The sequence below is a fragment of the Oncorhynchus tshawytscha genome, linkage group LG14 (assembly GCF_018296145.1).
Source record: "Oncorhynchus tshawytscha isolate Ot180627B linkage group LG14, Otsh_v2.0, whole genome shotgun sequence".
NCBI lineage: Eukaryota > Metazoa > Chordata > Actinopteri > Salmoniformes > Salmonidae > Oncorhynchus > Oncorhynchus tshawytscha.
The window spans coordinates 51,094,020-51,238,198 of NC_056442.1; the positions used below are offsets into that span (position 1 = coordinate 51,094,020).

At 44.5% G+C, this 144,179-nt stretch overlaps 1 long non-coding RNA gene and 1 pseudogene across 4 annotated transcripts; both read right to left on the reverse strand.

The window, feature by feature from the left end:
* Nucleotides 1-9,335: 9,335 nt before the first annotated feature.
* Nucleotides 9,336-11,002, reverse strand: LOC121839288. 4 transcript variants are annotated; one of them, XR_006078873.1, is made up of 4 exons: nt 10,569-11,002; nt 10,399-10,530; nt 9,876-10,051; nt 9,336-9,800 (listed from the first exon to the last, which is right to left on the reverse strand). It is a non-coding gene; the product is annotated as an uncharacterized LOC121839288 (long non-coding RNA). The 4 variants fall into 4 exon arrangements; XR_006078875.1 differs by having other exon boundaries at nt 9,964-10,051; nt 10,399-11,002; XR_006078872.1 differs by having other exon boundaries at nt 10,399-11,002.
* An 846-nt stretch (nt 11,003-11,848) lies between these two features.
* LOC112267474 lies at nt 11,849-103,970 on the reverse strand (annotated as a pseudogene).
* Nucleotides 103,971-144,179: the final 40,209 nt, after the last annotated feature.

Sequence of the window (144,179 nt, forward strand, 5' to 3'; positions counted from 1 at the left end):
TCAAAAGTTTGGACACGTCTACTCATTCAAGGGTTTTTCTTTATTTTTACTATTTTCTACATTGTACAATAATGGTGAAGACATCAAAATACATGAAGTTCAGTCAATCCGGAAAATTTCAAGAACTTTGAAAGTTTCTTCAAGTGCAGTCACAAAAACCATCAAGAACTAAGATGAAACTGGCTCTCAAGAGGACCGCCACAGGAAAGGAAGACCCAGAAAATTACATACACTTAGGTTGGAGTCATTAAAACTCATTTTCAACTACTCCACAAATTTCTTGTTAACAAACTATAGTTTTGGAAAGTCGGTTAGGACATCTACTTTGTGCATGACACAAGTAATTATTCCAAAAACTGTTTACAGACAGATTATTTCACTTATAATTCACTGTATCACAATTCCAGTGGGTCAGAAGTTTACATACATTAAGTTGACTGTGCCTTTAAACAGCTTGAAAATTCCAGAAATTGATGTTATGGCTTTAGAAGCCTCTGATAGGCTAATTGACATAATTTGAGTCAATTGGAGGTGTAACGGTGGATGTATTTCAAGGCCTACCTTCAAACTCAGTGCCTCTTTGCTTGACATCATGGGAAAATCAAAAGAAATTAGCCAAGACTTCAGAAAAAACATTGTATACCTCCACATGTCTGGTTCATCCTTGGGAGCAATTTCCAAACACCTGAGGGTACCACGTTCCTCTGTACAAACAATATTACGCAAGTATAAACACCATGGGACCACGCAGCCGTCATACGGCTCAGGAAGGAGACGCGTTCTGTCTCCTTGAGATGAACGTACTTTGGTGCGAAAAGTGCAAATCAATCCGAGAACAACAGCAAAGGACCTTGTGAAGATGCTGCAGGAAACAGGTACAAAAGTATCTATATCCACAGTAAAACGAGTCCTATATCAACATAACCTGAAAGGCCGCTCAGCAAGGAAGAAGCCACTGCTCCAAAACCGCAATAAAAAAGCCAGACTACGGTTTGCAACTGCACATGGGGACAAAGATCGTACTTTTTGGAGAAATGTCCTCTGGTCTGATGAAACAAAAATAGAACTGTTTGGCCATAATGACCATTGTTATGTTTGGAGGAAAAAGGGGGAGGCTTGCAAGCCGAAGAACACCATCCCAACCGTGAAGCACGGGGTGGCAGCATCATGTTGTGGGGGTGCTTTGCTGCAGGAGGGACTGGTGCACTTCACAAAATAGATGGCATCATTTGGAGGGAAAATTATGTGGATATATTGAAGCAACAGCTCAAGACATCAGTCAGGAAGTTAAAGCTTAGATCTCAAATGGGTCTTCCAAATGAACAATGACCCCAAGCATATTTCCAAAGTTGTGGCAAAATGGCTTAAGGACAACAAAGTCAAGGTATTGGAGTGACCATCACAAAGCCCTGACCTCAATCCCATAGAAAAATTGTGGGCAGAACTGAAAAAGTGTGTGCGAGCAAGGAGGCCTACAAACCACACTCAGTTACACCAGCTATGTCAGGAGTAATGGGCCAAAATTCACCCATCTTATTGTGGGAAGCTTGTGGAAGGCTACCCAAAACGTTTGACCCAAGTTAAACAATTTCAAGGCAATGCTACCAAATACTAATCGAGTGTATGTAAACTTCTGACCCACTGGGAATGTGATGAAAGAAATAAAAGCTGAAATAAATAATTCTCTCTACCATTATTCTGACAGGAGAGTAATGGAGTGCTGCATCAGATGACCTGGCCTCCACAATCACCTGACCTAAACCCAATTGAGATGGTTTGAGATGAGTTGGACTGCATAGTGAAGGAAGAGCAACCAACAAGTGCTCAGCATAGGTGGGAACTCCTTCAAGACTGTTGGAAAAACATTCCAGGTGAAGCTGGTTGAGAGAATGCCAAGAGTGTGCAAAGCTGTCATCAACGCAAGGGTGGCTACTTTGAAGAATCTCAAATATAAAATATTTTTTTGTTTGTTTAACACATTTTTGGTTACTACATGATTACATATGTGTGATTTCGTAGTTTTGATGTCTTCACTATTATTGTACGACGTAGACAATAGCAAATCAAAGAAAAACCCTTGAATGAGTAGGTGTGTCCAAACTTTTGACTGGCACTGTATAGTGTACATCTATGCTATCATGCACAACATAAACTGTTTTTAAAACCTTTATTTACCCACGTCAGTTATTGAAAACTAGCGACATTAAGGACATAAGCATAAGATAACAATCCCGACAGGTTCGTGGAGGATCCCACCACCATGGAGACAGAGCCAGCTGTACTGCCCCAGACGCTATAGGGGGGGATGGAGACAGAGCCAGCTGTACTGCCCCAGATGCTAGGGGGAATGGAGACAGAGCCAGCTGTACTGCCTCAGACGCTATAGGGGGATGGAGACAGAGCCAGCTGTACTGCCCCAGATGCTAGGGGAATGGAGACAGAGCCAGCTGTACTGCCTCAGACGCTAGGGGGAATGGAGACAGAGCCAGCTGTACTGCCCCAGACGCTAGGGGAGGATGGAGACAGAGCCAGCTGTACTGCCCCAGATGCTAGGGGAGGATGGAGACAGAGCCAGCTGTACTGCCCCAGACGCTAGGGGGATGGAGACAGAGCCAGCTGTACTGCCTCAGACGCTAGGGGGAATGGAGAGCCAGAGCCAGCTGACAGAGCCAGCTGCCCCAGACGCTAGGTGAGGATGGAGACAGAGACAGCTGTACTGCCGTAGACGCTAGGTGAGGATGGAGACAGAGACAGCTGTACTGCCCCAGACGCTAGGTGAGGATGGAGACAGAGACAGCTGTACTGCCCCAGACGCTAGGGGAGGATGGAGACAGAGACAGCTGTACTGCCTCAGACGCTAGGGGGGATGGAGACAGAGCCAGCTTTATTATAATAGATATGAGGGATGGTAGGTGGTCATCACAATTTGACTTGAATAATAACCTCAATATCTCTATGGTCATGATGAACAGCTAGGTCTGGAAGCTTGCTCTGCAGCTGTGTTTAAGAGAGAGTCAGCCACTACCCACACATGGGTCCAGGATATGTGGGCAATTTTCGTTGGAACTATCAGGCATTTTCCCACAAAGATCATAGTCTCCCTGGACCATGTGTATGTTGGATGCCACTGCAGCGGAAATGTCTACACTGATCATCTACTCTTCTGATTGGAAATGAAACCTTTCATTCACGGACATTCATTCCATTTCTGGACATTGGTCGTAGATGTACTGACACTGAAAACGTTTTGAGACAGGCCTAGATCAGATGTCTGACGCCTCTCTGGATCGGTGTCTCAGCTTCACTCCTCCAGCGGTCTGGGCTCTCAGCTTAACTCCTCCAGCGGTCTGGGCTCTCAGCTTCACTCCTCCAGCGGTCTGGGCTCTCAGCTTCACTCCTCCAGCAGTCTGGGCTCTCAGCTTCACTCCTCCAGCGGTCTGGGCTCTCAGCTTCACTCCTCCAGTGGTCTGGGCTCTCAGCTTCACGCCTCCAGCGGTCTGGGCTCTCAGCTTCACTCCTCCATTAGTCTGGGCTCTCAGCTTCACTCCTCCAGCGGTCTGGGCTCTCAGCTTCACTCCTCCAGCGGTCTGGGCTCTCAGCTTCACTCCTCCATTAGTCTGGGGTTGATGACAGCGCTGACAGAGACCCTTGGGGTTCATCAGGTCCTAATCCAGGCACTTGTCATATCCTGTTTGGATTTCTGCAACTCTGTTGGCTGGACTCCCCACTTGTGTCATCAGTGTGTGTGTGTATGTGTATGTATAGGGAGTGGTGTGTATTGCTCAACTACCTATAAAGCCTGCCAGGGGGCTTGGAGGGAGAAGTGAAAGACAGACAAGGCGTCTCTTTCTCAATCAGTTACTTCTACACAAACACACTTTCACTGTCTGTAGTATCAGCAGCATGAGCTCTACAATATGTGCTCAAGGCAATGGGACCTAACTGAAATCTATAGGCTTAAACCATCACTAGTCAGAGGCTACGGATGGCACCCAGCTCACTACCACTACTATGACTTAAAGCTATTCTAAAGTAACCACTCCTTATAGTACCCACCCACATCTCCATTCATCCATCACTATCGTTAGTCATACGTTTGCTCGTAATACACACCTATATTCAACAGAACAGAAAAACTTCCACTCAGAAAGGAGAGACTAAGACAGAATTCCTTTTATAGGAAATGTTTAATAATTATTCAATGGCCTACATCTCACAGTAAATATTATACAATTACAAACGTGACTTAGTTATGGTACAAAGATCACTATCTGATCTTCAAAAAAAATAAAAAATAAACTTAAAAAAATAAAAAACAGATTTACACTTCATATCACAAGCCTGACATGGGTCTGCAACGCTGAACCAATAGCTAACAAACAATTCAGTTCACGCAACGTTGAGAAAACGTTGTGCCATGGTTTGCCACAACTGTAGGGTAATGTTACCATTGTTTGTGCAAACTGGATCCCAAACTTCAAGGGGGGTTGTTCCTAAACTCGCTCCAGGGATCCAAGTCTTTTGGAAGACGAGGAATTTACACTTTTTTGCATAATTATAATTTTCAAATTATTATTTTAGAAATAATAAGCTGCAGAACATTGAGGACACCCCACGTCCACGATACCTCCAACAGTTTGGTTTTAATTTGAGGAAACTGCTAAGACATGACCACTGATGCAGAGAAGAGTCAGAAAAAGAGAAGTGGGGGTCGGTGTTTGAGGATATATTTCAACATAAACACCATTTTGACTTCCCATAGTTGTGAAGAAATGAATAGTACACAAACATCAACAACAAATAAATCATTTAACATCTTTAAAAGGATCTTTAACTTCTTTTACACGTATTTAGAGATGGAATGATACAAAAAGGTGAAGGAATCATAAGTTGATAGTGAACAAATAAAAAGACCTTAAAATATATCCCCCTTTGAGCTCTGCAGGTAAGTTAATCAGGGTTGGGGTCAAGTCCATTTCAATTCAGAGAACAAGTTGAAATTTAGTTACCTTCCTGAAATGACGGAGTAGAGGTGGAATTGACCCCAAACCTCCTGAAATCAAAAACACAGTCATGCGAACAGGTGACATTTGTGTGTGTGTTGTGTGTGTGTGTGTGTGTGTGTGTGTGTGTGTGTGTGTGTGTGTGTGTGTGTGTGTGAGAGAAAGTCTGAAACGAGTCCCCTCGGAGCGAGTGTCTTAGCAGAACCGCTGAAACTTGTACCATAGAATAATAAAATACCAAATCGCAGTTGCAACCTTAAATAACACTCATGGTAACAAGTGCTCCATTTTACACGGCTCAGGAAATCCAACATTCTGCTTCCTGTTTTAGGCCAAGGTGTAGAATGTTGGCCGTTCCAAAATCACCCCCCTTTTTGTGTTGCTGTTAAAGGACATGATGGGTTTAAGAAACATGGGAATAGCGCCACCTACAGTCGCCTTATGGATGATTCAGTAGAGTTGAACAACCATCCAATCCTCTCAGATCTACATGAGGTAGAGATGTTAGACTGGGCACCAGACTGTGGTGGTTTAGTGACACAACATCCATAGCTTTAACAGATTGGATTACATGAGACATCTACAGTCTTGGTTATCTACATGGTTCCAGTCTGCCATTACACCTCACTTCTCATTCATCATCTCATTCATCTCTGTTATGAAGAGATGCAGAGGGCTGCTCTTTACCAAGACTTAAAGGGGGGGAGAGACAGAGAGGGAGAGAGACAGAGAGAGCGAGAGTTGGAGGACAGAGCCACAGACAGAGAGGGGGAAGTAAAATTCAGGAAGAGAGAAACACAGACCAGTTCCAACCCCAATGGCAGGATATTTTATTTTACCTTTATTTAACTAGGCAAGTCAGTTAAGAAAAAAACTAATTTTCAATGAGGGCCTAGGAACAGTGGGATAACTGCCTTGTTCAGGGGCAGAACAACAGATTTATACTGTGTCAGCTCGGAGATTCGATCTTGCAACCTTTCGGTTACTAGTCCAAAGCTCTAACCACTAGGCTACGCCCAGATATGGAGGTCATTAATAACCAATTATTACATTAGAACTGACTTGAACAGATTTTCAGACAGATTATGTTTGGGATTCGACAAAGACCAACAACTGGATTTACAAGTAACTTATTAAATAACATTTACTAAAATTCACCATGGAGAAGGAAAGACAAACCAGAGAGTGTGAAGGACGGAGGGACAGCGTGAGAGAGAGGGAGAGAGACAGCGTGAGAGAGAGGGAGAGACCGCGTGAGAGAGAGGGACAGCGTGAGAGAGGGAGAGAGAGGGACAGCGTGAGAGCGAGGGACAGCGTGAGAGAGGGAGAGAGAGACAGCGTGAGAAAGGGAGAGAGAGGGAGGGAGAGAGAGACAGCGTGAGAGAGGGACAGCGTGAGAAAGGGAGAGAGAGGGAGGGAGAGAGAGACAGCGTGAGAGAGAGGGACAGCGTGAGAGAGGGAGAGAGAGGGAGGGAGGGAGAGACAGCGTGAGAGAGAGGGAGAGAGAGGGAGGGAGAAAGAGACAGCGTGAGAGAGAGGGACAGCGTGAGAGAGGGAGAGAGAGGGAGGGAGGGAGAGACAGCGTGAGAGAGAGAACGCGTGAGAGAGAGGGACAGCGTGAGAGAGGGAGAGAGAGGGAGGGAGGGAGAGACAGCGTGAGAGAGAGGGAGAGAGAGGGAGGGAGAAAGAGACAGCGTGAGAGAGAGGGACAGCGTGAGAGAGGGAGAGAGAGGGAGGGAGGGAGAGACAGCGTGAGAGAGAGAACGCGTGAGAGAGAGAGACAGCGTGAGAGAGGGAGGGAAAGAGAGACAGCGTGAGAGAGAGGGACAAAGTGAGAGAGAGGGACAACGTGAGAGAGAGGGACAACGTGAGAGAGAGGGACAGCGTGAGAGCGAGGGACAGCGTGAGAGAGGGACAGCGTGAGAGCGAGGGACAGCGTGAGAGAGGGACAGCGTGAGAGCGAGGGACAGCGTGAGAGAGGGACAGCGTGAGAGCGAGGGACAGCGTGAGAGAGGGACAGCGTGAGCGAGGGAGAGAGAGGGACAGCGTGAGAGAGGGAGGGAGAGAAGGACAGCGTGAGAGAGAGGGACAGCGTGAGAAATGGAGAGAGACAGCGTGAGAGAGAGGGACAGCGTGAGAGGGAGAGAGCGGGACAGCGTGAGAGAGAGGGACAGTGTGAGAAAGGGAGAGAGAGGGAGGGAGAGACCGTGTGAGACAGCGTGGGACAGCGTGAGAGCGAGGGACAGCGTGAGAGAGGGACAGCGTGAGAGCGAGGGACAGCGTGAGAGAGGGACAGCGTGAGAGCGAGGGACAGCGTGAGAGAGGGACAGCGTGAGAGCGAGGGACAGCGTGAGAGAGGGACAGCGTGAGCGAGGGAGAGAGAGGGACAGCGTGAGAGAGGGAGGGAGAGAAGGAAAGCGTGAGAGAGAGGGACAGCGTGAGAAATGGAGAGAGACAGCGTGAGAGAGAGGGACAGCGTGAGAGGGAGAGAGCGGGACAGCGTGAGAGAGAGGGACAGTGTGAGAAAGGGAGAGAGAGGGAGGGAGAGACCGTGTGAGAGAGAGGGACAGCGTGAGAGAGGGAGAGAGAGGGACAGCGTGAGAGAGAGGGACAGCGTGAGAGAGGGACAGAGAGGGACAAGGAGAGAAAGGGAGAGAGAGGGAGGGAGGAGAGAAGGACAGCGTGAGAGAGAGGGACAGCGTGAGAAAGGGGAGAGAGACAGCGTGAGAGAGAGGGACAGCGTGAGAGGGAGAGGGACAGCGTGAGAGAGAGGGACAGTGTGAGAAAGGGAGAGAGAGGAGGGAGAGACCGTGTGAGACAGCGTGGGACAGCGTGAGAGAGGGACAGCGTGAGAGAGGGACAGCGGAGAGAGAGGGACAGCGTGAGAGGAGAGCGTGAGAAAGGGAGAGAGACAGCGGAGAGAGGGACAGCGTGAGAGAAGGAGAGGGAGCGAGGGAGGGACAGCGGAGAGAGAGGGACAGCGTGAGAGAGGGAGGGACAGCGTGAGAGAGAGGGACAGCGTGAGAAATGGAGAGAGACAGCGTGAGAGAGAGGGACAGCGTGAGAGGGAGAGAGCGGGACAGCGTGAGAGAGAGGGACAGTGTGAGAAAGGGAGAGAGAGGGAGGGAGAGACCGTGTGAGAGAGAGGGACAGCGTGGAGAGGGAGAGAGAGGGACAGCGTGAGAGAGAGGGACAGCGAGAGAGAGGGAGAGAGAGGGACAAGGTGAGAAAGGAGAGAGAGGAGGGAGAGACCAGCGTGAGAGGGACAGCGTGAGAAAGAGGGACAGCGTGAGAGAGGGACAGTGTGAGAGAGAGGGACAGTGTGAGAGGGAAAGAGCGAAGGAGAGAGAGGGACAGCGAGAGAGCGTGAGAAAGGGAGAGAGAGGGAGGGAGAGACAGAGTGAGAGAAGGAGAGGGAGCGAGGGAGGGACAGCGTGAGAGAGGGACAGCGTGAGAGAGAGGGACAGCGTGAGAGAGGGACAGCGTGAGAGAGAGGGACAGCGTGAGAGAGGGACAGCGTGAGAGAGAGGGACAGCGTGAGAGAGGGACAGTGTGAGAGAGAGGGACAGTGTGAGAGGGAGAGAGCGAAGGAGAGAGAGGGACAGCGAGAGAGCGTGAGAAAGGGAGAGAGAGGGAGGGAGAGACAGAGTGAGAGAAGGAGAGGGAGCGAGGGAGGGACAGCGTGAGAGAGCGAAGAAAAGAGGGACAGCGTGAGAGCGAGGGACAGCGTGAGAGAGGGACAGCGTGAGAGCGAGGGACAGCGTGAGAGAGGGACAGCGTGAGCGAGGGAGAGAGAGGGACAGCGTGAGAGAAGGAGAGGGAGGGAGAGAGGGAGTGAGAGTGAGAGAGGAGAGTGAGAGAGAGAGGGGGTAATGTCTGATTTCTTAGATTCTAAAAGGTAGTGTATTTCTTCATGTTGATCCCAGCATGCTTTGCAGTAACACACAACCCCTCAGTGTATAAATAGACTGCATTGTGGTGCATGACGCTCCATGCTACACTACACCAGAAAATGAACCATCCCCACAATCAAAAGACCACGAAAAGACCACCTCAATGTGAAACAACACTGAAATAGTGGTTGATTAGATAAATGCTCATGAACAACAATAAGCCATTTTCTTTTGTTGAGAATTATACTAACTAGTACAAACATTATCAGGACTAAGGACACCTTACTGAACGCCTAATATCTATTGTTTAGTTTTTCTTAAATGCCAGTTTAAACTGCCTCTCTCTGTTTCACTATGAGGTCTAGCTACCTGGTACCTAGTAGAAATGATTGTCGTCTGGTTATTTATTGTGCAACGCTTCCTTGTGAGATTATTACAATAACTCTGATATGTACTGCTGCCACCTCAGATTACAGTAACAGTGAACTCTGATATGTACTGCTGCCACCTCAGATTACAGTAACAGTGAACTCTGATATGTACTGCTGCCACCTCAGATTACAGTAACAGTGAACTCTGATATGTACTGCTGCCACCTCAGATTACAGTAACAGTGAACTCTGATATGTACGGCTGCCACCTCAGATTACAGTAACAGTGAACTCTGATATGTACTGCTGCCACCTCAGATTACAGTAACAGTGAACTCTGATATGTACTGCTGCCACCTCAGATTACAGTAACAGTGAACTCTGATATGTACTGCTGCCACCTCAGATTACAGTAACAGTGAACTCTGATATGTACTGCTGCCACCTCAGATTACAGTAACAGTGAACTCTGATATGTACTGCTGCCACCTCAGATTACAGTAACAGTGAACTCTGATATGTACTGCTGCCACCTCAGATTACAGTAACAGTGAACTCTGATATGTCAGATTACAGTAACAGTGAACTCTGATATGTACTGCTGCCACCTCAGAATACAGTAACAGTGAACTCTGATATGTACTGCTGCCACCTCAGATTACAGTAACAGTGAACTCTGATATGTACTGCTGCCACCTCAGAATACAGTAACAGTGAACTCTGATATGTACTGCTGCCACCTCAGAATACAGTAACAGTGAACTCTGATATGTACTGCTGCCACCTCAGATACAGTAACAGTGAACTCTGATATGTACTGCTGCCACCTCAGAAGTAACAGTGAACTCTGATATGTACTGCTGCCACCTCAGATTACAGTAACAGTGAACTCTGATATGTACTGCTGCCACCTCAGAATACAGTAACAGTGAACTCTGATATGTACTGCTGCCACCTCAGATTACAGTAACAGTGAACTCTGATATGTACTGCTGCCACCTCAGAATACAGTAACAGTGAACTCTGATATGTACTGCTGCCACCTCAGATTACAGTAACAGTGAACTCTGATATGTACTGCTGCCACCTCAGATTACAGTAACAGTGAACTCTGATATGTACTGCTGCCACCTCAGAATACAGTAACAGTGAACTCTGATATGTACTGCTGCCACCTCAGATTACAGTAACAGTGAACTCTGATATGTACTGCTGCCACCTCAGATTACAGTAACAGTGAACTCTGATATGTACTGCTGCCACCTCAGATTACAGTGAACTCTGATATGTACTGCTGCCACCTCAGAATACAGTAACAGTGAACTCTGATATGTACTGCTGCCACCTCAGAATACAGTAACAGTGAACTCTGCATGTACTGCTGCCACCTCAGATTACAGTAACAGTGAACTCTGATATGTACTGCTGCCACCTCAGATTACAGTAACAGTGAACTCTGATATGTACTGCTGCCACCTCAGAATACAGTAACAGTGAACTCTGATATGTATGGATGACCAGGATTAGGATTTTAAAATGATCTTAATTCTAAATGACTAAAATAATGACTGTGCGGTAACCGTATAACGAGGCATGCAAACGACTTGATCTACTCTGATACACTGTAAGTGCTTTGTAATGACCGGTGCCTCACAGATCCTGTGATTCATACTCATCTATTAAAACCCTGAAACATGGCACACACACCGTTCCCTGATACTCTCTCCTCTCCTGATCCCCCCCTCCCCTCCACTCCTGACCCACCACTCCCCTCCCTTCCCTTCCCCTCCCCTCCTCTCCTGACCCACAACTCCCTTCCCCTCCTCTCCTGACCCACCCCACCCCCTCCTGACCCACCCCACCCTCCTCCACCCCTCCTGACCCACCCCACCACTCCCCTCCTGACCCACCCTCCACCCCTCCTGACCCACCCCACCACTCCCCTCCTCCACCCCCCCCTCCCCTCCTGACCCACCACTCCCCTCTCCTGACCCACCCCTCCACTCCCTTCTTCTGACCCACCACTCCCCTCCTCTCCTGACCCACCACTCCCCTCCCTTCCCCTCCTCTCCTGATCCTGACCCACCACTCCCCTCCCTTCCCCTCCCCTCCTGATCCACCACTCCCCTCCCTTCCCCTCCTCTCCTGATCCACCACTCCCCTCCCTTCCCCTCCTCTCCTGATCCACCACTCCCCTCTCCTGACCCACCACTACCCTCCCTTCCCCTCCTCTCCTGACCCACCAGTCCCTTCCCTTCCCCTCCTCTCCTGACCCACCACTCCCCTCCCCTCCTCTCCTGACCCACCACTCCACTCCACTCCCCTCCCCTCCCCCCCCTCCTCTCCTGACCCTCCTCCCCTCCACTCCCCCTCCCTCCTGACCCTCCCCCCTCCCCTCCACTCCTGACCCTCCCCCCCTGACCCTCCCTCCTCTCCTGACCCTCCCCCTCCACCCTCCCCTCCTCTCCTGACCCTCCCCTCCTCTCCTGACCCTCCCCTCCCCCCTCCTCTCCTGACCCTCCCCCCTCCTGACCCTCCCCTCCCCTCCCCTGACCCTCCCCTCCACTCCCCTCCCCTCCTCTGCCACGTCACCCTGCCCAGTGCTTCCACATCCTTTTAACTCCTGAACATGTTCATCAACACGCTATCAGTCCGAGTGGTAGTCTAATGTACTCTCTCTCTGTGTGTGTGTGCTTAACTGTGTTGGCACACGTTTGATTCCACATAGGATTATTTGATTGACATTAAGTGATTTTAAGTATGACTTGTGTGTGTATTTATAGGATTTTGAATGGGACTGAATTGTGTGTCCCCACAAGGTTAATTATGCAAGACTGTGTGTATCTGTAATTGTGTGACTGTGTGCATGACCACACATCCTGTACACACATACACACACACACACAGCTATATAAATATATATATTGTAATTTATAGGTTTAAGCTTAATGACAAAATACCTCTAGATTGAAACAAATTCAGTAACTGGTAAGACAGCGGATCTAGTCAGACAGCGGATCTAGTCGTTACAGATCTATCTAAGAAACAGCTATAAGCTGGAAGACAACCCTTGCTATCAGTAGTGGAAGATGAACTGAAGATCAGAACGACAGGTTTGCTGTTCCAACACACAGGATGTAAAGACAACGACAGGTTTGCTGTTCCAACACAGTGCTTTGTTGGAAAGGTAAAAGTAAGGGATTAAAACAACTCTAATTAAATTCAACCAATGCACTGTGCTGATATCTAATGGTTAGAACACTTGGCAGCATAAAGCTGGTGATGATAAAGGTGGTGATGATGACAGGGATGGAGCAGGACGTGGCCAGTACATTCCCACCTCTGACACACAGCAGCAGCACACAGTACACGAGCAGAGCAACAGACACTCGCGATTGGTCAATCACTCTGGAGTTCCAATGATGATGTAACAATGTAAAAAACAATGTAATGACACGACATATTGGCGAATCAAAGGAGGAAAAGAAAAGAATCGTTGAGTAACCAAAAAAATATCAAGCAGCTTTTGTAAAACCCTAGAGAATGCAGCAAGTGTCCGTTGCTCTTTAGTTTTGTTGTTGCAGACAGGTGTGAGGTTGCCATGGTGACCGTAAGAAGCCTCTGCAACACTTTAGTTTTGTTGTTGCAGACAGATGTGACATTGCCATGGTGACCATAAGAAGCCTGTGTAAGACTGGAGTAGTTGCATACCATGTCGGACTCCAGATCTGAAACCACAGAGAAAGTGAGAAAACATTGGATTGATTTGAGAGTGGAATGTGGACATTTGGAATTATTTTTTATTTATTTTACCTTTATTTAACCAGGTAGGCAAGTTGAGAACAAGTTCTCATTTACAATTGCGACCTGGCCAAGATAAAGCAAAGCAGTTCGACAGATACAACGACACAGAGTTACACATGGAGTAAAACAAAGATACAGTCAATAATACAGTATAAACAAGTCTATATACAATGTGAGCAAATGAGGTGAGATAAGGGAGGTAAAGGCAAAAAAGGCCATGGTGGCAAAGTAAATACAATATAGCAAGTAAAACACTGGAATGGTAGTTTTGCAATGGAAGAATGTGCAAAGTAGAAATAAAAATAATGGGGTGCAAAGGAGCAAAATAAATAAATAAATAAAAATTAAATACAGTTGGGAAAGAGGTAGTTGTTTGGGCTAAATTATAGGTGGGCTATGTACAGGTGCAGTAATCTGTGAGCTGCTCTGACAGTTGGTGCTTAAAGCTAGTGAGGGAGATAAGTGTTTCCAGTTTCAGAGATTTTTGTAGTTCGTTCCAGTCATTGGCAGCAGAGAACTGGAAGGAGAGGCGGCCAAAGAAAGAATTGGTTTTGGGGGTGACTAGAGAGATATACCTGCTGGAGCGTGTGCTACAGGTGGGAGATGCTATGGTGACCAGCGAGCTGAGATAAGGGGGGACTTTACCTAGCAGGGTCTTGTAGATGACATGGAGCCAGTGGGTTTGGCGACGAGTATGAAGCGAGGGCCAGCCAACGAGAGCGTACAGGTCGCAATGGTGGGTAGTATATGGGGCTTTGGTGATAAAACGGATTGCACTGTGATAGACTGCATCCAATTTGTTGAGTAGGGTATTGGAGGCTATTTTGTAAATGACATCGCCAAAGTCGAGGATTGGTTGGATGGTCAGTTTTACAAGGGTATGTTTGGCAGCATGAGTGAAGGATGCTTTGTTGCGAAATAGGAAGCCAATTCTAGATTTAACTTTGGATTGGAGATGTTTGATATGGGTCTGGAAGGAGAGTTTACAGTCTAACCAGACACCTAAGTATTTGTAGTTGTCCACGTATTCTAAGTCAGAGCCGTCCAGAGTAGTGATGTTGGACAGGCTGGTAGGTGCAGGTAGCGATCGGTTGAAGAGCATGCATTTAGTTTTACTTGTATTTAAGAGCAATTGGAGGCCACGGAAGGAGAGTTGTATGGCATTGAAGCTTGCCTGGAGGGTTGTTAACACAGTGTCCAAAGAAGGGCCGGAAGTATACAGAATGGTGTCGTCTGCGTAGAGGTTTGGAATTATAAGATGACTTGGAAAGGTTCTGAAAATGTTCCGGGGTGAAAGAGAGAGAGAGGAGAGAAATGAGGAAAGAGAAAGAGAGAGAGAGAAGGAGAGAAATGAGGAAAGAGAAAGAGAGAGAGAAGGAGAGAAATGAGGAAAGCGAAAGAGAGAGAAGGAGAGAAATGAGGAAAGTGAAAGAGAGAGAGAAGGAGAGAAATGAGGAAAGCGAAAGAGAGAGAGAAGGAGAGAAATGAGGAAAGCGAAAGAGAGAGAGAAGGAGAGAAATTAGGAAAGTGAAAGAGAAGGAGAGAAATGAGGAAAGTGAAAGAGAGAGAGAAGGAGAGAAATGAGGAAAGCGAAAGAAAGAGAAGGAGAGAAATGAGGAAAGAGGAAAGTGAAAGAGAGAGAGAAGGAGAGAAATTAGGAAAGTGAAAGAGAGAGAGAAGGAGAGAAATGAGGAAAATGAAAGAAAGAGAGAGAAGGAGAGAAATGAGGAAAGTGAAAGAAAGAGAGAGAAGGAGAGAAATGAGGAAAGCGAAAGAGAGAGAGAAGGAGAGAAATGAGGAAAGTGAAAGAGAGAGAGAAGGAGAGAAATGAGGAAAATGAAAGAGAGAGAGAAGGAGAGAAATGAGGAAAGTGAAAGAAAGAGAGAGAAGGAGAGAAATGAGGAAAGCGAAAGAGAGAGAAGGAGAGAAATGAGGAAAGTGAAAGAGAGAGAGAAGAGAAATGAGGAAAGCGAAAGAGAGAGAGAAGGAGAGAAATGAGGACAGCGAAAGAGAGAGAGAGAGAGAAATGAGGAAAGAGAAATGAGGAAAGCGAAAAGAGAGAGAAGGAGAGAAATGAGGAAAGCGAAAGAGAGAGAGAAGGAGAGAAATGAGGAAAGCGAAAGAGAGAAGAAGAGAAATGAGGAAAGCGAAAGAGAGAGAGAGAAATGAGGAAAGCGAAAGAGAGAGAAGGAGAGAAATGAGGAAAGCGAAAGAGAGAAGGAGAGAAATGAGGAAAGCGAAAGAGAAGGAGAGAAATGAGGAAAGCGAAAGAGAGAGAAGGAGAGAAATGAGGAAAGTGAAAGAGAGAAGGAGAGAAATGAGGAAAGCGAAAGAGAAGGAGAGAAATGAGGAAAGCGAAAGAGAGCGAGCTAGTAAAGGAGTGCTAGTCACATGACTTACTTCTCGTGGGGTGGGGGTCTACCAGTGGGGCGGGACATAGCTGTATCCAGGTGCACCCTGGGGCCGGAACTGCGGCATGGTGACGTGTTGGTGCGTTCCCAGCTGAGCGTGCTGCGGTGTGGTCAGCAGGGTTCCTACAGGACGACACACGAATCATCAGCGTCGGGTGTCATTTTGTCACTGTTGTTTTGACCGCAGCACTATGGTCAATATGGCACCGACCAAAACTAATAGAGTTTACACCAAAAAACACACAACAGCAATATAATCATTTTAGCATAACTTAAGTTTAATTAAGCATAGGAAATGAAATGAGATCATTCAAAAAGGTATTTAATATGAAAATATCTTTAACAACACATGCTGTAGCTACATCAGCGTCCTCAGTCATCAGCCCGACCTGCACTCATAGCCATGGTGGTCCCGGCAACCATCCCCATGGCAGCCATTCCGTTGTTTCTAGGGGCTTGGACTGGGGCGGGGTAGAGGGCTGAGGGCAGGCTGTTTGGCTGAACCACTGTGGTGTGGTGGATTACATGAGGCTGAGGCTGAGCAGCATACACAGGCTGGGTGTAATACGCCTACAGACACAGAGACAGAGGTTAGAGTGTGTGTGTTAGAGTGTGTGTGTTAGAGTGTGTCTGTGTTAGTGTGTGTCTGTGTTAGTGTGTGTTTATGTGTGTGTGTACATGTGAGTAGTGTGTTGATTTACATAGGGCTGGGCCGCATACACTGGCTGGCCATAATACGCTGCTGCCTACAGGGAGACAGAGAGAGAGGTTAGGGTGTGTGTGTGTGTGTGTTTACCAGTACGTAAAGGTTCTACTGAGGGTAGACATTGAGGGAGTAGGGTGTGTGTGTGTGTGTGTGTGTGTGTGTGTGTGTGTGTATGTATGTATAACAATGTATACGAAATGCTTCAGTCTGGTTTTAGACCCCATCATAGCACTGAGACGGCACTTGTGAAGGTGGTAAATGACATTTTAATGGCATCGGACCGAGGCTCTGCATCTGTCCTCGTGCTCCTAGACCTTAGTGCTGCTTTTGATACCATCGATCACCACATTCTTTTGGAGAGATTGGAAACCCAAATTGGTCTACATGGACAAGTTCTGGCCTGGTTTAGATCTTATCTGTCGGAAAGATATCAGTTTGTCTCTGTGAATGGTTTGTCCTCTGACAAATCAACTGTAAATTTCGGTGTTCCTCAAGGTTCCGTTTTGGGACCACTATTGTTTTCACAATATATATTTGACCTCTTGGGGATGTCATTCGAAAACATAATGTTAACTTTCACTGCTATGCGGATGACACACAGCTGTACATTTCAATGAAACATGGTGAAGCCCCAAAATTGCCTTCGCTAGAAGTCTGTGTTTCAGACATAAGGAAGTGGATGGCTGCAAACTTTCTACTTTTAAACTCGGACAAAACAGAGATGCTTGTTCTAGGTCCCAAGAAACAAAGAGATCTTCTGTTGATTCTGACAATTAATCTTAATGGTTGTACAGTCGTCTCAAATAAAACTGTGAAGGACCTCGGCGTTACTCTGGACCCTGATCTCTCTTTTGAAGAACATATCAAGACCATTTCAAGGACAGCTTTTACGTAACATTGCATCGTAACATCTACGTAACATTGCAAAAATCAGAAACTTTCTGTCCAATAATGATGCAGAAAAATTAATCCATGCTTTTGTCACTTCTAGGTTAGACTACTGCAATGCTCTACTTTCCGGCTACCCGGATAAAGCACTAAATAAACTTCAGTTAGTGCTAAATATGGCTGCTAGAATCCTGACTAAAACAAAAAATGTGATCATATTACTCCAGTGCTAGCCTCTCTACACTGGCTTCCTGTCAAAGCAAGGGCTGATTTCAAGGTTTTACTGCTAACCTACAAAGCATTACATGGGCTTGCTCCTACCTATCTCTCTGATTTGGTCCTGCCGTACATACCTACACGTACGCTACGGTCACAAGACGCAGGCCTCCTAATTGTTCCTAGAATTTCTAAGCAAACAGCTGGAGGCAGGGCTTTCTCCTATAGAGCTCCATTTTTATGGAACGGTCTGCCTACCCATGTCAGAGACGCAAACTCGGTCTCAACCTTTAAGTCTTTACTGAAGACTCATCTCTTCAGTGGGTCATATGATTGAGTGTAGTCTGGCCCAGGAGTGTGAAGGTGAACGGAAAGGCTCTGGAGCAACGAACCGCCCTTGCTGTCTCTGCCTGGCCGGTTCCCCTCTTTCCACTGGGATTCTCTGCCTCTAACCCTATTACAGGGGCTGAGTCACTGGCTTACTGGGGCTCTCTCATGCCGTCCCTGGAAGGGGTGGTCACCTGAGTGGGTTGATTCACTGATGTGGTCATCCTGTCTGGGTTGGCGCCCCCCCTTGGGTTGTGCCGTGGCGGAGATCTTTGTGGGCTATACTCAGCCTTGTCTCAGGATGGTAAGTTGGTGGTTGAAGATATCCCTCTAGTGGTGTGGGGGCTGTGCTTTAGCAAAGTGGGTGGGTTATATCCTTCCTGTTTGGCCTTAATCCAGTGTCCTAAAATGGGGCCACAGTGTCTCCTGACCCCTCCTGTCTCAGCCTCCAGTATTTATGCTGCAGTAGTTTATGTGTCGGGGGCTAGGGTCAGTTTGTTATATCTGGAGTACTTCTCCTGTCCTATTCGGTGTCCTGTGTGAATCTAAGTGTGCATTCTCTAATTCTCTCCTTCTCTCTTTCTTTCTCTCTCTCGGAGGACACCTGAGCCCTAGGACCATGCCCCAGGACTACCTGACATGATGACTCCTTGCTGTCCCCAGTCCACCTGACCGTGCTGCTGCTCCAGTTTCAACTGTTCTGCCTTATTATTATTCGACCATGCTGGTCATTTATGAACATTTGAACATCTTGGCCATGTTCTGTTATAATCTCCACCAGCACAGCCAGAAGAGGACTGGCCACCCCACATAGCCTGGTTCCTTCTCTAGGTTTCTTCCTAGGTTTTGGCCTTTCTAGGGAGTTTTTCCTAGCCACCGTGCTTCTACACCTGCATTGCTTGCTGTTTGGGGTTTTAGGCTGGGTTTCTGTAGAGCACTTTGAGATATCAGCTGATGTATGAAGGGCTATATAAATACATTTGATTTGATTTGTGTGTGTGTGTGTGTTTACCAGTACATAAAGGTTCTACTGAGGGTAGACATTGAGGGAGTAGGGTTTGTGTGTGTGTGTGTGTGTGTGTGTGTGTGCGCGTGTGTTTACCAGTACATAAAGGTTCTACTGAGGGCAGACATTGAGGGAGTAGGGTGTGTGTGTTTGCTGAGGTTAGGAATGTGTATTGGTGTGTGTGTAGAAGCTGTTGATGGTAGGAGCTGGTGGAGTAGGGTGTGTGTGTAGAAGCTGTTGATGGTAGGAGCTGGTGGAGTAGGGTGTGTGTGTAGAAGCTGTTGATGGTAGGAGCTGGTGGAGTAGGGTGTGTGTGTAGAAGCTGTTGATGGTAGGAGCTGGTGGAGTAGGGTGTGTGTGCTCACCTGTGCATATAAGTTCTGCAGGTTCTGCATGCTCTGCTGGGGGTAGGCACCTCTGATGGGGTACATGGCTGTTTGGTAGGGGTTGGGGGAGGGGAGTAGGGGGGGGGCTCCGTTCATCTGGGTGGGGGCACTTTATATGGAGTACCCGCTGTTGTGTATCCTGCACACACACACACACACACACACACACACACACACACACACACACACACACACACACACACACACACACACACACACACACAGAGAGAGAGAGACCAACATAAGTCCGACAGCCAAGACACATGCATCAGGGTAACACAGCCTTCCTCTCAGTCCTAATGAGGTACCATAGCACAGTATTCATTTTGTAAACAAAAATTGTGACTAAAATATTTGTCAAACACAAATTTTCCAGTGGCAATTGAAGACACTATTACTGACGAAATAGACCCAGAAAAAAACGATAGCTAAATTATTTTTTCTTCTTTTCTATGGACTAAAAATAGTTTTGTCTCTATCTTGACTAAAATCTGACGATGAAGTCTACCCGCACTACGTTCTCTTTATTTATATAGTGACGCGCCACATTTGACATTCATAAAGACGTTGTAAAACTAGGCTACCGGACCGTTAACCATTTGTTCAGGATACACCTTGTTCAGTCATGTTACCTCATTAGCTAGCTATGGCTAACAACCTGGGCTGCATTCAGCAGGATGCAATGTTTTGGAACGATCAGATAGAAAAATGGTATGTAGAACAAACATGCCTCTCTGACATGTGGAATAAGAAATAACGTTGGCTCGATTCATGGTTTTCTATTTGCAACGTTCAAGAATGTTTTTCCAACTGAACGTGGCCCTGGTAACATCACCAGTAGTCTACTGAACGTGGCCCTGGTAATATCACCAGTAGCCTACTGAACGTGGCCCTGGTAACATCACCAGTAGTCTACTGAACATGGCCATGGTAACATCACCAGTAGCCTACTGAACGTGGCCCTGGTAACATCACCAGTAGTCTACTGAACGTGGCCCTGGTAACATCACCAGTAGCCTACTGAACGTGGCCCTGGTAACATCACCAGTAGTCTACTGAACGTGGCCCTGGTAACATCACCAGTAGTCTACTGAACGTAGCCATGGTAACATCACCAGTAGCCTACTGAACGTGGCCATGGTAACATCACCAGTAGCCTACTGAACGTGGCCATGGTAACATCACCAGTAGCCTACTGAACGTGGCCATGGTAACATCACCAGTAGTCTACTGAACGTGGCCCTGGTAATATCACCAGTAGCCTACTGAACGTGGCCCTGGTAACATCACCAGTAGCCTACTGAACGTGGCCCTGGTAACATCACCAGTAGCCTACTGAACGTGGCCCTGGTAACATCACCAGTAGCCTACTGAACGTGGCCCTGGTAACATCACCAGTAGTCTACTGAACGTGGCCCTGGTAACATCACCAGCAGCCTACTGAACGTGGCCCTGGCATTAGGACAAGGCTACGTATGCACATGGAATCAGTTATTTATGTTTACTATATTAATGAGGCAATACAAATCTGATGACGAAAATGAAAGGGAACTGAGTTGACTAAAATGGCCCACTTTGTGTCATTGACAATAACTAGCCAATCGTTATTCAAATGACTAAAACCAGAATAAATCTTTTGGAAAGGCCCAATTTCATGTGTACAATATCTAAAAGACCTGCATCACTATACTGAGAGCTTTGCCGTTTCTAAAACAACGTTTAGGGGCCCAGTGGCGTTTCTAAAACAACGTTTAGGGGCCCAGTGGCGTTTCTAAAACAATGTTTAGGGGCCCAGTGCCGTTTCTAAAACAATGTTTAGGGGCCCAGTGCCGTTTCTAAAACAACGTTTAGGGGCCCAGTGGCATTTCTAAAACAACGTTTAGGGGCCCAGTGGCATTTCTAAAACAACGTTTTGGGGTGTTTTTGAGCTCGGCCCTTCTATAACATGACATTTCCACAGTGCTTGACTTGGGCCGGAGCCGAGTGCCGACACCTCAAATGTTCTCCTGCTTGAGCTCCTCTCCTGTTCCGCACACACCTGTCTATATAAGATCCCATAGTTGACAGTGCATGTCAGAGCAAAAACCAAGCCATGAGGTCAAAGGAACTGTCCGTAGAGCTCCAAGACAGAATCGTGTTGAGGTACAGATCTGGGGAAAGGTACCAAAGCATTTCTGCTGCGTTGAAGGTCCCCAAGAACACATTCTTAAACGGAAGAAGTTTGGAACCACCAAGACGCTTCCTAGAGTTGGCCGCCCGGCGAAACTGAGCAATCAGGGGAGAAGGGTCTTGGGCAGGGAGGAACCCGATTGTTACTCTCCCAGAGCTCTAGAGTTCCTCTGTGGAGACGGGAAAACCTTCCAGAAAACCTGTAGCCAGTTGGATGCCACTCCTCAGTAAAAGACACATGACAGCCTGCTTGGAGTTTGTCAAAAGGCACCTAAAGGACTCTGACCACGAGAAAAAAGATTCTCTGGTCTGATTAAACCAAGATTGAACTCTTTGGCCTGAATGCCAAGGTTCATGTCTGGAGGAAACCTGGCACCATCCCTACGGTGAAGCATGGTGGTGGCAGCATCATGCTGTGGGGATGTTTTTCAGCAGCAGGGACTGGGAACCTAGTCAGGATCGAGGTAAAGATGAAAGGGCCGAAGGTTCACCTTCCAACAGGACAACGACCCTAAGCACACAGCCAACACAATGCAGGAGTGGCTTCAGGACAAGTCTCTGAATGTCCTTGAGTGCTCAGCCTAAGCCTGGACTTGAACATGATCAAACATCTCTGGAAAGACCTGAAAATATCTGTGCAGTGACGCCCCCCATCCAATCTGACAGAGCATGAGAGGATCTGCAGAGAAGAATGGGAGAAACACTCCAAATACAGGTGTGCCAAGTTTGTAGCGTCATACCCAAGAAGACTCGAGGCTGTAATCGCTGCCAAAGGTGCTTCAACAAAGTACTGAGCATAGGGTCTGAAAACTTATGTAAATGTAATTTCACTTTTTATAAATTTACAAACATTTAAAAACATTTTGTTTTTGCTTTGTCATTATGGGGTATTGTGTGTAGATTACCGAGGAACATATTTTTTTCCTCAATTTTAGAATAAGGCTGTAATGTAACAAAATGGAAAACGTCAAGGGGTCTGAATACCTTCCGAATGCACTGCACTGCACTGCGCACACACACACACACACACACACACACACACACACACACACACACACACACACACACACACACACACACACACACACACACACACACACATAATTCAGACCCCTTATAGAACCAGCACGGTGCAGCTGACGTGTAGTACTCTGATAGAACCACCAGGGGGCAGCCGACTACTCTACAACAGGGTTTACAACCTTTTCTAGCATGAGAGCTACTTTTTAAAATGAAACATGTCCCAAGCTACACCATTTTTTCTAGCTTTCAAATAGGCACATTCTTCTCTTCTTCTCTCCCCTCCCCTCCCCTGGGTCCTTAGTGTACAAGAGAAAGTAGTGCACGGATTTCTATCAATATACATGGTAAAATGTGTGTGTGGGGGGGGGGGCTGGGGGCTATACAATCTGGGCTTTTCCCCCAAATTATGTTCAGTTCAAATGTTCCTGGTTTTGTTTTGTTTTTCACTCTCAAAATTAAAAATTGTTCATAGAGAATTTCAATGCTTAAATCACATCAGAACAATTTTATTTTGGTCTGGAAGAAATTTTTATTTTATTTTTTATTTATTTTTTATTTAACTAGGCAAGTCAGTTAAGAACAAATTCTTATTTTCAATGACGTCCTAGGAACACCGTCTGTAGCCAGTTGGTGTGAGTTGACAGATACTTCCCCAAAAACCTTAATTAAACGTTTACTGCAAAGTTATTGTACCTGCACATTCCTCACTCACTAGATGTGCAATTAAAGGGCTCCCGAGTGGTGCAGCATCTCAGTGCAAGAGGCAACACTGCAGTCCCTGGTTCGAATCCAGGCTGTGTCACATCTAGCCGTGATTGGGAGTCCCATAAGGTGGCCCAGCGTTGCAAGAGTTGCCTAGTTAATACTAGATGAAATACAAAAATAGACAAACACACACAGATAGCCAGGGGCAATATTGTGTTAGGTTTGGCTTTAGTGGCTAACCAGGGGTGGGATAATGTCAATGCTGCATAAATTAGATATAAACTGTGAGCTTGCATTGTCTGATACTTATGAGATTTGTTAATGACAGTTTTCAGTGGAAAATATAGAAAATGTCATGTGTTTTCAGAATTGTTTGGCGAGCTACTCATATGTTGGCTCTGAGTTACTGGTAGCTCCAAGTTACTGGTAGCTCTGAGTTACTACTGGTAGCTCTGAGTTACTACTGGTAGCTCTGAGTTACTACTGGTAGCTCTGAGTTACTACTGGTAGCTCTGAGTTACTACTGGTAGCTCTGAGTTACTACTGGTAGCTCTGAGTTACTACTGGTAGCTCTGAGTTACTACTGGTAGCTCTGAGTTACTACTGGTAGCTCTGAGTTACTGGTAGCTCCCAATCAACCTGTTGGAAACCCCTGATCTATAGTTGAAGTCAGAAGTTTACATACACTTAGGTTGGAGTCATTAAAACTCGTTTTTCAACCACTCCACAAATGTATTGTTAACAAACTATAGTTTTGGCAAGTCAGTTAGGGCATCTACTTTGTGCATGACACAAGTAATTTTTCCAACAATTGTTTACAGACAGATTATTTAATTAATAATTCACTGTATCACAATTCCAGTGGGTCAGAAGTTTACATACACTAAGTTGACTGTGCCTTTAAAGAGCTTGGAAAATTCCCGAAAATGATGTCAAGCTTCTGATAGGCTAATTGACATCATTTGAGTCAATTGGAGGTGTACCTGTGGATGTATTTCAAGGCCTACCTTCAAACTCAGTACCTCTTTGCTTGACAAAATCAAAATAAATCAGCCAAGACCTCAGAAAAAACATTGTAGACCTCCACAAGTCTGGTTCATCCTTGGGAGTAATTTCCAAATGCCTGAAGGTACCACATTCATCTGTACAAACAATAGTACGCAAGTATAAACACCATGGGACCACGCAGCCTTCATACCGCTCAGGAAGGAGACACATTCTGTCTCCTTGAGATGAATGTACTTTGGTGTGAAAAGGGCAAGTCAATCCCAGAACAACAGCAAAGGACCTTGTGAAGATGCTGGAGGAAACAGGTACAAAACTATCTATATCCACAGTAAAACGAGTCCTATATGAACATAACCTGAAAGGCCGCTCAGCAAGGAAGAAGCCACTGCTCCTAAACTGCCATAAAAAAGCCAGACTACGGTTTGGAACTGCACATGGGGACAAAGATCATACTTTTTGGAGAAATGTCCTCTGGTCTGATGAAACAAAAATATAACTGCTTGACCCTAATGACCATTGTTTTGTTTGGAGGAAAAAGGGGGAGGCTTGCAAGCCGAAGAACACCATCCCAACCGTGAAGCACAGGGGTGGTAGCCTCAAGTTGTGGGGGTGCTTTGCTGCAGGAGTGACTGGTGCACTTCACATCATGAGGAAGGAAAATGATGTGGATATATTGAAGTAACATCTCAAGACATCAGTCAGGAAGTTAACACTTGGTCGCAAATGGGTCTTCCAAATGGACAATGACCCCAAGCATACTTCCTAAGTTGTGGCAAAATGGCTTAAAGGACAACAAAGTCAAGGTATTGGAGTGGCCATCACAAAGCCTTGACCTCAATCCTATAGAAAACTTGTGGGCATAACTGAAAACGCGTGTGTGAGCAAGGAGGTCTACAAACCTGACTCAGTTACACCAGCTCTGTCAGGAGGAATGGGCCAAAATTCACCCATCTTATTGTGGGAAGCTTTTGGAAGGCTACCTGAAACGTTTGACTCAAGTTAAACAATTTAAAGGCAATGAGACCAAATACTAAATGAGTGTATGTGAACTTCTGACCCACTGGAAATGTGATGAAAGAAATAAAAGCTGAAATAAATAATTCTCTCTACTATTATTCTGACATTTTTACATTCTTAAAATAAAGTGGCGATCCTAACTGACCTAAAATAGGGGATCTTTATTTGGATTAAATGTCAGGAATTGTGAAAAACTGAGTTTAAATGTATTTGGCTAAGGTGTATGTAAACTTCCGACTTCAACTTTACACCTTTGTGTAGTACTCTGTTAAAACCACCAGGGGGCAGATGAAGGTCATACAGTAAAGTGCTGCTCTGCTTAGAGGCTTCTAGAATACAGAGCCAAGGACACCGGAACAAAGAGAGAGATGCTGAGGAGCTCCAGTATGCATCACCATCAGCCAGCTCTGAACGGCAGCATCAGCGTACAGCCAATACCAAACGGTGTTATTGTGTCCAGTCTGAAGGCCATGGGTGAATGAACATGGGTGAATGAACATGGGTGAATGAACATGGGTGAATGAACAGTATGTGGATCATGTATTTAATCACGACACTGCTCTCTGAAATTGACCTGCGTCGTCTAGTCAGAACGTTGAGGTCTAGTGCTGAAAACATGAAGTCCTCATGTAACCCACCAGAGAATCACTGGGGCCAGAAAGTGGAAATGGGCCAGAAGGTGGAGACGAGACAAGGTTACGTTAGCTTTAGATTCACGAGGGGCCGCAGTTGCTTGTGTGTCTGTGCGTACCTACATCCACACCCCCTCCCCACACACATTGAGAGCCAATTTGTTTAAGATTCCCCCTTCTTGACAGCGGACAGACATTTTTACACTTTAGAATTCATTTTGGGAAATTCTACACACTTTGCCATGCAGAGAACAATTTTGCCATTTTATAACTAATTTCCTGGGGTGGCAGGGTAGCCTAGTGGTTAGAGCGTTGGACTAGTAACCGGAAGGTTGCAAGTTCAAATCCCTGAGCTGACAAGGTACAAATCTGTCGTTCTGCCCCTGAACAGGCAGTTAACCCACTGTTCCGAGGCCGTCATTGAAAATAAGAATTTGTTCTTTAACTGACTTGCCTAGTAAAATAAAGGTCAAATTAAAATTTTGACATAGGATGGAGAGAAATGTTTGCAGTTTTAAATATGACATCTGAGTGAGACTAACTAACAAAATCAATGAGGAACCATCGGCAGGTAATTCGACCATGATCACTAAATATAGAGATCCTGGTAGCTAGACTAACTTACCAATCTAAATATGTTTGCTGACATGGGCTATTTGAGTAACTATCAGTGACTGACATGAGAGAAGAACTGCTAATGCACAACGAAATACTCTACTATACTAACTTGCAACAGTAAATTGAGACCCAAACTGAGCAGATTGACAGCTCCAACAGTAACCCTACCTCCTAGAACTAGCTGACAGCTCCAACAGTAACCCTACCTCCTACAGCTAGCTGACAGCTCCAACAGTAACTATACCACCTAGAGCTAGCTGAAAGCTCCAGCAGTAACTCTACCTCCTAGAGCTAGCTGACAGCTACAGCAGTAACCCTACCTCCAAGAACTAGCTGACAGCTCCAGCAGTAACTACCTCCTGGAGCTAGCTGACAGCTCCAACAGTAACTATACCTCCTAGAGCTAGCGGACAGCTCCAGCAGTAACTACCTCCTAGAACTAGCTGACAGTTCCAACAGTAACTATACCTCCTAGAACTAGCTGACAGCTCCAGCAGTAACTACCTCCTAGAACTAGCTGACAGCTCCAACAATAACCCTACCTCCTAGAGCTAGCTGACAGCTCCAACAGTAAATATACCACCAAGAGCTAGCTGACAGCTCCAGCAGTAACCCTACCTCCTAGAGCTAGCCGACAGCTCCAACAGTAACTATACCTCCTAGAGCTAGCTGACAGCTCCAACAGTAACTACCCACTAGAGCTAGCTGACAGCTCCAACAATAACTCTACCTCCTAGAGCTAGCTGACAGCTCCAGCAGTAACCCTACCTCCTAGAGCTAGCTGACAGCTCCAGCAGTAACTATACCTCCTAGAGCTAGCTGACAGCTCCAGCAGTAACTCTACCTACTAGAGCTAGCTGACAGCTCCAGCAGTAACTCTACTCTCTAGAGCTAGCTGACAGCTCCAGCAGTAACTCTACCTCCTAGAGCTAGCTGACAGCTCCAGCAGTAACTCTACCTCCTAGAGCTAGCTGACAGCTCCAGCAGTAACTCTACCTCCTAGAGCTAGCTTACAGCTCCAGCAGTAACTTTACCTCCTAGAGCTACCTGACAGCTCCAACAGTAACTATACCTCCTACAGCTAGCTGACAGCTCCAGCAGTAACTCTACCTACTAGAGCTTGCTGACAGCTCCAACAGTAACCCTACCTCCTAGAGCTAGCTGACAGCTCCAACAGTAAGTCTACCTCCTAGAGCTAGCCGACAGCTCCAACAGTAACCCTACATCCTAGAGCTAGCTGACAGCTCCAACAGTAAGTCTACCTCCTACAGTAAGTCTACCTCCTAGAGCTAGCCGACAGCTCCAACAGTAACCCTACCTGCTAGAGCTAGCTGACAGCTCCAACAGTAAGTCTACCTCCTAGAGCTAGCCGACAGCTCCAACAGTAACCCTACCTCCTAGAGCTAGCTGACAGCTCCAACAGTAACCCTACCTCCTAGAGCTAGCCGACAGCTCCAACAGTAACCCTACCTCCTAGAACTAGCTGACAGCACCAGCAGTAACTATACGTCCTAGAGCTAGCTGACAGCTCCAACAGTAACTATACCTCCTAGAGCTAGCTGACAGCTCCAGCAGTAACCCTACCTCCTAGAACTAGCTGACAGCTCCAACAGTAACCCTACCTCCTACAGCTAGCTGACAGCTCCAACAGTAACTATACCTCCTAGAACTAGCTGACAGCTCCAGTAGTAACTACCTACTAGAGTTAGCTGACAGCTCCAACAATAACCCTACCTCCTAGAGCTAGCTGACAGCTCCAACAGTAAATATACCACCTAGAGCTAGCTGACAGCTCCAGCAGTAACCCTACCTCCTAGAGCTAGCTGACAGCTCCAACAGTAAATATACCACCTAGAGCTAGCTGACAGCACCAGCAGTAACTATACGTCCTAGAGCTAGCTGACAGCTCCAACAGTAACTACCTACTAGAGCTAGCTGACAGCTCCAACAGTAACTATACCTCCTAGAGCTAGCTGACAGCTCCAACAGTAACTCTACCTCCTAGATCTAGCCTACAGCTCCAACAGTAACCCTACCTCCTAGAACTAGCTGACAGCTCCAACAGTAACTATACCTCCTAGAGCTAGCTGACAGCTCCAGCAGTAACTACCTCCTAGAGCTTGCTGACAGCTCCAACAGTAACTCTACCTCCTAGAGCTAGCCGACAGCTCCAGCAGTAACCCTACCTCCTAGAGCTAGCCGACAGCTCCAACAGTAACTACACTTCCTAGAGCTAGCTGACAGCTCCAGCAGTAACCCTACCTCCTAGAGCTAGCTGACAGCTCCAACAGTAACTATACCTCCTAGAGCTAGCTGACTGCTCCAACAGTAACTACCTCCTAGAGCTAGCTGACAGCTCCAGCAGTAACTCTACCTCCTAGAGTTAGCTGACAGCTCCAACAGTAACCCTACCTCCTAGAGCTAGCTGACAGCTCCAGCAGTAACTCTACCTCCTAGAGCTAGCTGACAGCTCCAGCAGTAACTCTACTCTCTAGAGCTAGCTGACAGCTCCAGCAGTAACTCTACCTCCTAGAGCTAGCTGACAGCTCCAGCAGTAACTCTACCTCCTAGAGCTAGCTGACAGCTCCAGCAGTAACTCTACCTCCTAGAGCTAGCTGACAGCTCCAGCAGTAACTTTACCTCCTAGAGCTAGCTGACAGCTCCAGCAGTAACTCTACCTACTAGAGCTTGCTGACAGCTCCAACAGTAACTCTACCTCCTAGAGCTAGCCTACAGCTCCAACAGTAACCCTACCTCCTAGAGCTAGCTGACAGCTCCAACAGTAACTACCTCCTAGAGCTTAGCTGACAGCTCCAACAGTAACTCTACCTCCTAGAGCTAGCTGACAGCTCCAACAGTAACCCTACATCCTAGATCTAGCCTACAGCTCCAACAGTAACCCTACCTCCTAGAACTAGCTGACAGCTCCAACAGTAACTATACCTCCTAGAGCTAGCTGACAGCTCCAGCAGTAACTACCTCCTAGAGCTTGCTGACAGCTCCAACAGTAACTCTACCTCCTAGAGCTAGCCGACAGCTCCAGCAGTAACCCTACCTCCTAGAGCTAGCCGACAGCTCCAACAGTAACTATACCTCCTAGAGCTAGCTGACAGCTCCAGCAGTAACCCTACCTCCTAGAGCTAGCTGACAGCTCCAACAGTAACTATACCTCCTAGAGCTAGCTGACTGCTCCAACAGTAACTACCCACTAGAGCTAGCTGACAGCTCCAGCAGTAACTCTACCTCCTAGAGTTAGCTGACAGCTCCAACAGTAACTCTACCTCCTAGAGCTAGCTGACAGCTCCAGCAGTAACCCTACCTCCTAGAGCTAGCTGACAGCTCCAGCAGTAACTATACCTCCTAGAGCTAGCTGACAGCACCAGCAGTAACTCTACCTCCTAGAGCTAGCTGACAGCTCCAACAGTAACCCTACCTACTAGAGCTAGCTGACAGCTCCAACAGTAACCCTACCTCCTAGAGCTAGCTGACAGCTCCAGCAGTAACTCTACCTCCTAGAGCTAGCTGACAGCTCCAGCAGTAACTCTACTCTCTAGAGCTAGCTGACAGCTCCAGCAGTAACTCTACCTCCTAGAGCTAGCTGACAGCTCCAGCAGTAACTCTACCTCCTAGAGCTAGCTGACAGCTCCAGCAGTAACTCTACCTCCTAGAGCTAGCTGACAGCTCCAGCAGTAACTTCTACCTCCTAGAGCTAGCTGACAGCTCCAGCAGTAACTCTACCTACTAGAGCTTGCTGACAGCTCCAACAGTAACTCTACCTCCTAGAGCTAGCCAACAGCTCTAACAGTAACCCTACCTCCTAGAGCTAGCTGACAGCTCCAACAGTAACTACCTCCTAGAGCTAGCCGACAGCTCCAGCAGTAACCCTACCTCCTAGAGCTAGCCGACAGCTCCAGCAGTAACTCTACCTACTAAAGCTTGCTGACAGCTCCAACAGTAACTATACCTCCTAGAGCTAGCGGACAGCTCCAGCAGTAACCCTACCTCCTAGAACTAGCTGACAGCTCCAGCAGTAACTACCTCCTAGAGCTAGCTGACAGCTCCAACAGTAACTATACCTCCTAGAGCTAGCTGACAGCTCCAGCAGTAACTACCTCCTAGAACTAGCTGACAGCTCCAACAGTAACTATACCTCCTAGAACTAGCTGACAGCTCCAGCAGTAACTACCTCCTAGAACTAGCTGACAGCTCCAACAATAACCCTACCTCCTAGAGCTAGCTGACAGCTCCAACAGTAAATATACCACCAAGAGCTAGCTGACAGCTCCAGCAGTAACCCTACCTCCTAGAGCTAGCTGACAGCTCCAACAGTAACTATACCTCCTAGAGCTAGCTGACAGCTCCAACAGTAACTACCTCCTAGAGCTAGCTGACAGCTCCAACAGTAACTCTACCTCCTAGAGCTAGCTGACAGCTCCAGCAGTAACCCTACCTCCTAGAGCTAGCTGACAGCTCCAGCAGTAACTATACCTCCTAGAGCTAGCTGACAGCTCCAGCAGTAACTCTACCTCCTAGAGCTAGCTGACAGCTCCAGCAGTAACTCTACCTCCTAGAGCTAGCTGACAGCTCCAGCAGTAACTCTACCTCCTAGAGCTAGCTGACAGCTCCAGCAGTAACTCTACCTCCTAGAGCTAGCTGACAGCTCCAGCAGTAACTCTACCTCCTAGAGCTAGCTGACAGCTCCAGCAGTAACTTTACCTCCTAGAGCTACCTGACAGCTCCAACAGTAACTATACCTCCTAGAGCTAGCTGACAGCTCCAGCAGTAACTCTACCTACTAGAGCTTGCTGACAGCTCCAACAGTAACCCTACCTCCTAGAGCTAGCTGACAGCTCCAACAGTAAGTCTACCTCCTAGAGCTAGCCGACAGCTCCAACAGTAACCCTACATCCTAGAGCTAGCTGACAGCTCCAACAGTAAGTCTACCTCCTACAGTAAGTCTACCTCCTAGAGCTAGCCGACAGCTCCAACAGTAACCCTACCTCCTAGAGCTAGCTGACAGCTCCAACAGTAAGTTTACCTCCTAGAGCTAGCTGACAGCTCCAACAGTAACCCTACCTCCTAGAGCTAGCTGACAGCTCCAACAGTAACCCTACCTCCTAGAGCTAGCTGACAGCTCCAACAGTAACCCTACCTCCTAGAACTAGCTGACAGCACCAGCAGTAACTATACCTCCTAGAGCTAGCTGACAGCTCCAACAGTAACTATACCTCCTAGAGCTAGCTGACAGCTCCAGCAGTAACTCTACCTCCTAGAGCTAGCTGACAGCTACAGCAGTAACCCTACCTCCTAGAACTAGCTGACAGCTCCAACAGTAACTATACCTCCTAGAGCTAGCTGACAGCTCCAGCAGTAACTCTACCTCCTAGAGCTAGCTGACAGCTACAGCAGTAACCCTACCTCCTAGAACTAGCTGACAGCTCCAATAGTAACCCTACCTCCTACAGCTAGCTGACAGCTCCAACAGTAACTATACCTCCTAGAACTAGCTGACAGCTCCAGCAGTAACTACCTACTAGAGTTAGCTGACAGCTCCAACAATAACCCTACCTCCTAGAGCTAGCTGACAGCTCCAACAGTAAATATACCACCTAGAGCTAGCTGACAGCTCCAGCAGTAACCCTACCTCCTAGAGCTAGCTGACAGCTCCAACAGTAAATATACCACCTAGAGCTAGCTGACAGCACCAGCAGTAACTATACGTCCTAGAGCTAGCTGACAGCTCCAACAGTAACTACCTACTAGAGCTAGCTGACAGCTCCAACAGTAACTATACCTCCTAGAGCTAGCTGACAGCTCCAACAGTAACTCTACCTCCTAGATCTAGCCTACAGCTCCAACAGTAACCCTACCTCCTAGAACTAGCTGACAGCTCCAACAGTAACTATACCTCCTAGAGCTAGCTGACAGCTCCAGCAGTAACTACCTCCTAGAGCTTGCTGACAGCTCCAACAGTAACTCTACCTCCTAGAGCTAGCCGACAGCTCCAGCAGTAACCCTACCTCCTAGAGCTAGCCGACAGCTCCAACAGTAACTACACTTCCTAGAGCTAGCTGACAGCTCCAGCAGTAACCCTACCTCCTAGAGCTAGCTGACAGCTCCAACAGTAACTATACCTCCTAGAGCTAGCTGACTGCTCCAACAGTAACTACCCACTAGAGCTAGCTGACAGCTCCAGCAGTAACTCTACCTCCTAGAGTTAGCTGACAGCTCCAACAGTAACTCTACCTCCTAGAGCTAGCTGACAGCTCCAGCAGTAACCCTACCTCCTAGAGCTAGCTGACAGCTCCAGCAGTAACTATACCTCCTAGAGCTAGCTGACAGCACCAGCAGTAACTCTACCTCCTAGAGCTAGCTGACAGCTCCAACAGTAACCCTACCTCCTAGAGCTAGCTGACAGCTCCAGCAGTAACTCTACCTCCTAGAGCTAGCTGACAGCTCCAGCAGTAACTCTACTCTCTAGAGCTAGCTGACAGCTCCAGCAGTAACTCTACCTCCTAGAGCTAGCTGACAGCTCCAGCAGTAACTCTACCTCCTAGAGCTAGCTGACAGCTCCAACAGTAACTCTACCTCCTAGAGCTAGCCGACAGCTCCAACAGTAACCCTACATCCTAGATCTAGCCTGACAGCTCCAACAGTAACCCTACCTCCTAGAACTAGCTGACAGCTCCAACAGTAACTATACCTCCTAGAGCTAGCTGACAGCTCCAGCAGTAACTACCTCCTAGAGCTTGCTGACAGCTCCAACAGTAACTCTACCTCCTAGAGCTAGCCGACAGCTCCAGCAGTAACCCTACCTCCTAGAGCTAGCCGACAGCTCCAACAGTAACTACTTCCTAGACCTCCTAGAGCTAGCTGACAGCTCCAGCAGTAACCCTACCTCCTAGAGCTAGCTGACAGCTCCAACAGTAACTATACCTCCTAGAGCTAGCTGACAGCTCCAACAGTAACCTACCACTAGAGCTAGCTGACAGCTCCAGCAGTAACTCTACCTCCTAGAGTTAGCTGACAGCTCCAACAGTAACTCTACCTCCTAGAGCTAGCTGACAGCTCCAGCAGTAACCCTACCTCCTAGAGCTAGCTGACAGCTCCAGCAGTAACTATACCTCCTAGAGCTAGCTGACAGCTCCAGCAGTAACTCTACCTCCTAGAGCTAGCTGACAGCTCCAACAGTAACCCTACCTACTCCTAGAGCTAGCTGACAGCTCCAGCAGTAACCCTACCTCCTAGAGCTAGCTGACAGCTCCAGCAGTAACTCTACCTCCTAGAGCTAGCTGACAGCTCCAGCAGTAACTCTACCTCCTAGAGCTAGCTGACAGCTCCAGCAGTAACTTTACCTCCTAGAGCTACCTGACAGCTCCAACAGTAACTATACCTCCTAGAGCTAGCTGACAGCTCCAGCAGTAACTCTACCTACTAGAGCTTGCTGACAGCTCCAACAGTAACCCTACCTCCTAGAGCTAGCTGACAGCTCCAACAGTAAGTCTACCTCCTAGAGCTAGCTGACAGCTCCAACAGTAACCCTACCTCCTAGAGCTAGCTGACAGCTCCAACAGTAAGTCTACCTCCTACAGCTGACAGCTCCAAGTCTACCTCCTAGAGCTAGCCGACAGCTCCAACAGTAACCCTACCTGCTAGAGCTAGCTGACAGCTCCAACAGTAAGTCTACCTCCTAGAGCTAGCTGACAGCTCCAACAGTAACCCTACCTCCTAGAGCTAGCTGACAGCTCCAACAGTAACCCTACCTCCTAGAGCTAGCCGACAGCTCCAACAGTAACCCTACCTCCTAGAACTAGCTGACAGCACCAGCAGTAACTATACGTCCTAGAGCTAGCTGACAGCTCCAACAGTAACTATACCTCCTAGAGCTAGCTGACAGCTCCAGCAGTAACTCTACCTCCTAGAGCTAGCTGACAGCTCCAGCAGTAACCCTACCTCCTAGAACTAGCTGACAGCTCCAACAGTAACTATACCTCCTAGAACTAGCTGACAGCTCCAGCAGTAACTACCTCCTAGAGCTAGCTGACAGCTCCAGCAGTAACCCTACCTCCTAGAACTAGCTGACAGCTCCAACAGTAACCCTACCTCCTACAGCTAGCTGACAGCTCCAACAGTAACTATACCTCCTAGAACTAGCTGACAGCTCCAGCAGTAACTACCTACTAGAGTTAGCTGACAGCTCCAACAATAACCCTACCTCCTAGAGCTAGCTGACAGCTCCAACAGTAAATATACCACCTAGAGCTAGCTGACAGCTCCAGCAGTAACCCTACCTCCTAGAGCTAGCTGACAGCTCCAACAGTAAATATACCACCTAGAGCTAGCTGACAGCACCAGCAGTAACTATACTGACAGCACCAGCAGTAACTATATCGTCCTAGAGCTAGCTGACAGCTCCAACAGTAACTACCTACTAGAGCTAGCTGACAGCTCCAACAGTAACTATACCTCCTAGAGCTAGCTGACAGCTCCACAGTAACTCTACCTCCTAGATCTAGCCTACAGCTCCAACAGTAACCCTACCTCCTAGAACTAGCTGACAGCTCCAACAGTAACTATACCTCCTAGAGCTAGCTGACAGCTCCAGCAGTAACTACCTCCTAGAGCTTGCTGACAGCTCCAACAGTAACTCTACCTCCTAGAGCTAGCTGACAGCTCCAGCAGTAACCCTACCTCCTAGAGCTAGCCGACAGCTCCAACAGTAACTACACTTCCTAGAGCTAGCTGACAGCTCCAGCAGTAACCCTACCTCCTAGAGCTAGCTGACAGCTCCAACAGTAACTATACCTCCTAGAGCTAGCTGACTGCTCCAACAGTAACTACCCACTAGAGCTAGCTGACAGCTCCAGCAGTAACTCTACCTCCTAGATCTAGCCTACAGCTCCAACAGTAACCCTACCTCCTAGAACTAGCTGACAGCTCCAACAGTAACTATACCTCCTAGAGCTAGCTGACAGCTCCAGCAGTAACTACCTCCTAGAGCTAGCTGACAGCACCAGCAGTAACTCTAACTCCTAGAGCTAGCTGACAGCTCTAACAGTAACCCTACCTCCTAGAGCTAGCTGACAGCTCCAGCAGTAACTCTACCTCCTAGAGCTAGATGACAGCTCCAGCAGTAACTCTACTCTCTACAGCTAGCTGACAGCTCCAGCAGTAACTCTACCTCCTAGAGCTAGCTGACAGCTCCAGCAGTAACTCTACCTCCTAGAGCTAGCTGACAGCTCCAGCAGTAACTCTACCTCCTAGAGCTAGCTGACAGCTCCAGCAGTAACTTTACCTCCTAGAGCTAGCTGACAGCTCCAGCAGTAACTCTACCTACTAGAGCTTGCTGACAGCTCCAACAGTAACTCTACCTCCTAGAGCTAGCCAACAGCTCTAACAGTAACCCTACCTCCTAGAGCTAGCTGACAGCTCCAACAGTAACTACCTCCTAGAGCTTGCTGACAGCTCCAACAGTAACTCTACCTCCTAGAGCTAGCCGACAGCTCCAGCAGTAACCCTACCTCCTAGAGCTAGCCGACAGCTCCAGCAGTAACTCTACCTACTAGAGCTTGCTGACAGCTCCAACAGTAACCCTACCTCCTAGAGCTAGCTGACAGCTCCAACAGTAAGTCTACCTCCTAGAGCTAGCCGACAGCTCCAACAGTAACCCTACCTCCTAGAGCTAGCCGACAGCTCCAGCAGTAACCCTACCTCCTAGAACTAGCTGACAGCTCCAACAGTAACTATACCTCCTAGAGCTAGCTGACAGCTCCAGCAGTAACTACCTCCTAGAGCTTGCTGACAGCTCCAACAGTAAGTCTACCTCCTAGAGCTAGCCGACAGCTCCAACAGTAACCCTACATCCTAGATCTAGCCTACAGCTCCAACAGTAACCCTACCTCCTAGAACTAGCTGACAGCTCCAACAGTAACTATACCTCCTAGAGCTAGCTGACAGCTCCAGCAGTAACTACCTCCTAGAGCTTGCTGACAGCTCCAACAGTAACTCTACCTCCTAGAGCTAGCCGACAGCTCCAGCAGTAACCCTACCTCCTAGAGCTAGCCGACAGCTCCAGCAGTAACCCTACATCCTAGAGCTAGCTGACAGCTCCAACAGTAAGTCTACCTCCTACAGTAAGTCTACCTCCTAGAGCTAGCCGACAGCTCCAACAGTAACCCTACCTGCTAGAGCTAGCTGACAGCTCCAACAGTAAGTCTACCTCCTAGAGCTAGCTGACAGCTCCAACAGTAACCCTACCTCCTAGAGCTAGCTGACAGCTCCAACAGTAACCCTACCTCCTAGAGCTAGCTGACAGCTCCAACAGTAACCCTACCTCCTAGAGCTAGCTGACAGCACCAGCAGTAACTATACCTCCTAGAGCTAGCTGACAGCTCCAACAGTAACTCTACCTCCTAGAGCTAGCTGACAGCTCCAGCAGTAACCCTACCTCCTAGAGCTAGCTGACAGCTCCAGCAGTAACTCTACCTCCTAGAGCTAGCCGACAGCTCCAGCAGTAACCCTACCTCCTAGAGCTAGCCGACAGCTCCAATTGTAACTATACCTCCTAGAACTAGCTGACAGCTCCAACAATAACCCTACCTCCTAGAGCTAGCTGACAGCTCCAACAGTAAATATACCACCTAGAGCTAGCTGACAGCTCCAGCAGTAACCCTACCTCCTAGAGCTAGCTGACAGCTCCAACAGTAAATATACCACCTAGAGCTAGCTGACAGCACCAGCAGTAACTATACGTCCTAGAGCTAGCTGACAGCTCCAACAGTAACTACCTACTAGAGCTAGCTGACAGCTCCAACAGTAACTATACCTCCTAGAGCTAGCTGACAGCTCCAACAGTAACTCCACCTCCTAGATCTAGCCTACAGCTCCAACAGTAACCCTACCTCCTAGAACTAGCTGACAGCTCCAACAATAACTATACCTCCTAGAGCTAGCTGACAGCTCCAGCAGTAACTACCTCCTAGAGCTTGCTGACAGCTCCAACAGTAACTCTACCTCCTAGAGCTAGCCGACAGCTCCAGCAGTAACCCTACCTCCTAGAGCTAGCCGACAGCTCCAACAGTAACTACACTTCCTAGAGCTAGCTGACAGCTCCAGCAGTAACCCTACCTCCTAGAGCTAGCTGACAGCTCCAACAGTAACTATACCTCCTAGAGCTAGCTGACTGCTCCAACAGTAACTACCCACTAGAGCTAGCTGACAGCTCCAGCAGTAACTCTACCTACTAGAGCTAGCTGACAGCACCAGCAGTAACTCTACCTCCTAGAGTTAGCTGACAGCTCCAACAGTAACTCTACCTCCTAGAGCTAGCTGACAGCTCCAGCAGTAACCCTACCTCCTAGAGCTAGCTGACAGCTCCAGCAGTAACTATACCTCCTAGAGCTAGCTGACAGCTCCAGCAGTAACTCTACCTCCTAGAGCTAGCTGACAGCTCCAGCAGTAACTCTACCTCCTAGAGCTAGCTGACAGCTCCAGCAGTAACTCTACCTCCTAGAGCTAGCTGACAGCTCCAGCAGTAACTCTACCTCCTAGAGCTAGCTGACAGCTCCAGCAGTAACTCTACCTCCTAGAGCTAGCTTACAGCTCCAGCAGTAACTTTACCTCCTAGAGCTAGCTGACAGCTCCAACAGTAACTATACCTCCTACAGCTAGCTGACAGCTCCAGCAGTAACTCTACCTACTAGAGCTTGCTGACAGCTCCAACAGTAACTCTACCTCCTAGAGCTAGCCAACAGCTCTAACAGTAACCCTACCTCCTAGAGCTAGCTGACAGCTCCAACAGTAACTACCTCCTAGAGCTTGCTGACAGCTCCAACAGTAACGCTACCTCCTAGAGCTAGCCGACAGCTCCAGCAGTAACCCTACCTCCTAGAGCTAGCCGACAGCTCCAACAGTAACTACACTTCCTAGAGCTAGCTGACAGCTCCAGCAGTAACCCTACCTCCTAGAGCTAGCTGACAGCTCCAACAGTAACTACCTCCTAGAGCTTGCTGACAGCTCCAACAGTAACGCTACCTCCTAGAGCTAGCCGACAGCTCCAGCAGTAACCCTACCTCCTAGAGCTAGCTGACAGCTCCAACAGTAACTACTACCTCCTAGAGCTAGCTGACAGCTCCAGCAGTAACCCTACCTCCTAGAGCTAGCTGACAGCTCCAACAGTAACTATACCTCCTAGAGCTAGCTGACTGCTCCAACAGTAACTACCCCTAGAGCTAGCTGACAGCTCCAGCAGTAACTCTACCTCCTAGAGCTAGCTGACAGCACCAGCAGTAACTCTACCTCCTAGAGTTAGCTGACAGCTCCAACAGTAACTCTACCTCCTAGAGCTAGCTGACAGCTCCAGCAGTAACCCTACCTCCTAGAGCTAGCTGACAGCTCCACAGTAACTATACCTCCTAGAGCTAGCTGACAGCTCCAGCAGTAACTCTACCTCCTAGAGCTAGCTGACAGCTCCAACAGTAACCCTACCTACTAGAGCTAGCTGACAGCTCCAACAGTAACCCTACCTCCTAGAGCTAGCTGACAGCTCCAGCAGTAACTCTACTCTCTAGAGCTAGCTGACAGCTCCAGCAGTAACTCTACCTCCTAGAGCTAGCTGACAGCTCCAACAGTAACTATACCTCCTACAGCTAGCTGACAGCTCCAGCAGTAACTCTACCTACTAGAGCTTGCTGACAGCTCCAACAGTAACTCTACCTCCTAGAGCTAGCCGACAGCTCCAACAGTAACCCTACCTCCTAGAGCTAGCTGACAGCTCCAACAGTAAGTCTACCTCCTAGAGCTAGCCGACAGCTCCAACAGTAACCCTACCTTCTAGAGCTAGCTGACAGCTCCAACAGTAAGTCTACCTCCTAGAGCTAGCCGACAGCTCCAACAGTAACCCTACCTCCTAGAGCTAGCCGACAGCTCCAACAGTAACTACATCCTAGAGCTAGCTGACAGCTCCAACAGTAAGTCTACCTCCTACAGTAAGTCTACCTCCTAGAGCTAGCTGACAGCTCCAACAGTAACCCTACCTGCTAGAGCTAGCTGACAGCTCCAACAGTAAGTCTACCTCCTAGAGCTAGCCGACAGCTCCAACAGTAACCCTACCTCCTAGAGCTAGCTGACAGCTCCAACAGTAACCCTACCTCCTAGAGCTCGCCGACAGCTCCAACAGTAACCCTACCTCCTAGAACTAGCTGACAGCACCAGCAGTAACTATACGTCCTAGAGCTAGCTGACAGCTCCAACAGTAACTATACCTCCTAGAGCTAGCTGACATCTACAAGTGTCACTGCTATAAGCCTTTAAGTGTAGCTAGGTGATGATTTATGAAATTGTTAATAACCACTGCGATAAGCCATTTTCTACCGGTGTCTGTGTTCTTACCCAGTGGGTACCCTGGACTACCCGTTTGGTAGAGGTTAGGTGTGTGTTCTTACCAAGTGGGTACGCTGGACTACCCGTTTGGTAGAGGTTAGGTGTGTGTCTGTGTTCTTACCCAGTGGGTACCCTGGACTACCCGTTTGGTAGAGGTTAGGTGTGTGTTTTTACACAGTGGGTACCCTGGACAAACCTGTTTGGTAGAGGTTAGGTGTGTGTTCTTACCCAGTGGGTACCCTGGACAAACCTGTTTGGTAGAGGTTAGGTGTGTGTTCTTACCCAGTGGGTACCCTGGACTAGCCGTTTGGTAGAGGTTAGGTGTGTGTTCTTACCTGGTGGGTACCCTGGACTAGCCGTTTGGTAGAGGTTAGGTGTGTGTTCTTACCCGGTGGGTACCCTGGACTACCCGTTTGGTAGAGGTTAGGTGTGTGTTCTTACCTGGTGGGTACCCTGGACTACCCGTTTGGTAGAGGTTAAGTGTGTGTGTGTTCTTACCCGGTGGGTACCCTGGACTACCCGTTTGGTAGAGGTTAGCTGTGTAGGTGGGAGCAGCAGTAGGGTAACCTCCTGGGTAGCCTACAGAGGACAAGAGAGTCTTAAGGCTTCCCACCAGAAACAGTTTGAAACAGTTCATACATGATGAGAATTTGACAACCTTTTTGTTCGTTTTAGTCTTCGGCAAAACGTTTTTTTTCCGGCTGTTGGTGACCACAATTTATTTTCTTGAAAACGAGCCGAAGTCCCACGCCCCGTTGTCTGTGATTGGTCAACAGTATGGATTCTTCAATGAAGTGTTTGTTTTCATTCAACGAGAGACAACACATTTTTTTCACTTGAGAAACACTGCACCAAACATCTTAGACATACAATTTTCCTGACGAAGACCTCCTCGGCAAAAACATCAACATTAATGACATATTTCTTGATTTATCTTAGATTGATTCTGACTATTTTGAGGAAGTGCTACTGGGTAGGTTGTTGGTATGGGGTCTCAAGAGGGACAAACACTAAACATCATTCTTGTTTTTCTAGCGAAGGTATTTTAAGGGAGTATGGGAGCACAGATATTCACTTCGCCTAGCTGAGTGAGTTCAGCTAGAAGCAAACCAAACCTATGTATGAGGACGCAACACACACACACTGTCATACAACACACTCTGGGGTGAACGCAACACACACACACACAAACACACACACAAACACACACACACACACATACACACTGGGGTGAACGCAACACACACACACTGTCATACAACACAAACACACACACTGTCATACAACACACTGAGGTGAACGCAACACAAAGACACACTGTCATACAACACACTATGGGGTGAACGCAACAAACACACTAGTTTACAACACACTCTGGGGTGAACGCAACAAACACACTAGTTTACAACACACTCTGGGGTGAACGCAACAAACACACTAGTTTACAACACACTCTGGGCTGAACGCAACACACACACACTGTCATACAACACACTGAGGTGAACGCAACACAAAGACACACTGTCATACAACACACTATGGGGTGAACGCAACAAACACACACTGTCATACAACACACTGAGGTGAACGCAACACAAAGACACACTGTCATACAACACACTATGGGGTGAACGCAACAAACACACACTGTCATACAACACACTGAGGTGAACGCAACACAAAGACACACTGTCATACAACACACTATGGGGTGAAGGCAAACACACACTGTCATACAACACACTGGGGTGAACGCAACACAAAGACACACTGGTCATACAACACACTCTGGGGTGAACACAAACACACAGTTTACAACACACTCTGGGGTGAACACAACACACACACATACACACACTGGTATACAACACTCTAGGGTGAAGGCAACACACACTGGCAGACAACACACTCTGGGGTGAACACAACACACACACATACACACACTGGTATACAACACTCTAGGGTGAAGGCAACACACACTGGCAGACAACACACTTTGGGGTGAATGTATAGTTGTAAACATTGACATAGGAAGACCTGTGGGTGTGTGTATACAAGATTATCTCTCGGTCTTACAGTATGTATGCATATGGTTTTAGCACATACAGCAGGAGGGGGAGAGCTCTGCTGTTGAGTTAACACCTGTGTGTGTGTAGACAGTAGAACATGGTGCACACCAGGATACTACGGCATGTTGAACAGTGGTTCTGGCTGTTAATCTGTCTTCATTGAGAGATGTTTCACACAACCAGACAACTGGAACCAGACTGTGTTTGTGTGTCAGTGTGTGTGTGTGTAATGATGAGATGAAACAGACGGCTAATCGGCTCACCAATTAGCAGACATTACAACCTCCAGTATAACCACTAACGAGACAAGGAATTGTTTATGTCTTTTCAGTGATTACATTGTGTGGGAGGAAGGTGAGAAATGAGAGGGATGGAGAGAGGGAGGGAATGAGGAAGAGAGGGAGGGAGATATGGATGGATGGAGAAAGAGAGATTAGGAGAGAAGGATAGATGGAGAGAGAAAGGGATGGATGGAGAAAGGGATGGATGATGAGAGAGAAGCAGCATGACACAGGCAGCATCCATGTTGCTGTGTGTGTGTGGTATGTGGAGGTGACAGCTGTGTGGTTGGGGACAGTCATACATTCTGATAGATATCACACTCAGTCCCATCACACTGTGACATACAGGCCCTGTTATAACCCTGGTATAGTGAATGGTAGCATCACACTGTGACCAACAGGCCCTGTTATAACCCTGGTATAGTGAATGGTAGCATCACACTGTGACATACAGGCCCTGTTATAACCCTGGTATAGTGAATGGTAGCAGCACACTGACATACAGGCCCTGTTATAACCCTGGTATAGTGAATGGTAGCATCACACTGTGACATACAGGCCCTGTTATAACCCTGGTATAGTGAATGGTAGCATCACACTGTGACCAACAGGCCCTGTTATATCCCTGGTATAGTGAATGGTAGCAGCACACTGACATACAGGCCCTGTTATAACCCTGGTATAGTGAATGGTAGCATCACACTGTGACATACAGGCCCTGTTATAACCCTGGTATAGTGAATGGTAGCATCACACTGTGACCAACAGGCCCTGTTATATCCCTGGTATAGTGAATGGTAGCATCACACTGTGACATACAGGCCCTGCTATAACCCTGGTATAGTGAATGGTAACATCACACTGTGACATACAGGCCCTGTTATAGTGAATGGTAGCATCACACTGTGACATACAGGCCCTGTTATAACCCTGGTATAGTGAATGGTAGCATCACACTGTGACATACAGGCCCTGTTATAACCCTGGTATAGTGAATGGTAGCAGCACACTGACATACAGGCCCTGTTATACCCTGGTATAGTGAATGGTAGCATCACACTGTGACATACAGGCCCTGTTATAACCCTGGTATAGTGAATGGTAGCATCACACTGTGACCAACAGGCCCTGTTATATCCCTGGTATAGTGAATGGTAGCATCACACTGTGACATACAGGCCCTGCTATAACCCTGGTATAGTGAATGGTAACATCACACTGTGACATACAGGCCCTGTTATAGTGAATGGTAGCATCACACTGTGACATACAGGCCCTGCTATAACCCTGGTATAGTGAATGGTAACATCACACTGTGACATACAGGCCCTGTTATAGTGAATGGTAGCATCACACTGTGACATACAGGCCCTGCTATAACCCTGGTATAGTGAATGGTAACATCACACTGTGACATACAGGCCCTGTTATAGTGAATGGTAGCATCACACTGTGACACACAGGCCCAGTTATAACACTGGTATAGTGACTGACTATCATACCATCTCTAAAGTCAGTCTCTGAGCCATCAAATGGTTGCACAGGGAACTCATAGATCTGAACAGGCCACTTCCTGAACGTCTGCTGTTGGCGGGCATGAACGTTGAAATGTTCAAACTCTTAAACAAAATTGGGATCCTTAACGATGAGAAAAATCCTAAAAAAGGGAAATTTTTCCCCCTATTTTTTTCTTCTTCAAATGAAACTCAACTCTCCTCGCTAATGATGCCAATGTGTTCAGTCTTCGGTCTCTTGCATGTAGAATATCCTAGCCTGTTCATTGATGACAGGTTCTGCTTTACTGAAGTCGCGAGACATTACAAGCCAAGATATTGTGAAATACAGCAGCCCATTGCGAGATACAGTTTTTGATTGCAGATAGTCAGAACCATGAGGCCTGTCTGCCTGATGGCTGAACCTACCTATTACTGCGCCCCTTGCCTCTCTCTCTCTCTCTCTCTCCGTCCCTCGCCTCGCTCTCCGTCCCTCGCCCCTCTCTCTCTCTCCGTCCCTCGCCTCTCTCTCTCTCCATCCCTCGCCTCTCTCTCTCCGTCCCTCGCCTCTCTCTCTCTCCGTCCTTCGCCCCTCTCTCTCTCCGTCCCTCGCCTCTCTCTCAGTCCCTCGCCTCTCTCTCTCTGTCCCTCGCCTCTCTCTCTCTCCGTCCCTCGCCTCTCTCTCCGTCCCTCGCCTCTCTCTCTCTCTCTGTCCCTCGCCTCTCTCTCTCTCCGTCCCTCGCCTCTTTCTCTCTCCTTCCCTCGCCTCTCTCTCTCTCCGTCCCTCGCTCTCTCTCTCTCTCCGTCCCTCGCCTCGCTCTCTCTCCGTCCCTCGCCTCTCTCTCTCTCTCCGTCCCTCACCTCTCTCTCTCTCCGTCCTCGCCTCTCTCTCTCTCCGTCCCTCGCCCTCTCTCTCCGTCCCTCGCCCCTCTCTCTCTCCGTCCCTCGTCCCTCTCTCTCTCCGTCCCTCGCCCCCTCTCTCTCCGTCCCTTGCCCCCTCTCTCTCTGTCCCTCCCCTCTCTCTCCGTCCCTCGCCTTAGTATAGCAGCGAAATCTCTTATAACACCTCTCTCTCTCCGTCCCTCGCCTCTCTCTCTCTCCGTCCCTCACCTCTCTCTCTCTCCGTCCCTCGCCTTTCTCTCTCCGTCCCTCGCCTCTCTCTCTCTCCGTCCCTCGCCTCTCTCTCCGTCCCGTGCCCCTCTCTCTCTCCGTCCCTCGCCTCTCTCTCTCCGTCCCTCGTCCCTCTCTCTCTCTCCATCCTCGCTCTCTCTCTCCGTCCCTCGCCTCTCTCTCTCCGTCCCTCGCCTCTCTCTCTCTCTCTCTGTCCCTCGCCTCTCTCTCTCTCCGTCCCTCACCTCTCTCTCCGTCCCTCGCCTCTCTCTCTCCGTCCCTCGCCTCTCTCTCTCTCCGTCCTCGCCTCTCTCCGTCCCTCGCTAGCTCGCTATGAAAGACGCAAGTGTTTGCGTTCTCGGAAACACGGTAACGTATCTGTCTCCTCCGTTTCCAAAAATTCTGAATTTGAAGGAGTTGATTCCTACCGGAAGATGTGTTTTGACTTACCCCATTTAAATCGACTGGTCAATCGTTTGGTCGATAGGCTGTTGGTCGACCAAGGTTTCTTTAGTCGAGTATATATAAATATATGGGTGTACAAGACACCTGTCTGATTCATGCCTGTCTGAGTGGACTGAACCATTATGGAGGCCGTGGGGATGGTACAGTCCATCACTCTAAGACATGTGATACTAAAATGGGATATGGTTATATTATGTAACAACAATGGCGCAACACTAATACAAATGAGATTATTTTAACAAACGCGCTTTCTCCCGTGTTAGATAGTGGTTGCTGTCCGCGGGTTCAGAAACACTTTAGTGCGCCTTTTCCTAGACCATGTTAACTGTGTGAATAATAACACAGTTAACCAGCATATTGGTGTCGAGAACAATGTGGTGGAGGAAGCAGCGAAATCAGGAGACGAGAAAAAGGCACTCGCCTAAATTGTCTAAGAAAAGTGAGGAGAGAGGAAACCAACTTAATTAGGTCTATAATCAATAGCCTTTCTGATCAATACGCCTGGCTTCGTAAATCATCCACATTTATAGAAATAAGACACATCCTGATTCCGTTTGAGTGTTTAACTGCCTACTGATTCCATGATGACATGTCAAGAAAACAATTCCACAAATGTGTCTGTTTTTAAATCTTTGCATTGCTGTAGGGGGTTTACACTTATTTCTAGGCGTAGAACGGCCTCATATAACCACCATGTCATTATCATTAGTAGACTTAGTATAGCAGCCTCATATAACCACCATGTCATTATCATTAGTACTTAGTATAGCAGCCTCATATAACTACCATGTCATTATCATTAGTAGACTTAGTATAGCAGCCTCATATAACCACCATGTCATTATCATTAGTACTTAGTATAGCAGCCTCTTATAACCACCATGTCATTATCATTAGTACTTAGTATAGCAGCCTCTTATAACCACCATGTCATTATCATTAGTAGACTTAGTATAGCAGCCTCTTATAACTACCATGGCATTATCATTAGTACTTAGTATAGCAGCCTCTTATAACCACCATGGCATTATCATTAGTACTTAGTATAGCAGCCTCTTATAACCACCATGTCATTATCATTAGTAGACTTAGTATAGCAGCCTCTTATAACCACCATGGCATTATCATTAGTACTTAGTATAGCAGCCTCATATAACCACCATGTCATTATCATTAGTACTTAGTATAGCAGCCTCATATAACCACCATGTCATTATCATTAGTACTTAGTATAGCAGCCTCTTATAACCACCATGTCATTATCATTAGCACTTAGTATAGCAGCCTCTTATAACCACCATGTCATTATCATTAGTACTTAGTATAGCAGCCTCATATAACCACCATGTCATTATCATTAGTACTTAGTATAGCAGCCTCTTATAACCACCATGTCATTATCATTAGTACTTAGTATAGCAGCCTCTTATAACCACCATGTCATTATCATTAGTACTTAGTATAGCAGCCTCTTATAACCACCATGTCATTATCATTAGTACTTAGTATAGCAGCCTCATATAACCACCATGTCATTATCATTAGTACTTAGTATAGCAGCCTCATATAACCACCATGTCATTATCATTAGTACTTAGTATAGCAGCCTCATATAACCACCATGTCATTATCATTAGTACTTAGTATAGCAGCCTCTTATAACCACCATGTCATTATCATTAGTAGACTTAGTATAGCAGCCTCATATAACCACCATGTCATTATCATTAGTACTTAGTATAGCAGCCTCTTATAACCACCATTGAGCTGTAGGCCAAAGACCTCATCCTGTTTAATTTTAATACCGTAACTTACTGAGGCCTATAATTTAATACTTCTCCAGTCTATTGCATCAATCTATCATGATTTGAAATGCAATCGAGCATTTTAGTTTTAAAATAAAATAAAGTGAGCCTTGAATAATTAACTTAAACAATAAATAAACTGTTCCAATTTCTGGAATATGACTGTTTTCGGTCTTTGCAGATTTTTGGATTGACGGTTCTGGTCGTGATGGACTTCAGAAGCGTCGTTCCTTTACAGTTAAAAGCAAGTTCAGTGGCTCTTCTAAATGATCTCCAGAGAAGAGAAGGTTTTGTGTAGGCATTTCAATTTCGTGGTATCGAATTGGTAGCTACAGTCTTGTCTCATCGCTGCAACTCCCGTACGGACTTGGGAGAGGCGAAGGTCGAGTGCCAACCAACCCGCACTGCTTCTTGACACAATGCCCACTTAACCCGGAAGCCAGCCGTACCAATGTGTCGGTGGAAACACCGTACACCTGGCGACCTGGTCAGCGTGCAGACAAGGACATCCCTGTCGGCCAAACCCTCCACTAACCCGGACGATGCTGGGCCAATTGTGCCCCATGGGTCTCCCTGCCGGCCAAACCCTCCACTAACCCGGACGATGCTGGGCCAATTGTGCCCCATGGGTCTCCCTGCTGGCCAAACCCTCCACTAACCCGGACGATGCTGGGCCAATTGTTCACTGCCTCATGGGTCTCCCTGCTGGCCAAACCTCCACTAACCCGGACGATGCTGGGCCAATTGTGCCCCATGGGTCTCCCTGCCGGCCAAACCCTCCACTAACCCGGACGATGCTGGGCCAATTGTGCGCTGCCCCATGGGTCTCCCTGCTGGCCAAACCCTCCACTAACCCGGACGATGCTGGGCCAATTGTGCGCTGCCCCATGGGTCTCCCTGCTGGCCAAACCCTCCACTAACCCGGACGATGCTGGGCCAATTGTGCGCTGCCCCATGGGTCTCCCTGCTGGCCAAACCCTCCACTAACCCGGACGATGCTGGGCCAATTGTGCGCTGCCCCATGGGTCTCCCTGCTGGCCAAACCCTCCACTAACCCGGACGATGCTGGGCCAATTGTGCCCCATGGGTCTCCCTGCCGGCCAAACCCTCCACTAACCCAGACGATGCTGGGCCAATTGTGCGCTGCCCCATGGGTCTCCCTGTCGGCTGCGACAGAGCCTGAACCCAGAATATCTAGTGGCACAGATAGCACTGCGATGCCTTAGACCACTGTGCCACTCGAGAGGCCCTACACATTCCTAATAGAACCATTATTCTGCATTGTGAATTGATGAGGAATTTTATGATTTTCTCTTATAGTTTTAATGGGAAAAGGATAGAAAATGGCAATTTAAACATTCCTAGTAAGGATCCAGCAGGACACATCGTAGACCAGATAGATCTGTTTACTTCTGTCTACCGGTAGCTAGCCCAATCACTTCGGTTTGATGAGAGGGTATTTATTGGTGGGTGGGAGCAAGGTAATGTGTGTCTCACCTGTGTAGGCCATGTTCTTGGGGTTACCGTACGGAGCTCCAGGCTGAACAGGACTGTAGACGGGATTCATACTGCTGGATAATCTGTTCTTACTGAGGGGGAGGGAGAGACGGGGGATAGGGGAGGGAGAGAGAGAGAGGGAGACAGGGGTGGGTGTAGAGAGAAAGAGAGAGACAGAGATGGGTGTAGAGAGAGAGAGAGAGAGAGAGACAGGGATGGGTGTAGAGAGAAAGAGAGAGACAGAGATGGGTGTAGAGAGAGAGAGAGAGAGACAGGGATGGGTGTAGAGAGAGAGAGAGAGAGAGACAGGGATGGGTGTAGAGAGAGAGAGAGACAGGGATGGGTGTAGAGAGACAGGGAGAAAGAGAGAGACAGGGATGGGTGACAGGGATGGGTGAGAGAGAGACAGGGATGGGTAGAGAGAGAGAGAGAGACAGGGATGGGTGTAGAGAGAGAGAGAGAGAGAGAGACACAGGGATGGGTGTAGAGAGAGAGAGAGAGAGACAGGGATGGGTGTAGAGAAAGAGCGAGACAGGGATGGGTGTAGAGAGAGAGAGCGAGACAGGGATGGGTGTAGAGAGAGAGAGAGAGCGAGACAGGGATGGGTGTAAAGAGAGAGAGAGAGAGAGAGACAGGGATGGGTGTAGAAAGAGAGAGAGAGCGAGACAGGGATGGGTGTAGAGAGAGAGAGACAGGGATGGGTGTAGAGAGAGAGAGAGAGAGAGAGAGAGCGAGACAGGGATGGGTGTAGAGAGAGAGAGAGACAGGGATGGGTGTAGAGAGAGAGAGAGAGAGAGAGAGAGAGAGAGACAGGGATGGGTGTAGAGAGAGAGAGAGCGAGACAGGGATGGGTGTAGAGAGAGAGAGAGAGAGACAGGGATGGGTGTAGAGAGAGAGAGACAGGGATGGGTGAGAGAGAGAGAGAGAGAGAGAGACAGGGATGGGTGTAGAGAGAGAGAGAGAGAGACAGGGATGGGTGTAGAGAGAGAGAGAGGGAGACAGGGATGGGTGTAGAGAGAGAGAGAGGGAGACAGGGATGGGTGTAGAGAGAGAGAGAGCGAGACAGGGATGGGTGTAGAGAGAGAGAGAGAGAGCGAGACAGGGATGGGTGTAGAGAGAGAGAGCGAGACAGGGATGGGTGTAGAGAGAGAGAGAGGGAGACAGGGATGGGTGTAGAGAGAGAGAGAGCGAGACAGGGATGGGTGTAGAGAGAGAGAGAGAGAGCGAGACAGGGATGGGTGTAGAGAGAGAGAGGGAGACAGGGATGGGTGTAGAGAGAGAGAGAGCGAGACAGGGATGGGTGTAGAGAGAGAGAGCGACAGGGATGGGTGTAGAGAGAGAGAGAGGGAGATAGGGATGGGTGTAGAGAGAGAGAGAGAGAGAGAGAGACAGGGATGGGTGTAGAGAGAGAGAGAGACAGGGATGGGTGTAGAGAGACAGGGATGGGTGTAGAGAAAGAGAGAGACAGGGATGGGTGTAGAGAGAGAGACAGGGATGGGTGTAGAGAGAGAGAGAGAGACACAGGGATGGGTGTAGAGAGAGAGAGAGAGAGACAGGGATGGGTGTAGAGAAAGAGCGAGACAGGGATGGGTGTAGAGAGAGAGAGCGAGACAGGGATGGGTGTAGAGAGAGAGAGAGAGCGAGACAGGGATGGGTGTAAAAGAGAGAGAGAGAGAGACAGGGATGGGTGTAGAAAGAGAGAGAGAGCGAGACAGGGATGGGTGTAGAGAGAGAGAGAGACAGGGATGGGTGTAGAGAGAGAGAGAGAGCGAGACAGGGATGGGTGTAGAGAGAGAGAGAGACAGGGATGGGTGTAGAGAGAGAGAGAGAGAGAGAGAGAGAGAGACAGGGATGGGTGTAGAGAGAGAGAGAGCGAGACAGGGATGGGTGTAGAGAGAGAGAGACAGGGATGGGTGTAGAGAGAGAGAGAGAGAGACAGGGATGGGTGTAGACAGAGAGAGAGAGAGAGAAAGGGATGGGTGTAGAGAGAGAGAGAGACAGGGATGGGTGTAGAGAGAGAGAGAGGGAGACAGGAATGGGTGTAGAGAGAGAGAGAGAGACAGGGATGGGTGTAGAGAGAGAGAGAGGGAGACAGGGATGGGTGTAGAGAGAGAGAGAGAGCGAGACAGGGATGGGTGTAGAGAGAGAGAGAGAGAGGCAGGGAAAGGTGTAGAGAGAGAGAGAGACAGGGATGGGTGTAGAGAGAGAGAGAGAGAGGGGGATGGGTGTAGAGAGACAGGGATGGGTGTAGAGAGAGAGAGAGAGAGAGAGACAGGGATGGGTGTAGAGAGAGAGAGAGAGAGAGACAGGGATGGGTGTAGAGAGACAGGGATGGGTGTAGAGAGAGAGAGAAAGAAAGGTGAGAGAGAGACACACAGGGATGGGTGTAGAGAGAGAGAGACAGGGATGGGTGTAGAGAGAGATGGGGGGAGAGAGAGAGAAACAGGGATGGGGGGAGAGAGAGAGAGACAGGGATGGGGAGAGAGAGAGATGGGGGAGAGAGAGACAGGGGAGAGAGAGAGACGGGGGATGGGTGTAGAGAGAGAGAGACAGGGGATGGGTGTAGAGAGAGAGAGACGGGGGAGAGAGAGAGACAGGGGATGGGGAGAAGGAAGAAGAATGTTAGAGCACATAGAAGAAATAGTTACTCAGTCAAAAACAACAGGACAAGCCGGGTCTCTTTAATAGTTACCCAGTCAAAAACAACAGGACAAGCCGGGTCTCTTTAACAGTTACTCAGTCAAAAACAACAGGACAAGCCGGGTCTCTTTAACAGTTACCCAGTCAAAAACAACAGGACAAGGCGGGTCTCTTTAATCGTTACTCAGTCAAAAACAACAGGACAAGCCGGGTCTCTTTAATAGTTACCCAGTCAAAAACAACAGGACAAGGCGGGTCTCTTTAATCGTTACTCAGTCAAAAACAACAGGACAAGCTGGGTCTCTAATAGTTACTCAGTCAAAAACAACAGGACAAGCCGGGTCTCTAATAGTTACCCAGTCAAAAACAACAGGACAAGCCGGGTCTCTAATAGTTACCCAGTCAAAAACAACAGGACAAGCCGGGTCTCTAAAGTTACCCAGTCAAAAACAACAGGACAAGCCGGGTCTCAAATAGTTACCCAGTCAAAAACAACAGGACAAGCCGGGTCTCTTTAATAGTTACCCAGTCAAAAACAACAGGACAAGCCGGGTCTCTAATAGTTACCCAGTCAAAAACAACAGGACAAGCCGGGTCTCTAATAGTTACCCAGTCAAAAACAACAGGACAAGCCGGGTCTCTAATAGTTACCCAGTCAAAAACAGCAGGACAAGCCGGGTCTCTTTAATAGTTACCCAGTCAAAAACAACAGGACAAGCCGGGTCTCTAATAGTTACCCAGTCAAAAACAACAGGACAAGCCGGGTCTCTAATAGTTACCCAGTCAAAAACAACAGGACAAGCCGGGTCTCTAATAGTTACCCAGTCTAAAACAACAACAGAACAAGCCGGGTCTCTCTAATAGTTACTCAGTCTAAAACAACAACAGGACAAGCCGGGTCTCTCTAATAGTTACTCAGTCTAAAACAACAACAGGACAAGCCCAGCCTCACACAATCTACATTCATAAAGAGGAGATGAACAGAGCGAATCACACCGTCGATAACACATCCTCATCATGTGTGTACTTACCTTATCCTACTGTGTAGGTCTTACTGGTGTGAGAGTGTCGGGTTAGTACCTGTCCATACCTCGTGTGTTTGGTTGGTCTATTGAAACTATGAGCTGGTGTGTGTGTTACCTCTTGTACATGTCTGGTGTGTGTGTGTTGTACCTTGTGTGTGTGCTGTACCCTGTGTGTGTGCTGTACCCTGTGAGTGTGTGTGTATTATACCTTGTGTGTGTGTGTGTTATACCTTGTGTGTGTGTGTGTGTTATACCTTGTGTGTGTGTGTTATACCTTGTGTGTGTGTGTTCGTTATACCTTGTGTGTGTGTGCTATACCTTGTGTGTGTGTGTAATACCTGTGTGTGTGTGTGTTATACCTTGTGTGTGTATTATAACTGTGTGTGTGTGTTTGTTATACCTTGTGTGTGTGTGTGTTATACTTTGTGTGTGTGTGTTATACTTTGTGTGTGTGTGTTATACCTTGTGTGTGTGTGTTCGTTATACCTTGTGTGTGTGTGCTATACCTTGTGTGTGTGTGTAATACCTTGTGTGTGTGTGTGTTATACCTTGTGTGTGTATTATAACTTGTGTGTGTGTGTTTGTTATACCTTGTGTGTGTGTGTGTGTGTTATACTTTGTGTGTGTGTGTTATACTTTGTGTGTGTGTGTGTGTTATACTTTGTGTGTGTGTGTGTGTTATACTTTGTGTGTGTGTGTGTGTTATACCTTGTGTGTGTGGGTGTGTGTTATACCTTGTGTGTGTGGGTGTGTTATACCTTGTGTGTGTGTTATACCTTGTGTGTGTGTGTGTGTGTTATACCTTGTGTGTGTGTGTGTTATACCTTGTGTGTGTGTGTGTGTTATACTGTGTGTGTGTGTGCTATACCTTGTGTGTGTTCGTTATACCTTGTGTGTGTGTTATTCCCTGTGTTTGTCTGTGTGTTATACCTTGTGTGTGTGTGTGTGTTATACCTGTGTGTGTGTGTGTGTGTTATACCTTGTGTGTGTGTGTGTGTTATACCTTGTGTGTGTGTGTGTGTGTTTTATACCTTGTGTGTGTGTGTGTGTTTTATACCTTGTGTGTGTGTGTGTTATACCGTGTGTGTGTGTGTGTGTGTGTGTTATACCTTGTGTGTGTGTGTTATTCCTTGTGTGTGTGTGTGTGTGTTATACCTTGTGTGTGTGTGTGTTATACATTGTGTGTGTGTGTGTGTTATACCTTGTGTGTGTGTTATACCTTGTGTGTGTGTGTTATACTTTGTGTGTGTGTGTTTGTGTTATACTTTGTGTGTGTGTGTGTGTTATACCTTGTGTGTGTGTTATACCTTGTGTGTGTGTTATACCTTGTGTGTGTGTGTGTTATACCTTGTGTGTGTGTGTTATACTTTGTGTGTGTGTGTTTGTGTTATACTTGTGTGTGTGTGTGTGTGTGTGTGTATACTTTTTGTGTGTCTGTGTGTTATACCTTGTGTGTGTGTGTGTTATACCTTGTGTTCGTTATACCTTGTGTGTGTGTGCTATACCTTGTGTGTGTGTGTTATACCTTGTGTGTGTGTGTGTGTGTTATACCGTGTGTGTGTGATATACCTTGTGTGTGTGTGTGTGTTATACTTTGTGTGTGTGTGTTATACTTTGTGTGTGTGTGTGTGTGTGTTATACCTTGTGTGTGTGGGTGTGTGTTATACCTTGTGTGTGTGTGTGTGTTATACCTTGTGTGTGTGTGTTATACCTTGTGCTTGTGTGTGTTATACCTTGTGTGTGTGTGTTATACCTTGTGTGTGTGTGTTATACCTTGTGTGTGTGTGTGTGTTATACCGTGTGTGTGTGTGCTATACCTTGTGTGTGTTCGTTATACCTTGTGTGTGTGTTATTCCCTGTGTTTGTCTGTGTGTTATACCTGTGTGTGTGTGTGTGTTATACCTTGTGTGTGTGTGTGTTATACCTTGTGTGTGTGTGTTATTCCCTGTGTGTGTGTGTGTTATACCTTGTGTGTGTGTGTTATACCTTGTGTGTGTGTGTGTTATACCTTGTGTGTTGTTATACCTTGTGTGTGTGTGTTATTCCCTGTGTGTGTGTGTTATAACTTGTATGTGTGTTATACCTTGTGTGTGTGTGTGTGTTATACCTTGTGTGTGTGTGTGTGTTATACCTTGTGTGTGTGTGTGTGTTATACCTTGTGTGTGTGTGTGTTATACCTTATGTGTGTGTTATACCTTGTGTGTGTGTGTTATTCCCTGTGTTTGTGTGTGTTTACCCTTGTGTGTGTGTGTTATACCTTGTGTGTGTGTGTGTGTTATACCTTGTGTGTGTGTGTGTTATACCTTATGTGTGTGTTATACCTTGTGTGTGTGTGTGTTATCCCTGTGTTTGTGTGTGTGTTATACCTTGTGTGTGTGTGTTATACCTTGTGTGTGTGTGTGTTATACCTTGTGTGTTCGTTATACCTTGTGTGTGTGTGTTATTCCTGTGTGTGTGTGTTATAACTTGTATGTGTGTTATACCTTGTGTGTGTGTGTGTGTTATACCTTGTGTGTGTGTGTGTGTTATACCTTGTGTGTGCGTGTAATACCTTGAGTGTTCGTTATACCTTGTGTGTGTTATTCCCTGTGTTTGTGTGTGTGTTATACCGTGTGTGTGTGTGTGTTATACCTTGTGTGTGTGTGTTATTCCCTGTGTTTGTGTGTGTAATACCTTGTGTGTGTGTGTTATACCTTGTGTGTGTGTGTGTGTTATACCGTGTGTGTGTGTGTTATACCTTGTGTGTATGTGTTATACCTTGTGTGTTTGTTATACCTTGTGTGTGTGTGTTATACCTTGTGTGTGTGTTATTCCTGTGTGTGCGTGTGTGTTATACCTTGTGTGTGTGTGTGTTATACCGTGTGTGTGTGTGTTATACCTTGTGTGTGTGTTATACCTTGTGTGTGTTATTCCCTGTGTTTGTGTGTGTGTTATACCTTGTGTGTGTGTTATACATTGTGTGTGTGTGTGTAATACCTTGTGTGTGTGTTATTCCCTGTGTTTGTGTGTGCTATACATTGTGTGTGTGTGTGTTATACCTTGTGTGTGTGTGTGTGTGTTATACCTTGTGTGTGTGTGTTATTCCTTGTGCTTGTGTGTGTTATACCTGTGTGTGTGTTATACCTTGTGTGTGTGTGTTATTCCCTGTGTGTGTGTGTTATACCTTGTGTGTGTGTTATACCTTGTGTGTGTGTGTGTGTGTTATACCTTGTGTGTGTGTGTGTTATACCTTGTGTGTGTGTGTGTGTGTTATACCTTTTGTGTGTGTGTGTTATACCTTGTGTGTGTGTGTGTGTGTTATACATTGTGTGTGTGTGTTATACCTTGTGTGTGTGAGTGTTATACCTTGTGTGTGTGTGTGTTATACCTTGTGTGTGTGTTTTAACTTGTGTGTGTGTGTAATACCTTGTGTGTGTGTTATTCCCTGTGTTTGTGTGTGTGTGTGTTATACATTGTGTGTGTGTGTTATACCTGTGTGTGTGTGTGTTATACCTTGTGTGTGTGTGTGTGTTATACCTTGTGCTTGTGTGTGTTATACCTTGTGTGTGTGTTATACCTTGTGTGTGTGTGTTATTCCCTGTGTGTGTGTGTTATACCTTGTGTGTGTGTGTGTTATACCTTATGCTTGTGTGTGTGTGTGTGTGTTATACCTTGTGTGTGTGTTATACATTGTGTGTGTGTGTTATACCTTGTGTGTGTGTGTGTTATACCTTGTGTGTGTGTGTGTGTTATACCTTGTGTGTGTGTGTGTTATACCTTGTGTGTGTGTGTTATTATACATGTGTGTGTGTTATACCTGTGTGTGTGTGTTATACCTTGTGTGTGTATTATACCTGTGTGTGTGTGTGTTATACCTTGTGTGTGTGTGTGTTATACCTTGTGTGTGTGTGTTATACCTTGTGTGTGTGTTGTACCTTGTGTGTGTGATATACCTAGTGTGTGTGTGTTATACCTTGTGTGTGTGTGATATACCTTGTGTGTGTGTGTGTGTGTGTTATACCTTGTGTGTGTGTGTGTTATACCTTCTGTGTGTGTGTGTGTTATACCTTCTGTGTGTGTGTGTGTTATACCTTGTGTGTGTGTGTTTGTGTTATACTTGTGTGTGTGTGTGTTATACCTTGTGTGTGTGTATTATAACTTGTGTGTGTGTGTTTGTTATACCTGTGTGTGTGTTTGTGTGTTATACCTTGTGTGTGTTATACTTTGTGTGTGTGTGTGTGTGTTATACTTTGTGTGTGTGTGTGTTATACCTTGTGTGTGTGTGTGTTATACCTTGTGTGTGTGTGTGTGTTATACCTTGTGTTTGTGGGTGTGTGTTATACCTTGTGTGTGTGGGTGTGTTATACCTTGTGTGTGTGTTATACCTTGTGTGTGTGTGTGTTATACCTTGTGCGTGTGTGTTATACCTTGTGTGTGTGTGTTATACCTTGTGTGTGTGTGTGTTATACCTTTGTGTGTGTGTGTTATACTTTGTGTGTGTGTGTGTTATACCTTGTGTGTGTGTGTGTGTGTTATACTTTGTGTTTGTGTGTGTGTTATACCTTGTGTGTGTGGGTGTGTTATACCTTGTGTGTGTGTGTGTTATACCTTGTGCGTGTGTGTTATACCTTGTGTGTGTGTTATACCTTTGTGTGTGTGTGTGTTATACCTTGTGTGTTGTTATACCTTGTGTGTGTGTTATTCCCTGTGTTTGTGTGTGTGTTATACTTTGTGTGTGTGTGTGTTATACCTTGTGTTGTTATACTGTTGTGTGTGTGTGTTATACCTTGTGTGTGTATTATAACTTGTGTGTGTGTGTTGTTATACCTTGTGTGTGTGTGTGTTTTATACCTTGTGTGTGTGTTATACTTTGTGTGTGTGTGTGTGTTACTTTGTGTGTGTGTGTGTTATACCTTGTGTGTGTGTTATTCCCTGTGTTTGTGTGTGTGTTAAACCTTGTGTGTGTGTTATACCTTGTGTGTGTGTTATTCCCTGTGTTTGTGTGTGTGTTAAACCTTGTGTGTGTGTTATACCTTGTGTGTGTGTGTTATTCCCTGTGTTTGTGTGTGTTATTCCCTGTGTTTGTGTGTGTTATACCTTGTGTGTGTGTGTGTTATACCTTGTGTGTGTGTGTTATACCTTGTGTGTGTGTGTGTTATACCTTGTGTGTGTGTGTTATACCTTGTGTGTGTGTTATACCTTGTGTGTGTGTTATTCCTGTGTGTGTGTTATACCTTGTGTGTGTGTGTGTATACCTTGTGTGTGTGTTATACCTTGTGTGTGCGTGTGTGTTATACCTTGTGTGTGTTATACCTTGTGTGTGTGTGTGTTATACCTTGTGTGTGTGTGTGTGTTATACCTTGTGTGTTCGTTATACCTTGTGTGTGTTATTCCCTGTGTTTGTGTGTGTGTTATTCCCTGTGTTTGTGTGTGTGTTATACCTTGTGTGTGTGTTATACCTTGTGGTGTGTGTGTGTGTTATACCTTGTGGTGTGTGTGTGTTATACCTTGTGTGTGTGTGTTACAACTTGTGTTCGTTATACCTTGTGTGTGTGTTATACCTTGTGTGTGTGTGTTTGTGTTATACTTTTGTGTGTGTGTGTGTGTGTGTGTGTGTTATTGTGTTGTGTTATAACTTGTGTGTGTGTGTTATACCTTGTGTGTGTGTTGTGTGTGTATGTGATATACCTTTGTGTGTGTATTATAACTTGTGTGTGTGTGTGTGTTATACCTTGTGTGTGTGTTATACTCACTGTGTGTGTGTTATACCTTGTGTGTGTGTGTGTGTTATACCTGTGTGTGTGTGTGTGTTATACCTTGTGTGTGTGTTATTCCCTGTGTTTGTGTGTGTGTTATACCTTGTGTGTGTGTTGTGTGTGTGTGTTATTCCCTGTGTTTGTGTGTGTGTTATACCTTGTGTGTGTGTGTTATACCTTGTGTGTGTGTGTTATCCCTGTGTTTGTGTGTGTTATTCCTGTGTTTGTGTGTGTGTTATACCTTGTGTGTGTGTGTGTGTGTTATACCTTGTGTGTGTGTGTGTTATACCACTGTGTGTGTGTGTGTTATATCTTGTGTGTGTGTGTTATACCTTGTGTGTGTGTGTGTTATACTTGTGTGTGTGTGTGTTATACCACTGTGTGTGTGTGTGTGTGTTATACCTTGTGTGTGAGTGTTATACCTTGTGTGTGTGTGTTATACCTTGTGTGTGTGTGTTATACCTGTGTGTGTGTGTGTGTTATATCTTGTGTGTGTGTGTGTTTTATATCTTGTGTGTGTGTGTTATACCTTGTGTGTGTGTGTGTGTTATACCTTGTGTGTGTGTTTTATATCTTGTGTGTGTGTGTTATACCTTGTGTGTGTGTGTTATACCTTGTGTGTGTGTGTTATACCTTGTGTGTGTGTTATACCTTGTGTGTGTGTTATACCTGTGCTTGTGTGTGTTATACCTCACGTGTGTGTGTTATACCTTGTGTGTGTGTTATACCTTGTGTGTGTGTGTTATACCTGTGTGTGTGTGTGTGTGTGTGTTATACCTTGTGTGTGTGTGTGTGTTATACTTTGTGTGTGTGTGTGTTATACCTTGTGGTGTGTGTGTGTTATACCTTGTGTGTGTGTGTGTTATACCTTGTGTGTGTGTGTGTTATACCTTGTGTTGTTATACCTTGTGTGTGTGTGTTATACCTTGTGTGTGTGTTATACCTTGTGTGTGTGTTATACCTTGTGTGTGTGTGTTATACCTTGTGTGTGTGTGTGTGTTATACCTTGTGTGTGTGTGTTATACCTTGTGTGTGTGTGTTGTACCTTGTGTGTGTGATTATACCTGTGTGTGTGTGTGTGTTATACCTTGTGTGTGTGTGATATACCTTGTGTGTGTGTGTGTGTGTGTTATACCTTGTGTGTGTGTGTGTTATACCTTCTGTGTGTGTGTGTGTTATACCTTCTGTGTGTGTGTGTGTTATACCTTTGTGTGTGTGTTTGTGTTATACTTTGTGTGTGTGTGTGTTATACCTGTGTGTGTGTGTTATTATAACTGTGTGTGTGTGTGTTTGTTATACCTTGTGTGTGTTGTGTGTTATACCTTGTGTGTGTTATACTTTGTGTGTGTGTGTGTGTGTTATACTTTGTGTGTGTGTGTGTTATACCTTGTGTGTGTGTGTGTTATACCTTGTGTGTGTGTGTGTGTGTTATACCTTGTGTTTGTGTGTGTGTGTTATACCTTGTGTTTGTGTGGGTGTGTTATACCTTGTGTGTGTGTTATACCTTGTGTGTGTGTGTGTTATACCTTGTGCGTGTGTGTTATACCTTGTGTGTGTGTGTTATACCTTGTGTGTGTGTGTGTTATACTTTGTGTGTGTGTGTTATACTTTGTGTGTGTGTGTGTTATACCTTGTGTGTGTGTGTGTGTGTTATACTTTGTGTTTGTGGGTGTGTGTTATACCCTGTGTGTGTGTGTGTTATACCTTGTGTGTGTGTGTTATACCTTGTGCGTGTGTGTTATACCTTGTGTGTGTGTTATACCTTGTGTGTGTGTGTGTGTTATACCTTGTGTGTTGTTATACCTTGTGTGTGTGTTATTCCCTGTGTTTGTGTGTGTGTTATACTTTGTGTGTGTGTGTGTTATACCTTGTGTTCGTTATACCTTGTGTGTGTGTGTTATACCTTGTGTGTGTATTATAACTTGTGTGTGTGTGATTGTTATACCTGTGTGTGTGTGTGTTTTATACCTTGTGTGTGTGTTATACTTTGTGTGTGTGTGTGTTATACTTTGTGTGTGTGTGTGTTATACCTTGTGTGTGTGTTATTCCCTGTGTTTGTGTGTGTGTTAAACCTTGTGTGTGTGTTATACCTTGTGTGTGTGTTATTCCCTGTGTTTGTGTGTGTGTTAAACCTTGTGTGTGTGTTATACCTTGTGTGTGTGTGTTATTCCCTGTGTTTGTGTGTGTTATTCCTGTGTTTGTGTGTGTGTGTATACCTTGTGTGTGTGTGTGTTATACCTTGTGTGTGTGTGTTATACCTTGTGTGTGTGTGTGTTATACCTTGTGTGTGTGTGTTATACCTTGTGTGTGTGTTATACCTTGTGTGTGTGTTATTCCCTGTGTGTGTGTTATACCTTGTGTGTGTGTGTGTAATACCTTGTGTGTGTGTTATACCTTGTGTGTGTGTGTGTGTTATACCTTGTGTGTGTGTTATACCTTGTGTGTGTGTGTGTTATACCTTGTGTGTGTGTGTGTTATACCTTGTGTGTGTTATGTGTGTGTGTTATTCCCTGTGTTTGTGTGTGTGTTATTCCCTGTGTTTGTGTGTGTGTTATTCCCTGTGTTTGTGTGTGTGTTATACCTTGTGTGTGTGTTATACCTTGTGGTGTGTGTGTGTGTTATACCTTGTGGTGTGTGTGTGTTATACCTTGTGTGTGTGTGTTACAACTTGTGTTCGTTATACCTGTGTGTGTGTTATACCTTGTGTGTGTGTGTTTGTGTTATACTTTGTGTGTGTGTTATACTTTGTGTGTGTGTGTGTGTGTTATACCTTGTGTGTGTGTGTGTTATACCTTGTGTTGTTATAACTTGTGTGTGTGTGTTATACCTTGTGTGTGTGTTATACCGTGTGTATGTGATATACCTTGTGTGTGTTATACCACTGTGTGTGTGTGTGTGTGTTATACCTTGTGTGTGTGTGTTATACTTTGTGTGTGTGTTATACCTTGTGTGTGTGTGTGTTATACCTGTGTGTGTGTGTGTGTTATACCTTGTGTGTGTGTTATTCCCTGTGTGTGTGTGTGTTATACCTTGTGTGTGTGTTATACCTTGTGTGTGTGTGTTATTCCCTGTGTTTGTGTGTGTGTTATACCTTGTGTGTGTGTGTGTTATACCTTGTGTGTGTGTGTTATTCCCTGTGTTTGTGTGTGTTATCCCTGTGTTTGTGTGTGTGTTATACCTTGTGTGTGTGTGTGTGTGTTATACCTTGTGTGTGTGTGTGTTATACCTTGTGTGTGTGTGTGTGTTATATCTTGTGTGTGTGTGTTATACCTTGTGTGTGTGTGTGTTATACCTTGTGTGTGTGTGTGTTATACCTTGTGTGTGTGTGTGTGTGTTATACCTTGTGTGTGAGTGTTATACCTTGTGTGTGTGTGTTATACCTTGTGTGTGTGTGTTATACCTTGTGTGTGTGTGTGTGTTATATCTTGTGTGTGTGTGTGTTTTATATCTTGTGTGTGTGTGTTATACCTTGTGTGTGTGTGTGTGTTATACCTTGTGCGTGTGTGTTTTATATCTTGTGTGTGTGTTATACCTTGTGTGTGTGTGTGTTATACCTTGTGTGTGTGTGTTATACCTTGTGTGTGTGTTATACCTTGTGTGTGTGTTATACCTTGTGCTTGTGTGTGTTATACCTCACGTGTGTGTGTTATACCTTGTGTGTGTGTTATACCTTGTGTGTGTGTGTTATACCTTGTGGTGTGTGTGTGTGTGTGTTATACCTTGTGTGTGTGTGTGTGTTATACCTTTGTGGTGTGTGTGTGTTATACCTTGTGGTGTGTGTGTGTTATACCTTGTGGTGTGTGTGTGTTATACCTTGTGTGTGTGTGTGTTATACCTTGTGTTGTTATACCTTGTGTGTGTGTGTTATACCTTGTGTGTGTGTCATACCTTGTGTGTGTGTTATAACTTGTGTGTGTGTGTTATACCTGTGTGTGTGTTATACTTTGTGTGTGTGTGTTATACTTTGTGTGTGTGTGTTATACCTTGTGTGTGTGTGTGTGTTATACCTTGTGTGTGTGTGTGTTATACCTTGTGTTTGTGGGTGTGTGTTATACCTTGTGTGTGTGGGTGTGTTATACCTTGTGTGTGTGTGTTATACCTTGTGTGTGTGTGTGTTATACCTTGTGTGTGTGTGTGTTATAACTTGTGTGTGTTATACCTTGTGTGTGTGTTATACCTTGTGTGTGTGTGTTTGTGTTATACTTTGTGTGTGTGTTATACTTTGTGTGTGTGTGTGTTATACCTTGTGTGTGTGTGTTATACCTTGTGTGTTATACCCTGTGTGTGTGTGTGTTATACCTTGTGTGTGTGTGTTATACCTTGTGTGTGTGTGTGTGTTATACCTTGTGTTTGTGTGTGTGTGTTATACCTTGTGTGTGTGGGTGTGTGTGTGTGTGTGTTATACCTTGTGTGTGTGTGTGTTATACCTTGTGTGTGTGTGTGTGTGTTATACCTTGTGTGTTCGTTATACCTTGTGTGTGTGTTATACCTTGTGTGTGTGTTATACCTTGTGTGTGTGTGTTATTCCCTGTGTTTGTGTGTGTTATTCCCTGTGTTTGTGTGTGTGTGTTATACCTTGTGTGTGTGTGTGTTATTCCCTGTGTGTGTGTGTTATACCTTGTGTGTGTGTGTTATACCTTGTGTGTGTGTGTTATACCTTGTGTGGGTGTGTGTTATACCTTGTGTGGGCGTGTGTTATACCTTGTGTGTGTTATTCCCTGTGTTTGTGTGTGTGTTATACCTTGTGTGTGTGTGTGTTATACCTTGTGTGTGTGTTATTCCCTGTGTTTGTGTGTGTGTTATTCCCTGTGTATGTGTGTGTGTTATACCTTGTGTGTGTGTGTGTTATACCTTGTGTGTGTGTGTGTTATACCTTGTGTGTGTGTGTGTGTTATACCTTGTGTGTGTGTGTGTTATACCTTGTGGTGTGTGTGTGTTATACCTTGTGTGTGTGTGTGTTATACCTTGTGTGTGTGTGTGTTATACCTTGTGTGTGTGTGTGTTATACCTTGTGTTTGTGTGTTATACCTTGTGTGTGTGTGTGTTATACCTGTGTGTGTGTGTGTGTTATGCCTTGTGTGTGTGTGTGTGTTATTCCTTGTGTGTTTGTGTTATACCTTGTGTGTGTGTTATACCTTGTGTGTGTGAGTGTTATTCCTTGTGTGTGTGTGTGTGTGTGTGTTATACCTTGTGTGTGTGTGTGTTATATATTTTGTGTGTGTGTGTGTGTTATACCTTGTGTGTGTGTGTGTTATACCTTGTGTGTGTGTGTGTGTTATACCTTGTGTGTGTGTGTGTGTGTTCGTTATACCTTGTGTGTGTGTGTTTGTGTTATACTTTGTGTGTGTGTTATACTTTGTGTGTGTGTGATACCTTGTGTGTGTGTGTTATACCTTGTGTTGTTATACCCTGTGTGTGTGTGTTATACCTGTGTGTGTGTGTGTGTGTTATACCTTGTGTGTGTGTGTGTGTTATACCTTGTGTTTGTGGGTGTGTGTTATACCTTGTGTGTGTGGGTGTGTTATACCTTTGTGTGTGTGTGTTATACCTTGTGTGTGTGTGTGTTATACCTTGTGTGTGTGTGTGTGTTATACCTTGTGTGTTCGTTATACCTTGTGTGTGTGTTATACCTTGTGTGTGTGTGTTATTCCCTGTGTTTGTGTGTGTTATTCCCTGTGTTTGTGTGTGTGTGTTATACCTTGTGTGTGTGTGTGTTATTCCTGTGTGTGTGTGTTATACCTTGTGTGTGTGTGTTATACCTTGTGTGTGTGTGTGTGTGTTATACCTTGTGTGGGCGTGTGTTATACCTTGTGTATTCGTTATACCTTGTGTGTGTTATTCCCTGTGTTTGTGTGTGTGTTATTCCCTGTGTTTGTGTGTGTGTTATACCTTGTGTGTGTGTGTGTTATACCTTGTGTGTGTGTTATTCCCTGTGTTTGTGTGTGTGTTATTCCCTGTGTTTGTGTGTGTGTTATACCTTGTGTGTGTGTGTGTTATACCTGTGTGTGTGTGTGTGTGTTATACCTTGTGGTGTGTATGTGTTATACCTTGTGGTGTGTGTGTTATACCTTGTGGTGTGTGTGTGTTATACCTTGTGGTGTGTGTGTGTTATACCTTGTGGTGTGTGTGTGTTATACCTTGTGGTGTGTGTGTGTTATACCTTGTGTGTGTGTGTGTGTTATACCTTGTGTGTGTGTTATACCTTGTGTTTGTGTGTTATACCTTGTGTGTGTGTGTGTGTTATACCTTGTGTGTGTGTGTGTGTGTTATACCTTGTGTGTGTGTGTGTTATACCTTGTGTGTGTGTGTGTGTGTTATTCCTTGTGTGTGTGTGTTATACCTTGTGTGTGTGAGTGTTATTCCTTGTGTGTGTGTGTTATACCTTGTGTGTGTGTGTTATACCTTGTGTGTGTGTGGTGTGTGTGTTATACCTTGTGTGTGTGTGTGTTATATATTTTGTGTGTGTGTGTGTTATACCTTGTGTGTGTGTGTGTTATACCTTGTGTGTGTGTTATACCTTTGTGTGTGTGTGTTATACCTTGTGTGTGTGTTATACCTTGTGTGTGTGTGTTATACCTGTGTGTGTGTGTTATACCTTGTGTGTGTGTGTGTGTTATGCCTTGTGTGTGTGTGTGTTATGCCTTGTGTGTGTGTTATACCTTGTGTGTGTGTGTGTGTGTTATACATTGTGTGTGTGTTATACCTTGTGTGTGTGAGTGTTATTCCTTGTGTGTGTGTGTTATACCTTGTGTGTGTGTGTTATACCTTGTGTGTGTGTGTGTTATACCTTGTGTGTGTGTGTGTGTGTTATACATTGTGTGTGTGTTATACCTTGTGTGTGTGAGTGTTATTCCTTGTGTGTGTGTGTGTTATACCTTGTGTGTGTGTGGTGTGTGTGTTATACCTTGTGTGTGTGTGTGTGTTATACCTTGTGTGTGTATTATATCTTTTGTGTGTGTGTGTGTTATACCTTGTGTGTGTGTGTTATACCTTGTGTGTGTGTTATACCTGTGTGTGTGTGTTATACCTTGTGTGTGTGTGTTATACCTTGTGTGTGTGTGTGCTATACCTTGTGTGTGTGTGTTATACCTTGTGTGTGTGTGTTATACCTTGTGTGTGTGTTATACCTTGTGTGTGTGTGTGTTATACCGTGTGTGTGTGTTATACCTTGTGTGTGTGTGTGTGTTATACCTTGTGTGTGTTATACCTTGTGTGTGTGTTATACCTTGTGTGTGTGTGTTATACCTTGTGTGTGTGTTATACCTGTGTGTGTGTGTTATACCTTGTGTGTGTGTGTGTTATACCTTGTGTGTGTGTGTGTGTTATACCTTGTGTGTGTGTCAAATCAAATCAAATCACATTTTATTTGTCACATACACATGGTTAGCAGATGTTAATGCGATTGTAGCGAAATGCTTGTGCTTCTAGTTCCGACAATGCAGTAATAACCAACAAGTAATCTAACTAACAATTCCAAAACTACTGTCTTATACACAGTGTAAGGGGATAAAGAATATGTACATAAGGATATATGAATGAGTGATGGTACAGAGCAGCATAGGCAAGATACAGTAGCTGATATCGAGTACAGTATATACATATGAGATGAGTATGTGAACAAAGTGGCATAGTTAAAGTGGCTGGTGATACATGTATTACATAAGGATGCAGTCGATGATATAGAGTACAGTATCTACGTATGCATATGAGATGAATAATGTTGTGTAAGTAACATTATATAAGGTAGCATTGTTTATATATTTACATCATTTCCCATCAATTCCCATTATTAAAGTGGCTGGAGTTGAGTCAGTGTCATTGTCACTGTGTTGGCAGCAGCCACTCAATGTTAGTGGTGGCTGTTTAACAGTCTGATGGCCTTGAGATAGAAGCTGTTTTTCAGTCTCTCGGTCCCAGCTTTGATGCACCTGTACTGACCTCGCCTTCTGGATGATAGCGGGGTGAACAGGCAGTGGCTCGGGTGGTTGATGTCCTTGATCTTTATGGCCTTCCTGTAACATCGGGTGGTGTAGGTGTCCTGGAGGGCAGGTAGTTTGCCCCCGGTGATGCGTTGTGCAGACCTCACTACCCTCTGGAGAGCCTTACGGTTGAGGGCGGAGCAGTTGCCGTACCAGGCGGTGATACAAGACATCCTGGTCCGTGACTGGGCTGGATTTCTTCCTGTAGTCCGTGATTGACTGTAGACCCTGCCACATGCCTCTTGTGTCTGAGCCGTTGAATTGAGATTCTACTTTGTCTCTGTACTGACGCTTAGCTTGTTTGATAGCCTTGCGGAGGGAATAGCTGCACTGTTTGTATTCAGTCATGTTACCAGACACCTTGCCCTGATTAAAAGCAGTGGTTCGCGCTTTCAGTTTCACACGAATGCTGCCATCAATCCACGGTTTCTGGTTAGGGAATGTTTTAATCGTTGCTATGGGAACGACATCTTCAACGCACGTTCTAATGAACTCGCACACCGAATCAGCGTATTCGTCAATGTTGTTATCTGACGCAATACGAAACATCTCCCAGTCCACGTGATGGAAGCAGTCTTGGAGTGTGGAGTCAGCTTGTTCGGACCAGCGTTGGACAGACATCAGCGTGGGAGCCTCTTGTTTTAGTTTCTGTCTGTAGGCAGGGATCAACAAAATGGAGTCGTGGTCAGCTTTTCCGAAAGGGGACCGGCAGGGCCTTATATGCGTCGCGGAAGTTAGAGTAACAATGATCCAAGGTCTTTCCACCCCTGGTTGCGCAATCGATATGCTGATAAAATGTAGGGAGTCTTGTTTTCAGATTAGCCTTGTTAAAATCCCCAGCTACAATGAATGCAGCCTCCGGATAAATCGTTTCCAGTTTGCAGAGTTAAATAAAGTTCGTTCAGAGCCATCGATGTGTCTGCTGGGGGGGGATATATACGGCTGTGATTATAATCGAAGAGAATTCTCTTGGTAGATAATGCGGTCTACATTTGATTGTGAGGAATTCTAAATCAGGTGAACAGAAAGATTTGAGTTCCTGTATGTTTCTTTCATCACACCATGTCACGTTAGTCATAAGGCATACGCCCCCGCCCCTCTTCTTACCAGAAAGATGTTTGTTTCTGTCGGCGCGATGCGTGGAAAACCCGTTGGCTGCACCACCTCGGATAGCGTCTCTCCAGTGAGCCATGTTTCCGTGAAGCAGAGAACGTTACAGTCTCTGATGTCCCTCTGGAATGCTACCCTTGCTCGGATTTCATCAACCTTGTTGTCAAGAGACTGGACATTGGCAAGAAGAATGCTAGGGAGTGGTGCACGATGTGCCCGTCTCCGGAGTCTGACCAGAAGACCGCTTCGTTTCCCTCTTTTTCTGAGTCGTTTTTTTGTGTTATACCTTGTGGTGTGTGTGTGTTATACCTTGTGGTGTGTGTGTTATACCTTGTGTGTGTGTGTGTGTTATACCTTGTGTGTGTGTGTTATACCTTGTGTGTGTGTGTGTGTTATACCTTGTGTGTGTGTGTGTGTGTTATACCTTGTGTGTGTGTGTGTGTGTGTTATACCTTGTGTGTGTGTGTGTGTGTTATACCTTGTGTGTGTGTGTGTGTTATACCTTGTGTGTGTGTGTGTGTTATACCTTGTGTGTGTGTGTTATACCTTGTGTGTGTGTGTGTTATACCTTGTGTGTGTGTGTGTGTTATACCTTGTGTGTGTGTGTGTGTGTTATACCTGTGTGTGTGTGTGTGTGTGTGTGTGTGTTATACCTTGTGTGTGTGTGTGTGTGTTATACCTTGTGTGTGTGTGTGTTATACCTTGTGTGTGTGTGTGTTATACCTGTGTGTGTGTGTGTGTGTGTTATACCTTGTGTGTGTGTGTGTGTGTGTGTGTTATACCGTGTGTGTGTGTGTGTGTGTTATACCTTGTGTGTGTGTGTGTGTTATACCTTGTGTGTGTGTGTGTGTTATACCGTGTGTGTGTGTGTGTGTGTGTGTGTGTGTGTGTTATACCTTGTGTGTGTGTGTGTGTGTGTGTGTGTTATACCTTGTGTGTGTGTGTTATACCTTGTGTGTGTGTGTGTTATACCTTGTGTGTGTGTGTTATACCTTGTGTGTGTGTGTGTTATACCTTGTGTGTGTGTGTGTTATACCTTGTGTGTGTGTGTTATACCTTGTGTGTGTGTGTGTTATACCTGTGTGTGTGTGTGCGTGTTATACCTTGTGTGTGTGTGTGTGTGTGTTATACCTTGTGTGTGTGTGTGTGTTATACCTTGTGTGTGTGTGTGTTATACCTTGTGTGTGTGTGCATGTTATACCTTGTGTGTGTTATACCTTGTGTGTGTGTGTGTTATACCTTGTGTGTGTGTGTGTGTGTTATACCTGTGTGTGTGTGTGTGTGTACCTGTGTGTGTGTGTGTTATACCTTGTGTGTGTGTGTGTTATACCTTGTGTGTGTGTGTGTGTGTTATACCTGTGTGTGTGTGTGTGTTATACCTTGTGTGTGTTATACCGTGTGTGTGTGTGTGTGTGAGTTATACCTTGTGTGTGTGTGTGTTATACCTTGTGTGTGTGTGTGTGTTATACCTTGTGTGTGTGTGTGTGTGTTATACCTTGTGTGTGTGTGTGTGTGTTATACCTTGTGTGTGTGTGTGTTATACCTTGTGTGTGTGTGTGTTATACCTTGTGTGTGTGTGTGTTATACCTTGTGTGTGTGTGTTATGTGTGTGTGTGTTATACCTTGTGTGTGTGTGTGTGTTATACCTTGTGTGTGTGTGTGTGTTATACCTTGTGTGTGTGTGTGTGTTATACCTTGTGTGTGTGTGTGTGTTATACCTTGTGTGTGTGTTATACCTTGTGTGTGTGTGTGTTATACCTTGTGTGTGTGTGTGTGTTATACCGTGTGTGTGTGTGTGTTATACCTTGTGTGTGTGTGTGTTATACCTGTGTGTGTGTGTGTTATACCTTGTGTGTGTGTGTGTGTGTTATACCTTGTGTGTGTGTGTGTTATACCTTGTGTGTGTGTGTGTGTGTTATACCTTGTGTGTGTGTGTGTGTTATACCTTGTGTGTGTGTGTTATACCTTGTGTGTGTGTGTGTGTGTGTTATACCTTGTGTGTGTGTGTGTGTTATACCTTGTGTGTGTGTGTTATACCTTGTGTGTGTGTGTGTTATACCTTGTGTGTGTGTGTGTGTTATACCTTGTGTGTGTGTGTGTGTTATACCTTGTGTGTGTGTGTGTGTGTGTTATACCTTGTGTGTGTGTGTGTTATACCTTGTGTGTGTGTGTGTGTGTGTTATACCTGTGTGTGTGTGTGTGTGTTATACCTTGTGTGTGTGTGTGTGTGTTATACCTTGTGTGTGTGTGTGTGTTATACCTGTGTGTGTGTGTGTGTGTGTTATACCTTGTGTGTGTGTGTGTTATACCTTGTGTGTGTTATACCTGTGTGTGTGTGTGTTATACCTTGTGTGTGTGTGTTATACTTGTGTGTGTGTGTGTGTGTGTTATACCTTGTGTGTGTTGTGTGTGTGTGTTATACCTTGTGTGTGTGTGTGTGTGTGTGTTATACCTTGTGTGTGTGTGTGTGTGTTATACCTGTGTGTGTGTGTACAGGCAGTGTTATACCTGTGTGTGTGTGTGTGTTATACCTTGTGTGTGTGTGTGTTATACCTTGTGTGTGTGTGTGTGTGTTATACTTGTGTGTGTGTGTGTTATACCTGTGTGTGTGTGTGTGTTATACCTTGTGTGTGTGTGTGTTATACCTTGTGTGTGTGTGTGTGTTATACCGTGTGTGTGTGTGTGTGTGTGTGTGTTATACCTTGTGTGTGTGTGTGTGTTATACCTTGTGTGTGTGTGTGTGTGTTATACCTTGTGTGTGTGTGTTATACCTGTGTGTGTGTGTGTGTTATACCTTGTGTGTGTGTGTGTTATACCTTGTGTGTGTGTGTGTTATACCTTGTGTGTGTGTGTGTTATACCTGTTTGTGTGTGTGTGTGTGTTATACCTTGTGTGTGTGTGTGTGTTATACCTTGTGTGTGTGTGTGTGTGTTATACCTTGTGTGTGTGTGTGTTATACCTGTGTGTGTGTGTGTGTTATACCTTGTGTGTGTGTGTGTGTTATACCTGTGTGTGTGTGTGTTATACCTTGTGTGTGTGTGTGTGTTATACCTTGTGTGTGTGTGTGTTATACCTTGTGTGTGTGTGTGTTATACCTTGTGTGTGTGTGTGTGTTATACCTTGTGTGTGTGTGTGTTATACCTTGTGTGTGTGTGTGTTATACCTTGTGTGTGTGTGTGTTATACCTTGTGTGTGTGTGTGTGTTATACCTGTGTGTGTGTGTGTGTGTTATACCTTGTGTGTGTGTGTGTTATACCTTGTGTGTGTGTTATACCTTGTGTGTGTGTTATACCTTGTGTGTGTGTGTGTGTTATATGTGTGTGTGTGTGTGTGTGTGTGTGTTATACCTTGTGTGTGTGTGTGTTATACCTGTGTGTGTGTGTGTGTTATACCTTGTGTGTGTGTGTTATACCTTGTGTGTGTGTGTGTGTGTTATACCTGTGTGTGTGTGTGTTATACCTTTGTGTGTGTGTGTGTTATACCTTGTGTGTGTGTGTGTGTTATACCTTGTGTGTGTTATACCTTGTGTGTGTGTGTGTGTGTGTTATACCTTGTGTGTGTGTGTGTTATACCTGTGTGTGTGTGTGTTATACCTTGTGTGTGTGTGTGTTATACCTGTGTGTGTGTGTGTGTGTTATACCTTGTGTGTGTGTGTGTTATACCTTGTGTGTGTGTGTTATACCTTGTGTGTGTGTGTGTTATACCTTGTGTGTGTGTGTGTGTTATACCTTGTGTGTGTGTGTGTGTTATACCTGTGTGTGTGTGTGTGTGTGTTATACCTTGTGTGTGTGTGTTATACCTTGTGTGTGTGTGTGTTATACCTTGTGTGTGTGTGTTATACCTTGTGTGTGTGTGTGTGTGTTATACCTTGTGTGTGTGTGTGTGTTATACCTTGTGTGTGTGTGTGTTATACCTTGTGTGTGTGCTATGTGTTATACCTTGTGTGTGTGTGTGTTATACCTGTGTGTGTGTGTGTTATACCTTGTGTGTGTGTGTGTTATACTTGTGTGTGTGTGTGTGTGTGTGTGTGTGTGTTATACCTTGTGTGTGTGTGTGTGTGTGTGTGTGTGTATATACCTTGTGTGTGTGTGTGTTATACCTTGTGTGTGTGTGTGTTATACCTCTGTGTGTGTGTGTGTGTTATACCTTGTGTGTGTGTGTGTTATACCTTTGTGTGTGTGTGTTATACCTGTGTGTGTGTGTGTTATACCTTGTGTGTGTGTGTGTGTTATACCTGTGTGTGTGTGTGTTATACCTTGTGTGTGTGTGTGTGTTATACCTTGTGTGTGTGTGTGTGTGTTATACCTTGTGTGTGTGTGTGTTATACCTGTGTGTGTGTGTTATACCTTGTGTGTGTGTGTGTTATACCTTGTGTGTGTGTGTGTTATACCTTGTGTGTGTGTGTGTTATACCTTGTGTGTGTGTGTGTTATACCTGTGTGTGTGTGTGTTATACCTTGTGTGTGTGTGTGTGTGTGTGTTATACTTGTGTGTGTGTGTGTTATAACTTTGTGTGTGTGTGTGTGTGTGTGTTATACCTTGTGTGTGTGTGTGTGTTATATACCTTTGTGTGTGTGTGTGTTATACCTTGTGTGTGTGTGTGTGTGTGTGTTATACCTGTGTGTGTGTGTGTTATACCTTGTGTGTGTGTGTGTTATACCTTGTGTGTGTGTGTGTTGTGTGTGTGTGTGTGTGTTATACCTGTGTGTGTGTGTGTGTTATACCTTGTGTGTGTGTTATATACCTTGTGTGTGTGTGTGTGTGTTATACCTTGTGTGTGTGTGTGTGTTATACCTTGTGTGTGTGTGTGTGTTATACCTGTGTGTGTGTGTGTTATACCTTGTGTGTGTGTGTGTGTGTGTTATACCTGTGTGTGTGTGTTATACCTTGTGTGTGTGTGTGTTATACCTTGTGTGTGTGTGTGTTATACATTTGTGTGTGTGTGTTAAATCACCTTGTGTGTGTGAAAGTTATACCTGTGTGTGTGTGTGTGTTATATACATGTGTGTGTGTGTGTTATAACCTTGTGTGTGTGTGTGTTATACCTTGTGTGTGTGTGTTATACCTTGTGTGTGTGTGTGTGTGTTATACCTTGTGTGTGTGTGTGTGTTATACTTGTGTGTGTGTGTGTTATAACCTTGTGTGTGTGTGTTATACCTGTGTGTGTGTGTGTGTTATAACCTTGTGTGTGTGTGTGTGTTATACCTTGTGTGTGTGTGTGTGTTATACCTTGTGTGTGTGTGTGTTATACCTGTGTGTGTGTGTGTGTTATACTGTGTGTGTGTGTGTTATACCTTGTGTGTGTGTGTGTGTTATACCTTGTGTGTGTGTGTGTTATACCTTGTGTGTGTGTGTGTTATACCTTTGTGTGTGTGTGTGTTATACCTTGTGTGTGTGTGTGTTATACCTTGTGTGTGTGTGTGTTATACTTGTGTGTGTGTGTGTTATACCTTGTGTGTGTGTGTGTTATACCTTGTGTGTGTGTGTGTGTTATGTGTGTGTGTGTTATACCTTGTGTGTGTGTTATACCTGTGTGTGTGTGTGTGTGTGTTATACCTTGTGTGTGTGTGTGTTATACCTGTGTGTGTGTGTGTGTGTTATACCTTGTGTGTGTGTGTTTATAACTTTGTGTGTGTGTGTTATACCTTGTGTGTGTGTGTGTGTGTGTTATACTTGTGTGTGTGTGTGTGTTATACCTTGTGTGTGTGTGTGTGTTATACCTTGTGTGTGTGTGTGTTGAGTTATACCTTGTGTGTGTGTGTGTTATACTGTGTGTGTGTGTGTGTTATACCTTGTGTGTGTGTGTGTTATACCTTGTGTGTGTGTGTGTTATACCTTGTGTGTGTGTGTTATACCTTGTGTGTGTGTGTTATACCTGTGTGTGTGTTATACCTTGTGTGTGTGTGTGTTATACCTTGTGTGTGTGTGTGTGTGTGTGTGTTATACCTGTGTGTGTGTGTGTGTGTGTGTTATACTTGTGTGTGTGTGTGTGTGTGTGTGTGTGTTATACCTTGTGTGTGTGTGTTATACCTTGTGTGTGTGTGTTATACTTTGTGTGTGTGTGTGTGTGTTATACCTTGTGTGTGTGTGTGTGTGTTATACTGTGTGTGTGTGTGTGTGTGTGTGTGTTATACCTTGTGTGTGTGTGTGTGTGTGTGTGTGTGTTATACCTGTGTGTGTGTGTTATACCTTGTGTGTGTGTGTGTGTGTTATACCTTGTGTGTGTGTGTGTTATATCTTGTGTGTGTGTGTGTATACCTGTGTGTGTGTGTGTGTGTGTTATACCTGTGTGTGTGTGTTATACCTTGTGTGTGTGTGTGTGTTATACCTTGTGTGTGTGTGTGTGTGTTATACCTGTGTGTGTGTGTGTGTATACCTTGTGTGTGTGTGTGTGTTATACCTTGTGTGTGTGTGTGTTATACCTGTGTGTGTGTGTGTGTGTGTTATACCTTGTGTGTGTGTGTGTGTTATACCTTGTGTGTGTGTGTGTGTGTTATACCTTGTGTGTGTGTGTGTGTGTTATACCTTGTGTGTGTGTGTGTTATATCTTGTGTGTGTGTGTGTTATACCTTGTGTGTGTGTGTGTTATACCTGTGTGTGTGTGTGTGTGTGTTATACTGTGTGTGTGTGTGTGTTATACCGTGTGTGTGTGTGTGTGTGTGTGTGTGTTATACCTCTTGTGTGTGTGTGTGTTATAATCTTGTGTGTGTGTGTTATAACTTGTGTGTGTGTGTGTGTTATAAGGGTGTGTGATACCTTGTGTGTGTGTGTGTGTGTGTGTGTTATACCTTGTGTGTGTGTGTGTTATACCTTGTGTGTGTGTGTGTTATACCTTGTGTGTGTGTTATACCTTGTGTGTGTGTTATATCTTGTGTGTGTTGTACCTGTGTGTGTGTGTGTTATACCTTGTGTGTGTGTGTGTTATACCTGTGTGTGTGTGTGTGTGTGTGTTATACCTTTGTGTGTGTGTGTTATACCTGTGTGTGTGTGTGTGTGTTATACCTGTGTGTGTGTGTGTGTTATACCTGTGTGTGTGTGGAACCTTGTGTGTGTGTGTTATACCTTGTGTGTGTGTGTGTTATACCTTGTGTGTGTGTGTGTATATCTTGTGTGTGTGTTATACCTGTGTGTGTGTGTGTTATAACTGACTGTGTGTGTGTGTTATATCTTGTGTGTGTGTGTGTTATACCTTGTGTGTGTGTGTTATACCTTGTGTGTGTGTGTGTGTGTTATACTCTGTGTGTGTTATACTTGTGTTGTGTGTGTGTTATGTCTTGTGTGTGTGTGTGTGTGTTATATACCTTGTGTGTGTTTGTGTTATACCTTGTGTGTGTGTGTGTTATAACCTGTGTGTGTTATACCTTGTGTGTGTGTGTGTGTTATACCTGTGTGTGTGTGTGTTATACCTTGTGTGTGTGTGTGTGTGTGTTATACTTGTGTGTGTGTGTGTGTGTGTTATACCTTGTGTGTGTGTGTGTTTACCTTGTGTGTGTGTGTGTTATACCTTGTGTGTATGTGTGTGTTATACTTGTGTGTGTGTGTGTGAGTTATAACCTTGTGTGTGTGTGAGTTATACCCAGTGTGTGTGTGTGTTATACCTTGTGTGTGTGTGTGTGTTATACTGTGTGTGTGTGTGTGTTATACCTTGTGTGTGTGTGTGTGTTATACTTGTGCGTGTTATGTGTGTGTGTGTTGTTATACCTTGTGTGTGTGTGTGTTATACCTGTGTGTGTGTGTGTGTTATACCTTGTGTGTGTGTATAATCTTGTGTGGTGTGTGTGTTATACCTGTGTGTGTGTGTGTGTTATACCTTGTGTGTGTGTGTGTGTGTTATACCTTGTGTGAAAGTGTGTTATACCTTGTGTGTGTGTGTGTTATACCTTGTGTGTGTGTGTGTGTTATACCTTGTGTGTGTGTGTGTTATACCTTGTGTGTGTGTGTGTGTGTTATACCTGTGTGTGTGTGTGTGTGTGTTATACCTGTGTGTGTGTTACAAAAAGTGTGTGTTATACCTTGTGTGTGTGTGTGTGTGTTATACTCGTGTGTGTGTGTTATAATAACCTTGTGTGTGTGTGTGTTATACCTGTGTGTGTGTGTTATAAGTGTGTGTGTGTGTTATAATGTGTGTGTGTGTGTGTGTGTGTGTTATAACCTTGTGTGTGTGTGTGTATACCTTGTGTGTGTGTGTGTGTATACCATGTGTGTGTGTGTGTGTGTGTGTGTGTGTGTTATACCTTGTGTGTGTGTGTGTTATATCTTGTGTGTGTGTGTGCTGTTATACCTTGTGTGTGTGTCGTGTGTTACGAGACCTTGTGTGTGTGTTATACCTTGTGTGTGTGTCGAGAGTGTGTGTGTGTGTGTGTTATACCTGTGTGTGTGTGTGTGTTATACCTTGTGTGTGTGTGTGTTATACCGTGTGTGTGTGTGTGTGTGTTATACCTTGTGTGTGTGTGTGTTAGACCGTGTGTGTGTGTGTGTGTGATAACGTGTGTGTGTGTGTGTTATACCGTCGTGTGTGTGTGATAACCCGTGTGTGTGTGTGTTATACCGTGTGTGTGTGTGTGTGTTATTGTGTGTGTGTGTTATTGTGTGTGTGAGATTCCGTGTGTGTGTGTGTGTTATAATTGTGTGTGTGTGTGTTATACCGTGTGTTTGTGTGAGATGTGTGTGTTATACCTTGTGTGTGTGTGTGTGTTAAGACCTTGAGTGTGTGTGTGTGTGTTATAGAGTGAGAGGTGAAGTGTGTGTGTGTGTGTGTGTGTGTGTGTTATATCGAGTGTGTGTGTGTGTTAGACCTGTGTGTGTGTGTGATACTGTGTGTGTGTGGTGTGTACTTTGTGTGTGTGTGTGAGTGTGTTATAATCGAGTGTGTGTTATACCTGTGTGTGTGTGTGTGTTTATACCTTGTGTGTGTGTGTGTGTGTGTGTTATATCGAGAGTGTGTGTGTGTGTTATACCGTGTGTGTGTGTGTGTGTGTTATAGTGTGTGTGTGTGTGTGTTATACCCTGGTGTGTGTGTGTGTGTTATATGTGTGTGGTGTTTATTGTGTGTGTGTGTGTGTTGAGACAGTGGTGTGAAGATGATTGTGTGTGGTGTGTGAGACCGTGTGTGTGTGTGTGTTAGACTTGAGTGTGTGTGTGTTATTCCGTGTGTGTGGTGTGTTATCGTGTGGGGTTATAAGAGTGTGTCTTAGACCGTGTGTGTTTGTGGAAGTTATACCTTGAGTGTGTGTGTTATACCTTGTGTGTGTGTGTGTTATACCTTGTGTGTGTGTGTGTTGATAACCTGTGTGTGTGTGTGTGTTATAACTGTGTGTGTGTGTGTGTTATAACTTGTGTGTGTGTGTGCTTGTGTGTGTGTGTTATACTGTGTGTGTGTGTTATCTTGTGTGTGTGAAGATAGATCGAGTGTGTGTTATATCCTTTGTGTGTGTGTGTTATAATGTGTGTGTGTGTGTGTGTGTTATAACTCTGTGTGTGTGTGTGTTATAACCTTGTGTGTGTGTGTGTTATAACCTTGTGTGTGTGTGTGTGTTTATACCTTGTGTGTGTGTGTGTTATACCTTGTGTGTGTGTGTGTTATAATCTTGTGTGTGTGTGTGTGTGTGTTATACCTTGTGAGTGTGTGTGTGTTATACCTTGTGTGTGTGTGTGTGTTACACTTGTGTGTGTGTGTTATAACCTTGTGTGAGTTATCTTGTGTGTGTGTGTTATAACCTTGTGTGTGTGTGTTATACCTTGTGTGTGTGTGTTACAGTGTGTGTGAGACCGTGTGTGTGTTATAACCTTGTGTGTGTGTTATCTTGTGTGTGTGTGTGTGTGTGTTATCTTGTGTGTGTGTGTGTTATAACCTTGTGTGTGTGTGTGTGTTAGATCCAGTGTGTGAGTGAGTTATAGTGTGTGTGTGTGTGTTATAACCTTGTGTGTGTGTGTTATATCTTGTGTGTGTGTATTATATCTTGTGTGTGTGTGTGTTAGAATCTGTGTGTGTGTGTGATCTTGTGTGTGTGTGTGTTATAATCTGTGTGTGTGTGTGTGTTTATAGATCGAGTGTGTGTGAAGTTATACCTTGTGTGTGACAAAGATGAGTGTGGAAGTGTGTTATATCTTGTGTGTGTGTGTTATATCAAGAAGTGTGTGTGTTAGGGGAAGTGTGTGTGTGTGTGGAACTGTGTGTGTGTGTTATACCTTGTGTGTGTGTGTGTTATACCTGTTGTGTGTGAGTGTTATAGTGTGTGTGTGTGTTATACCTGAGTGTGTGTGAGATACCTTGTGTGTGTGTTATATCTTGTGTGTGTGTGTGTTATACCGTGTGTGTGTGTGTTATACCTTGTGTGTGTGTGTTATAACTTGTGTGTGTTATAGATCTGTGTGTGTGTGTGTGTTAGAGATCGAGAGTGTGTGTGTTATAGATCTTGTGTGTGTGTGAGATCTTGTGTGTGTGTGTGAGATAGGAAGTGTGTGTGTGTGTTATAACTTGTGTGTGTGTGTGTTATAGACCTTGAGTGTGTGTGTGTTATACCTTGTGTGTGTGTGTGTTTAACCTTGTGTGTGTGTGAGTTATAATCTTGTGTGTGTGTGAGTTATACCTGTGTGTGTGTGTGTTATCTTGTGTGTGTGTGTGTTATCTTGTGTGTGTGTGTGTTATACCTTGTGTGTGTGTGTGTTAGATCGTGTGTGTGTGTGTTATAATCTTGTGTGTGTGTGATCGAGTGTGTGAGTTATCGAGTGTGTGTGTGTGTTATAGATCTTGTGTGTGTGTGTGTTATACCTTGTGTGTGTGTGTGAAGACCTTGTGTGTGTGTGTGAGAGTGTGTATTGCACCTGTGTGTGTGTATTGCACTGTGTGTGTGTGTGTGTGTGTGTGTGACCTCTTGTGCGTGTCTGGTTGGTACATGAAACTGTATTTGTCAGTGGGGTGCCCGCTCGCCATTCTCGTTGTATGCAAATGAGGAAGAGGTGGGAGTGGATATGCAAATCTGAAATTAAAAACAGCAACAGATCATGATTATAATGAAGCACATCAATCACAGTCATGGTAGAGGCCTGTGTTCGTTTATGTTGAGGGATCTTATGCTGAACGGTTGTACTAGTGTGTGTGTGTGTGTGTGAGATAGAGTTGCATGTTCACAGTTGTATTAATTGATGTGTGTTTATGTACACTGAGGGTACAAAACATTATGGTAAAAGCTGTCTTTCATGACAGAGCTTTTACCTGGATTCACCCCTTGTTGAAATCACCTGGATTTTTAAGCCTCGACACAATTGAGACATGGATTGTGTATTTGTGTCATTTAGAGTGGGTCAAGAACTGCAACGCTGCTGGGTTTTTCACGCTCAACGGCTTCCTTTATGTATCAAGAATGGTCCACCGCCTAAAGGACATCCAGCCAACATGGCAACTCAATAGTAGGGAGGTGTTCCTAATGTTTTGTACACTCAGTGTATAGGTCTCTGGATGTGTGTATATGTAGGCACCCTCAGACAGGCGTAGCCCCAATGCACACCAGCAAAACAATGGAGGGACCAAAGCAAAACACACCATCTGCCACTGAGAAGGAACAAAAAGATAGAGATCGAGAGAGAGATCGAGAGAGGAAGAAAGAAAGATCGAGAGAGGAAGAAAGAAAGATCGAGAGAGGAAGAGAGAGAGAGAGAGAGATCGAGAAAGAGAGATCGAGATCGAGGAAGAGAGATCGAGGAAGAGAGATCGAGATCGAGGAAGAGAGATCGAGAGAGGAAGAAAGAAAGATCGAGAGAGAGAAAGATCGAGAGAGAGAAAGATCGAGAGAGGAAGAGAGGAAGAAAGAAAGATCGAGAGAGGAAGAGAGAGATCGAGAGAGGAAGAGAGATCGAGAGAGGAAGAGAGATCGAGAGAGATCGAGATCGAGGAAGAGAGATCGAGATCGAGGAAGAGAGATCGAGATCGAGGAAGAGAGATCGAGATCGAGGAAGAGAGATCGAGATCGAGGAAGAGAGATCGAGAGAGGAAGAGAGATCGAGAGAGGAAGAGAGATCGAGGAAGAGAGATCGAGGAAGAGAGATCGAGGAAGAGAGATCGAGGAAGAGAGATCGAGATCGAGGAAGAGAGATCGAGAGAGGAAGAAAGATCGAGAGATCAAGAGGAAGAGAGATCGAGAGATGAAGAGAGATCGAGAGATGAAGAGAGGAAGAGAGATCGAGAGATGAAGAGAGATCGAGAGATGAAGAGAGGAAGAGAGATCGAAAGAGGAAGAGAGATCGAGGAAGAGAGATCGAGATCGAGGAAGAGAGATCGAGATCGAGGAAGAGAGATCGAGATCGAGGAAGAGAGATCGAGAGAGGAAGAAAGATCGAGAGATCAAGAGGAAGAGAGATCGAGAGATGAAGAGAGATCGAGAGATGAAGAGAGATCGAGAGAGGAAGAGAGATCGAGAGAGGAAGAGAGATCGAGAGAGGAAGAGATAGGAAAAGAGATCGAGAGAAAGAGATCGAGAGGAAGAGAGATCGAGATCGAGAGAGGAAGAAAGAAAGATCGAGAGGAAGAGAGATCGAGAGAGGAAGAGAGATCGAGAGAGGAAGAAAGAAAGATCGAGAGAGGAAGAAAGAAAGATCGAGAGAGAGATCAAGAGGAAGAGAGATCGAGAGAGGAAGAAAGAAAGATTGAGAGAGAGATCGAGAGGAAGAGAGATCGAGAGAGGAAGAAAGAAAGATCGAGAGGAAGAAAGAAAGATCGAGAGAGAGATCAAGAGGAAGAGAGATCGAGAGAGGAAGAGAGATCGAGAGAGGAAGAGAGAGGAAAAGAGATCGAGAGAAAGAGATCGAGAGGAAGAGAGATCGAGAGAGAGATCGAGATCGAGAGAGGAAGAAAGAGAGATCGAGAGGAAGAGAGATCGAGAGAGGAAGAGAGATCGAGAGAGGAAGAGAGATCGAGAGAGGAAGAAAGAAAGATCGAGAGAGGAAGAGAGAGATCGAGAGAGGAAGAAAGATCGAGAGATGAAGAAAGAGAGATCGAGAGAGGAAGAGAGATCGAGAGAGGAAGAGAGATCGAGAGAGGAAGAGAGATCGAGAGAGGAAGAGAGATCGAGAGAGGAAGAGAGATCGAGAGAGAGAGGAAGAGAGATCGAGAGAGGAAGAGAGATCGAGAGAGGAAGAGAGATCGAGAGAGGAAGAGAGATCGAGAGAGGAAGAGAGATCGAGAGAGGAAGAGAGATCGAGAGAGGAAGAGAGATCGAGAGAGAGAGATCGAGAGAGGAAGAGAGATCGAGAGAGATCGAGATCGAGGAAGAGAGATCGAGATCGAGGAAGAGAGATCGAGATCGAGGAAGAGAGATCGAGATCGGAAGAAAGATCAAGAGGAAGAGAGATCGAGAGATGAAGAGAGATCGAGAGATCAAGAGGAAGAGAGATCGAGAGATGAAGAGAGATCGAGAGAGATCGAGATCGAGGAGAGAGAGAGAGAGAGGAAGAGAGATCGAGAGAGAGAGAGAGAAGAGAGAGAGATCGAGGGGAGAGAGATCGAGATCGAGGAAGAGAGAGAGATCGAGAGAGGAAGAAAGATCGAGAGATCAAGAGGAAGAGAGATCGAGAGATGAAGAGAGAGAGAGATGAAGAGAGATCGAGAGAGGAAGAGAGATCGAGAGAGGAAGAGAGAGGAAAAGAGATCGAGAGAAAGAGATCGAGAGGAAGAGAGATCGAGAGAGGAAGAGAGAGAGAGAGAGGAAGAAAGAAAGAGAGAGAGGAAGAGAGAGATCGAGAGGAAGAAAGAAAGATCGAGAGAGAGATCGAGAGAGGAAGAAAGAAAGATCGAGAGGAAGAGAGATCGAGAGAGGAAGAGAGATCGAGAGAGGAAGAGAGATCGAGAGAGGAAGAAAGAAAGATCGAGAGAGAGAGATCGAGAGAGAGGAAGAAAGAAAGATCGAGAGAGAGATCAAGAGGAAGAGAGATCGAGAGAGAGAGGAAGAGAGATCGAGAGAGAAGAGAGATCGAGAGAGGAAGAGAGGTCGAGAGAGGAAGAAAGAAAGAGAGAGAGGAAGAGAGAGATCGAGAGAGGAAGAAAGATCGAGAGATGAAGAAAGAGAGATCGAGAGAGGAAGAGAGAGAGAGAGGAAGAGAGAGAGAGAGGGAAGAGAGATCGAGAGAGGAAGAGAGATCGAGAGAGGAAGAGAGATCGAGAGAGGAAGAGAGATCGAGAGAGAGGAAGAGAGATCGAGAGAGGAAGAGAGATCAAGAGAGGAAGAGAGATCGAGAGAGGAAGAGAGATCAAGAGAGGAAGAGAGATCGAGAGAGGAAGAGAGATCAAGAGAGGAAGAGAGATCGAGAGGAAGAGAGATCGAGAGAGGAAGAGAGATCAAGAGATCAAGAGAGATCGAGAGATCAAGAGAGATCGAGAGAGGAAGAGAGATCGAGAGAGGAAGAGAGAGGAAAAGAGATCGAGAGAAAGAAAGATCGAGAGGAAGAGAGATCGAGAGAGGAAGAGAGATCGAGAGAGGAAGAGAGAGAGAGAGATCGAGAGAGATCGAGAGAGGAAGAAAGAAAGATCGAGAGAGGAAGAGAGAGATCGAGAGAGGAAAAAAGATCGAGAGATCGAGAGAGGAAGAGAGATCGAGAGATGAAGAGAGATCGAGAGAGGAAGAGAGATCGAGAGAGGAAGAGAGATCGAGAGAGGAAGAGAGATCGAGAGAGGAAGAGAGATCGAGAGAGGAAAAGAGATCGAGAGAAAGAGATCGAGAGGAAGAGAGATCGAGAGATCGAGAGAGATCGAGAGAGAGAAGAGAGAGAGATCGAGAGGAAGAGAGATCGAGAGAGGAAAAGAGATCGAGAGAAAGAGATCGAGAGGAAGAGAGATCGAGAGAGAGATCGAGAGATCAAGAGAGATCGAGAGAGGAAGAGAGATCGAGAGAGGAAGAGAGATCGAGAGAGGAAGAGAGAGAGAGAGGAAGAGAGAAAAGAGATCGAGAGAAAGAGATCGAGAGGAAGAGAGATCGAGATCGAGAGAGGAAGAGAGAAAGATCGAGAGAGGAAGAGAGATCGAGAGAGGAAGAGATCAAGAGAGGAAGAGATCGAGAGAGGAAGAGAGATCAAGAGAGATCGAGAGATCAAGAGAGATCGAGAGAGATCGAGAGAGGAAGAGAGAGAGATCGAGAGATGAAGAAAGATCGAGAGATGAAGAAAGAAAGATCGAGAGAGAGATCGAGAGGAAGAGAGATCGAGAGAGAGAACGAGAGAGAGATCGAGAGATCGAGATCGAGAGAGAGATCGAGAGAGGGATCGAGAGAGGAAGAAAGATCGAGAGAGAGATCGAGAGGAAGAGAGATCGAGAGAGAACGAGAGAGAGATCGAGAGAGAGATCGAGAGAGGGATCGAGAGAGGAAGAAAGATCGAGAGAGAGATCGAGAGGAAGAGAGATCGAGAGAGAACGAGAGAGATCGAGAGATCGAGAGAGGGATCGAGAGAGGAAGAAAGATCGAGAGAGAGATCGAGAGGAAGAGAGATCGAGAGAGAACGAGAGAGATCGAGAGAGAGAGAGATCGAGAGAGGGATCGAGAGAGGGATCGAGAGAGGAAGAAAGATCGAGAGATGAAGAAAGAAAGATCGAGAGAGAGAGAAGAGAGAGAGAGAGGAAGAGAGAGAGAGAGAGAGAGAGAGAGAGAGGAAGAGAGAGAGAGAGAGGAAGAGAGAGAGATCGAGAGAGGAAGAGAGAGAGATCGAGAGAGGAAGAGAGAGAGATCGAGAGAGAAGAGAGAGAGAGAGAGAGAGAGAGAGGAAGAGAGAGAGAGAGAGATCGAGAGAGGGAGAGAGAGAGAGAGAGAGGAAAAAGATCGAGAGAGGAAGAGAGATCGAGAGAGGAAGAGAGATCGAGAGAGGAAGAGAGATCGAGAGAGGAAGAGAGATCGAGAGAGGAAGAGAGATCGAGAGAGGAAGAGAGATCGAGAGAGGAAGAGAGATCGAGAGAGGAAGAGAGATCGAGAGAGATCGAGATCGAGGAAGAGAGATCGAGATCGAGGAAGAGAGATCGAGATCGAGGAAGAGAGATCGAGATCGGAAGAAAGATCAAGAGGAAGAGAGATCGAGAGATGAAGAGAGATCGAGAGATCAAGAGGAAGAGAGATCGAGAGATGAAGAGAGATCGAGAGAGGAAGAGAGATCGAGAGAGGAAGAGAGATCGAGAGAGATCGAGGAAGAGAGATCGAGAGAGGAAGAGAGATCGAGAGAGATCGAGATCGAGGAAGAGAGATCGAGATCGAGGAAGAGAGATCGAGATCGAGGAAGAGAGATCGAGATCGAGGAAGAGAGATCGAGATCGAGAGAGGAAGAAAGATCGAGAGATCAAGAGGAAGAGAGATCGAGAGATGAAGAGAGATCGAGAGATGAAGAGAGATCGAGAGAGGAAGAGAGATCGAGAGAGGAAGAGAGATCGAGAGAGGAAGAGAGATCGAGAGAAAGAGATCGAGAGGAAGAGAGATCGAGAGATCGAGAGAGGAAGAGAGAAAGAGATCGAGAGGAAGAGAGATCGAGAGAGGAAGAGATCAAGAGAGATCGAGAGATCAAGAGAGATCGAGAGAGGAAGAGAGAGAGAGAGAGAGATCGAGAGAGGAAGAGAGATCGAGAGAGGAAGAGAGAGAGAGAGAGAGAGATCGAGAGAGATCGAGAGAGGAAGAAAGAAAGATCGAGAGAGGAAGAGAGAGATCGAGAGAGGAAGAGAGATCGAGAGAGGAAGAGAGATCGAGAGGAAGAGAGATCGAGAGAGGAAGAGAGATCGAGAGAGGAAGAGAGATCGAGAGAGGAAGAGAGATCGAGAGAGGAAGAGAGAGGAAAAGAGATCGAGAGAAAGAGATCGAGAGGAAGAGAGATCGAGAGAGGAAGAGAGATCAAGAGAGGAAGAGAGATCGAGAGAGGAAGAGAGATCAAGAGAGGAAGAGAGATCGAGAGAGGAAGAGAGATCAAGAGAGATCGAGAGAGGAAGAGAGATCGAGAGAGGAAGAGAGATCGAGAGAGGAAGAGAGAGAGAGAGAGAGATCGAGAGAGATCGAGAGAGGAAGAAAGAAAGATCGAGAGAGGAAGAGAGAGATCGAGAGAGGAAAAAAGATCGAGAGATCGAGAGAGGAAGAAAGATCGAGAGATGAAGAGAGATCGAGAGATGAAGAGAGATCGAGAGAGGAAGAGAGATCGAGAGAGGAAGAGAGATCGAGAGAGGAAGAGAGATCGAGAGAAAGAGATCGAGAGGAAGAGAGATCGAGAGAGAGATCGAGAGAGGAAGAGAGATCGAGAGAGGAAGAGAGAGAGAGATCGAGAGAGAAGAGAGAGGAGAGAGGAAGAGAGATCAAGAGAGGAAGAGAGATCGAGAGAGGAAGAGAGATCAAGAGAGATCGAGAGATCAAGAGAGATCGAGAGAGGAAGAGAGATCGAGAGAGGAAGAGAGATCGAGAGAGGAAGAGAGATCGAGAGAGGAAGAGAGATCGAGAGAGGAAGAGAGATCGAGAGAGGAAGAGAGATCGAGAGAGGAAGAGAGATCGAGAGAGGAAGAGAGATCGAGAGAGGAAGAGAGAGGAAAAGAGATCGAGAGAAAGAGATCGAGAGGAAGAGAGATCGAGATCGAGAGAGGAAGAGAGAAAGATCGAGAGAGGAAGAGAGATCGAGAGAGGAAGAGAGATCAAGAGAGGAAGAGAGATCGAGAGAGGAAGAGAGATCAAGAGAGATCGAGAGATCAAGAGAGATCGAGAGATCAAGAGAGATCGAGAGATCAAGAGAGATCGAGAGAGATCGAGAGAGGAAGAGAGAGAGATCGAGAGATGAAGAAAGATCGAGAGATGAAGAAAGAAAGATCGAGAGAGATCGAGAGGAAGAGAGATCGAGAGAGAGATCGAGAGATCAAGAGAGATCGAGAGAGGAAGAGAGATCGAGAGAGGAAGAGAGATCGAGAGAGGAAGAGAGATCGAGAGAGGAAGAGAGAGGAAAAGAGATCGAGAGAAAGAGATTGAGAGGAAGAGAGATCGAGATCGAGAGAGGAAGAGAGAAAGATCGAGAGAGGAAGAGAGATCGAGAGAGGAAGAGATCAAGAGAGATCGAGAGATCAAGAGAGATCGAGAGATCAAGAGAGATCGAGAGATCAAGAGAGATCGAGAGAGATCGAGAGAGGAAGAGAGAGATCGAGAGATGAAGAAAGATCGAGAGATGAAGAAAGAAAGATCGAGAGAGAGATCGAGAGGAAGAGAGATCGAGAGAGAGAACGAGAGAGATCGAGAGATCGAGAGAGGGATCGAGAGAGGAAGAAAGATCGAGAGAGAGATCGAGAGGAAGAGAGATCGAGAGAGAGAACGAGAGAGATCGAGAGATCGAGATCGAGAGAGAGATCGAGAGAGGGATCGAGAGAGGAAGAAAGATCGAGAGATGAAGAAAGAAAGATCGAGAGAGAGAAAGAGAGATCGAGAGAGAGAAGAGAGAGAGAGAGAGAGATCGAGAGAGGAAGAGAGAGATCGAGAGAGGAAGAGAGATCGAGAGAAAGAGATCGAGAGGAAGAGAGATCGAGATCGAGAGAGGAAGAGAGAAAGATCGAGAGAGGAAGAGAGATCGAGAGAAGAAGAGATCAAGAGAGGAAGAGATCAAGAGAGATCGAGAGATCAAGAGAGATCGAGAGATCAAGAGAGATCGAGAGATCAAGAGAGATCGAGAGAGATCGAGAGAGGAAGAGAGAGAGATCGAGAGATGAAGAAAGATCGAGAGATGAAGAAAGAAAGATCGAGAGAGATCGAGAGGAAGAGAGATCGAGAGAGAGAACGAGAGAGATCGAGAGATCGAGATCGAGATCGAGAGAGAGATCGAGAGAGGGATCGAGAGAGGGATCGAGAGAGGAAGAAAGATCGAGAGAGAGAACGAGAGAGATCGAGAGATCGAGATCGAGAGAGAGATCGAGAGAGGGATCGAGAGAGGAAGAAAGATCGAGAGATGAAGAAAGAAAGATCGAGAGAGAGAAAGAGAGATCGAGAGAGGAAGAGAGAGAGAGAGAGAGAGATCGAGAGAGGAAGAGAGAGATCGAGAGAGGAAGAGAGAGAGATCGAGAGAGGAAGAGAGAGAGATCGAGAGAGGAAGAGAGAGAGAGATCGAGAGAGGAAGAGAGAGAGAGAGATCAAGAGAGGAAGAGAGAGAGAGAGAGATCGAGAGAGGAAGAGAGAGAGAGAGATCGAGAGAGGAAGAGAGAGAGAGAGAGAGAGAGAGAGGAGAGAGAGAGAGAGAGATCGAGAGAGGGAGAGAGAGAGAGATCGAGAGAGGGAGAGAGGAAGAGAGAGAGATCGAGAGGAAGAGAGAGAGGAAGAGAGAGAGAGAGGAAGAGAGAGAGAGAGAGAACGAGAGAGAGAACAAGAGAGGAAGAGAGAGAACGAGAGAGATCGAGAGGGGAAGAGAGAGAACGAGAGAGATCGAGAGGGGAAGAGAGATCGAGAGAGGAAGAGAGATCGAGAGAGGAAGAGAGATCGAGAGAGGAAGAGAGAGAGATCGAGAGAGGAAGAGAGAGAGATCGAGAGAGGAAGAGAGAGAGATCGAGAGAGGAAGAGAGAGAGATCGAGAGAGGAAGAGATCGAGAGAGGAAGAGATCGAGAGATCGAGAGAGAGGAAGAGATCGAGAGATCGAGAGAGAGGAAGAGATCGAGAGATCGAGAGAGAGGAAGAGATCGAGAGATCGAGAGATCGAGAGGAAGAGATCGAGAGAGAGGAAGAGATCGAGAGAGAGGAAGAGATCGAGAGAGAGAGAGAGAGAGATCGAGAGAGGAAGAGAGAGAGGGATTTGCCAAATTATCCACCAAGCAATGGATCAATACACAGATGAGCTAATCACAGCAAATGTGTTGAGAGTCAAGTGTGTGCGCCAATCAGCCAGCCAGCCAGCGTGGTGCTCCGATTTGTGTGCCCCATATGTATTTTACTGCTGAGTGTAGACTGTGTACATGTTATTTAGTGTTGACTCAGTGTGTGTGTTGCTCTGTGTCTGATTAATCAGGCCATGACAGGATCACCTCCTGCTGCTGATAGAAAATAAAGGTGTCCCCCATGTGCATCCCTCTCGCTCCCTTGGTCAAATCAAAATCAAATCAAATTTTATTTGTCACATACACATGGTTAGCAGATGTTAATGCGAGTGTAGCGAAATGCTTGTGCTTCTAGTTCCGACAATGCAGTAATAACGAGCAAGTAATCTAACTAACAATTCCAAAAAAAACTACTGTCATACACAGTGTAAGGGGATAAAGAATATGTACATAAGGATATATGAATGAGTGATGGTACAGAGCAGCATAGGCAAGATACAGTAGATGATATCGAGTACAGTATATACATATGAGATAAGTATGTAAACCAAGTGGCATAGTTAAAGTGGCTAGTGATACATGTATTACATAGGATGCAGTCGATGATATAGAGTACAGTATCAACGTATGCATATGAGATGAACAATGTAGGGTAAGTAACATTATATAAGGTAGCATTGTTTAAAGTGGCTAGTGATATATTTACATCATTTCCCATCAATTCCCATGATTAAAGTGGCTGGGGTAGAGTCAGTGTCATTGACAGTGTGTTGGCAGTAGCCACTCAATGTTAGTGGTGGCTGTTTAACAGTCTGATGGCCTTGAGATAGAAGCTGTTTTTCAGTCTCTCGGTCCCAGCTTTGATGCACCTGTACTGACCTCGCCTTCTGGATGGCAGCGGGGTGAACAGGCAGTGGCTCGGGTGGTTGATGTCCTTGATGATCTTTATGGCCTTCCCAGCATCGGGTGGTGTAGGTGTCCTGGAGGGCAGGTAGTTTGCCCCCGGTGATGCGTTGTGCAGACCTCACTACCCTCTGGAGAGCCTTACGGTTGAGGGCGGTGCAGTTGCCGTACCAGGCGGTGATACAGCCCGCCAGGATGCTCGATTGTGCATCTGTAGAAGTTTGTGAGTGCTTTTGGTGACAAGCCGAATTTCTTCAGCCTCCTGAGGCGCTGAGGCGTGCATGGCCACGCAGTCGTAGTGTCAGGGGGTTCTAGACTCAGCAGGGTCAGGGGGGTTCTAGACTCCGCAGGGTCAGGGGGGTTCTAGACTCAGCAGGGTCAGGGGGCTCTAGACTCAGCGGGGTCAGGGGGTTCTAGACTCAGCGGGGTCAGGGGGTTCTAGACTCAGCGGGGTCAGGGGGTTCTAGACTCAGCAGGGTCAGGGGGTTCTAGACTCAGCAGGGTCAGGGGGTTCTAGACAGCAGGGTCAGGGGGGTTCTAGACTCAGCAGGGTCAGGGGGTTCTAGACTCAGCAGGGTCAGGGATCTACACTCAGTGGGGTCAGGGATCTAGACTTTCTACAAGGCTACTGAAAAGTGTTGTTTTCAATAGGCGTAAGGTGTTGCAATGTGAACATGTTCAAATGCACTGTGTTGTGGGGATATTTGTGTTATTGAGTTTTGGGGAAACATTTGCCTCCAACTCAATCATCAAGTTTGGACACCTACACCACCCGATGTCACAGGAAGGCCATAAAGATCATCAAGGACAACAACCACCCGAGCCACTGCCTGTTCACCCCGCTATCATCCAGAAGACGAGGTCAGTACAGGTGCATCAAAGCTGGGACCGAGAGACTGAAAAACAGCTTCTATCTCAAGGCCATCAGACTGTTAAAACCTGTTAAGGATAGGGCTGATTGCTGCCCCCTTTGGGGAGTTTGGGTGCCCATGGTAAACAGAAAAAAAATCTGTCAAAAATTGCTAATATATGCAAATAAAAATTATTATTGAATAGAAAACACTCTAAAGCTTCTAAAAAAAAAAAAGTACGCCTGGTACGTTTAAATTATGTCTCTAGGTAAAGCAGAACTCTCAGGGCACTCATTCTCCCAAAGTCTCTCTTGTCATCATAAAAGTTGGCCCAACTTTGACGTCATCGCCCCCACCCTTCCCAAGCACTTACAGTCCTGGGAACAGTTCCTATCTCTTCAGCGCGATGTCAGCTTTCAATGGGGCTTCTCATTGCGAGAATCGCGCTCACGAGGGGTTTGGCGGCCGAAACCTTGCGGTCGCGCGAGAAAACAGCCTACTCTCACGCGCGCTGTCTTTCTCTTCGTCCTGAAAATTGCTATGAAGCTAGATAACATGCTAATGCTGTGTTTTGAACATAGTTTTACAAGTTTAGTCGACATATAATATGTAATTTCGACGTTTTGGTGCGCACCCACTTGACTTTTGGCTGCATTTCAACCGAAATGTGTGGTGTTTGATCACCGAAAGACACAGACTTCCAAACTAAAGCTGTTTTTGGTAAGTATAAACCCTTCCAGGTCTACTGATGGAAGAACAGCAAAGGTAAGGGAAGATTTATGTGTTTATTATGGGTTTCTGTGGACTCCGAAGTAGAGGAGTAAAAATGCTAATTCCTGAGCGTCGACTCATATTATAGCCTAGTGAACGAAATCTGTAACGTTAAAAATAAAAGTAACACAGCGATTGCATTTAGAAGAAGTGTATCTTTCTATACATATGTAGAACATGCATATTTAGTCTAAGTTTATGTTGTGTATTCCATGTTAGCTGACGGCATATGCTGGAGCTATCGTCATTTCTCCGGACATTTGAGTAGCATTTTTTTGAACATGCCGTCATTGTAAACAGATTTATGGATATATATAGCATATTATTGAAAAAAAAAATGTACTGTGTGACATGTTATATTACTGTCATCTGATGAAGACTTCAAAAGGTTAGTGCAATTATTTTTCTTTTAATCCTGCGTTTGGTGATTGCATATTTTGTGGAATTTGGCTATGGAAATTAGCTTGGTCTTCGGTGTGTCATCGGTGGTGGTTTGACATAAATATGTGCTATGAAAGCCGTAAAACATTTTAGAAATCTGACTTGCTGGCTAGATAAACAAGTTGTTTATCTTTCATTTGAGCTATTGGACTTGTTAATGTGTGGAGGTTAAATATTTTTAAGAATATTTTTTGCGTTCCATGCGCCACATTCCTGCTGACGGTGGGAGGGCTGGTTCCCAGTTGGGAACCAGCTGTCTCAACAGGATAAACAGCCACCACTAACATTGAGTGACTGCTGCCAACACACTGACTCAACTCCAGCCACTTTAATAATGGGAATTGATGGGAAATGATGTAAAATATATCACTAGCCACTTTAAACAATGCTACCTAATATAATGTTTACATTCCCTACATTATTCATCTCATATGTATATGTATATACTGTACTCTATATCATCTACTGCATCTTTATGTAATACATGTATCACTAGCCACTTTAACTATGCCACTTGTTTACATACTCATCTCTTATGTATATACTGCACTCAATACCATCTACTGTATCTTGCCTATGCCGCTCTGTACCATCACTCACTCATATATCTTTATGTACATATTCTTTATCCCCTTACACTTGTGTCTATAAGGTAGTAGTTTTGGAATTGTTAGCTAGATTACTTGTTGGTTATTACTGCATTGTCGGAACTAGAAGCACAAGCATTTCGCTACACTCGCATTAACATCTGCTAACCATGTGTATGTGACAAGTAAAATTTGATTTGATTTTTAATTAATGCATCAAAATTTGGCAGGCCGTCTCTCTCTCTCTCTCTCTCTCTCTCTCTCATCCACTGTTCTCTACCTCCTCCTTACCACCCAATATGGCCCCAGGCAGACACACGGCCTGAGGCTCCATCCAGGCAGAGCAGCTATGTGCACACACAATCACAAGCCTACAGGATAACATGCACTGATCCATCGCCTCATCTTCAACAACTCACTCCTTTCTTCAGATTCACTCTCAATCCTTCCCCCTCTTTCCCAGAGAGAGGCAGAGAGAGAAAGAATGGCAGAGGGCAAGGAGAGCGAGAGAGGGGCAAGGAGAGCGAGAGAGGGGCAGGGAGAGCGAGAGAGGGGCAGGGAGAGCAGGAGAGGGGCAGGGAGAGCAGGAGAGGGGCAGGGAGAGCAGCAGGGAGAGAAAGAATGGCAGAGGGGCAGGGAGAGCGAGAGAGGGGCAGAGAGAGAAAGAATGGCAGAGGGGCAGGGAGAGCGAGAGAGGGGCAAGGAGAGCGAGAAGAGGGGCAGGGAGAGCGAGAGAGGGGCAGGAGAGAGAGAGAGGGGCAGGGAGAGCAGGGAGAGGGGCAGGGAGAGCAGGGAGAGAGGGGCAGGGAGAGCAGGAGAGGGGCAGGGAGAGCAGGAGAGGGGCAGGGAGAGCAGGAGAGGGGCAGGAGAGCAGGAGAGGGGCAGGGAGAGCAGGGAGAAGGAGCAAGGAGAGAGAGGGAGGCAAGGAGAGAGAGAGGGGCAAGGAGAGCGAGAGAGGGGCAAGGAGAGCGAGAGAGGGGCAAGGAGAGAGAGGCAAGGAGAGAGAGAGGGGCAAGGAGAGAGAGAGAGGGGCAAGAGAGAGAGAGGGGCAGGGAGAGAGAGAGGGGCAGGGAGAGCGAGAGAGGGGCAGGGAGAGCGAGAGAGGGGCAGGGAGAGCAGGAGAGGGGCAGGGAGAGCAGGAGAGGGGCAGGGAGAGCAGGAGAGGGGCAGGGAGAGCAGGAGAGGGGCAGGAGAAGGAGAGAGAGGGGCAAGGAGAGAGAGGGGCAAGGAGAGGAGAGGGGAGGGGAGAGAGAGAGAGGGGGCAAGGAGAGAGAGGGGCAGGAGAGCGAGAGAGGGGCAGGGAGAGCAGAGAGAGGGGCAGGGAGAGCAGGAGAGGGGCAGGGAGAGCAGGAGAGGGGCAGGGAGAGCAGAGAGAGGGGCAGGGAGAGCAGGAGAGGGGCAGGGAGAGCAGGAGAGGGGCAGGGAGAGCAGGAGAGGGGCAGGGAGAGGAGAGGGGCAGGAGAGAGAGAGAGGGGCAAGAGAGAGAGAGGGGCAAGAGAGGGGGAGAGGGCAAGGGGCAAGAGAGGGGCAAGGAGAGAGGGGCAGAGAGGGGCAAGGAGAGAGGGGCAAGGAGAGAGAGGCAGGGAGAGAGAGGCAGGGAGAGAGGCAGGAGAGAGAGGCAGGGAGAGTGAGGCAGGGAGAGAATGAATAAGGCCAGGTATAAATGATTCAGCTGCTGACTGTTGAGAGGAACACTGTAGCAGCATAGTAAGCCAAGAGTGCACTGTGGGAACCCTGTGCGCGTCACTCTGTGGGAACCCTGTGCGCGTCACTCTGTGGGAACCCTGTGCGCGCCACTCTGTGGGAACCCTGTGCGCGCCACTCTGTGGGAACCCTGTGCGCGCCACTCTGTGGGAACCCTGTGCGCGCCACTCTGTGGGAACCCTGTGCGCGCCACTCTGTGGGAACCCTGTGCGCGCCACTCTGTGGGAACCCTGTGCGCGCCACTCTGTGGGAACCCTGTGCGCGCCACTCTGTGGGAACCCTGTGCGCGCCACTCTGTGGGAACCCTGTGCGCGCCACTCTGTGGGAACCCTGTGCGCGCCACTCTGTGGGAACCCTGTGCGCGCCACTCTGTGGGAACCCTGTGCGCGCCACTCTGTGGGAACCCTGTGCGCGCCAGTCCTGTTGGTTAACTAGCTATCGCTGGCCAAAGGACAGGTTCAGAGGCAGCCTCTGACACACACACAGACACGGTTAGTTGACTTGTGTGTTAATGCTGGGCTTGAACCTGCACACTGCCACTCCAGACCCCTGGTTCCATGCTAAGTGTCATTGATTGGAAGTGAAGAAGAGAGATAGCAGGTCAGAGTCACTGATTGGAACCCACTCAACCTCAATCAGATATATTCCTCTCTCCCATCTCTTTACCCCTTCCGTACTCGGGTTCTCTCTCCTCTTCCGTTTGCCTGCTCTCCCTTTCCCCATTCCATCACAGCGCCCCCTCCCCAGGTATCCATGGTGACGGCTGGCTCACACTTGATAAAGGAGGTCATCAGTACAATAAGACAGAGGGAACCAACCCACCGTGATACCACTAATCTACCCCCACTAATCTACCCCCACAAACATACACAGTCTGCTACCACTACTGTTGCCACTCAAATCCAACATTAAATACTATCTTAATAAACAAGTACTGCTGTTTTCCTTTCCTCTCTGGTAGTTTAGTATAAACTGGGTGGTTCGAGCCCTGAATGAAGATTGGTTGACAGCTGTGGTATATCAGGCCATATACCACGGGTATGACAAAACAGTTATTTTAACTGCTCTAATTACGTTGGTAACCACTTTATAATAGCAATAAGGCACCTCGGGGGTTTGTGGTATATGGGCAATATACAACGGCTAAGGGCTGAGTCCATGCACTACGCATTACGTTGTGCCTAAGAACAGCCCTTAGCCGTGGTATATTGGCCATATACCACACCCCCACGAGACTTATTGCTTCATTAATTGGCCAGAGATTCTGCTCAACCGTCATGTTCAGTAGTCAGGAAACAAAACCTCTGCAAATTGAAAGACATCCAATAGTCAAAGGTTAATGAAATACAAATCGTATAGAGAGAAATAGTCCTAATATTCCTATAATAACTACAACCTAAAACTTCTTACCTGGGAATATTGAAGACTCATGTTAAAAGGAACCATATGTTAAGAGTTAGCTGTCTTAAATGGCACATATTGCACTTCTACTTTCTTCTCCAACACTTTTTTTGTTTGTTTTTGCATTAACACTGGAGTGATAAATGATCAGAAGGTCATGTGCAGGTAGAGATACTGGTATGCAAAAGAGCAGAAAAGTAAATAAATAAAAACAGTATGGGGATGAGGTAGGTAAATTGGGTGGGCTATTTACCGATGGACTATGTACAGCTGCAGCGATTGGTTAGCTGCTCAGATAGCAGATGTTTAAAGTTGGTGAGGGAGATAAGTCTCCAACTTCAACGATTTTTGCAATTCGTTCCAATCACAGGCAGCAGAGAACTGGAAGGAAAGGCAGCCAAATGAGGTGTTGGCTTTAGGGATGATCAGTGAGATACACCTGCTGGAGCGCATGCACCGGGTGGGTGTTGCCATTGTGACCAGTGAACTGAGATAAGGCGGAGCTTTACCTAGCATGGACTTGTAGATGACCTGGAACCAGTGGGTCTGGCGACGAATATGTAGCGAGGGCCAGCCGACTAGAGCATGCAGGTCGCAGTGGTGGGTGGTATAAGGTGCTTTAGTAACAAAACGGATGGCACTGTGATAAACTGCATCCAGTTTGCTGAGTAGAGTATTGGAAGCTATTTTGTAGATGACATCGCCGAAGTCGAGGATCGGCAGGATAAAATGTTTTACTAGGGTAAGTTTGGATAGCATCTATGAGGGTGCCCTTGTTTACAGATTTAGGGTTGTGCCTGGTGGGTTCCTTGATGATTTGTGTGAGATTGAGGGCATCTAGCTGTTGATGAGACCTGTGTTCATTTTCTAATGCCTGCTACAAGATGTTAGTCATTATTAGTGAATCTGCATTATACATGGTTATAGTTAAATCTGTAATGACAAAGGGGCATTTTTCATAGACTTGAATGCCAGATCAATGATCATTGCAACATCAAAAAAGCAGGTTTAACTATATAGATAAAATATTAGTAGTGGGTCTTATGACTGTGGAAAGCCTATATTTAGCCTAGGTAGGACTGAACTCATTAGATTATTGCTGACTGTCTGAAATGCAGTGTATTTAAACTTTAAATGCACAACACTTATTGAGAAAAATAATCTAAAAAAATATTTGTTATCTATTGTGAATCGCCCAGAAGTTTGAAAAAAAATAGAGATAGGATTTTTAGGCCACATCGCCCAGCCCTGCCCAGGACCCCATGGCACGTCCTGGCTGTGCCTGAATAAAAAGACGAGGTGAAGTGTCTGTGTCAGAGTATGACAGCGTGTGTCTGTGTTTTAACTGGTCGATGTTGAGTGTTTTTGGCCCCTTGGTTGTGAAAAGCCCATTCTTCCCCTAAGCCCTCCATTCCACAGACCACTTAAAACTATTCCTCACAGGATAATCACACTGAACCAACACATCAGAGCTTTAAATTCCTACAGGCATTATGAGTGATCGACACCTTTGTGTCAGAGCTTTAGTTCACACAACTACAATGTCACACAACCATATGATGGGGCATATGAGGGGGGGGACGATTAAGTGCAACACACCTGATCCCAGACTCAGCCGAGCAGCTAGGGGGACTTAATTAAGCAGAACACACTCAGTGGCCATGGGGCACAACAATAAGAGAGAGAGCAGCTGTTCCTAGCCTGGTGATGTACACAGCTCCATGCTAACCGCTACATGCTAACACTGTGTGCGGGAGCAGGTGTTTTTTTGTTCTCCTTCCCTCGGGTTCTCTAGTGGGCCTAGTTGGTAGTTATGGAGGGGGAGGGTGAGGGGGGTTACAGTGAAAATAATATAAACGTATATTCCCCCCCTCCTCCAGCATCTGCTGTCTGGGCAGCCTTGTGTTATTAGGACATAATGACATACTACTATTCAACATACACTCCTCCCCCATCACTCAGAAATAACCCTGGGCTCTGTAGTGTGAGTAGTAGATAGCCCTCTACTAGATTCACGTTACAGACACACGTGAGAGGGAGGCACTTTCTTGCCACAAGGACTGATTCTAGCTCTGAAAGTTTGAAACTTTATTGGCCAAGCCATCTAAGGCTTTGCCTAAATACAGCCTTCATAAAGATATTGGGTGAAGGATTAACGTATGAAGAGTGGATTAAGAGAGATGATTGCGTGGAATACCTCATCATTAAATGCAGATTACATTATTTTACGAGATCATTTCCTTTGGTCGCTGCCGTGTATATTACCCCCCAAGCAGACACCGCGACGGCTCCAAGCAGACTCCGCGACAACTATTTGCAAACTTGAAACCGCATATCCTGAGGCTGCATTGATTGTAGGCTGACAATACCCAAAGTGTGCTCGTAGAACATCTCAATGCAAAATCATGGGCATTAATATGGAGTTGGTCTCAGCCTCCACTCTTCTGGGAAGGCGTTCCACTAGATGTTGGAATATTGCTGCGGGGACAAGAGCATTAGTGAGGTCGGGCACTGATGTTGGGTGATTATGGCCAATTCCAATTCATCCCCAAGGTGTTCGATGGGGTTGAGGTCAGGGCTTTTTGCAGGCCAGTCAAGTTCTTCAACACCGATCTCACAAACCATTTCTGTATGGACCTCGCTTTTTGCACTGGGGCATTGTCATGCTGAAACAGGAAAGGGCCTTCCCCAAACTGTTGCCACAAAGTTGGAAGCACAGAATCATCTAGAATGTCATTGTATTCTGTAGTGTTAAGGTTTCCCCTCACTGGAACTAAGAGGCCTAGCTCAAACCATGAAAAACAGCCCCAGACTGTGATTCATTCCTCCACCAAACTTAACAGTTGGCACTGTGCATTGGAGCAGGTAGCGTTCTCCTGGCATCTGCCAAACCCAGATTCGTCTGTTGGACTGTCAGATGGTGAAGCTTCCTTCATCACTCCAGAGAAAGTGTTTCCACTGCTCCAGAGTCCAATGGCAGCGAGCTTTACACCACTCTAGCAAACACTTGGGATTGAGCATGGTGATCTTAGGCTTGTGTGCAGCTGCTCGGCCATGCAAACCCATTTCATTAAGCTCCCGATTAACAGTTCTTGTGCTGACGTTGCTTCCAGAGGCAGTTTGGAACTCGGTAGAGAGTGTTGCCACCGAGGACTGCCCATTTTCACACGCTACACACTTCAGCACTTGGCGGTCCAGTTCTGTGAGGTTTTGTGGCCTACCACTTAGCGGCTGAGCCGTTGTTGCTCCTAGACGTTTCATTTTCACAATAACAGCACTTTCAGTTGGCTGGGGCAGCTCTAGCACGGCAGAAATTTCACAAACTGACTTGTTGAAAAGGTGGCATCCTATGACGGTGCCACATTGAAAGTCACTGTGCACTTCAGTAAGGCCATTCTACTGCCAATGTTGGCTTATGGAGATTTCATGGCTGTGTGCTCGATTTTATACACCTGTCAGCAAAGAGTGGCTGAAATAGCTGAATCCACTCATTTGAAGGAGTGCCCACATACTTTTGTATATATAGTGTAAATATACATTGCATTCGTAAAGTATTCAGACCCCTACACTTTTTCCACATTTTGTTACGTTACAGCCTAGTTACATTCTAAAATTCAGTAAATAAATAAAACTTCATCAATCTACACACAATACCCATAATGACAAAGCAAAAACAGGTTTAGACATTTTTGCACATTAATTACAACTAACAGAAATAACTTTTTTACATACAGTTGAAGTCAGAAGTGTACATACACTTAGGTTGGAGTCATTAAAACTCGTTTTAAACCACTCCACAAATGTCTTGTTAACAAACTATAGTTTTGGCAAGTCGGTTAGGACATGTACTTTGTGCATGACACAACTCATATTCCCAACAATTGTTTACAAACAGATTATTTTACTGTATCAAAATTCCAGTGGTTCAGAAGTTGACTGTGCCTTTAAAGAGCTTGGAAAATTCCAGAAAATGATGTCATGGCTTTAGAAGCTTCTGATAGGCTAATTGACATAATTTGAGTCAATTGGAGGTGTACCTGTGGATGTATTTCAAGGCCTACCTTCAAACTCAGTGCCTCTTTGCTAGACATCATGGGAAAATCAAAAGAAATCAGCCAAGACATCAGAATAAATACAGCTCGGGAAGGAGACGCGTTCTGTCTCCTAGAGATGAACGTACTTTGTCGCAAAAAGTGCAACTCAATCCCAGAACAGCAGCAAAGGACCTTGTGAAGATGCTGAAGGAAACAGGTACAAAAGTATCTATATCCACAGTAAAACGAGTCCTATACCGACAGGACCTGAAAGGCCGCTCAGCAAGGAAGAAGCCACTGCCATAAAAAAAGCCAGGCTATGGTTTGCAACTTCACATGGGGACAAAGATCATACTTTTTGGAGAAATGTCCTCTGGTCTGATGAAACAAAAATAGAAATGTTTGGCCATAATGACCATTGTTTTGTTTGGAGGAAAAAGGGGGATGCTTGCAAACTGAAGAACGCCATCCCAACCGTGAAGCACGGGGGTGGCAGCATCATGTTGTGGTATGCTTTGCTGCAAGTCGGACTGATGCACTTCACAAAGATGGCATCATGAGGAACGAAAATGATGTATAGATTGGATAGAAAACACTCTGAAGTTTCTAAAGCTGTTTGAATGATGTCTGTGAGTATAACAGAACTCATATAGCAGGCGAAAACCTGACAAAAAATCCAACCAGGAAGTGGGACATCTGAGGTTTGTGGTTTTTCAAAGCTTGGCCTACCGAATACACATTGAGATATGGATGAGGTTGCACTTCCTAGGGCTTCCACTAGATGTCAACCGTCTATTGAAACTTGAATGAGGATTCTACTATAAAGGAGGGGCTCATGGAGACCTCTGAGTCAGTGGTCTGGCAGAGAGCCTTGGTCTCATGACGAGCACTCCCGACAGAGTTACCTCTCGTTCCAGTGCTTCTCTGAAGACAAAGGAATTCTCCGGTTGGAACATTATTGATGTTTTATGTTAAAAACATCCTAACGATTGATTCCATATATCGTTTGACATGCTTCTAAAGGACTGTAACAGAACTTTGAGTTTTTGTCTGGATGAAGTGCCTGCGCCTCGTGAAGAAGGATTACTGGGCTGAACACGCTAACAACAAGTGGCTATTTGGACATAAATGATGGAACAAATCAGTAATTTATTGTCGAACTCAGATTCCTGGGAGTGCCTTCTGATGAAGATCATCAAAGGTAAGTGAATATTTAATGGTGTTGTTTCTAACTTTGTTGATTTCAAAATGGCGGATATTCCTCTGGCTGTTTTGGGTTCTGAGCGCCGTTCTCAGATTATGCTTTTTCCGTAAAGTCTTGCATCAAGGAGAAGTCTGTCTTCAATTCTGTGAATAACACTAGTATCTTTTATCAATGTTTATTATGAGTATTTCTGCAAAATCACCGGATGTTTTGGAATCAAAACATTACTGCACATAAGGCGCCAATGTAAATTGAGATTTTTTGATATAAATATACACATTATCGAACAAAACATACATGTATTGTGTAACATGGTGTCCTATGTGTGTCATCTGATGAAGATCAAAGGTTAGTGATTATCTATATTTCAGCTTTTTGTGACTCCTATCTTTGGCTGGAAAAATGGCTGTGTATTTTTGTACTTGGTGGTGATCTAACATTATCATATGTTGTGCTTTAGCTGTAAACAAGATGTTTATCTTTCATTTGCTGTATTGGACTTGTTAATGTGTGAAAGTTACATATTTCAAAAAAATATTTTTGAATTTCTCGCACTTCCTTTTCAGCGCAATGTTATCAAGGGCGTCTCGCTAGAAAGGTTAAATGTCAGGAATTGTGAAAAACTAAGTTTAAATGTATTTGGCTAAGGTGTATGTAAACGTCCAACTTCAACTGTAAGTATTCAGACCGTTTGCGATGAGACTCGAAACTGAGCTCAGGTGCATCCTGTTTCCATTGAACATCCTTGAGATGTTTCTACGACTTGGAGTCCACCTGTGGTAAATTCTATTCATTGGACATGATTTGGAAAGGCACACACCTGACTATATAAAGTCCCACAGTTGACAGTGCATGTCAGAGCAAAAACCAAGCTATAAGGTTGAAGAAATTCTCCGTAGAGCTCCAAGATTTTGTCGCGACACAGATCTGGGGAAGGGTATCAAAAAATGTCTGCAGCATTGAAGTTCCCCAAGTACACAGTGGCCTCCATCATCATGGGGTGGCAGGTAGCCTGGAGGTTAGAGCGTTGGAATTGCAACCGAAAGGTTGCAAGATCAAATCCCCGAGCTGACCAGGTAAAAATATGTTGTTCTGCCCCTGAACAAGGCAGTTACCCCACTGTTCCTAGGCAGTCATTGAAAATAAGAATTTGTTCTTAACTGACTTGCCTAGTTAAATAAAAAGGTACACTTTTAAAATATATACATATATATTAAATTCTTAAATGGAAGAAGTTTGGAACCATCAAGACTCTTCATTAAGCTGGCTGCCCAGCCAAACTCAGCAATCGGGGGAGAAGGGCCTTGGCCAGGGAGGTGACCAAGTACCCGATGGTCACTCTGACAGAACTCCAGATTTACTCTGTGGAGATGGGAGAACCTTCCAGAAGGACAACCATCTCTGCAGCACTCCACCAATCAGGGCTTTATAGCCGTAAAGGCACATGACAGCCCGCTTGGAGTTTGCCAAAAGGAACCTAAAGGACTCAGACCATGAGAAACAAGATTCTCTGGTTTGATGAAACCAAGATTGAACTCCTTGTCCTGAATGCCAAGCGTTACCTTCCCTACGGTGAAGCATGGTGGTGGCAGCATCATGCTGTGAGGATGTTTTTCAGCGGAAAGGACTTGGAGACTAGTCAGGATTTAGGGAAGGATGAAATGAGCAAATTACAGTGAGATCCTAGATGAAAACCTGCTCCAGTGCACTCAGGACCTCAGACTGGGGCAAAGGTTCACCTTCCAAAAGGACAACGACTCTAAGCACACAGCCAAGACAATGCAGGAGTGGCTTCAGGACAAGTCTCTGAATGCCCTTGAGTGGCCCAGCCAGAGCCTGGACTTGAACCCGATCAAATATCTCTAGAAAGACCTGAAAATAGCTGTGCAGCGACGCTCACCATCCAACCTGACAAGAGCTTGAGAGGATGTGCAAAGAAGAATTGGAGAAACTCCTCAAATACAGATGTGCCAAGCTTGTAGCATCATACCCAAGAAGACTTGAGGCTGTAAATTGCTGCCAAAGGTGCTTCAACAAAGTACTGAGTAAAGGGTCTGAATACTTACGTAAATGTGATATTTCAGTTTTACATTTTTTATAAATTTGCAAACATTTCTAAAAACCTGTTTTTGCTTTGTCATTATGGGGTATTGTGTGTATAGATTTAGGAGGGAAAAACTATTTAATATATTTTAGAATAAGGTTGTAACGTAACAAAATGTGGAGAAGGTGAAGTCGTCTGAATACTTTCTGAATGCGCTGTATATGACCAAAAACCACTGTAGTCACCACTGTAGTCACTCTGGACTCCGACTCTGATCGCTCTGATATTTCTTAACTTCTTTCTTTTTACTTATGGATTATGTGCAGATTGTTTTGTATTGCTGCACTGTTGGAGCTAGAAACACAAGCATTTCACTGCACCTGTGATATCTACAAATCTGTGTACGCAACCAATAAACTTAGATTTTATTTGATTCAAGAGGTGAGCTCCTTTATTCCAGGGAACCCTGAAGCTGTCATATTCTGGGAAGCACAGCTAAAGAAGATGACATGAGACAGCAATCATGAATTATAAATCAACAAGGACCCCTAGTTAGTTTCCATTGAGACCATTCCAGTGGGCCTTCTAAACAACACACATGGCTCCACCAGGTAACATGAATGAGGGATGGAGAGAAACGTGTGAATCAAATATTGACTGTTGGGATTCTATAAAAACAGGGGTCTAGACCAGACAAAACATCGATATTCATATTGTTTACAGGGGCGGCAGGGTAGCCTAGTGGTTAGAGCATTGGACTAGTAACTGAAAGGTTGCAAGTTCAAATCCCTGAGCTGACAAGGTTGGTTGTAGTTGGTGGCAGACAACTTGTTTTTATGAGAGAAGAGAGGGAATGCCAACACACACCTCTCTGTAGCAGTGTCTCAGAGAGCAGACTGAAAGCCCACTGGTCACAGCATGACTGACTCACAGACCTGGCCCTGGACTTGAGGCTGGTGGGAAAAGCTCACCTTTTGGGGATTGCACAGAAAATAGGGTGTAGGCCAGAACTAACCTCTCACAAGGCAAGAGGACACAGAGGCACTGACCATTAAAACTGATTTGGCAGACACTACAGAGGCCGATGAGTGATTGTCACCAACAAGAAGCAGCACCGTCAGGTAGGTAGGGCAAGGGACAACAAGACACAGAGGTGGGCTGTCACACTTGACTGGACTATCAATGGGTTCATCTCCAGGTGTAGGAGGAACACAGGAAACGAATGATCATGGAGCAGAAATAGGGTTGAGAATAAGAACACAGAAATGCCGGCTTCCAGTTTCCACTCTGGCACCTCGGCCACGAGTACAGAAAGACACACAGGATTGTTTCATCCTGGCAAACACATGGCGAGAAATGTTCAACAACACACACACACACAAACAACAGATGAAGAAGCACACATATCTTGCATTAGAACACTGAGGTCATTGACGGTGTAATTTCACCTAAAAAGTCACAAGTAGTCAAAGGACATAGAGAGGACTGGAATGAACATGACTCTTCTGTCAAGTCATTTCTGCAGACGTTTGACGATTAAGCCTATTTCAAAAATCCACCCGCCACTGAAACATCAAAACAAACAACTCCAGAAATCAAAACAAGACAACAATGTTCTGAAGTCATGAAACTGTTCAAATACAGGCCTTTCAAGTCCTTGACAGGTGAACATTCATTCAACACACAAAGAAGACTTAGGTAAATATTCTGCCTCTGATGGAACGATTCCTCCTGAATTGAGAGTAAGTAGCCTGTACTAATCCACTGGTCCTATTCTCAAGCAGAATGATCAGACAGAAGAGAAGACTGTCTGATCACAGACCTTGGTCCTGTAGGGCTCTCTTCCTTCCTTCCTTCCTCCCTGTGAAAGTTTTATGGCTGAATGCATTGTTCCTGAGCTGCCTACTGTTCAAGTACATCACAATAAATAACTCACGCACACAAAGGTACACGTGGTTTCAAGCTATATAGGGTTAAATAATTGTATCTTGAGTGCCGTCCACTTTCTCTATAGCTAATCTTTTAATTTACTGTAAATGTATTGTATTTTCTTTGTGTCAAGGTATACAGGTATGAATAAAACGCACAATGACATGAATTGTCCCACTCACTTTGGATAGCTAGACGCAAGTGTTGTCATTACTGGTTGGGCCGTGAATAATTTTCAGTGATGCGTTATAACGTTATTACTAAGCCTAGTTATTCAGCCATATCTAGATCAAATTTAAAAAACATGTTCAGCATTCAAATGTCCTCATTATTATAGTGCCTGTCGTGATTGATTGCACACATTCCCACACACGGGTTATAACGTCAGTCAGTGGCCATAAAACCTGAGATAAATCCCTATTACAAACCGGATAATCGGAAATTCGCAGATTAGGCTCACATCAAGACAATAATCCAGAAAGCATTTGACCTGTTAACGTTTCTCTTTCAACACGCATCTGAAATTGTTGATTGTTTCGATTTAACAAGGCAATACCAGGCTAATTGATAACGCAATGGCCCACTTCAGTTATTCAAGGTTCGAGGTCGGTAAACAAATATTAAAATATTATATGACAAAACGCTTTGACAAAGTGAATTTCTGATACCTAAAAAATCCACACCCGCAGCAATAGTTTAAGCGAGTTACGCACAGTCCAACATTATTAATTAAACCAGAGATGCCGGCACCATTTTGAAAAACCACTGTCCTTTACTGCGCTGGGTGGTTTAAAAATGCGTGACCAGCGAGCTATTGGAAAGTAGTAGTTAACTAAACACTAGACAATTCCACCGCAATCATACTAGATCCCATCACGTTTCCCTGCATCCTTGCCACACACTGTCCCTTCTCATACAATCAGTCAATCCGATACGTAGATTGGCTAGCTATTTAATCTCAAAACGATGGAGGAAGTGCATTACCTTTAAGTCACATACAATAGTTACACTTTGAAGCCCATCGCTGAAAAGTTATTTTTGTCCAACTACTAAAATAGCTCTAGCTAAACTCGCTAATGCTAGTTATCCTCCACCATCAATACATTTTCCATGTAACGTTACCATGCCATATCGGTGACGGACAATTGACAGAAAAAAAGAGGGGAAAGAGCAGAGATGACACAACAATATTCAGCGGGCGAGTCTTACCAATGTGATGGATAATTGTGGTTATCTAAAATCCTTATTTTGTTCCGGTATCTTCAAACTCGTTGACACTGGCTATGTTAACGCTATCGGTGTTCTAGCTTCTCACTTTGCTACAGCGTTATCCGGCTGGCAGCGGCGTTGGGAACACCGCGGAGTGGGGGATGGGGGTGGAGAGAGGGGCCATGATGAGCAGGCAAACAAACATTGGATGGTGATGGGCTTTTCAGCCTCCCAAAATTACAAAAGGACACCACCTCTAGAACTACAACCTAAACTTGAAATGGGGTAAAGATATATCAGTTTGGAAGTAACTCATTTTTAAAGAGAATGAAAATTGAAAAGATTTGGTCAGGAGGATAAAGAAGGTCGAGGTTGAAACTTGAGCTCGTTTGAGCAAAAAAGAAAATACGACATTTCCCATCAAAGTATTTTAGAGTGCGGCGCCATTTTATGACGTTTTGTAGGCAATGGATGGCCCTTGAGCGGCACGTTTGGATTTTTCCCAAACATAATTCAACAAACTAGCACAGTCACTAAAAACGACGAGATAAAATGTTTGCCTTTCTTTTTGGGAAATTCAAATCAACATAGTTTTGTTAGGCTGAATAACTGTGAAAGGGTAGGAATATAGTTTTGGGACTCTAGTTAGTAGAACAGGTAAAAGATAACGGGGTGTAAATTTTTTTACAAAAACAAATAGTACATAAATAGACAATGATAACATATGCTAGGTTGTACAAGAAATTACAGATTATACAAAGACCTTAAAAGAAACACACATTTGGATTGTTTTAACAGCTTTCTTATTAGAAGAATGTAGAACGGTCTTAACTTGTTATGGCTGGGGGCAGTATTGAGTAGCTTGGATGAAAAGGGTGCCCAGAGTAAACTGTCTGCTACTCAGGCCCAGTTGCTAATATATGCATATTATTAGTAGATTTGGATAGAAAACACTGAAGTTTCTAAAACTGTTTGAATGATGTCTGAGTATAACAGAACTCATATGGCAGGCAAAAACCTGAGAAAGAATCCAACCAGGAAGTGGGAAATCTGAGGTTGGTAGTTTTTCAACTAATTCCCTATCGAATACACAGTGTCTATGGGGTCAAATTGCACTTCCTAAGGCTTCCACTAGATGTCAACAGTCATTAGAACCTTGTTTGATGCTTTTACTGTGAAGTGGGGGGTGAATGAGAGGGGATTGAGTCAGAGGTCTGCCAGAGAGGCATGAGCTGACCATGGGCGTGAGAGTTAGCTTGAGTTCCATTGCATTTCTGAAGACAAAGGAATTCTCCGGTTGGAACATTATTGAAGATTTATGTTAAAAACATCCTAAAGATTGATTCTATACATCATTTGACATGTTTCTAAGGACTGTAACGGAACTTTTTGACTTTTCGTCTGCTCCTAGTGATCGCGCGTCATGAATTTGGATTACTGGGCTAAACGCGCGAACAAAAAGGAGGTATTTGGACATAAATGATGGACATAATCGAACAAAACAAACATTTATTGTGGAACTGGGATTCCTGGGAGTGCATTCTGATTAAGATCATCAAAGGTAAGTGAATATTTATAATGCTATTTCTAACTTCTGTTGACTACACAACATGGCAGATATCTGTTTGGGTTGTTTTGGTCTCTGAGCGCTGTACTCAGATTATTGCATGGTGTGCTTTTTCGGTAAAGCTTTTTTAAAATCTGATACAGCGGTTGAATTAAGGAGAAGTGTATCTATAATTCCATGCATAATAGTTGTATCTTTTATCAATGTTTATTATGACTATTTCTGTAAATTGATGTGGCTCTCTGCAAAATCACCGGATGTTTTGGAACTACTGAACATAACGCGCTGAGATTTTTTAATATAAATATTAACTTTATCGAACAAAATATACATGTATTGTGTAACATGAAGTCCTACGAGTGTCATCTAATGAAGATCATCAAAGGTTAGTGATGAATTTATCTCTATTTCTGCTTTTTGTGACTCCTCTCTTTAGCTGGAAAAATGGCTGTGTTTTTCTGTGACTAGGCACTCACCTAACATAATCGTTTGGTTTGCTTTCGTCGTAAAGCCTTTTTGAAATTGGCCACTGTGGTGGGATTAACAAGAAGTGTATCTTTAAAGTGGTGTAAAATACTTGTATGTTTGAGGAATTTTAATTATGGGATTTCTGTTGTTTTGAATTTGGCGCCCTGCACTTTCACTGGCTGTTGTCATATCGATCCCGTTAGAAGGATCTCAGCCCAAAGAGGTTTTTAATGTACTGCTCGAACACCTTATAGAAAACACAGAAGAGTGTTTTTTTATTAGTGAATTTACATTTATGAATATGAACATTTTCCATTAGCACAATAAGATTTGAGGTAAATTTGTCTTCCTTTATCTTTATTATCGTTAAGGAAACCGAGCAGCACATTCTCCCATAACAAACAAAAGTCATCAAGTATATTAACAATGATAAAACTATAAATATTTTTCCATTGTTTGACATGTAGACAATGCCAAAATAAATGCGAAACTGCTTCTGCATGCTCAACACAAAAAGTACAATCAATGTTAATGTCTGTTTTGAGTTTCTTCAGGTAATGATTCGCAGGGTAATTATTATGGATCATTCTGAAAGAGACCTCTTTGACCCTGTTAAAAATAAAGTATTTGTGTGGTAATAACCAGACTTTTTCCCCAACAGATATTAGTGACCAATGTATTCCAGTAACTTATGACATAAGGAATGGATACAATCTCCCTTTGAAATAAAACATGTATAGATCTGTTGTTCTGAGGGAACAAGGAGAAACATATTTTTCCTAACGGAGAGTCAACTGGATTAAGCGAGGGTAGGTCAAGAAGGTGAGGCCTGGTTAAACAACATGAGAGTTCCAGATGGAATAGACTATGGAGAACTCTCTAGGTCTTACAGGGATATTGTAACGAGATAAAAATTCCTCATAATTGAGTAACAATCCTTCTGCATTAAGAAGTTTACTCACCAGCAGGATATGATTATTGAACCAGTTCTTATAAAATGATAACATATGCTAGGGGGTTTTAATAGTACTACACAATAATTCCCCAAAACCACATTTCTCAAGGGAGAGAAATAGAAACTCATGTTCCACTGTATCGAAGGCTTTATAAAAGTCTAAGAAGACAAAACTATCTTCGAAGATTAAATCAGAATAGTCAATATGATCTAACACCAGTCGGATATTATTAGATATATGTCTATTCCTCATGAAGCCAGATTGGGTCTCTTCTATAATTGAGTCCAATACTGCCTTCATTGTTTTTGCAAATATAGAGGCTAGTATTTTGTAGTCGTTATTGAGCAGACAGATTGGACGCCAATTATGGAGGAGAAGCAAGTCTTTCTTGGGATCAGGTATTAATGTAATCAGACCTTGAGTCAAACTGGGAGGGAGAGCATTATTTGTAATGCTTTCAGAAAAGACCTCCAACAGAAATGGGGCCAACTGTTGAGAAAAAGTTTTGTAAAAGTCAGCAGATATACCATCAGTCTCAGGAGACATATTATTTTGAAGGTGTTCAATAGAATAAATGATCTCTTCAACTAAAATATGGTCATCACAATGTTCCCTCTCAGCCTCCCCAAATGATTTCACATCCCCCAGAGAGTCAAAAGAAGAGTTGAGGAAATCTCACAATACTTAGAACTACATAAATTCCTGTAGAAGTTGCAACTAAAGTTAGAGATTAATTTGGGATCATCTGTGATGAGACCATTAATATTTAATTGCTGAATCGTATTATTTTTAGAGTGGTATTTTTCTAACCTGAAAACATAAGATTCATTTTGTTCACCTTCCTCTAGCCACTTCTTCCTAGATCTGACAAAGGCTCCCTTCTGCTATCAGTTTATACAGGCTCCCTTCTGGTTTCAGTTTATACAGGCTCCCTTCTGCTTTCAGTTTATACAGGCTCCCTTCTGGTTTCAGTTTATACAGGCTCCCTTCTGGTTTCAGTTTATACAGGCTCCCTCTGCTATCAGTTTATACAGGCTCCCATCTGCTATCAGTTTATACAGGCTCCCTTCTGGTTTCAGTTTATACAGGCTCCCTTCTGCTTTCAGTTTATACAGGCTCCCTTCTGCTATCAGTTTATACAGGCTCCCTTCTGGTTTCAGTTTATACAGGCTCCCTTCTGGTTTCAGTTTATACAGGCTCCCTTCTGCTATCAGTTTATACAGGCTCCCTTCTGCTATCAGTTTATACAGGCTCCCTGCTGCTATCAGTTTATACAGGCTCCCTTCTGCTATCAGTTTATACAGGCTCCCTTCTGGTTTCAGTTTATACAGGCTCCCTTCTGCTTTCAGTTTATACAGGCTCCCTTCTGGTTTCAGTTTATACAGGCTCCCTTCTGCTTTCAGTTTATACAGGCTCCCTTCTGCTATCAGTTTATACAGGCTCCCTTCTGCTATCAGTTTATACAGGCTCCCTTCTGGTTTCAGTTTATACAGGCTCCCTTCTGGTTTCAGTTTATACAGGCTCCCTTCTGCTTTCAGTTTATACAGGCTCCCTTCTGCTTTCAGTTTATACAGGCTCCCTTCTGCTTTCAGTTTATACAGGCTCCCTTCTGCTTTCAGTTTATACAGGCTCCCTTCTGCTTTCAGTTTATACAGGCTCCCTTCTGGTTTCAGTTTATACAGGCTCCCTTCTGCTTTCAGTTTATACAGGCTCCCTTCTGCTTTCAGTTTATACAGGCTCCCTTCTGCTTTCAGTTTATACAGGCTCCTTCTGCTTTCAGTTTATACAGGCTCCCTTCTGCTTTCAGTTTATACAGGCTCCCTTCTGCTTTCAGTTTATACAGGCTCCCTTCTGCTTTCAGTTTATACAGGCTCCTTCTGGTTTCAGTTTATACAGGCTCCCTTCTGCTTTCAGTTTATACAGGCTCCCTTCTGCTTTCAGTTTATACAGGCTCCCTTCTGCTTTCAGTTTATACAGGCTCCCTTCTGCTTTCAGTTTATACAGGCTCCCTTCTGCTTTCAGTTTATACAGGCTCCCTTCTGCTATCAGTTTATACAGGCTCCCTTCTGCTATCAGTTTATACAGGCTCCCTTCTGGTTTCAGTTTATACAGGCTCCCTTCTGCTATCAGTTTATACAGGCTCCCTTCTGCTTTCAGTTTATACAGGCTCCCTTCTGCTTTCAGTTTATACAGGCTCCCTTCTGCTTTCAGTTTATACAGGCTCCCTTCTGCTATCAGTTTATACAGGCTCCCTTCTGCTTTCAGTTTATACAGGCTCCCTTCTGCTATCAGTTTATACAGGCTCCCTGCTGCTATCAGTTTATACAGGCACCCTTCTGCTTTCAGTTTATACAGGCTCCCTGCTGCTATCAGTTTATACAGGCTCCCTTCTGGTTTCAGTTTATACAGGCTCCCTTCTGGTTTCAGTTTATACAGGCTCCCTTCTGCTATCAGTTTATACAGGCTCCCTTCTGGTTTCAGTTTATACAGGCTCCCTTCTGCTATCAGTTTATACAGGCTCCCTTCTGGTTTCAGTTTATACAGGCTCCCTGCTGCTATCAGTTTATACAGGCTCCCTTCTGGTTTCAGTTTATACAGGCTCCCTTCTGGTTTCAGTTTATACAGGCTCCCTTCTGCTTTCAGTTTATACAGGCTCCCTTCTGCTTTCAGTTTATACAGGCTCCCTTCTGCTATCAGTTTATACAGGCTCCTTCTGGTTTCAGTTTATACAGGCTCCCTTCTGCTTTCAGTTTATACAGGCTCCCTTCTGCTTTCAGTTTATACAGGCTCCCTTCTGCTTTCAGTTTATACAGGCTCCCTTCTGGTTTCAGTTTATACAGGCTCCCTTCTGCTTTCAGTTTATACAGGCTCCCTTCTGCTTTCAGTTTATACAGGCTCCCTTCTGCTTTCAGTTTATACAGGCTCCCTTCTGCTTTCAGTTTATACAGGCTCCCTTCTGCTTTCAGTTTATACAGGCTCCCTTCTGCTTTCAGTTTATACAGGCTCCCTTCTGCTTTCAGTTTATACAGGCTCCCTTCTGGTTTCAGTTTATACAGGCTCCCTTCTGCTTTCAGTTTATACAGGCTCCCTTCTGCTTTCAGTTTATACAGGCTCCCTTCTGCTTTCAGTTTATACAGGCTCCCTTCTGCTTTCAGTTTATACAGGCTCCCTTCTGCTTTCAGTTTATACAGGCTCCCTTCTGCTTTCAGTTTATACAGGCTCCCTTCTGCTATCAGTTTATACAGGCTCCCTTCTGCTATCAGTTTATACAGGCTCCCTTCTGGTTTCAGTTTATACAGGCTCCCTTCTGCTATCAGTTTATACAGGCTCCCTTCTGGTTTCAGTTTATACAGGCTCCCTTCTGCTTTCAGTTTATACAGGCTCCCTTCTGCTTTCAGTTTATACAGGCTCCCTTCTGCTATCAGTTTATACAGGCTCCCTTCTGCTTTCAGTTTATACAGGCTCCCTTCTGCTATCAGTTTATACAGGCTCCCTGCTGCTATCAGTTTATACAGGCTCCCTTCTGCTTTCAGTTTATACAGGCTCCCTGCTGCTATCAGTTTATACAGGCTCCCTTCTGGTTTCAGTTTATACAGGCTCCCTTCTGGTTTCAGTTTTACAGGCTCCCTTCTGCTATCAGTTTATACAGGCTCCCTTCTGGTTTCAGTTTATACAGGCTCCTGCTGCTATCAGTTTATACAGGCTCCCTTCTGGTTTCAGTTTATACAGGCTCCCTTCTGGTTTCAGTTTATACAGGCTCCCTTCTGCTATCAGTTTATACAGGCTCCCTTCTGCTATCAGTTTATACAGGCTCCCTTCTGGTTTCAGTTTATACAGGCTCCCTTCTGGTTTCAGTTTATACAGGCTCCCTTCTGCTATCAGTTTATACAGGCTCCCTTCTGGTTTCAGTTTATACAGGCTCCCTTCTGCTTTCAGTTTATACAGGCTCCCTTCTGGTTTCAGTTTATACAGGCTCCCTTCTGCTTTCAGTTTATACAGGCTCCCTTCTGCTATCAGTTTATACAGGCTCCCTTCTGCTATCAGTTTATACAGGCTCCCTTCTGGTTTCAGTTTATACAGGCTCCCTTCTGGTTTCAGTTTATACAGGCTCCCTTCTGGTTTCAGTTTATACAGGCTCCCTTCTGCTTTCAGTTTATACAGGCTCCCTTCTGCTTTCAGTTTATACAGGCTCCCTTCTGGTTTCAGTTTATACAGGCTCCCTTCTGGTTTCAGTTTATACAGGCTCCCTTCTGCTATCAGTTTATACAGGCTCCCTTCTGGTTTCAGTTTATACAGGCTCCCTTCTGGTTTCAGTTTATACAGGCTCCCTTCTGGTTTCAGTTTATACAGGCTCCCTTCTGCTTTCAGTTTATACAGGCTCCTTCTGCTTTCAGTTTATACAGGCTCCCTTCTGGTTTCAGTTTATACAGGCTCCCTTCTGGTTTCAGTTTATACAGGCTCCCTTCTGCTTTCAGTTTATACAGGCTCCCTTCTGCTTTCAGTTTATACAGGCTCCCTTCTGGTTTCAGTTTATACAGGCTCCCTTCTGGTTTCAGTTTATACAGGCTCCCTTCTGCTTTCAGTTTATACAGGCTCCCTTCTGCTTTCAGTTTATACAGGCTCCCTTCTGCTTTCAGTTTATACAGGCTCCCTTCTGCTTTCAGTTTATACATATCATCCAACCTGTGTTGCAGCTCAAACAGAACAGACTTGTCCTCCTCTGAGAGAATTTCAACAGGCTTTTGAACAAGAGAGGTGATCTTTGTAATTATACTTTCTTCTTCAGCTGCCCTGATCTTGGCAAGAAAACTCCCATATTTTCTTAAATATTTCCCAATCTCATATTTAAAAAGCTCCCAGTTATTACTGTATGAATTGTCACTTATAGCTTTGTTCCAAAAGTGTGTAATTTAAATTGTTTATCTACATTTTGACCAACTCGTGTTTTAATATAGAGCTATTAAGCTTCCAGTATGATGCTCTGCCAAGGTCATTATCAGAGATAAAACGTTTAATGTCAATATAAAAAGCTCTATGATCAGTAAGGGGAGTGGCATTGATGTTAACAGAAATACCCTGTTTATCAAAACATTTAGACACCAGTCTGGAGCGTGCCTCATTACTCCATGTGAAAGACTTGTCATTAGGAAACTTTACTCTCCAAATATCTATAATATCAAACCTTTCCATAAACTGCCTCAAACTTGTATTCATAGAAGTGGACTGTCCCGGAGGCCATCAATCAATCAAATTATTCGGAGAAATATTAAAATCGCCACCTACTATAAGTAAAGCATTCGTGATCTTGGTTAGCCAATGGAGAAAACGCTTTTATAAAGATTCAAGTAAGTGATCATTTTCAAGTTTGGAATTGAACCAATAAATGTTGGTAATGATGATGCTGTTACAGTTGATAACAAGACAGAAGAAAGTGACCAAAAGGGTCCCCCCAGTCAGAGTGCAAAATGCTTCCATTGAAATGATTCTTTAGAGTGATAACTGCAGCAGAACGTTCAGAACCATGAGAGAGACATACATCATTACTCCAGTGAGATCTCCAGAAGTTGACGTCAGTAGCAACTGAATGAGACTCTTGAAAATAATATAAATCTGTTTTAAACTGTTTGGCAAATAAAAGATAATGCTTTGCGCTTTACATTATTTCTTAACCCCCTAGCATTGAGTGAAACTATAGACAACGACAAAGTGGAATATAGAACAAAGTACTATGATCTAAACAACAATCGCAAATCGAAAAATAATTAAAGGAAACCAGTGTTGCATACCATATAGATATCAAATGATTGAGTGAGAATATAATGGGGATGTTCCAGTGGATTCCTTTTGTCAAGCCGATGACCATCGTTGGTCACCTCCTTTCAAAGTGTATTGCATTATGGGGATACAAAATGGCCGACTTGACTGCATGAATTTGACAAAAATCATGTGATCAAATGTCATGAAGTTTCAACTGCGAGTTGCTCTTCAACTTCATCCTGCAACCATCGCCTTTACCACAGTATGAGTCATAATACCCATAAAACCTATTGGTCAAACAGGGAAACAGTTCCAATCGTTAAAATTATTGCTGTGTTTTGTGTAGGCTTACCCTGGCGTGACATTTTGATAGCTGTGTAAATCTCTCTAGGACAAAGTGACTATTATCAATATATTTGCCTGAATTTACCCACAAATGAAATGTTAATCAGCTGCTAATGTGGCTATCATAAAGAACTATAAATGCGATGATGATCTGGACAGGCTGCTGAATCGAGGAAAAGGTAAGAATCTCTGGATTAACTATCTAATGTTAGCTATATGTAGTAATTAATAAATTGGCAAAATGTCTTTAAATGGACAATTCTATGAACTGTCTTGCACAAGTTTTTCTTTGACACTATACCTCTTAGCAAAGGTGTCAGCGAGAGATTACATACAGGAGCGTGCAGGGATTTGTTGTTTTGCATGATGTCTACTTTGATGCTAATTAGCATTTTCGAACCTGAGAGTAAATAGAGCCAAATATATTGATAAAAGTCACATTGTCCGAGAGAGATTTACATGATTATCAAAACGTCACGCCAGGGTAGGTCTACACCAAACACAGCCCTTATTTTAAGTGTTTCTAAAATCCCTAACGGGAAACATTAATGGTGTAAACATGTTTGGAACCATTCCCCGGAGTGACCTCTAGGTTTTATGGGTATTGAACTGTGGGACTCTATTATGGGAGGCTTTATTGTCAACCAATCATTATGGTGTTTTTGTTTGACCCACGCAAACGTGACCAAGGACATGATGGAAACAAGAAGCAACTTTGCCACAATTCATGTAGTGGATATGTACAAATTAATGTGATATTTGAGACTCTCTCACCAATTGATTGTACAATGTACACACATATTTCCAGTTTGTGAGTTTATGATATGGGGGTTGGAGACATTATAAAGAACAACTTTGAGAAACAATGCCATGTTGTACTGAGCCTTGCTGTTGGAAAACCATGCCAGTGTCCTACTCCCCGAACTTCACTCCTCGACTTTTGTCTACAGTCAGTTGCTTTCGCCTTATCACTCAGGAGCCCATAAAAAAGCCCTTTAGATCAGGTGAGACCTGTCAGCTGTGGAGTCTGTGGGTATGTTCATGCGGTAAGCCTAATGAAGCCGAATGTAGATGAAAGTCAGCGAGTATGGTTGGTTGGTGCATCTGTTACAGCAGAAAGTCGGACATTTTCTGCATTCTCATGCTAGCTAGGAAACTTGTACATTTCCGACTTGCTGGTTGTAGTTATACATGTGCCGCGTTCAACGAATCAGCAAGTTAGACGTTTCGTAGTTTCGACTAGCATGTGAACATGTCAACTGTAGTGGTTTTCCAACAGCAAAGCTCAGCTCAACATGGCAGTGTCAACATAGCTTCTATTGAGGGCCTCCTGAGTGGCGCAGCGGTCTAACGCACCGCATCGCAGTGTTGAGGCGTCACTACAGCCTGGGGTTCAATCCCATTACTTGGCTCGCCATACTCTAGTGACTCATTGTGGTGGGCCGGGCGCCTGCAAGCTGACTATTGTTGTCAGTTGAACAGTGTTTCCTCCGACAATTTGGTGTGGCTGACTTCTGGGTTAAGCGGGCAGGTGTTAAGAAGCTTGGCGGGTAATGTTTCCGAGGATGCATGACTCGACCTTCGAATCTCCCGAGCTTGTTGGGGAGTTGCAGCGATGAGACAAGATCATAATTGGAGCACAATTGAACATCACAAAATTGTGGAGAAAAAAGGGGGTAGAATTAATTTTAAAAATTCAATATAAAAAAAGACATATTGCTTGTTTATATATATACACACACACACAGTGGGGAGAATAAGTATTTGATACACTGCCGATTTTGCAGATTTTCCTAATTACAAAGCAGGTCTGTAATTTTTTTAATCATAGGTACACTTTAACTGCGAGAGACGGAGTCTAAAACAAAAATCAAAAAAATCACATTGTATGATTTTTAAGTAATTCATTTGCATTTTATTGCAGAGGGAGACACATTACTAACTAGAGTGCAGAGGCCTGCCCGCCGTCCCGCCATAGATGGAGCCCCGTCTGTGCAAAAGCCCACCATTCGATCCCATACGCAATCTGTTTTTCGTCAATATAGCCACGCAGCACACTGATCACCCTCTATGCCAATTCATGCTTGGAAATCGTGAGACAGAACAATATGTCCTCGTGAATAGCATCCCCCGACATGTATAGAAGACAAAAGTCAATGCACGGGCATCTCGGCCCTCACAGCTAACGTCCATTTGGGGAGCATAAACTGGAGAGTTTTTGAGTCGTTCAGTCAGAGAATCAATTCTTTGTTTAAAAGTGTTATCTAAGTATTGATGTGACTTGATGTGCCTCTGCTTCCCCATACATTGTCTTCACCATATCAATCGTAGCCGGTAAAATCCAAGTCTCTGCCATAGTGTGTGGTTTCATAGCCTTGCCCTTCACCAAGGGAACGATTCAATTGCAACGGTGCGGCCTTTTCCCATGATTTAAGGGCTCTCCCTCATAGAATTGTATCTTTTTAGATTCATTTAGATTTTTAAAACCCAGAGGTCATAACAAGAACAAAAGGTACTTTTATGCGTCAGGTAATTCTTCAGTCAGGTAATTGTTCCTTCACATTTTTGTCGTGGCTGTCATGGATATTTGTTTTGTTTTTATTTAACCTTTATTCAACTATTTAAGTCAGTTAAGAACAAATTGTTATTTACAACGACGGCCTAGGAACAGTGGGTTAACTGCCTTGCTCAGGGTTCGATCTAGCAACCTTTCGGTTACTGGCCCAATGTTCTAACCACTAGGCTAGGTCATGTGCAAAAACACCACTTCAGAGCAAATAAATCTGATCTGAGCATCCAGAAAGAGGTTGCAAATGGAGGATGGGGTTTGTATCAGGATTCAGAGCCACAATGGCTGCGTTTACACAGACAGCCCAATTCTGATCTTTTTTCCACTAATTGTTCTTTTGACCAATCACATCAGATATTTTTCAGAGCTGATCTGATCGGTCAAAAGACCAGTTACTGAAAAAATATCAGAATTGGGCTGCCTGTGTAAACGCAGCCGTATGGAGGTGGAATTGAACTGGAAGTTCAAAGATCAGATTCCATGTGTTTTTTGGTGTTTACACATTAGGTAATAGATAAGTATGCAAATAATTGGCAAAAAACTCAATATTAGGAAGTTGTTATTAATGTTTTTGTACACTCTGTGTATATGCGGCACTGCCCCTAACGTATTAATAAGTATGACATGAGAAGTATTGGTTCTTGTGTGTATCACTTACGCCCACTGGTGGTTTTCAGCACTCATTTCCCCTCAGAACATTCTGAAACAGTGAATCTGAGTGCTAAACAATTGTGTGTGTGTGCGTGCGTGCATGTGTGTGTGGGGAGTAGCAAGCCTCTAGACTATTGAGTCTGCTGTTCTGTAGTGATTTAATGTAGTCTGATACAGGGGCAGGTCTGTGGCTGCTATGATGCAGAGGATCCTCTAGAGGGCGATGTGACTCCACAGCACCTCAGACATACTGACAGATAGACAGACATGGTTCCCATGGCATCAATAACATTGACACACTCACAGCTGAGCATGGCCGTGTGGGTGGGAGAGTTACTCCTTGACACAGAACAGATGTTCCCTGCTAGTTGTCAGGACTAAGGAGAACCATTGACACTCAGGTTATCAGGGGATTTGACTTTAAAGGGGATAGTTGAAAAAGCAAGATTGTGCTTGTTCTCAGCTGTCTGGTTCTTCAATGTACGTGCAGATGAACAAGAGGAGACAAGGTGAAGAAACGTCTTTAGGCTTTGTCTCCTTTCCTTCATGCACCCGTGATCAGTCTTTTGACAGGGGCATATTTATCTAGCAGACACTGTTTTAGAGGAATTACACAGCCTCTGCAGCTGTTCCACTGTGCTGCAACCCAGTAGGGAACTACTACTGCACTCTGTTCACAGACTCCTCTCAGTCTAGCCAAGGAGCACAGACTCCTCTTTGTCTAGCCAAGGAGCACAGACTCATCTTTGTCTAGCCAAGGAGCACAGACTCATCTTTGTCTAGCCAAGGAGCACAGACTCCTCTTTGTCTAGCCAAGGAGCACAGACTCATCTTTGTCTAGCCAAGGAGCACAGACTCCTCTTTGTCTAGCCAAGGAGCACAGACTCCTCTTTGTCTAGCCAAGGAGCACAGACTCATCTTTGTCTAGCCAAGGAGCACAGACTCATCTTTGTCTAGCCAAGGAGCACAGACTCCTCTTTGTCTAGCCAAGGAGCACAGACTCCTCTTTGTCTAGCCAAGGAGCACAGACTCATCTTTGTCTAGCCAAGGAGCACAGACTCATCTCTAGCCAAGGAGCACAGACTTCTTTGTCTAGCCAAGGAGCACAGACTCCTCTTCTTTGTCTAGCCAAGGAGCACAGACTCCTCTTTGTCTAGCCAAGGAGCACAGACTCCTCTTTGTCTAGCCAAGCACAGACTCCTCTTCGTCTAGCCAAGGAGCACATACTCCTCTCCGTCTAGCCAAGGAGCACATACTCCTCTCCGTCTAGCCAAGGAGCACAGACTCCTCTTCGTCTAGCCAAGGAGCACAGACTCCTCTCCGTCTAGCCAAGGAGCACATACTCCTCTTCGTCTAGCCAAGGAGCACAGACTCCTCTCCGTCTAGCCAAGGAGCCAATAGCGGTGCTTGGGTAAAATCACCGGGAAGCCATAAAAAAAGCCATATGACAATCTATGTGTTGTGATAATTGTGTTGTTTGTTCTATAATCTGTTAGTTCATATGTCTTGCCACCGTGATATATAGGCCTAAGGCCAAGACAATAAGAAGAAACAGTGGCAGAATAAATTCAACCATACATTTTGTTTTATTACAAAACCGGAGAGCAACATCTGTCCGGTGAAGTCCACAAAGTATTGTGCATGTACAGTAATAGACAGTTAGACATGACCTACAGTATGGTCAGGCAAGTTCATGGTTTCCACATTGTCAGACCACTAAACAACTATTGATTTAGAACCACGGAGAGTTACTGCAAGATGCAAAGAAAACAGGAGTTTAATGATGTCTCCACTATTCCAGAAACATTTCAACTTCAACATTTCAACATCATCTTAGTTTAGTTTAATACAGTGACATCTAAAAGACACCAAAACTATTTAGTCCAATCAACGTAAGCTAGATATGTGTCCGTCCGTGGTATTAATTTCTGTGTGTGTCGTGTGTGTGTGTGTGTGTGTGTGTAGGTGCAAGTAGTAAAACTGTTGACTTCCCCCAATGCCATCCTCTTTCATGTTGCATAAACCGTCTATGACTCTGTTATACAATACAGGCTTGTTGTTTTTGTTGTCCTAGGCTATCTGGCTAAATTGCTTACTTGCAAGCCTAACTTCCTTTCATCTTCAGCAATGTGCCAGGCCAGCTAGTTAACATTAGCATACTGCATCTAGCTACATGTTCAATTTACATCCTCTCAGGCTAGGGGCACAATGTAGGAATTTATGGTTAGATCACAATCACCGTTATAATCATTAGCCAGTACGGAGAATTAAGTTAAACCACAAGTCCAAGTCCCTTTCTCCATCAATGGCTAATTTAGGAAAAGGCCGATTTTAGCTAGCTAGCTAGTCACCGGAGGACAACGACAAAACAAGATGCAACAATTCAAGTTTATTTCTGTCAATGATGTTTGGCTTCTGATATGAAGTGATTGGTCTGAAGCCAAATCCACACTGGCTTCTCTTTACTCTGTTTTTTGGTGCCCCAGGACAATTCACAACTGAGCTTAGTTTAACGCTGATTGGCTAAGTGCTTGCTGGCTTCCCTTGCATTCAAGGCAATGAGCGACAACAATGTCATACTCTTTTTGACCAGACAGCATCAGATCGATACACTACTCATACTGAGACAGAAAGGCGCTGTTTCGTTTGATAAGATGATTCTCCGGTGAGATGCATTCAGTTACTAGGCAAATTGAAGGAAATGTAGGAATCGCAGAGAGACGAAAGATAAATTATTTTTTTCATTTTTTTTTCTTGGTCCATTTTTCAGTTTTCTTAGTCCTATACATGCCACTGCAAGGAGCACAGACACACTCTATCTTCGTCTAGCTAAGGAGCACAGATGATAGTGTGTTCTGTCTGTGTGCTGTGATCTGGCTTGGCTCCCGTCTGAAATGTCAGCGTTGCTTTTGTTGTCTACCGCAGTGAAGTGATTTGACGTTCAAACATTTATGGAACATAATATCAACTGTGTAGCTGAATCAGCTCACCATGGCATGGTAAATATGACTGGGGGTAATGGAATGTATGTTTCTATGGTGACCAGCTCACCATGGCATGGTAAATGTGACTGAGGGTAATGGTATGTATGTTTCTATGGTGACCAGCTCACCATGGCATGGTAAATATGACTGGGGGTAATGGAATGTATGTTTCTATGGTGACCAGCTCACCATGGCATGGTAAATATGACTGGGGGTAATGGAATGTATGTTTCTATGGTGACCAGCTCACCATGGCATGGTAAATGTGACCGGGGGTAATGGAATGTATGTTTCTAAGGTGACCAGCTCACCATGGCATGGTAAATATAACTGGGGGTAATGGAATGTATGTTTCTAAGGTGACCAGCTCACCATGGCATGGTAAAAATGACTGGGGGTAATGGAATGTATGTTTCTATGGTGACCAGCTCACCATGGCATGGTAAATATGACTGGGGGTAATGGAATGTATGTTTCTATGGTGACCAGCTCACCATGGCATGGTAAATGTGACTGGGGTAATGGAATGTATGTTTCTATGGTGACCAGCTCACCATGGCATGGTAAATATGACTGGGGGTAATGGAATGTATGTTTCTATGGTGACCAGCTCACCATGGCATGGTAAATATGACTGGGTAATGGAATGTATGTTTCTATGGTGACCAGCTCACCATGGCATGGTAAATGTGACTGAGGGTAATGGTATGTATGTTTCTATGGTGACCAGCTCACCATGGCATGGGGTAAATATGACTGACTGGGGGTAATGGAATGTATGTTTCTATGGTGACCAGCTCACCATGGCATGGTAAATGGAATGACTGACCAGCTCACCATGGGGTAAAATGGAATGTATGTTTCTATGGTGACCAGCTCACCATGGCATGGTAAATGTGACTGGGGGTAATGGAATGTATGTTTCTATGGTGACCAGCTCACCATGGCATGGTAAATGTGACTGGGGGTAATGGAATGTATGTTTCTATGGTGACCAGATGGCCGGGGGTAATGGAATGTATGTTTCTATGGTGACCAGCTCACCATGGCATGGTAAATGTGACTGGGGGTAATGGAATGTATGTTTCTAAGGTGACCAGCTCACCATGGCATGGTAAATGTGACCGGGGGTAATGGAATGTATGTTTCTATGGTGACCAGCTCACCATGGCATGGTAAATGTGACAGGGGGTAATGGAATGTATGTTTCTATGGTGACCAGCTCATCATGTCTTCCATTCACATCCCTCTTCTTGTCCCTCTCTTCTGACTGACTGACACCCCAAACACTTTGATCACTCTTCATGTTTGTACAGCTCTGTAGAGACTGGTAATGACAGTGAGCGGGAAAATGAGATTGAGTCAGAAAAGGAGAAAAATACCACCTCTCCTTTTGTTTTTTTTCTGGGCGTCGTGCGTCTATGGAGACCAAGGCTCTTTGAGGGGAATCTGAGGTCTCTCTCTGACTTCTAAAAGTCCTCCAGCGGCCTGACACACACATACACACGCTGCAGTGCTCTTAACCAGACATACACACCTAACTACCAAAGGAAAAGTAGAGGGGGAGAGACCGAGGGGAGAAACCTAAGGATGCGAAGAAAGGGAACTTTAGAGAAACCAAATACTGAGGAGGATGGGGGAGAGAGGGAGGGTGAGAACGAGGGTGAGAAATGGAGAAACCAAAAACTGAGGAGGATGGGGGAGAGAGGGAAGGTGAGAATGAGGGTGAGAGATGGAGAAACCAAAAACTGAGGAGGATGGGGAGAGAGGGAGGTGAGGGTGAGAGATGGAGAAACCCAAAACTGAGGAGGATGGGGAGGGGGAGTGAGAGGGAGTGATGGAGAAACCCAAAACTGAGGAGGATGGGGAGAGAGGGGGTGGGTGATGGAGAAACCCAAAACTGAGGAGGATGGGGGAGAGAGGGAGGGTGAGAACGAGGGTGAGAGATGGAAAAACCAAAAATGGAGGAGGATGCGGGAGAGAGGGAGGGTGAGAACGAGGGTGAGAGATGGAGAAACCAAAAACTGAGGAGGATGCGGGACAGAGCGAGGGTGAGAGATGGAGAAACCAAAGACTGAGGAGGATGGGGGAGAGAGGGAGGGTGAGAACAAGGGTGAGAGATGGAGAAACCAAAAACTGAGGAGGATGGGGGAGAGAGGGAGGGTGAGAATGAGGGTGTGAGATGGAGAAACCAAAAACTGAGGAGGATGGGGGAGAGAGGGAGGGTGAGAACGAGGGTGAGAGATGGAGAAACCAAAAACTGAGGAGGATGCGGGAGAGAGCGAGGGTGAGAGCCAGGGTGAGAGATGAGAAACCAAAGACTGAGGAGGATGCAGGAGAGCGCAAGGGTGAGAGATGGAGAAACTAAAGACTGAGGAGGATGCAGGAGAGAGCAAGGGTGAGAGATGGAGAAACTAAAGACTGAGGAGGATGCGGAGAGAGCGAGGGTGATAGATGGAGAAACTAAAGACTGAGGAGGATGCGGAGAGAGCGAGGGTGATAGATGGAGAAACTAAAGACTGAGGATGGGGAGAGAGAGGGGGAGAGACAGAGAGAGATGATAGAGATGTACTTTAGAAGAACAAGGACAGACATGAGAAAGCTGTCAAGGTGACAACAGATGGCAGCTCTCTTCAGAGTGTGCGTGTGTTTGTCCTTTGATGTCTGGCTGGGTTGAGACTGCGGTTAAATGCGTTGCCAAGTGGAGGCAACAGCCGCACTGTACGTGCCTCAGGTAGTTGCGGACACATCAAGGACACACCACTGCTTGAATCAGCGAAAGCCGCCTGTTCAGAAGACATTGGGCACATCTAAATAGTCTAACATTGCTTCCTCGTTTCCTTTCCTTCCTCTCCACTGATATGAAAACATAGGATAGGTGAGAGCAACATGAATGCTGTAATGTATCGACTTGACTCATGGGAATCATTAACCTGTACTTTATTCTTAGTCTCAAAACCCATCCAACTTTATACCCCAAGCCTAGCCCCATCCATTCCTCACATGCCTCATAGTCCCTGCTGGTATTGCACCACTTGGTGTCACTAAATACACTACATCCCTTCTCTTCTTAGATGTTTGACTAACCATTATGATGACACTAACCATTATGATGACACTAACCATTATGATGACACTAACCGTTATGATGACACTAACCATTATGACACTAACCATTATGATGACACTAACCATTATGACACTAACCATTATGATGACACTAACCATTATGACACTAACCATTATGATGACACTAACCATGATGACACTAACCATTATGATGACACTAACCATTATGACACTAACCGTTATGATGACACTAACCGTTATGATGACACTAACCATTATGACTCTAACCGTTATGATGATACTAACCATTATGATGACACTAACCATTATGATGACACTAACCGTTATGATGACTCTAACCATTATGATGATACTAACCATTATGACACTAAGCATTATGATGACACTAACCATTATGATGACTCTAACCATTATGATGACACTAACCATTATGATGACACTAACCATTATGATGACACTAACCATTATGACACTAACCATTATGATGACTCTAACCATTGTGATGACACTAACCATTATGATGACACTAACCATTATGATGACACTAACCGTTATGATGACACTAACCGTTATGGTGACACTAACCATTATGATGACACTAACCGTTATGATGACACTAACCATTATGATGACACTAACCATTATGACACTAACCATTATGATGACACTAACCATTATGATGACACTAACCATTATGACACTAACCATTATGATGACACTAACCATTATGACACTAACCATTATGATGACACTAACCATTATGATGACACTAACCATTATGACACTAACCATTATGATGACACTAACCGTTATGATGACACTAACCATTATGATGACACTAACCATTATGATGACACTAACCATTATGATGACACTAACCATTATGATGACACTAACCATTATGATGACACTAACCATTATGATGACACTAACCATTATGACACTAACCATTATGATGACTCTAACCATTATGATGACACTAACCATTATGACACTAACCATTATGATGACACTAACCATTATGATGACACTAACCATTATGACACTAACCATTATGATGACACTAACCATTATGATGACACTAACCGTTATGATGACACTAACCGTTATGATGACACTAACCGTTATGATGACACTAACCGTTATGATGACACTAACCGTTATGATGACACTAACCATTATGATGACACTAACCATTATGATGACACTAACCATTATGACACTAACCATTATGATGACTCTAACCATTGTGATGACACTAACCATTATGATGACACTAACTGTTATGGTGACACTAACCATTATGATGATTCTAACCGTTATGATGACACTAACCGTTATGATGACACTAACCATTATGACACTAACCATTATGATGACACTAACCATTATGATGACACTAACCATTATGATGACACTAACCGTTATGATGACACTAACCATTATGATGACACTAACCATTATGATGACACTAACCATTATGATGACACTAACCATTATGATGACACTAACCATTATGATGACTAACCATTATGATGACACTAACCATTATGACTCTAACCGTTATGATGACACTAAGCATTATGATGACACTAACCGTTATGATGACACTAACCGTTATGATGACACTAACCATTATGACACTAACCATTATGATGACATTAACCATTATGACACTAACCGTTATGATGACACTAACCATTATGATGACACTAACCGTTATGATGACACTAACCGTTATGATGACATTAACCATTATGACACTAACCATTATGATGACACTAACCATTATGATGACATTAACCATTATGAAACTAACCATTATGATGACACTAACCGTTATGATGACACTAACCGTTATGATGACACTAACCATTATGATGACACTAACCGTTATGATGACACTAACCATTATGACATTAACCATTATGATGACACTAACCATTATGACATTAACCATTATGATGACATTAACCATTATGACACTAACCGTTATGATGACACTAACCGTTATGATGACACTAACCATTATGATGACACTAACCATTATGATGACACTAACCATTATGACACTAACCGTTATGATGACACTAACCATTATGATGACATTAACCATTATGATGACACTAACCATTATGATGACACTAACCGTTATGATGACACTAACCATTATGATGACACTAACCATTATGATGACACTAACCATGATATGATGACACTAACCATTATAACCGTTATGATGACACTAACCATTATGATGACACTAACCATTATATGACTAAACGTTATGATGACACTAACCATTATGGTGACACTAACCGTTATGATGACACTAACCATTATGACATTAACCGTTATGATGACACTAACCGTTATGATGACACTAACCATTATGATGACACTAACCATTATGATGACACTAACCGTTATGATGACACTAACCATTATGATGACACTAAACATTATGATGACACTAACCATTATGATGACACTAACCGTTATGATGACACTAAACATTATGATGACACTAACCATTATGATGACACTAACCGTTATGATGACACTAACCATTATGATGATTCTAACTGTTATGATGACACTAACCGTTATGATGATTCTAACCATTATGACACTAAACATTATGATGACACTAACCATTATGATGACACTAACCATTATGATGACACTAAACATTATGACTCTAACCGTTATGATGACACTAACCGTTATGATGACACTAACCGTTATGATGACACTAACCGTTATGATGATACTAACCGTTATGATGACACTAACCATTATGACACTAACCATTATGATGACATTAACCATTATGACACTAAACGTTATGATGACACTCACCATCATGATGACACTAACCGTTATGATGACACTAACCGTTATGATGACATTAACCATTATGATGACACTAACCATTATGATGACACTAACCATTATGACATTAACCATTATGATGACACTAACCATTATGACATTAACCATTTTGATGACACTAACCATTATGATGACACTAACCATTATGATGACACTAACCGTTATGATGACACTAACCATTATGATGACACTAACCATTATGACACTAACCGTTATGATGACACTAACCATTATGACATTAACCGTTATGATGACACTAACCATTATGATGACACTAACCATTATGGTGATTCTAAACGTTATGATGACACTAACCATTATGACATTAACCGTTATGATGACACTAACCATTATGACATTAACCGTTATGATGACACTAACCGTTATGATGACACTAACCATTATGATGACACTAACCATTATGATGACACTAACCGTTATGATGACACTAACCATTATGATGACACTAAACATTATGATGACACTAACCATTATGATGACACTAACCATTATGACATAACCATTATGATGACACTAACCATTATGACACATTATGATGACCATTATGATGACACTAACCATTATGATGACACTAACCATTATGATGACACTAACCGTTATGATGACACTAACCATTATGATGACACTAAACATTATGATGACACTAAACATTATGATGACACTAACCAGTTATGATGACACTAAACATTATGATGACACTAACCGTTATGATGACACTAAACATTATGACACTAACCATTATGATGACACTAAGCATTATGACACTAACCATTATGATGAACATTAACCATTATTATGATGACACTAACCATTATGACATAACCATTATGATGACACTAACCATTATGATGACACTAACCGTTATGATGACACTAACCATTATGATGACACTAACCATTATGATGACACTAACCGTTATGATGACACTAACCGTTATGATGACACTAACCATTATGACACTAACCGTTATGATGACACTAACCATTATGATGACACTAACCATTATGATGACACTAACCATTATGATGACACTAACCATTATGACACTAACCGTTATGATGACACTAACCATTATGACACTAACCATTATGATGACACTAACCATTATGATGACACTAACCATTATGATGACACTAACCATTATGATGACACTAACCGTTATGATGACACTAACCATTATGATGACACTAACCATTATGATGACACTAACCATTATGATGACACTAACCATTATGATGACACTAACCGTTATGATGACACTAACCGTTATGATGACACTAACCAGTTATGATGACACTAACCATTATGATGACACTAACCATTATGATGACACTAACCATTATGATGACACTAACCATTATGACACTAACCATTATGATGACACTAACCATTATGATGACACTAACCATTATGATGACACTAACCATTATGATGACACTAACCATTATGATGACACTAACCATTATGATGACACTAACCGTTATGATGACACTAACCATTATGATGACACTAACCATTATGACACTAACCGTTATGATGACACTAACCATTATGACATTAACCGTTATGATGACACTAACCATTATGATGACACTAACCATTATGATGATTCTAACCATTATGATGACACTAACCATTATGACACTAACCGTTATGATGACACTAACCGTTATGATGACACTAACCATTATGATGACACTAACCATTATGATGACACTAACCGTTATGATGATACTAACCATTATGATGACACTAACCATTATGACACTAACCATTATGATGACACTAACCATTATGATGACACTAACCGTTATGATGACACTAAGCATTATGATGACACTAACCGTTATGATGACACTAACCGTTATGATGACACTAACCATTATGATGACACTAAACATTATGACTAATGACGTTATGATGACACTAACCGTTATGATGACACTAACCGTTATGATGACACTAACCGTTATGATGACACTAACCGTTATGATGATACTAACCGTTATGATGACACTAACCATTATGACACTAACCATTATGATGACATTAACCATTATGACACTAAACGTTATGATGACACTCACCATCATGATGACACTAACCGTTATGATGACACTAACCGTTATGATGACATTAACCATTATGATGACACTAACCATTATGACATTAACCATTATGATGACACTAACCATTATGACATTAACCATTTTGATGACATTAACCATTATGACACTAACCGTTATGATGACACTAACCGTTATGATGACACTAACCGTTATGATGACACTAACCATTATGATGACACTAACCATTATGACACTAACCGTTATGATGACACTAACCATTATGACATTAACCGTTATGATGACACTAACCATTATGATGACACTAACCATTATGATGACACTAACCATTATGACATTAACCGTTATGATGACATTAACCGTTATGATGACACTAACCGTTATGATGACACTAACCATTATGATGACACTAACCGTTATGATGATTCTAACCATTATGACACTAAACATTATGATGACACTAACCATTATGATGACACTAAACATTATGATGACACTAACCATTATGATGACACTAACCGTTATGATGACACTAACCGTTATGATGACACTAAACATTATGATGACACTAAACATTATGATGACACTAACAGTTATGATGACACTAAACATTATGATGACTCTAACCGTTATGATGACACTAAACATTATGACACTAACCATTATGATGACACTAAGCATTATGACACTAACCATTATGATGACACTAACCATTATGACATTAACCATTATGATGACATTAACCATTATGACACTAACCGTTATGATGACACTAACCATTATGATGACACTAACCATTATGATGACACTAACCGTTATGATGACACTAACCGTTATGATGACACTAACCATTATGACACTAACCGTTATGATGACACTAACCATTATGATGACACTAACCATTATGATGACACTAACCGTTATGATGACACTAACCGTTATGATGACACTAACCGTTATGATGACACTAACCGTTATGATGACACTAACCATTATGATGACACTAACCATTATGATGACACTAACCATTATGATGACACTAACCATTATGATGACACTAACCATTATGATGACACTAACCATTATGACACTAACTGTTATGATGACACTAACCATTATGACACTAACCGTTATGATGACACTAACCGTTATGATGACACTAACCATTATGATGACACTAACCATTATGACACTAACCGTTATGATGACACTAACCATTATGACATTAACCATTATGATGACACTAACCATTATGACACTAACCATTATGATGACACTAACCATTATGACACTAACCGTTATGATGACACTAACCATTATGACACTAACCATTATGATGACACTAACCGTTATGATGACACTAACCGTTATGATGACACTAACCATTATGATGACACTAAGCATTATGATGACACTAACCGTTATGATGACACTAACCGTTATGATGACACTAACCATTATGGTGATACTAACCATTTTGATGACACTAACCATTATGACACTAACCGTTATGATGACACTAAACATTATGATGACACTAACCATTATGATGACACTAACCATTATGATGACACTAACCATTATGATGACACTAACCATTATGATGACACTAACCATTATGATGACACTAACCATTATGATGACACTAACCATTATGATGATACTAACCATTATGACGACACTAACCATTATGATGATACTAACTGTTATGATGACACTAACCATTATGATGGCACATCTCCACACTGCAAATCAATGCATTATAATGTAACAAAACCTTATTTAGTAATCAAAATAAAACATGTCTTGTATACAGTATTTACATATTTTCCAACAACAACATACTGTTATGTCCTACCATTGTTTCCTTAAACTCTGAACCATAACACTGGTTACATTGCTGGAACTCTTTTGTTGTTTATTTAATAAGAATTCTTGCCAGAAATGTTCTGTGATGGCTAGGAGTAGACTGCCCTGCCATTGAGACTGTGCCAGAGATGATTCTACTCCATTATGGCAACATGTCTATCTAACATTGTCCTTCGGATGCACCGCTTGTTGTCTGAGTCTTCGGGGTCGAAGCTGTAGTTAATTGGCCTCGTCCGGTGCAGGCACTTGTCTAGGCAGTGTGTCCGATTCTGCTCGGTCAGTGTCTCTGTCACTTGTAATCCATGGTCCTGATTGTGGTTGTATCCACAGTTTCGCAAAAAATAAACATGTCGCATGGCCCTCTTGCTATTCCTTTCCAGGACAACAGTATTCCCCTTCCTGTCCACGAAGGTCTATAGCTCTGGTTCGAAGGTAGTTGACAACTTGGTTGCTGAAGCAGAATCATGCCACCTTGCTGGATTCTGCTTTCTGTTTCTGTCCTACATCTGATGGTGTGGTTCAGCTCCTGGCTGCATGTTGGCTTATAGCTCTGGCAGGTTGGTTCAAATTTGGCTGTTGAACAGTCAACAGTCAAATTGGTCACATACACATATTTAGCAGATGTTATGGCAGGTGTAGCTAAATGCTTGTGTTCCTAGCTCCAACAGTGGAGTAGTATCTAATAATTCACAACAATACACACAAGTCTAAAGTAAAATCATGGAATAATAAATATATAAATATTAGGACCAGCAATGTCTGAGTGGCATTGACTAAAATACAGTATACATATGAAATGAGTAAAACAGTATGTAAACATTATTAAAGTGATCAGTGATTCCATGTCCATGTACATCACATTTGTCACTGTCGAGGGTGAGCCCACTCTCCTGCAGTTGTCTCAGGACTTGTTGTCGTCGATTTTGGTGTGTTCTTGTGTGTTCTTCCCAAACACAATGATATCATCTGAGATGTTGTGGACCCCCTCGATGTCTTGTAGGACTTGGTGGATGATGTGCTGATATGTCTCTGGAAAAGAGGAGACACCAAACATCAGTCTCTTGTAGGACTTGGTGGATGATGTGCTGATAGGTCTCTGGAGCAGAGGAGACACCAAGCATCAATCTCTTGTAGGACTTGGTGGATGATGTGCTGATAGGTCTCTGGAGCAGAGGAGACACTAAACATCAGTCTCTTGTAGGACTTGGTGGATGATGTGCTGATAGGTCTCTGGAGCAGAGGAGACACCAAGCATCAGTCTCTTGTAGGACTTGGTGGATGATGTGCTGATATGTCTCTGGAGCAGAGGAGACACTAAACATCAGTCTCTTGTAGGACTTGGTGGATGATGTGCTGATATGTCTCTGGAGCAGAGGAGACACTAAACATCAGTCTCTTGTAGGACTTGGTGGATGATGTGCTGTTTTGGTCTCTGGAGCAGAGGAGACACCAACATCAGTCTCTTGTAGGACTTGGTGGATGATGTGCTGATAGGTCTCTGGAGCAGAGGAGACACTAAACATCAGTCTCTTGTAGGACTTGGTGGATGATGTGCTGATAGGTCTCTGGAGCAGAGGAGACACTAAACATCAGTCTCTTGTAGGACTTGGTGGATGATGTGCTGATAGGTCTCTGGAGCAGAGGAGACACTAAACATCAGTCTCTTGTAGGACTTGGTGGATGATATGTCTCTGGAGCAGAAAAAAAGCCACACACCTGTGTGAGTCACAACTGTGCTCAAGGAACAAGACTCTGGTTTCAGTTTGAACTTGATAATATCTACACTTTAGGTCCAGCTTTGAGAAGACCACGGCTCCTGACATGTCCTCCTGGATCTCGTCGATGGTGGGGATGGGGGTTGTCGCTCCAGCACAACAGCTTCACTCGCTCTACGCATGTCAACACATACTCTGACGTCACCGGTTTTCTTGTGTACTACAACTCACGGAGAAGGTCCAATTCACTTTCACAATAACATCCATGTCCTCTAGCTCGTTCATCTTCTCTTCAACCAGCTTCCTGATACTGAATGGTATTTCGTTTACTGGATGTGCACCAGGTGTGACAGTCTCATCTACATGAATTGATAACTGGACGTCGTTCAGTTTTCCCATCCCTGTGAAACCGTCTTTTTGTGTTCTTCCTGCAGTGCAGCTTTGAATGTCTGTGTGTCATCATCTTGGACTGAGTTTGTGTGCCTTTTGGTCCTATATACAAAATGCCAAGAGCAACTGCTGTTATCTTTCCCAGTACATATGTCTCTTTCCCAGGACAAATGTCTGTGTGTCATCATCTTGGACTGAGTTTGAATTTTTGGTCCTATATACAAAATGCCAAGAGCAACTGCTGTTATCTTTCCCAGTACATATGTCTCTTTCCCAGGACAAATGTCTGTGTGTCATCATCTTGGACTGAGTTTGTGTGCCTTTTGGTCCTATATACAAAATGCCAAGAGCAACTGCTGTTATCTTTCCCAGTACATATGTCTCTTTCCCAGGACAAATGTCTGTGTGTCATCATCTTGGACTGAGTTTGTGTGCCTTTTGGTCCTATATACAAAATGCCAAGAGCAACTGCTGTTATCTTTCCCAGTACATATGTCTCTTTCCCAGGACAAATGTCTGTGTGTCATCATCTTGGACTGAGTTTGTGTGCCTTTTGGTCCTATATACAAAATGCCAAGAGCAACTGCTGTTATCTTTCCCAGTACATATGTCTCTTTCCCAGGACAAATGTCTGTGTGTCATCATCTTGGACTGAGTTTGTGTGCCTTTTGGTCCTATATACAAAATGCCAAGAGCAACTGCTGTTATCTTTCCCAGTACATATGTCTCTTTCCCAGGACAAATGTCTGTGTGTCATCATCTTGGACTGAGTTTGTGTGCCTTTTGGTCCTATATACAAAATGCCAAGAGCAACTGCTGTTATCTTTCCCAGTACATATGTCTCTTTCCCAGGACAGATGTCTGTGCATCTTTCATGACTAGAATGTCTGCAGTGACTGACTCAGAACTAACAACTGTTGTAATGTTGGCAGTGAACAAGCTCTCAAAAGGCTTCAAGTTCCTTGGTGTACACATCACTGACAAACTGAAATGGTTCACCCACACAGACAGTGTGGTGAAGAAGGTTGCAACAGCGCCTCTTCAAATTCAGGAGGCTGAAGAAATTTGGCTTGGCCCCTAAGACCCTCACAAACTTTTACAGATGTACAATTGTGAGCATCCTGTCGGGCTGTATCACCGCCTGGTACGGCAACAGCACCGCCCGCAACCGCAGGGCTCTCTGGAGGATGGTGGGGATCAGTCACCCGAGCCATAGCCTGTTCACTCCGCTATCATCCAGACGGCGAGGTCAGTACAGGTGCATCAAAGCTGGGACCAAGTGACTGAAAAACAGCTTCTGTCTCAAGGCCATCAGACTGTTAAACAGCCATCACTAGCCAGCTGCCACCCGGCTACTCAACCCGGCACCTTAGAGGCTGCTGGCTTATATACATAGACATGGAATCACTGGTCACTTTAAATGGAAAACTAGTCACTTTATTAATGTTTACTGTACATACTGTTTTACTGATTCATATGTCTACACTGTACTCTCCTGTATTTTTGTCAAGGCCACTCAGACATTGCTCATCCTAATATTTATATATTTCTTAATTCCATTGTTTTACTTTTGGATTTGTGTGTATTGTTGTGAATGATATACTACTGCACTGTTGGAGCTAGAAACACGATAATTTTGCTACACCCGCAATAACATCTGCTAAATATGTATATGTGACCAAGGAAATTTCATTTGATTTGAACTGCTAATGGTTGTGTTGAACCATATGGGTAAAGTATCTTGGAATATGTTTTCAAATCAAATCAAATCAATTTAATTTATATAGCCCTTCGTACATCAGCTGATGTCTCAAAGTGCTGTACAGAAACCCAGCCTAAAACCCCAAACAGCAAGCAATGCAGGTGTAGAAGCACGGTGGCTAGGAAAAACTCCCTAGAAAGGCCAAAACCTAGGAAGAAACCTAGAGAGGAACCAGGCTATGTGGGGTGGCCAGTCCTCTTCTGGCAGTGCCGGGTGGAGATTATAACAGAACATGGCCAAGATGTTCAAATGTTCATAAATGACCAGCATGGTCGAATAATAATAAGGCAGAACAGTTGAAACTGGAGCAGCAGCACAGTCAGGTGGAAGTTGAAACTGGAGCAGCAGCATGGCCAGGTGGACTGGGGACAGCAAGGAGTCATCATGTCAGGTAGTCCTGGGGCATGGTCCTAGGGCTCAGGTCAGTTGAAACTGGAACAGCAGCATGGCCAGGTGGACTACAGGTGCATCAAAGCTGGGACCAAGTGACTGAAAAACAGCTTCTGTCTCAAGGCCATCAGACTGTTAAACAGCCATCACTAGCCAGCTGCCACCCGTTTTCAATTGCACATTGCATTTGGTCTGCAAATGACTGAATGTTGCTGTCCTCACAATATTATAGCTAAACCCAGAGTCAATGAACATGTTACCTGGCTGGCCATTGAATATTAACTGTATTTTAGCATCATCAGTACTGCTGGGAAGTGTGAACATTTGTTCATCATTGTCATTGTTTAATTTTGTATAGCACATATGTTTGTGACTTGATTTTGATTCTGTTTTGTCTTTGTCCTGCACATTTTGGAGAAATGTCTATCTTTGCCACATTTGTTGCATTGCTTACCTTTTGTGAAGGAACTTGCCTATCCTCCATGGCCCTCCTGAACACATCTGAAGCATTTGACAGTGTGGTCGTCATTAGATGGCTTGTCCTCCTCAACACATCTGAAGCATTTGACAGTGTGGTCATCATTAGATGGATTGTCCTCCTGAACACATCTGAAGCATTTGACAGTGTGGTCGTCATTAGATGGCTTGTCCTCCTGAACACATCTGAAGCATTTGACAGTGTGGTCATCATTAGATGGCTTGCCCTCCTCAACACATCTGAAGCATTTGACAGTGTGGTCGTCATTAGATGGCTTGTCCTCCTGAACACATCTGAAGCATTTGACATTGTGGTCATCATTAGATGGCTTGTCCTCCTCAACACATCTGAAGCATTTTACAGTGTGGTCATCATTAGATGGCTTGTCTTCCTGAACACATCTGAAGCATTTGACAGTGTGGTCATCATTAGATGGCTTGCCCTCCTCAACACATCTGAAGCATTTTACAGTGTGGTCATCATTAGATGGCTTGTCCTCCTCAACACATCTGAAGCATTTGACAGTGTGGTCATCATTAGATGGCTTGTCCTCCTGAACACATCTGAAGCATTTGACATTGAGGTCATCATTAGATGGCTTGTCCTCCTCAACACATCTGAAGCATTTGACAGTGTGGTCATCATTAGATGGATTGTCCTCCTGAACACATCTGAAGCATTTGACAGTGTGGTCATCATTAGATGGCTTGTCCTCCTGAACACATCTGAAGCATTTGACAGTGTGGTCATCATTAGATGGGTTGCCCTTGTCATGGAATATTCTAAATCAAGTGAAAGAGACCTTGTAATTTCTTCAAACAATCCTCTTTATTCGATATCGATTCATTATTCCAATAATGAAACTGGTCAATCCCACCACACACTCTCGAGTGTTGGACCAAGAGTTCCACCAGGAGAACTAAGCCACAGCATTTTATAGTTAAGACACATCCTCCTGAATATGTGACAAACAACAGATGTGTGGAATGAGTCAAAAGGTTAGAATTGTTATGAAAGAAATGAATAATTCACAGCAGACCGTATCACAACCAGTATCACAACCAGCCGTGATTGAGAGTCCCATAGGGTGGCGCACAATTGGCCCAGCGTCGTCCAGGTTTGGCCGGTGTGGCCGTCATTGTAAATAAGAATTTGTTCTTAACTGACTTGCCTAGTTAAATAAAGGTTAGAAATAAAATGTGGACAGCGTGGTCATCGTTAGATGAAGAACATTTTGTTTTCCAGTTTGTCCTATTCCCGTCTGGGTTATTTTTGTTCTCTTTTCCCCTTTTGAATTGCATTGATATTGTCTTTCCATTCTGGCTGCCTGCTGGTCAACAGCCTCCATTGTTCTTGCTCTATCCATTAGAGCGGTGAGAGCGAGGTCCCTCTCGCATAGATGCCGCTTGCGCAACACATTTGAGTGACACTGGTCAATCACTCGGCCCCTTAATCACATGTAGTAGCCAACTGTTTGTCTACTCACAAACGTGTCCACTGATTTCCCCCTGCGCTTGTTCAGCTTGCTTAAACAAATGTCTCTTATAAAGGAATGTTTTTTTTTTTTGTGGAATGAAATACTCGTTTAGATTTGTCAACGCGATCTCATAGTCCTTGTCTTCCCCCATGTCCTCTAACGTGGTGAATACATTCTGCTCATCCCAACCTCCCAAGTGCAATACAAGAGCTTGTTTTCATGCTGCATATTTGACTCCTGAATAAGTGATGAACAGTTTGAAACGAGTAATTAATTTTGCCCACAGCAAACCAACACTGGCTGGGTCTGAATGCACATCAAACAGTGGAAGATAAGGTAAGCTCAGTGCCATTGTTCTTAGCTTCTTTTGCTAGCTAGCACATTTGTCTGCTAGTTAGCTCTGTTAACTGAACAGTTTGGCTAGATTTCCATGAAAAGTCCTTTTACAAATGAATTTTTCCTGCACTCACCCATCTTCTTGAGTGGATAATGTTTATTTTTATTTCCATATCATCGTCGCCATTTGTAATGTATCAACTTGACTCAGACTCACAGGAATCATTAACCTGTACTTTACTTCTGGTCTCAAAACCCATCCAACTTTATACCCCCAAGCCTCATCCGTCGCTCACGGGCCTCGTAGTCCCCGCTGGTATGGCACCACTAGGTGTCACTAATACACTACAGATGCCTACCATGTATTTACTTTGGTCACCTGTTGAATGATTTCACATCAGTACTGAAAAGGGACATTTCAAAGACTCAAGGAGAGGAAGCCATTACTGTCCAGACACAAACCAATAGACTTCAGAAGTCTTAAGGTACAACTGGGGTTTGAACCGGCAACCTTTCTCCTGTTAAAGAGGACGGTGTTGCTGGATCAAACAACTTCACAGTCAGCCAGCTAACCCGTCGCTTCATTAAAGATGAAAGCCAGAAGGAATACCCCCCCCACCTGAGGGAACACACAAACGCACCGCATACACACACACAAATGCGCGCACACGCACAGATGGAAACTTTGTTTTGGTTCTGACCTGACTTCAGAAGAGTTTGACACAGACACCATCAACTCTCTCATTATCTAACACAACCAGACACTCACAGACCTGACGATCAAAAGAAAAGAACAGATTCTGCTCTCTCTTTCTCCCTTTCACTTTACCCCTTTCTCTTTCTACCCTGTCTGTCTGTCTCTCCTCCGAGCGCAGTCAGGACATCAAAGGGGTCAGTAGCGAAATGAGGGCTATCTAAATGGAAAACATAAGAGCAGTGAGTGAAGCTGTAATCTCTGCCTCCCTGCACTGTAATGATGTCTTGAGAGATGCGGTGGTGGCAGTTTAAACAGATAAAAGAAGCTGGTGTGTCAGTAAACACACATGATATCTTTGTTTAAGCATGATGAAGACCTGCAGTAGTGGAAAACGCTACACATATCACGACCAGGCATACAGCTGAGTAGCCTTATGGAGTACTGAGAGAGAGAGAGACCTTCAGACACCTCCACTGAGTACTGAGAGAGAGAGAGACCTTCAGACACCTCCACTGAGTACTGAGAGAGAGAGAGACCTTCAGACACCTCCACTGAGTACTGAGAGAGAGAGAGAGAGAGACCTTCAGACACCTCCACTGAGTACTGAGAGAGAGAGAGACCTTCAGACACCTCCACTGAGTACTGAGAGAGAGAGAGACCTTCAGACACCTCCACTGAGTACTGAGAGAGAGAGAGACCTTCAGACACCTCCACTGAGTACTGAGAGAGAGAGAGACCTTCAGACACCTCCACTGAGTACTGAGAGAGAGAGAGACCTTCAGACACCTCCACTGAGTACTGAGTAGAGAGAGAGAGACCTTCAGACACCTCCACTGAGTACTGAGAGAGAGAGAGACCTTCAGACACCTCCACTGAGTACTGAGAGAGAGAGAGACCTTCAGACACCTCCACTGAGTACTGAGAGAGAGAGAGACCTTCAGACACCTCCACTGAGTACTGAGAGAGAGAGAGACCTTCAGACACCTCCACTGAGTACTGAGAGAGAGAGAGACCTTCAGACACCTCCACTGAGTACTGAGAGAGAGAGAGACCTTCAGACACCTCCACTGAGTACTGAGAGAGAGAGAGAGAGAGAGACCTTCAGACACCTCCACTGAGTACTGAGAGAGAGAGAGACCTTCAGACACCTCCACTGAGTACTGAGAGAGAGAGAGACCTTCAGCACCTCTGAGTACACTGAGTACTGAGAGAGAGAGAGAACTTCAGACACCTCCACTGAGTACTGAGAGACTGAGTACTGAGAGAGAGAGAGAGACCTTCAGACACCTCCACTGAGTACTGAGAGAGAGAGAGAGATCTTCAGACACCTCCACTGAGTACTGAGAGAGAGAGAGAGAGAGAGACCTTCAGACACCTCCACTGAGTACTGAGAGAGAGACCTTCAGACACCTCCACAGAGTACTGAGAGAGAGAGAGATCTTCAGACACCTCCACTGAGTACTGAAAGAGAGAACTTCAGACACCTCCACTGAGTACTGAGAGAGAGAACTTCAGACACCTCCCACTGAGAGAGAGAGACACCTCCAGAGAGAGAGAACTTCAGACACCTCCACTGGGTACTGAGAGAGAGAGAGAACTTCAGACACCTCCACTGAGTACTGAGAGAGAGAGAGAGAGAGAGAGAGAGAGAGAGAGAACTTCAGACACCTCAACTGAGTACTGAGTGAGAGAGAGAACTTCAGACACCTCCACTGAGTACTGCCCTTCAACTCCCAATACAAGCCCCCCCCTCTCTCTCTCTCTCTCTCTCACTACCCCTCTCAATTATCTTCTGCCCTCTGTTTATCTAAGGTGAAAGCAGGGAATGGAGAAAGAAGACAGTATGATATCAGACCCGTTCAGTTCACAGTACATGCTTAACTCTTCCTCCCCCTGCTGTAGACAGATCTAATAGCTTTTCATTCGATTCAGAGGGTAAAACCTTCTCCAACAGTTCACGGAAAGAACGGCACACTGACTCGTTCCAACAGTGAAAAGGAAAACAATATCATTAGCAAAGGATTCCAATAAACCTAATTTGCTGTATTGTGGAACATCAAGGTAAACAAATAGCTGATTAAGGGATACCGTGTGGATTATACCATGCACTGTGCCCCAGCCCTTAAATTACACAGTTCCCAAAATAATAATCTCAATGTGTGATGATGAGAGAAGACACACCACACAAACCACACATACAGACAGGTCAGGGAAGGCTCCTCAGAGGAGGAAGGGGAGGACCATCCTCCTCAGTGAATTTCATAAAAATAAGATTAAATAATTTTAATAGTTATCCTTTTTAGATAAAACTATACAAAATATAATCACCTGTCTCCAAATAATTGATTAAAACACACCGTTTTGCAAAGAAGGTCCACAGTAGCATCAACAGCACTCTGTAGGGTAGCACCATGGTGTAGCCGGAGGACAGTTAGCTTCCATCCTCTTCTGGGTACATTGACTTCAATACAAAACCTAGGAGGGTCATTGTTCTCACCACCTTAAATGGAAGCAAATGGAACAAAACAGGGATAAACATACCTGAAATTGACTAATAGAAACTCTTGTTTGCAAATGTTGGACTAATGATTACACCCTATATCAGCTAGATGCAGGTAAGAGTGTGCAAGGCAGTCACATCAAATTTGTCTCTTGACCTGTGTGCACTTACAAATGACAGTCATACAATATGCTGTAATAGAAATAAGGCCATGCTCATGAAAAAAAATAATCGTCCTCCCTCACCTTAAACGGCACTGACCGCCACTGAAACAAGCAGATTTTAAAATGAACCTCTTTCTCACCAAACTCCACGAGAGACAGCAGGAGCTAGGTAGCACTCATCTTTCTCACCAAACTCCACGAGAGACAGCAGGAGCTAGGTAGCGCTCATCTTTCTCACCAAACTCCACGAGAGACAGCAGGAGCTAGGTAGCACTCATCTTTCTCACCAAACTCCACGAGAGACAGCAGGAGCTAGGTAGCACTCATCTTTCTCACCAAACTCCACGAGAGACAGCAGGAGCTAGGTAGCGCTCATCTTTCTCACCAAACTCCACGAGAGACAGCAGGAGCTAGGTAGCGCTCATCTTTCTCACCAAACTCCACGAGAGACAGCAGGAGCTAGGTAGCACTCATCTTTCTCACCAAACTCCACGAGAGACAGCAGGAGTTAGGTAGCACTCATCTTTCTCACCAAACTCCACGAGAGACAGCAGAGGAGCTAGGTAGCACTCATCTTTCTCACCAAACTCCACGAGAGACAGCAGGAGCTAGGTAGCACTCATCTTTCTCACCAAACTCCACGAGAGACAGCAGGAGCTAGGTAGCACTCATCTTTCTCACCAAACTCCACGAGAGACAGCAGGAGCTAGGTAGCACTCATCTTTCTCACCAAACTCCACGAGAGACAGCAGGAGCTAGGTAGCACTCATCTTTCTCACCAAACTCCACGAGAGACAGCAGGAGCTAGGTAGCGCTCATCTTTCTCACCAAACTCCACGAGAGACAGCAGGAGCTAGGTAGCGCTCATCTTTCTCACCAAACTCCACGAGAGACAGCAGGAGTTAGGTAGCACTCATCTTTCTCACCAAACTCCATGAGAGACAGCAGGAGCTAGGTAGCACTCATCTTTCTCACCAAACTCCACGAGAGACAGCAGGAGCTAGGTAGCACTCATCTTTCTCACCAAACTCCACGAGAGACAGCAGGAGCTAGGTAGCACTCATCTTTCTCACCAAACTCCACGAGAGACAGCAGGAGCTAGGTAGCACTCATCTTTCTCACCAAACTCCACGAGAGACAGCAGGAGCTAGGTAGCACTCATCTTTCTCACCAAACTCCACGAGAGACAGCAGGAGCTAGGTAGCACTCATCTTTCTCACCAAACTCCACGAGAGACAGCAGGAGCTAGGTAGCACTCATCTTTCTCACCAAACTCCACGAGAGACAGCAGGAGCTAGGTAGCGCTCATCTTTCTCACCAAACTCCACGAGAGACAGCAGGAGCTAGGTAGCGCTCATCTTTCTCACCAAACTCCACGAGAGACAGCAGGAGTTAGGTAGCACTCATCTTTCTCACCAAACTCCATGAGAGACAGCAGGAGCTAGGTAGCACTCATCTTTCTCACCAAACTCCACGAGAGACAGCAGGAGCTAGGTAGCACTCATCTTTCTCACCAAACTCCACGAGAGACAGCAGGAGCTAGGTAGCACACATCTTTCTCATCTCTGTCAGTTTTTTCCTTTCCCCCCATTTCTTTTTTTTTACATTTCAAAGAGACAGCATTCAAGAGGCTAACATTCATAGCTTTATTTGAGACATTAGGAAGTGAAGTGAGAGCACTTCAATGGTTTTGTGTGTGCCTGTGTGAGTGCGTGTGTGGTGCTTTGATGGCAGCTGATCCACTGGTGATGTGATCAGTGGGGACGGAAAGCAATTTGCTTCATGGGTAGAGAGCTTTGGTAACTGCTGGTAACCACTGTGTAGAGCCAGGTTTATGGGATGGTGACAGTCAGAAAACACAGATCAGGGGGAAAGAGATCTCCTCTATGTTGATAACTCTTTGCAAGTGTTCATAAGTGTTCATAAGTGTTCATAAGTGTTCATAAGTGTTCTTTAGTACAGCCACACAGTGTCTTCAGAAAGTATTCACACCTCTTGAATTATTCCACATTTTGGTGTTACAGCCTGACTTCAAAATGGATCAAATAGATTTCTTTCTCTCACCCATTTACACACACTATCCCATATTTATAAAATGTATTGAAAACTGAAATACAGAAATATCTCATTTACATAAGTATTCACAACCCTGAGTTAATACTTTTTAGAAGCGCCTTTAGGCAGTGATTTCAGCTGTGAGTCTTTCTGGGTAAGTCTAGAAGAGCTTTCCACACCTGGATTGTGCAACATTTGTCCATTATTATTTTTTAAAATTCCTCAAGTTCTGTCAAATTGGTTGTTGATCATTGCTAGACAAACTGTAACTCGACCACTCAGGAACTTCCACTGTCTTCTTGGTAAGCATCTCCAGTGTAGATTTGGCCTAAACTGGTTTCCTTCTAGGATTTTGCCTGGACTCCATTCCGTTTGATTTTTTATGCTGATAAACTCCCAAGTCCTTGACAATTACAATCATACCCATAACATGATGCAGACACCACTATGTGTGGAAGTATGGAGAGTGATACTTAGTAATGTGTTGTATTGAATTTGCACCAAACATAGCACTTTTGTATTCAGGACAAAACAGTTACATTGATTTGCAACATTAGTGCCTTGTTGCAAACAGGATGCATCTTCTGGAATATTTTTTATTTACATTTAGTATGTTACATCTAGTCTATGAGACCAGGCTGAGTAACTCCAATGTTGTTGATCCATCCTCAGTTCTCTGTTATTTAAGCCATTAAACTCTGTAACCATTTTAAAGTTATCATTGGCCTCATGGTGAAATCCATGAGCGGTTTCCTTTCTTCCCAGGCAACTGTGTTAGGAAAGACACCTTTATCTTTGTAGTGACGGGGTGTATTGATACATCATCCAACATGTATGCACAGTACTGTGCAGCCGTCTTAATCAACCTGGTCAAGGCTTTTGACTCTGTCAATCACCGTATTCTTATCGACAGACTCGGTTTCTCGCCTTGTTCGCTAACTACTTCTCTGATAGCGTTCAGTGTGTCAAATTGGAGGGGCCTGTTGTCCAGACCTCTGGCAGTCTCTATGGGGATGCCACAGGGTTCAATTCTCGGGCCGACTCTTTACATATACCTTAGCCAAATACATTTAAACTCATTTTTTCACAATTCCTGACATTTAATCCTTGTAAAGAAATCCCTGTTTTAGGTCAGTTAGGATCCCCACTTTATGGGGATGTTAAACATTACTATTGCACAGAGTGAGTCCATGCAACTTATTATGTGACTTGTTAAGCAAATTTTTACTCCTAACCTATTTAGGCTGGCCATAACAAAGAGGTTGAAAGCTTATTGACATTTCAGCTTTTAATGTTTTATTAATTTGTACAAAATTTAAAAAACATAATTCCACTTTGACATTATGGGGTATTGTGTGTAGGCCAGTAACAAAAACATATCAATTTAAGAAAATGTTTAATTCCTCCCTCCCTTCCTTGCTATTTCCTCCTCTGAACCAAAGTGAGCTAGGTCTAATCATCTGTTTAATGAAGTCTGTTAGTTTACTTTGTCAGTATCTTGTCATAATTAACACACACACACACACACACACACACACACACACACACACACACACACACACACACACACACACACACACACACACACACACACACACACACACACACACACACACAGAGCTACCCTCTTAGATCAGAAGTACATGGGGTCAGACAGCAATTATAATGGTGGCGTGTCCACAGGGTGGTGAGACTACTGACATGTGTTACCCTGAATAGGCTATAATGAGGGCTGAAGATATTTAAAAGTCTGAGTCTAACCCTCTGGAACACCTTGTTTATATTTTAGGCTACCAAACACTACATTCCTTAAATATTGTGTTGTTGTGACTTAACCTTCCTTAATCTGATGACAATTATTTATTTAATTCACCAACTATGTTTTAATTGTTACTCAATTTAAATTAATCATGTAACAATTAACTCATTAGGAATTTGGGGCACCATGGGAAGACTTGTTTAACAAGTTAGCATCTCCATTAACCTCAAGATGACATGTAAGATATATCGATAACAGTCATTTATTAATCATTACCTCATATCAGTCTCATTCTAGATGATGCAGACTACTTGAATCCACAAGAACCCCAGCCTTTTCTGATTATTCAGTTCTACACAAATTGATTTCGTTATTTATTTACTAACTAACTAAATAATAACACGGAATACACACTTACATGAGACAAAAGTCCCTAGTGGACTGAAACGATATGATGGCTTGAATCACAATGGAGAGGAGGTGGGGAAAGAGCGAGAGATAGAGAAAGGGACATTTATTTTGGATACATTCTATAACTATTCTCACATTAATCATATACCTTGCACATGAACCACCGCCCGTCTCGGTAAGAAATGTCATGTATTTAAGTGTAGATGTCTTTGCTTGTTGTCTCTCTGTTGCAACCAATCAATCCTTCTGTGGGAAGGACTCGATGGGTGTAAGGCTCTGGTTGGCCACCAGAGGTCACAATGTCCTTCTTAGTTGTCTGTGGCTTCAATGATTCACCAGTGATTGTCTTAGGTGAGCTTCTTGCCTCTTTTCTCAGGTAGATAGTCAAAGTTCTAGATACCTTTACATGCACAGCTGCAGACTCTCAAGGGTTCTGGTCTAGTCTTTATCTTCTTCACCTCGTGTGGAGATTTAAAGTTTTAAATCTTTTCAGCCGTGTAGCCACAGCTACACGTTTTCTGATCTTAGCGTTTCAGCCATTTGTAACGTATTTACAAGCCAAGAAAATGAAATGAGAAATTGAAAAGGAAAAAAATTAAGAAGAAAAAAACGAATTTCTTTACAAATGTCAGGACATTTTCAAAACGGACTCCCAAATACCATATTTACATTTCGTAACACTCTCATCACAGCTCTTAACAAGAGTGTATTTATAGTGTATTTATTGTTTCAAGCATTTGTTACGTTTAGCTCTAGCTCCAATTAAGCACTCTGGTCGAAAAAGGGTGGTTCCATCACACTGACACACTCATCTGACCTCATTCTGGGCGTGGCTTAGCTAATGTGCAAACGACATGAAACTATGGTCTCGTTAGTGAACTAAAATCACATTCCTATCTTAACAAAAATACATTAATCGTTATTCATATTGTATTAACGTCATATTGGATGGAAACGTAACAGCCGAAGGGGGTTTCCTTCCTAAGTTACATTATTTGGTTCATACCGTTTTTTAATAACGTCACAAAATGAAAAGCAATATGACATGATCATTCTTTAGATCCCCACTGACCATTCTTAACATTCCTATCTTAGAAATATTGTTCCAAAGTTCACTCTTTGGACATTAGAATTTTTGGCGCGTCACCATGTCACA